The sequence below is a fragment of the Candoia aspera genome, chromosome 1 (genome assembly GCF_035149785.1).
Source record: "Candoia aspera isolate rCanAsp1 chromosome 1, rCanAsp1.hap2, whole genome shotgun sequence".
Taxonomy (NCBI): domain Eukaryota; kingdom Metazoa; phylum Chordata; class Lepidosauria; order Squamata; family Boidae; genus Candoia; species Candoia aspera.
The window spans coordinates 284,074,084-284,218,262 of record NC_086153.1 but is presented as its reverse complement, the minus strand read 5'-3'; the positions used below and the strand labels follow the sequence as shown (position 1 = coordinate 284,218,262).

General features: G+C 39.1%; 1 protein-coding gene across 2 annotated transcripts; it reads left to right on the top strand.

Moving 5' to 3' along the window:
* Window positions 1-24,971: 24,971 nt before the first annotated feature.
* Window positions 24,972-122,303, top strand: SPRED1 (sprouty related EVH1 domain containing 1). Of its 2 annotated transcripts, none has more exons than XM_063289986.1 (6): window positions 24,972-25,984; window positions 87,629-87,803; window positions 101,638-101,806; window positions 102,758-102,807; window positions 116,551-116,709; window positions 120,262-122,303. In XM_063289986.1, the coding sequence occupies exons 1-6, from the start codon at window positions 25,956-25,958 to the stop codon at window positions 120,919-120,921; spliced, it is 1,242 nt and encodes a 413-aa protein (XP_063146056.1). In that variant the 5' UTR covers window positions 24,972-25,955; the 3' UTR covers window positions 120,922-122,303. The 2 variants fall into 2 exon arrangements, with proteins under 2 accessions (XP_063146056.1, XP_063146055.1); XM_063289985.1 differs by having other exon boundaries at window positions 24,973-25,959.
* The last annotated feature ends 21,876 nt before the right edge of the window (window positions 122,304-144,179 follow it).

Here is a 144,179-nt window from a genome sequence, read left to right as displayed (position 1 = left end):
ACATGGATTCCACCCCCATTTTGGTGCCCCCCCCCGGCACTCATTTTGGCACCCCCCCCCAGTGCAGCACCTGGGGCACATGCCCCGCTTGCCCCCGCCCCCAGTTGCGGCCCTGTCTAGCAGGAACCCACATCTGCTCTTTTGTCATGTCCCCCGTTGCAATGTATACATACATCACAACAGGGAACGTGCCTTTCCGGATAAGGGAAGGAAGGAGGAAAGAATCAGTGCTAATCCTTTAAGCACTGAACGACAAATGCAAAATAAAGGACAAAGGAGCCATACCTTTGCCCTGACCTGAGAAGCCATCATCCTATCTCCCTGACATCTCTGAATTACCCCGGGGGACACACCTGCGCCAGACACAGGAAGAGGGCAGAGGTAATCAGCACTAATCCCCCTGATCGCCCATCGAGACTCTGGAATCGCACCCTGATCGCCCATCGAGACTCCGGATCAGGACTTTGGGACAATGGGGGGTGGAGAAGGATCAGGTCCGCACCGCGGGTATTTACCAGCTACCTCGCACGCCATGTGCTCATTCCCGTCTTTCTCTGTGTATGCATTCTATTCCCAATAAACCAGAAATCCTTAGCCTGGCTAGTGAGTCTGTGTTTTATTGGAGTAAGGGCAACCATCACATCTTAGGGGGAATGCAACCCAGTAAAGAGCTATAGATGGGACATCCTTGGTACCTGAAAGCCTTTACACCAATTGCAGTTCCACCTTGCTGGGATTTAGCCTGAATCTGCTCAACTCCATCATGTCCTTCATAGCTTCTCTCAGGTTATGAGAGAGCAAGCTACATTGTAACAGATAAAAAGGGCACAGAAGGGTACAAGAACTTCTTGTTTACTGTACAAAAGCTAAGAAGCCATTATGAAAGAATTCCAGTGCCCACTGTGTATCAAATTTATTTATTTTGTTACGATTACTCTTATGTCCATTCAGTCAAGCCAATCTAAGCAACTTAGCTGCAAGTTCTATTTATAGCCCAATCAATGTTCAAAGTATTGTGCTCCTTTCTCATTCCCACTCTATGTAAAGGGACAGAATGTTTCTGCCTGATCCTTGTTTTGGTAATGGCCAGTTCTGGTATAACTGACCAAGCTTTTGATCATGTGACAAGTAGCTTCCATGAACTGAGTCATCTCATCTCCTGCTCAACCTGGGGTGGAGATATAGAACTGGGTAATAAGTACACTGATGATACCTCACTCCATACTGACAGGTGACCACCCCCAGAAGCTTCATATTAACATTAAAAAGAATAGGTGAGGGGACTGAGCCCAAGAGTACCCCAGAACCTGACTTTGCCTTCCCTCCAACACCAACTTGAACCACCCACTCAGGAAGAAGCAGAACCACTGTAGAACCCCAACACTTGCAGATGATCCAGAAGAATACCATGATCAATGGTGATGAATGCCAGCAAGAGATCTAACAGGACCGATAGGGCTCCACCACCCCATCCAGGCGCCATCCTAGGTCACCTACAGGTTTAAACCTATAAACACATTAAGAATCTGAATTGTTAATGTCTGTTGAGACTGGTAAATATTTCTTTGTTGTGATTTTGTTTTTTAAAGGTTTACAGCAGTGTGCTCCCTGTTGCTTAATTTATTTAATAGGATTGCACTTTTAACAAGTGAAGAGCTCAGATGCCTAAAAGAAGTCATGGGCATTTCCATCCTGTGGTATCCTTCAAATTACAGAGCAGTGGAGCTTAAGTAAAGTACAAGTACTAGCGTTTATATGTTTATATCCTTTTAGAATGTGCTAAGTTCGAAAAAATTCAAATTTAAAATAGATAAATGAGCAAACCTAACCCACCATAGTTGATGACTGGAGGAAGTTTGTGTCTTCTGCTCTTATTTAAGATTGTCCTTCTCCTTCCTTTCTTCCTTCTTTCCCTTTATAGTTCTTTATTTTATTACTTAGTAAGTTTAGTGCTATGTGTTACTCAGACATCTTGCTAAGCAAAGAAGGAATCTTTGGGTAGTGAACTTAGTGAACTGGAGTGCTGCAAACTTCCCTTTTCTCCTAATTGCCAGAATAAAGAGTCAGCATTTAACAAACAACAATGACACATTAGTATTCTCGTGTAAATATTAATTACTCATATAGTATAGTTTTGACAGAAAAGTCTGCCAGGATATGAAACTTTTAAGGAACAGAAACTAGGAATGCTTACAAAGAAAGGGAGAATCCAGAGAGAGAGAAAGACAAAGGGAATTAAAAAAGAGGAAATGAAAACAGTGCACAAGAATAGCATCAGCAACCAGAGGAGCTGAACTACCATAAACAGGACACTGGATAATGAATATATTTAGGCGTCCTAAGGTGGGTTGCCAAAGAAGCTTCAGTTCCAAACACCAGTACAAGATATAACAGGTGACACCTGGCTGCTGAATAATCCCCATTTATTTATTTATTATTTATTTATTTTTATTAAAAGATGTTCACAAAAGGAAAAGACTATGTAAAAATAATGTAGAGTAAGATTAAAGAGAAGAGAACAAAATAGATGCAAACGGTGTGAAAAGAAATACAAACAGAAAAAAAGTAAAGATATACAAAGAAGCAACTTTGATCTTTACAGCAATTACAAACTTTTGTCTCTCTCCTCCCTCATTAAAATTACATCATAGTTGCCTTCCTCCCATATTCAACCCTTTTTAATCAGCAAACCCATAAATCACCAGTTCATTTTTTATCCATTTTCAGCAAAAAGTCCATAAGACTTCCAGTCTTCAATAAAGGTACGTATTGTCTTATCCCTGATCAAACAGGTAAATTTTGCCATTTCTACAAATTCCACCATCTTCACAATCCAGTCCTCCATTGTGGGTATTTCAGTATTTTTCCATCTTTGTGCATATAATAGTCTCACTGCACTTACCATATACAAAACCAACCTTCCATAAGTCTTTTCTAATTGGCCATCCTGAATAATCACAGTTTACATCTTCTCTTCCTGGGCAGCCTTTTGGCAATGGGCATTCACAAAGAGGGGCAAGAGAGAGACTTGCCCACCTCCACTGAGTTATCACCCAGTGATTTCCAGCCTTCATTTAAGAAAAGGGCTAGATGAAGTGGCATTAGATAGCTGAAGGAACTCAAGGAAAATATTAGAATTTATCCTGGTTTTCCATTCCAAAAGGTGCTCAGGGAATTAGCAATTTCTATATCTGCTTTTCGAGTGACCAAAGGCACATCTATCTAATATATATTAAGCAATAATTTCTGGGTTTTTTCCCCATCTAGCCCATGACTGATCAAGTTAAAGACATACTGAAGTAGAACTAGATTTTTTTTTTGTTGGCAGCATCATAAAATCAGTTTGTCATTACATTCTTTGGGGATGTTTTTTCACTTTCCCAAGTCAAGCCAACATGACTGATACCAAGTTCTATTTTAGGACAAACAGCTACCTTGGATTTCAGCCCTTGAGGATTTTGCAAGGTTTTTTGACAAACTATCAAGAGAGCATCTGGATAGAAAAACTACAGTTAACACAAGCCAGTGTGTATGAGTTTGCAAACTATGCCAAACCAATCCTATGTCTTTTTTAAAACAGTTACCTACTTAGTAGATCAGGGGAATGCTTCAGACATAGTATACCTGAACCTCACCAAAGTCTTCAATAGAGGGCATCATAATATTCCCCTTCACAAAGTGGTAAATAGGGGCTAGATGATGCTACTGTTAAATGGACTTGACTAAATGACCATACCTCCAAAGTGCTCATTAATGGCTCCATTTCAGCTTGGAGGGAGGATCATACAATTCTATCCTGGGCTCCGTGCTGTTCAACATTTCAATCAATGACTTGGATGAGGGTGATGAGGGGACACTTTAAAATATATGCAGATAGGGTTAATACTTTAGATGCAAGAGAGAGGATTGAAAAAGATCTAGACAAACTAAAATGGTGGGCTGAAATGAAAAGGATCAATCTTAACAGAAAGAAATGTAAACTTCTGCCTTAAGGTAGGGAATATATAGGGCACAAGGATATGATCAGGGATATCTTGCTTGGCAGGACTACATGTAAAACAGATCGGGGTGTCCTTGTTGACAAAAGTTAAACATGAGCCAGCATTGTGATGCAACTGCTAAAAACACAAATGCTATCTTGGAATGCATTACCGGGGCAGAATGTCCACATCATGGAAAGTAACTGTTCCGTTCTATTCTGCCCTGGTCACACCCCATTTGGAGTACTGTGTCACTTTTGAATACCATAGTTCATAAGGGACAGCAACAAACCTGGATAAGTTCAGGGGAGGGCTACTAAAATGTGAAAGTTCTGGAAATAAAGGTCTCATAAAGGAATAGTGAAATAATCTGAGTGTCTTTAACCTACTGTATAGAAAAAATGATTGAAAGAGAGAAACAATAGCAGTCTTGAATTATTTGAAGGGCTGCCACACAGAAGAGGTAGTAAACCTATTCTCTGTTGCCTTAGAGGGCAGGATCAGAACCAATCACCTAAAAGGAATTTCAGGCTGGAGTAGGAGGAATGTCCTGAGGAATGTCCTGAGTACAAGCTATCAGCTAATGGAGTAGGCTGCCACATTAAGGGATGTCAGCCCTTCAAGATAGATCAGACTAGGAAACCAATGCCATGTAGGCAAGTACTACTTGCAAGTCTGAATACGCTCCCCCCCTCTCCCTTTATCTTTGTGTGAACTAAGGAGGGGCTTGTTTGAGATGTTTACGCATGTTACATTCTTGTCCCGGACTCAGACCCCTTTTATCTGACCATTGCCTTGGTAGTGGTTCTTCCTCCTGTCCAAAAAAGAATACCTTAGATCCACAAATGTCATTTCTCTTAGAGTTACAGCTTCTATAACTGATAAACAAAAGCAGAATATACAATTAAATACACCATACTGATTACATTAAAAGGAAAAAAACCATACTTTTCTTTGTGGCAGGCATCATATGGTTTCAACCTTTGATCTTTTCTATTTACCCCTGCCATGTCTTTGATCTAATCAGTTGCATATGTAGGCTTGCTAGAATGCATATTATAATCTTAAATGGGATCTATAAAGTGTGTCTTCTCCAAGAGAAAGAAAAGCAGGAACTCACGAATATGTTTATCATTCTATTTTACTGTCAGTAGTAACAAATAAAAGGCTGGCCTCTGTAGTCTTTATATATTTAATTGTCTGAGATTCTTCTTGAGTTTGATTTATTTAATTATTTACACTCCATCTTTTCAGCTTCAAGGGTCCCATGAACAGCTTACACTTAAACAAAACCATAAAAACAACATCATGTAAACTTGGTAAAAAAACCCAACATCCTCAAAACATCCAAAAAGCTGGAACAATCTACTGTTACATCCAGTTTAGCCCCAAGAGCAAAGGCAATTCACAAAGCAGCTTTCCTTAACCTATCATTTTCCAGATGTCTTGGAACTACAACTCCCAACTTCTGGCCACTGTCAGGGTCTGGGAATTCTGGGAACTGTAGTCCACAAAACATGAATGTTCAACATATGAATCCAGAAACTTCGGAGGAAGGTTTACAACGTCAGTACAAAATGACACAATTGTTCATATTCTTCTGAAACTAAACTGAGCTTATTACAAATGTTGGTGGCATTGGATTCAGTAATATAACCTAGATTCTTATGGTCATAATCTTTTAATACTTGATTTCATGCTTTTCCATAAAACTGTGCAGGATTTATTCCTCTAATTTCTCTCATTTAGTCCTACATTTTCCCTAATCCACCAGCCTCCTCACAATTGAGGAGTCCCTCTTTTGGGGGAGATGGGCGGTAACAAAATTTGAATGAATGAATGAATGAATGAATGAATGAATAGTCATTCAACCTTTAAAAAAAAGTCCTGCATGTGTGTGCAATAAATGGCTTTGGGCATGTCATTTTCCTCTATCTCTTTCAATAATCAGTTTAGGAGTTTTCAATTAAATACAAAATGGAGATATGCATAGCTGCACATACACACACACACACATACAGAGACAGAAGGAAGAGATGGTGCCTATGAAGTACACTAGAAGACAATGTGCACTTTGGGTTAAGAGCCTTAAGATGCTTATCCTTCTAGTTCAGGACAAAGTTCTTAGATTTAGAACTCATTTTGAATCACTATTTGTTACTTCAATTCAGGGATCCTAATCCAGTTCAGGGATTAGAAGAGAAAATGTATTTTAAAGTACAATTTACTGAAACAAGTTGAGTGAATATGCAGTTCGAGGATTTGTTCTGAAGAAACAACTCAGTTGAATTACTCCTTCAAATTAAATCAGTTCAGACCAGCTGTCTTTACATCAAATCATATCAAAAAGATTCAAACCCAGCACAAGCATTCAGACAGATATTTGCATATGTGAAAATGCCCTTTCCAAGTTGTTTCAAAAGTCCAAAGAAAATCAGTTCAATTCAGATATTTGAATCAATTCAAAATTTTGAATCAGTTTTAAAGAAAACCCAAGAGTCCTGGATTTTCCCAATTTGAAAGGTTTTATTTTGCCGTGTTGCTTATTACTCTAGTCCCTGGCTTTTCTTTTTAGCAGACAGATTTTATATATTAGATTTAGGTTGTACCAAGCCTTGATCACCTTTCCTAAAGTCTGGAATATTTGGGACTCTTTAGCTTGAAAAAAGGCTGGTGGCAGGGATGTGACTGAGGCATAGAAAATCCTGCCTGATGGAGAAAGTGGACAGTTCTCCCTCACTTTCGTGTGTGTGTGTGTGTGCGCCTTCAAGTCAATGTTGACTCCTGGCAACTGCCTGGACTAGTCCCTGCAGTTTTCTTGGCAGTATTTTCTGAAGCAGTTTCCCACTGCCTCCTTCCTAGAGCCAAGAGAGAGTGACAAGTGCAGCTTCTCAGATGACCTGACATCTGACTTAACTAAGGTCTAGAACTTCATCCATAGCTGTTCTCACCTTCAAGTGATTGACAGTAGATTTTTAGACCTCCCATTGCAATGTGTGATGGCTGGAGAGAGCCAAAGACACTGGCTGGACTACATATGTGCTTCATTGTTTCCCACTTTGAACTTCTCCCATATTCAGATGAATGTCCGAATGAGGCTAGTTCTTGCTTAATTTCTAATGGAGGGCTTTCGAAAGGTCCTAACAGAAAAAAGTCCTCTTCCTAGTTAGAAAATAGCACTGCTACTACAATCAACTCTATAGTATGTCCACTGCAGTCCCCTGGAAACAACTAAACTTGTAAAATCTTATTTAGACCTTACTAGAGAGGTATAATATAGTACCACAATCTACTCGCTCTAGTTGTAAAATAAATCCAATAACATAAGACTTTTTAGGGATAAGGTTAGGGTTAGGGTACTCTTTAGTAGTCCTATGTTATTAGGATTTATTTCACAACTAGATTAAAGTGGCCCATAATTGAAAATAAGGAAGATGACCGTGACGGAGATATGCAAGCTCCATTGCCTAAGCAAAAAGGGTTGAAGCATTTTTAAGTCCACAACAAGGTAACACTTGGAAGTGGCTCAAGTAGACTTCTCTAATTCCCTGAAGTATAAGGAGGAGTAGGTACAGCACAATCAGACTTGCAAGGTTAAATTATTATAGACAAGCTCAGTTCAATGCAAGTTCAATGCAATCTACAGAAAGTAAAGAAGTATATGGAAAGCAAACAGTTTGTATTCAAACATTTCTGTCTGCCAACTGAATGCACATGACTGGTAGAATTAATTTTCTCTCCCTCCCTCTTTAGCCTCCTAAGTCTGTGCTAAAGGATGGGAATCCCCTTTGTAGCAGATCTGCAGAAGGAAGTGCCAAAAAAGGGAGAAAAGAGGAAGATGTTTGAGCCACAGGAACTTCATTCATACAACTATGGATATCAGCTAATAAATAAAGTCCACATTTTATGGATAACATTCTATAAAAATAATAAGCATATAAGTAGTAAATGCTCATGGAAATGAAGGAAATGAAGCATTGGTAAGCAGATAAATATTTATGACAGGCTAGAAATAATTACCTGTTTTTCATATCAATTACAATGGTGAGGCTAAGGTTAGATCCAAGGACACAAGTGAAGTATTGATAGACAGCAACACAGAAATCTATACAGAGCAACAAATCAGGCAAGAAATCTGAACCAAGGACCCAAAACCAAAGGGCAACTTCAAACACATGCATTTGATCAAGGAATTAACATGCATATCCAGGGGCTTGATAGCATAGCGCATCTACCCAAACTCTGCCTGAACAAATGACCTGAGGCTTTGCCTTTTAATTTTGCCTTTCCACTTATAACAATGCCAGGAGATATGAAAACTCCAACAAGTGAAGAAGTTCAATGCAATCTACAGAAAGTAAAGTTTTATTTTGAAACATGCCTTCAACTTGGCCCATTATTCCCTGCAACATTCTCCCCCACCACTCCCTGTGGTGTTATTAAAAATAAAATCTGGGACCAAAGTTTCAAGTTCTTTCAGTTCAGATGTTTAAAACTATCACAGGACAATCCAAAAGAGCAACAGACTTCCATGAGCCAGAGGCTTGTTCCATCCAGGCCTCTGAACTTCTATTTGCATCTCCAACTTTTCTTAGGGCAAAACCACTGGATAAAGGGGGAAGAACAATTCAGGGGTGTCTCTGGGGCAGAAGTGTTTAAAAATCAAGATGGCAGCCATAACCACCCAACCAAAGGCCTGCTGTCATGTCTCTCCTGACACCCAGGGGTAGATCAAGAGGAATCTGGAACAGGTGCATAGCAGTACTGGGTACTGTACTCCTAGATTCCATTCTGTTACTCAAAGCCCAAGAACACTGGGGACCTGCATTTGGTGTGTTAGTTTTTATCTTTCCTGAAAGAAATGACCTGGTATCAGCCCTTTGAAGCAGGCCAGGTCAAGAAACAGACACAGGAGGTATTTAATGAATGCTACTTCATTGTTTTAAGGTATAATACCAGACTCTTGTAAGGTGGGGTTATTTTAAGTTTCTTTCTCACACTTGCTCCAATTTCTGGACTCTATAATTTATTTATTTATTTATTTATTTTTCAGATTTCTATCACCGCCCATCTCTCCCAAAAATTCTCCCCCAATAATCTCTTTTCCAAGTCCCTCTTTCATACCTTCCCCAAATTCATCTGTAAATTCCTTTATACCTGGCCACAATAATTCATGCTCTAATAACTTCACAATTAGATTACTACGATCGATGTAATTTTCTAGATGGATCTGCCCTTAAAAATAATTCTGAAGCTGCAGCTAGTGTAGAAAATAGCAACAAGACTGTTTTCCAGAACTTCTTTCAGAAACAACATAATATTGCTCACTGGCTGCCTATATGTTATCAGACATCTGGGTTTTAGTGATGCCATTCAAAGCCATTAAAGGTTTGGGATCCCAATACTTGACAGAATACCTCTTCCAACGTGGTGTTGACCTGTCTTTTGGTGGAAGATGAATTCCTGGCACTTACTCTCACCTGCAGAACTTAGCCTCTACAGCTGAAGCTGCTTCTTTGTCATTGTTACTATAATTATTACACTATTGTATATTTAAAATTAAGCCAGTGTTTATTTTACTTAATGTTATGGTTTTATTTTGCTTTTTAATGGATTATAAACTGCTACAGAATCCTCTAAATAGTGGGTTAAGAGTGAGAGACCGACGGACAAGCCAGACCACAGCAGCCATGGAAGTCACAGCTTATTTCCTGGATCGATTTTTAGAAAATATAGATCTGTCTGTAAAATGCTTTCAGTATGAATACTAAGTTGTTTAGCTTAGAATGCTAAGCAGATCTTAGGGTATTTCAATATTTTTTTATCGTTTGCTTTCTTAAGAGAATTGTATCATTAATAGATAGCATGTCTGAGCCTTCAAGTCAGCATTGGCTCCTGGCGACTGCCTGGACTAGTCCCTGCAGTTTTCTTGGCAAAGTTTTTCAGAAGTGGTTTGCCATTGCCTCCTTCCTAGGGCTGAGAGAGAGTGACTGGCCCAAGTTCACCCAGCTGGCTTCGTGACAAAGGTGGGACTAGAATTCATGGCTTCCCGGTCTCTAGCCTGATGCCTTAACCACTACAACAAACTGGATCTCATGTATATGTATATGTATATGTATATTTGGTACATAAAAAATAAAAAATATGAAAGTAAAAAGCTGTTTAAAACCTACCAGTTGAATCTACTTTCTGGAAAATGCTATAACATTCCATAATTGGGAAGGATGGTCTAGTCTGTAATGATCAGTTTGAACTGGAGCATTTCTGGGGAAGAAGCAGCTAAAGGGTTTGCCTTTCAACCAAGCAGATGCAGTCCTACTTCTGCAGTCCTACTTCTATCTGCATTTCAAATGCCTTTCACTAAGTTTCTTCAATGATATAAACTTTATATTAAGTGACACACCATCCTATGCCTGTTTACAAGGAAGCTGCTCCAACCCTTTGGAATAGCCTCCTACCTGAGATTCAAAGGCCCCTTACCCTTTTAGCCTTCTGGAAGACCATGAAGACCTGCCTCTTCCCCCAGGCATTGGCCCAGGTTGGGGGTTGAGTCAGGAGGTCTGCCTGGTGCCTGGTGGGAATGGTTGGTTCAGTTTTGTTCAATTGCTTTTTATTGGTTGTTGTGAGCCGCCTAGGATCACTATCTGAGATAGGGAGCCATGCAAATTCTTTAAATGAATGAATGAATGAATGAATAAATAAATAAATAAATAAATCCGAAAGGGGAGATTGTTAATCCCATCTAATTCTATAGGTCCCTGAAGCACATAAGCGTTTCCTTCTTTCTTTTCAAGAATTTCACTCCTTGCTAATAGAGTCCTGCTCCTGTTATCATTAAAGGGAGATATTTGGGGGGGGGGGGCACAATTGGCTTTCTGCCTTTGTTTAGAACTGCCTACATAGAGTGTGAGTGTGTATGTGTGTGGTTGACTTATTAATAAAGTGACTGTATCACCCCCAAAATTTTATAAGATGAGACCATCCCATAGTAGATCCACTCAAATTGTCATTAATATAGTTAGACCACATAACCAACGGAGGAGGAAATCCAACAAGCTAAAATACCAGAGATTTAATGCCACCAGTTAAAAGCAGCTCTCTCCCTTTTCCCTCTCTTCTCCCAAACCGAACCAACACAGCCTGGCACAGATTCCTCATATTCCTTATCTGGATCCCAAGCAGATACCCCATTCTGGATCCCCGCCCTCCAAGAGGGGGCCCAAGGAAGCACCCTCAACTTGCTGCCATGCTTCAGCATTCTGCACCCTGGTAACATGGCCCCAGAAGGTTGCAGACTTCCAGGGAGAGACGGTCAGAATGGAGTCTGACTCTGATTTGGAGGAGGGGGAGTTGGAGTTGAATGTTGGTAATAATGATAAAGGTGGGAAATGTGAACTAGAGCATGATTCAGCAAGGCGGGAAAGTTCAGAGCTTCGGATTGGTGAGGGCCAGGAGGCAGATTTGCTACCACCTATGAGTTCATGGGAAAGGCAAGCTGAAAAGTGCACCAAGCAGAAAGAAGCCTGATTGGCCACAGCTGAGAAACGGTGGGAAGGTAACAGAATAAAAGGACGCCAGCGCCAGGAACGGGTTGTTGGAGACAACCATTCACTAAAAGCCCTGTTGAAGCCTGAATCCATTGATCCCCAGTTTGATCCCATGCCTTCAACAACCACCGAGTCCATGAACTCTGACCCGGTCCGCGCCTGCAAAGACTCAGAGGCTGCAACTGAGTCCTGCCTTCCGAATCCAGACCACATGGACCACATCCTCCAGCCAAGCCTCATCCTGCCGCTTCACTGTTTTCCAGCCCAGCCCCGTCTTGCCGCTTCGCTACGTTCACCCGCCAAGCCTTGCCCGGTCACTTTACAGCATTCTTCAGCTGAGCCTCGCCGGGTCACTTTGCTGTTTCCTTCAGTCAAGTCTTGTCCTGACACTTCATGTCCTTCAGTTGATCCTAGCTTAGCCGTCTTGCCGTGTTCCACAGCCGAGTCCTGACCTGTTGTCTTGCCATGATCCACAGTTGATCCTAGCCTTGCCGACTTGCCGCGATCCACAGCATAGTCTTGCCTTGTCACCTCGCTGCGTTTCCCAGCCAAGCCCAGCCTTGCCGCTTTGCCGCATGCTATGCCAGAACTTTACCCAATGAGATTTCAGAATTCTGCAGTCCAGATTTGTTCCACCTTCCTACCAGGATGGGATTGAGTGAAGACTATTATTACTACCATTTGAACTAAGTTCTGACTAGTGTAAATAATTGTGAATTTGTAAATAAAGAACTTTATTCTACCTCCTTCTGGTTGATTCACACTCAGAACAGAACAGAGACTTCCATAGTCTAAGTTATTTCTTATGAGGGCAGAGATTGGCAGTGCCAGGCCAAAAGCAATCAAGTGATGGAAAAGTCCATCCCTGTTCCTTTGTTAGCAGGGATGGAACAAATCCGTCACCAATTTTAGACTGTTCTTCTGTAACCATGACCACATTCTGTCTTGTGTAATAGTATCATATTCCCCCAAATGGCAGGGGCAAGATTGAAGTAGAGCAGAAAAGTGGTAAAGACTTAATGAAAAAATGGATGTAAACAAATAATAACAATAATAATAATAAACAACTCCAGGCTCAAGGAAATTACAATAACATCAACACAAGATAAAGGATAAAAGACGGCAAGCGTGACACAACAGATGGAATGAAGTGACGGGTCTCATTTCAAAGGCCTGGGTGAGGAGCCAGGTCTTCACAGCTCTTCTCAACATCAGCAGAATGGGACCATCCAGGTCTTGGGAGGAACCTCATTCCAGAGGGCAGGTGCTGCCACAGAGAAGGCACACTTCCAGGGGCCTGATGGGTGATATTTTTTAACCAAAGGAACCCGGAGCATGCCAACCCTGCAAGATCAAATCAGCCAGGCAGAGATTATGGGAGACAAGTGATTCCTCAAGTAACCAAGCCCTATGCCATGTATATGCCAGAAAAATTGGTTAGAGTCCAATATTTTCATACAAAAGGGGCAATGTATGGTTTTCATTCACTGGTTAATTATCCACTTAATATATTATTATATAAGTGGTTTTCTTTGGAAGTGTTTGCCATTACCTTCTTTGGGGATGCTCTTTCAACTTCCCATGGGGTAATGTGATATGAGAATGACCTTGGGAGACAGGAGGAAGAGCTGCAGCCTAGGCAATGGTCATACAAGACAAGTTTCAGCCTGTGGAAGGAATGGGGGCAGAGAAAGCATCTCAGAAGGGACCTTCCCTAGTTCTCTGGAAAGTAGAGGTAAGGTGGGAGGGAGTGCTTTCAGATTTGCAAGATTCTGTTATGTAACCTTACAATAAAGGTAGTGTTAGTACTCATGGTTTTGGTTTCTTGTCTGGACTACCTTAAAGAGCTGACACATGGCCTATTGTCTTCAGATTTCTTGGTGCTCTCCCATGGCAGCATCCAGTGGCTGAACTTGACAAAGCTAAATGGAGTCAGACCTAGTTAGTATTTGGATGGGAGACCACCAGGGAATCTCAGAACCATTAAGCTAGACTGGAAAGCCAAAAAACCATCCTGGAAGAAGATAATGACAAGCTACTTCTGTACTGTTGCCAAGAAAACTACAGAGATATATCCATGTAATCACCAGGAATTGAGCTCAACTTGAAGAAATCTTTACCTTTTAAACATGAATAATTACCTCAGACCTGCTTATTCATATCCATCCTAAAATATATTCATAAATACATTTCTACTGCTATTTATTTTATTAATACTAATAATTCCCAGAACATTTTGGCTTATTGTAGCATGTCTTTTACTCTGGGTTTGGGCACTGAAGATAGTAACGTAAGTGAGGAAGGAACCAGGTAGCATTAAACTGAGCAGACCAAAGTGGCTATTTTTAAGAGCATTATTGAAATGCTGCAGCAAATGACAACTACCAAGTTTAAAAAGTGGATTCTGAGGGGCCCATAGCTCCCCCAGAGGTGTACGTGGTCAAAGGTTGCCTCTCTCTAGCCTAGAATAACAATGCAGAAAATACTTACCCACTTAAAATATTTTTTACCCAGTGTCATAGCAAAAAGCCTTCCAAGCAGTTAATAAAAAGACTTACAAACAAGATTCAAAATACAATATTCATTTAAAAACTGAATGAGAAAATACAGTATATATATTTAAAATATTTGATTAGAAAACGAACAAATAAAACTAGCAAATGCCATGGGAAAAACCCAGGACTTTACACCTTCATGCTGAGAAATGTGCTCCTCAGTACAATACATAATTACATAATTACAAAAATTATGCAGAATCAAAGGGCAATTCACAATCCTGGAGGTGATAAAATGTATATGCCAAAAAGGAACTTTAATGACAATCTAGCCAGATCATTTCTTAAGGAAATTAATGGAACTGGTTTAAGTACGTTCACCATTTTTCATAGCTGTACCTACTATTTTTCCATTTTTATTTTATTATTCCTCTTATTTTTAGGTGTGTGCAATTACTCACTGCAATTTCCCAGGCTTGTGATATTCTGAAACACCTTATAAATAAATCATTCACTGCTGGAATCAATAAAATGTTTGACAAAAATAAATAAAAATAACTTGGATTTGTTTGATTCCTTTTCTTTCTCTTTTCTCTGACATTTGAGGAGACTAGTTATACCAAAGCTACTTAGGACATTTTGGGAGAAGTCATCAGAAAACAGATAATTAGCAAGTTCATGTAAGGTGGGTAGGCTGGCATAAACTAAGCTCTTAGCATTATGCAGCCAACTCTGAAAAGTGCTCCAAATCCATCAATCATTATGGATAAATTAGAAGCTTTCCTGGAATTTTGCCTTTTCAAATGGATCATTTTTACTTAATGGACTTCATAATTCTGCATTAAGCATGAAGTAGTTAGGTGAGCTGATTTCTGCAGCTTATTTTTGGTGCCTTAGACCAAATCAAAACATCTAGTAATTTACACAACAATATTAATCAAGATCTCTGGACATAGACGTGGCTCTTCTCTTCCAGTTTGGAAGTGAAGAGTCTAGCACAATGGGGGCACTGGAACTCCATTGTTGTAAAAACTTGCTCGGTGTCCACAGATGAACTGCACAATAGTGCGTTTCTTCGAACCCAAAGGACTACCTATATTAATCAAGATACTACACATTCCTTATTATCAATAAATTAAGACACCCTCTTTCATCAAACCAGCAGTATACTGCATATTGTGAAGTTCTAGAAATACTCCATATTATAATATGACCACTATTAATAACCTTCTGTTATTCTGTGTTACATTTATTAGTTTAACATTTGATACCCAACCTTTCAAGGGAAGTTCTCAAGGCTCCACATCCCAAAGAAAATAAGACTAAAGTTTATTATGTTTCATACAATGCTTTCCATTCACATATAGCTGAAGGACTATGGGGAAACAGAGAAATGCAATATCTTTCCTAATGTGCGTTGCAAGGAGGTCTATTGGGAAATACTGAATTTACTTTTCACTAAATAATGGGAATTGAGGATGAAAATATACCACCATTTATGAGTACCCTAGTGGGCAGAAGCCAATGTTTAAATAAGTCTACAAATTACTGGTTACATATTATGTTCTCAAAGCAACACTACCCCATTGCAACTAAGCTTGGATTTCTTTAATCATTTTTGTAAAGAAGGGCCTTTGCCTTCCATATATTCATTGGTGTTGACACAACCTATTTTGTAAACGCAAGGGCTTTAAAACATTTCTGACCACAAATCTTCATGCATTTCATATTTGGACTCATGAAGCAGTCTCTCCTTATGATCAAACACAGAAGCTTTATTCTACAGGTACTATGTAATATAGAAAACGTGTTCTAATCCTTTTGGCCGCACCTGCTTATAACAAGCCATTCCGTATAGAAAAATTACCTCCAGGTCAAAGTGTGTATATTAAGAGCATATTTGCATAAGTGACTAGGATAAGGGAGACCCAGTTCAAGCCCATCCATAGCCAGAGAAGCTCACAGCATGACTTTGGATCAATTACTGTTTCTTAGTGCACTCAACATTGCAAGATTGGAGGAGGGGCAGCTATATATACTGTCTTCCACTTTGGAAGGGAAAATGATATATATATATATCCATGAATAAAATTGGAAACAAAAAAGAAAATGAACATCTCTTGAGTTATTAGTGTGAATGTATATGCATCTCAGTCTCTTTTCCAAGGCCTTCATTACCACCCTACCAAGTGCTAGGCTCTGTGGTTTTTCTTTTTGACTGCTGGTTCCTTTATGGTTGATAGTCAATCCTAAAAGACAAAAAACTATTCACCAATTCATTGTCTTCATTGTCATTTCTAAGGCTAGTTGCTGTACCTGTTGTCATTAGTTTGGTCTTTTTTATATTTAATCATAGAATTTTTTTTCCACTGTGCTCCTTGACCTTCATTAATAGAGTTTGCACATCATTTATATTTCAGTTATCAGAGTAGTGTCATCGAGATGGGCAGGTTATTGATTCCTCTTCCTCCAATTTTAAAACCACACTCAACTTCTTCGAATCTGCCTTCCCTCAATATATAGTATATTCAGCATTTGGTTCAATAAATAATAAGAGAGTATACAATCTTGCCTCACTCTCTTGCCAATCTGGAGCTAGTTTGTTTCACCATGTTCTGCCTAGACTGCAGCTTCTTGTCCTTTGTATAGATTTTGTGTGAGGACAGTGATATTTCATTTATAAATTTGTAAGGCCACCCAGCACCATCGTGACTCTGGTTGGGGTACAATTTAAAAATATAGACAAAACAACAACAGACGTCAGGAGCAGGACTCTAAACAGACATGTTACACACTGTAAGAGAGCCAGTTTGGTATAATGGTTAAGGCATCAGGCTAGAAACCAAAAGTCCATGAGTTCTAGTCCCACCTTAGGCACAAAGCCAGCTGGGTGATCTTGGGCCAGTAACTTTCTCTCAGCCCTGAGGAGGAGGAAATAGCAAAACACTTCTGAAAAACCTTGCCAAGAAAACTGCAGGGACTTGTCCAGGCAGTCTCCAAGAATCAGACGATTGAATGGATAAAACATACTCTCTCTCTCTCTCTCTAAAAGGGCCCTCCACTCACCCTAGCCCAAGGCCCAGGGGAAAACCCATTCTGAGGGCTCTTTTAAACAAATCTCTGGGTGGGATGTTGTTCCACATGGCAGGCACTTCAACAAAGAAAGGCATGCTTGCTGGGTCCCATCAAATGACACTCTTTAATGGATGGGACCTGGAGCATGCCAACTCTGCCTGATCATGCAGGTTCTGGGATTTCCCATTTTCGTAAGGACAATTGACAATTTAACATGATCAATAAAATCAAAGGCCTTTCTATAGTCACTGAAGCATGTATTAACTTCTTTTTGGTATTCTTCAGCTTTCTCAATTATTCAGCATAATGTCTTGGTTCCTCAGCCTTTTCTTAAACCAACTTGAACATCTAGTATGGTTAGGTTGCAGAAATTTTGGCAACAAGATAAGTTTATTTTAGAACCCAATTTATTTCTATGTTTGTTAGGGTGGATGTTCCTTCACCCCCTTGCTAACTGCCTGTTGATGCAGTGGGAAATGCCAAGAAAACAAACCAATGGATCATCAAACCAATCAACCCAGAGTTCTCACTGAGGCACAAATAACCATGCTCAAATTATCCTATTTTGGACACACTGTGCAAAGACCTAGCTCTCTGGACAAGGCCCAAACGCTGGGAAAGATGGAAGCAAAGAGGATGACCAGCAGCAAGTGGATGGAGTCAGTTACAGTGGCAATTGGTACACCATTGAAAGACCTGAAGGACCAGGTTAGGGAAGATTATCATGGAGAAAATCCATCTATGTGGTTGCTAATAGTTGACACTGTCTTGATGGGATATAATCAATCAATCATATTTATGGAATAAGAAAGCACTGTGTTATTAATTAACAGCTTTGCTGAAAAGGGAGTTCTCCTAAATCTATAGAAAGCCTATACCTGAACAGTGATATCTATCTAACTATCAGTGAATTCTGTATAATACATCAATAAGCCAAAGGGCAGAAATCCCAGTTATAAAGGGTGCAACCTTATGTGCAATTCACTTCAGTGAAATTTATTCCCAAGATAAGATGCACAGAACTGCAGCCTGAGAAACAATATGTTGAGACACCACCAGAAAACCAGGTTTAAAAAGCTGTAAGACAGAGAAAAATCTGTTGACGTTTATTTGGTTTTATGAAACCCTCTACCATAGTGACGAGATTCCTGTGGAAAAGAGAATGAAGGTATCAGACATCAGAGGCACATAAAAATGAAAGCTGTATCAGTTAGCATAGTAATGGTCCTCCAAAGAACTGGAGAAAGATCTGTTGTAAGTTAAACAACTTTTCTGATTTGCTGTCACTTTTCTCTTACAGCAGGCTTCTGGTAGTTGGAAATTCTCTCCATGAACATAAGGCTTTGCATCCAAATTACAACCAACTGATTAAAAGGCCAATGAAAACCAAGTAATTTGCTTAAAAGTCAAATGTTTCAAAACAACTGTGCTAATTTTCAACCATAATTGGGAAATTGTTCTCTTTTGGACTCAAGTTTATCAAGTTAAAAATGGGAACAAATTACTTCCTGCTAGGATCAGAGGAAGATGAGTAAGAAAGATGATACAAATTCCTTTATTGTCAGGAGTCATATGGAAACAATAAACAGCGACAATCACTGACATTTGTTTCCGGTACAGTAAACCCTTAAGGTACACAACTGACTCTGCTAGCCAAATTGTTCAGAGACTTCTCTGAAATATGACAAAAATGTATTTTTAAAATAATTTTATTAAAAGTTTTTTTTTAAAAAACTAATACAAACTAATAAGAAATGAGAAAGAAAAGAGAAAGAGAAAGAAACCAAAGAGAAAGCTAAAAGCGCAAGAAAGGGAAAAAATAGAAAAATAGAAAAGAAAAAAGATACAAACAAGTGGCTTCTGAGCAGTTCTAAGTACAATTATAAAGTTACATCTTTCTCTAGGTACATGTCTCTCTTCTTTCTACAATCCATCCTATCATTTAAAAAATGTTTTTTTTATTATTGATTCAGGACCCCTTATTTTCAGATACATATTTTTGAATAAAAGATTAAAAGATTCCAAACTTTTAATTTACAATAAACAAATCTGGAGGGCCATTTAAAACATTAACTAAGAGATTCATCACTCAAAATTTGCATCAGAGCATTATCACCACATACAATGATTATTTTCAGCTCACTGCAACATTGCTTCTAGGACCCATTAGCTTGTGATGGCTCTAAACAGCCAGTGTTTCTTCTGTGGTTGTCATTATTATACTGTTAAATGTTTCTTTAACATAGTCAGGCTGATGCAGGTGGTAAACCTAAAGACTACCTGATTTTATTTGGTTTTAATTGGTCCAGACATTGTTGCTGGCTTCACATTGGCAACTGGCCTAAAGCAAGCTATGTGACTCAGTGACAGTTGCGGTCCAGACACTAGAAAGACAAAGAACTAATACACTGGAAAATTGTAGCTACAGATGACTTGAGTAGTAAGAGATGCTGTTTATTTCTATGCAAAGTTAATGGGTCGAGTGCTCTTGCTTAAAGTAGGTATTTATTTTTTCTTTAACTGAAAATATTTCTCAGCCATCATTAAGGGGCAAAATACATTCTAAGGCAACTTAACTATAATAAATGGAGCAAAATATGGGTAAACCCAATCTTAAAAGCAGACAATCTACACAATTGAAATGCCACCCTAAGTATTAAAGCTCCAATCACAAATGTAATCTCGGGCAGAGCAATTTGCTATTTCACACAACTTGATCGTGTCAGTTAAAGACCTAACAGCTGCATACATACAACATGCAAAGCTTTGTTCATTTTAACCTGGGTTACATTTTCCATGCTTGGATGTCTTTGTGTGTGATGAACAAACCCAGCCTAGTTGGCTATTTGTGGTTCAGTGTACTGTGAAACTGGAAAATGGGTTAATTCAGTAATCCAGTTAAGTGTCTTGTGCAGATCCATTCAGGGGAAAGTTTAGGTAAATGAATGGGTCTTTTGAGCTTTCTTACAACCTGGAAATAATGGGGCCTAATGAACTCCAGATGGCTAGACATTTCCTAAGTATAGGGCCACTTCAGAAAAGGTAGTTCCTTCATTAAATAGAGATTGGGTTCACACATCACTCTGAAGTATAATATGGTCTGTTTGAGTTCGGCTTCATCTGTTTTATGAACCAAGCCATTATACTTATAAGCATTGGTTTAGTATGTTTTGTGAACGTAGCCAAATTTGGTTTATTCAATAAGCCATGGTTTACCAATAATTTAAGAACTCAGTCATAGATATAAGACATTTCTCTATGCATGACATGAAATTTCATTGGGCTCCTTTGGAAAGCATAAAAAATAAAGCACTTCTTCTTGAAGTTACAATTGATGACATTAAGAACTAGGACAAAAATTCTTATCCATAATGAGCAAAAATAAAACTCTCTTTTGCCATAATCGCTTGGTGCTCCGGCAAGCAAGCTTCCTATAGCTGCTCTTTTTTCTGGGTGGAAAGGACTAGGTTGAGATGCAATCTCCTGGATTTAAGAGTACAAAGACTTTAACTGTTCATTGTTTCTCTTGCAGAAGTACCAAGCAGAATTTTCATACCAAACCAAATTAGCATCAGACCCTAAATACCACCCTTTGCCTGAAAGTTCTGCTTGGGGAAACCTGGCACCTTCTAAAAGTGTTGGGACTGCAGTTCTGAAGATTCCTAGCCAGGAAAACCAAATGCCATGCTGGCTTGGAATTCTGGGAGTTGCAGTCATGTATGAGAGAGGCTGGTTAAGTATCTAATTCTCTAACAGTAATCTTATTTTCTCCATGTAATATTTGTACAGTGAATCCTGTTTAGAAATTTAACAAGATCAGATAGTGTTGAGCTAGTAACATAAGCAGATAATACAACTAAATCTGTACTAGCAGAATCTGGGTACTGGCCAGTCAGTGGTAACAGCCAAAGGATTTGAACTGCAGGAAATAAAGTAATATTAGGGATTCAAGTCTGCCTAGATTTACACTAATTCCATCGCATCAAGGTCACCAAGAGTTTAGAAGGCATGGGACTACAGCCACTACTGATCCTTTTCAAAAGAGTCTGCTGTCAAAACTATCAATCCTGCTACAATAACACTTTATTGATTAGCCATAAGGCCATATCATCACACACACACACAGAGACATAAAACCATCCATAACAAAATAACTAAAAACAAAGAGTCAATCCTGCTAACAAAGAAGTATTTGGATGTGGTGATATTTTATTTCTGGATGGAAAATGTATATTCAGAACAATTCATTTATCCAATGTTAGTTTTTTTCCAATCTGTACACCACTCCTCAAACAAGGAGATGCCTGTAGTGCTAATAAACCAATGGAATTAATTTTGTTATCAATATTAATGTGTTTATCTTATCAGTAGACCAGAATGATTGGATGGAGGGGAAGTGAGAGTCAAAGATCTGGAAAGCTGGAGATGTGTTTTAAAATTTTGCCTATCATGGTAAGGAGAAGGCGGCAACTCTCCAATCTAAGGAAAGGAATAGAAAAATAATTTGGAGTCAATTTGCAACTTTAATCTGCAAAGAGAATGAAATTACTCCCTGGATCTCTCCCTGAAGACTGAATCTACAGGATTAGCCCTTGCATGATGACTCATGCTGTCCTCCTAGGATGGACCGTATGACTTGCTTTGCTTTTATATCTCCTTTGAAGGAACAGGTACATGCTTCCAAGAAAGGGTTTATCTTTGCTAAAGCCATAGCAACCATTGGTAAGAGAAGTTCCCTCTCCCCTGAGGAGTCCATCTGCCATCAGCTGCCTGAGGGAAAACCAATTTAGGTTTTTTTTAGAAGACTACAAACAGGGCTATCAAGAGCTATTACCTTTAGATGGCCTTAAAAGGAGAATCAAATGGAAAACACCTAAAATATCAGCTGAAGGAAGAGAGCTATGGTCCTTACATTGTACTTGCGAATTTCCCAGATGCATCTGACTGGCCACTGTATGACACAAAGTGTTGGCTGAGGTAGGCCTGACCCAGCAGAGGTTTTTGTTCCTTTTTAGTTTCACAAACAGCCTTATGGCCTGGACCTCATGTGATCTATTATTGAATTTGGTCTGGTTAAAGAGTGGGAAGAAATGGACACTCTCAGGAAGACAGCCAACACCTGGGCAGGCCATTAACATGAAGAAGTCAGTTCCTTTCCTCAAGATATAAGATCAACTTGTCAAACCACATCCCTGCTGAGAAGATAAACAACTGAAACATGCTTGTCAACCATTCTTTAAAGCAGTGTTTCTCAATCTTGGCAACTTTAAGATGTGTGGACTTCAACTCCCAGAATTCCTCAGCTAGCATGGCTGTCTGGGGAATTCTGGGAGTTGAAGTCCACACATCTTAAAGTTGCCAAGGTTGAGAAATACTGCTTTAAACTATCTGAATCACAAGAAAAAGCAGCATTGTTATAAATATGCATAAATATTTGATACTATCATCTATCTGGAAAATTTGCAAATGAAACAAATATTACAAAACAGTCTTATTTTCCATTGTATCAACTAAATCCAATATGATCCCTCCTATCACTGTTCCACACCCTGTGATAATATTTCTTCTGGGAAGTTCCCAAGTTCTTCATACATGCTCTTTGTATGTTTGTTTCCTTTGTTTCTGCTGTGCTCCCTCTTCAACATGTTGCCCACTAGAGAGAAAAAAAATCATGGGATTTTCCCAATCATGGGACGGGCAAGGGACACATTGCAAGACTGTCCATCATCTCTAAGCTTCTTCTTGTGCCTCTCTTCTTACATCCCATTCTGTCATATTCAGAGTTAAAGTTTTAGTAAATTAGGAAAAGTGTGCCAAACCAGGCCTTTGGCATTCTTTCTAATCCCTTAATAATACCCCTTCTCTGGGCCACGTGACTGTGAAGGGCCTAGAATGAAGCAGTCATCAATATTCTGAGTCCCTGCCCAACTACCTCTCCCCTGGGGAAGAATTTTTCTGGATTTCTTTTTCTCTGCAGCCCCCGTCTTTATCCAACTTTTTAAAAACCTCAATCTTTCATTTGCCACCTTTTCTCCCAGCAAAACTGACACAGCTAATACATGCTTCTCTGATCTTATCTACTTCTGGTTCCCTGGACTTCACCTCCAACATATGGCAGTGAAGCATGAGAACATGGCAGGGGTCAAGATGAAGGCACATCATGAGAACATAGCAGAAAAATAGTTCTTGCCAGGGGATGACTCTTCTGTGGTTAGGGCCACATGAGGAAAGTTCCTCAAATCTGTTGATCTACCAGTGGTTCTTAACCTCAGCAACTTTAAGACGGGTGGACTTCAACTCCCAGAATCCCCCAGCCATCCATGCTAGCTAGCCAGCCTTAAGGTGAGTCCACACCTCTTAAAGTTGCTGTGGTTGAGAAACACTGGTCTACACACTGTCTGGAATTTATAGCTAGCATATCCAGAGGCTGGGGATTTGGATACAAATGAATACCAAATTAGGAATGTTGCAAAGATTTACTATTTCATTCACTCCTTAGAAATGCATGCCAAAATTTAGCAGCCTCAATTCTAACTTCCTGTAGAATTGAGAAACACCTAGCAACCCCACGTGGGGAGAGGACAGAAAACTGCTGATTACTTGAATGAAAATCGGAATGCAAGAGATAGGGAAATATTGCATAACGATTAAGTGTAGTGTCCTGCTCTTATCCCAGATCAGGGACACTGTTGGATTACTTAATCGTCCCGGCCAATTCACACTGCACCACTCCTCTTCAGCAGCAAAGCAACTTTTCTCCGCATGCCTGTATTACGTGAACCAAGCCAGCAGCCCGGGCTTTCACGCAAGACAGAGATTTCTAGAATAGTAGCTTGCGTAGCAGAAGAGGATGAGACGCTCACGCCCCAAGGGTGAAAAAAGCTTCCCAGCCTTTGGAGAAAAGGGAAGGACTCAGAAGGTCCAACTTGAATCGAATGTGACTTTTTTGCGGAACTCTGCTCCAGCATTCCTGACTCCCCGTTCCCGCCCGGATACATGAAATACGCAGCCACTTCGAAGCAGCAAACTCTCAGGAGCCCCCCTCCCCCTTCGGAGAAGAGCGGGTGCGCGTGGAATTGTGTGTAACTCCATATATCCCTCCGCTTCCACCGTGCAAACACTTCGGCAAAAAAAAACACTGAAGGGCGAACTACTTTTAGGAAACTAGTTTGCACCAGAGCTTGGGCGGTGGAAATCTATCGGCCAGCCAGGAAGGGAGCGGGATTTAGAGAGCAACAGTAGTTGGCTTGTCCTTTCGCTCTCGTTTTTGTATCCGGAAAGCAACCCCGACAGAGAGAATTCTTGCAGAATGCCGGCAGGCGGGCGGCTCAAGAGGCTCCATGGAGAGCCTTCGCAAACTGATAATCCGATATTGATCGCTAGAGCAGACTTGCTTTCACGTCTCCTCTTAAGCCCCTCCTTTGGAAGTCGGCTCAGGGCCCGATCCGAGAGGGCCTACAAAGCCTCTAGCAAGAGTGCGAAAGGGAGCGCGCCAGCTCCCTCTGCGCCAAAGCAGTTGCGTTACTCAAGGCCACTCCACTGCGCCAACTATGCATGCCTGAGATACAGTAATGTGCTTTGCCGGGCGGGAGGGGGCAAAGATCGTTATCCCTTGAAAGGTGTGCCTGCGTGTAGTCGGGGAGCGGAAAGGAGCTGATCCGCCTCGACGGCTCCCGCTGCGAAGTACAGTGACTCGGCTAGAGGCCGGGCCCGCAGGCTCCTCCGTGGCACTTTCTGGGAGAGAAGGGGCTCCGGCCGCTCCTTGTGCTCGAGGGAAGCAGGCTGGGCTGCCCCTCCGCCCCCACCTCCATCGGAGTCTGCAGCCCAGCGCTCGCGCCGCTCCCCGGACAGCGCGTTCCCAGCCGGTCCTTTGGCGAGGGCTGAGGTCGCCTTTCCTCCCTCGCCTCCCAGCCTTGGCGGCGGAAGGAGCTTGAAGTCAACGCTTCCGCCCAGTTTTCCCGAAGGAGGGGGCCAGCCAGACGCTGGGGAAGCGCCGCGGTTCCTTCTGGGGATTGGGGCGCTGCAGCTAAACTTGCTTGCTTTCCGCTGTGGAGAGGGGAACAGTCCTGCTCGCCCGTCCGCTCGGCTTCTTCCTCCCCAACCACTAGCCGCTGGTGACGCATCCACCCTCCCTCATCTCCAGGCTGCTTTAAAATCCCCCCCCTTCGCCTTTTCACCTTCCCTCCTCCCTCTTCCTCCGCTCGCTCGCCTGGGGCTGAATTAGTTCCTCTCGCAGTGTGGCGTCTGCTTGCTCCTAGAGCTGCTTTCCTTTTTTTTTTTTCGCGCGCTCTGTGACTTGGGGCCGCCGGTCCTGCTGGAGTCTGGAGGAATTTCTGTTGCTCTGCTTTCCTTACTGGCAGCAGGGGGGTGGGGGGGAGGGAGCGGCGGCGGCGAAGGCCAATGTGTGGATGAAGGACCTGCTGCAGTAGCGGGCAATGTGGGCTCCTGTCCGGGTGCAGCTGCAGCCACACAAGGACGCTGCTGGGGAGCTGCGCTGCAATTGACTCTGCTTGTCACCGTCGCCGAGACCAGCGGCGGCCACCCTTTGCCAAGCGAAAAAAGCAGAAGCTGCGATCGGTGCCGCTGACGGCTTCCCCCCTCCTAGGAGCCAGTCCGAGTCTCCGGAGGTGGATTTGAAGGCTGCTGTTTTACCCACCACCCCACCCCACCCCACCCCACCCCACTCAAGGATTGAGGCCATTCTGGCGGAAGGGTGCGAAGGGGGGCTAGAGCTGGGGTTTAACAATGGTGGGGTTTCTGGTGAGCTTCTGCTGCGCCCTGGCCGCGTCAGTGCTGCTCCATCCCGGTGTCGGATCTCGGTGAGGAAAAAATGAGCGAAGAGACGGCGAATTCTAACCATGAGTAAGTTAGCTTTCATCCTTGCTGGGTGAGTTAGTTAAGAGAACGATCCCTTTTCCTGGTGGCCCCCATTATCCTCCTCCAGTTTTTCCCTAGCCGAAATGCCTGTCTGTCCGTTTATCTATAGAAATTTCTCTTAAGAAATTCGCCCAAAAGAAAGTCTCGGCAGGCTGGGATATGGCGGGGGGGCAGGGGGCTGTTCATGCTCACCCCGGATTAGCGATGGCCTATACTCCGCCTCTTGATTAATCTTTTTTTAATATGCATGTTTTATATTTCAAGTAAAGTGTGGGAGCTTCATCCTGTAGGAAACTGGTCCTGAATTTTAATTGGATGAGTCAGTCAGTGTAAATACTCTGTTAAACCTTCCCCTAAAGCTTAATTTTGTAATGAGCTGTTAGAACCTTTCCTCCATTAACTAAAGACTGGAATAAAGAGGATGTTTAATATGTTAAAGTACAATAATCAATTTCTAATCAAAAGTAAGTCCCTTTGAGTTCATTCCCAGATTAGTGGTTTTAGTATTATGGCATTAATAAATTTGCTGAATTACAATTTTCAAAACAGTTGTGGAGAGCAAAGTGCCACATCTAATATACATATATGGAATTCGGAAGCATGATAGTCTGGTCAGTGGTCCTGAACTTTCCCGATTCTTCTAGGGAATGAAAAATGCTGCTGTTACCTATGACACCTATCTTTTCAATGGTTACTCTTATTTTGAGGAATGAATAGCAAATTTGTCATTTCATTTACTGGACATAGTTCACAATTATGAAAAAAGCTTTCTTCTGGTAGAGGGTAATTTTTTCCCCCCAATGTCTGTGGTAGTTAAATGTTAAACACAATTCTTGGGTTTGGGTGGGGAAGGGACACTTGTCACTTGTAGAGGTTCTTCCAAATAAAACAATAATGCTTTAAGATGGGTCACTCAGAACCTCCTTCTTTTGTTAATTACGTGCTTTATTCTTAAATTAAAGTTACAGAGGATAAACCCAGATTGCAATAGGCAAAGTACAAAACATTGTACCCAGGTAGTTGATAGGGAAAAGTGTTGCGATACTCCTAGAACTGAGAGGGAAGCAGCAGCCGCCGCCATATTTTCTTTTTTGTGAATTGTTCTAATTTGCATACCACAGTCTTCATTCATAAAAAAAATAATTAAACCTATGCCACGTTTGTCATTTGGCTGGTCCTGCTTGACAGGGAGTGGACTTTTTTGTAGAACAGTAAAAAAAGATTAATCAGTACAAGAGTTAGGATTTTCCGGTTTCTTGTGTTGAAAAATGCTGCTTCTCTGGTTGTTGACAATGTTATGTGGGAAATATCAGCTCGGGAAGTGCTGGAAGCACGTGATCCACTCCATTCATAAATACCTGGCTGGCCATTCACAGTGCAGTACACTGTCTACATGGAGCAATTTCCAGATTAAACCTGATTTTTTTGTTTGTTAAGAAAGACATACATCTTAGTATGTACTTCAGCATTACTTTGCTGGCCAGTACATAGAAAGGAATATGCTTTGAAAAGAAAATGTAAGGGAATTTGAAGGAAACAGTAATGCCACTGGGGGTTGTTGCTTTGTTTTTAAGTGCAGAATATTCCAGGATGTACTTCACTTTCAAGATATGGCACATCTATCAATAGTTGTAAATGAGCAACAAATGATTATATGAAAGTGGCTTAAAGTGTTGTTAATTAAAAATTAAAATGCTTGACTGCAGTTCTGCAGCTCTTGGCTGATAAATACAGCCTATTCTTTTAATTTCAGAAATGTTAATACATCTGCCAGTGAAAATTTAATGAATTTAACAGATAGTTGTGTTTATGGCTCTCTCAATTGTCAGTGAAGCATTTTTAGTAAGCTGGAATGTTATAAGTGTAAATGTTTTTGGCCAATACTTCAGATTCTGGGATAGAAAAACATTGATTATAATATAAAATACGTTCTTGTTGAAATGATTTTCTTTGGTGGCATATTCATTCTACTTGTGTTCTTAGAACATATAGAGGAACCGTAACACAAGAAAATACTAGAAGATCCTGGGGTGGTTTTTTTTTTGTAGTTGTTGGATTCTTACCCTTCATGTGTCAGTAGTCTGTTGGTAGTCATATCCCAAGTTGTTATTCTGCTGATTCTTAGGAATATATTCTAGTTAAAAGTGCTGTAGGTTGTTGCTGTTAACTTCCATCCATGCTTAAAAGACTGCTTTTTTTCCTGAAATGTGGCAACCAATAATTGTAGTTAAGATTAATTCATATACGTTTTGAATTCAAAAGCTCCTTATATTCTACTGAAGTGCGCATATTGTGTATATTGTCCACAATTTGTTATTAAAATACAGATCTATTGTCAGCCAGTATTAAACACTCTAGTAGGCACAGTTTAGCAGAATTAGGTTCTAATATAATAGAAATGTGTATATGTGTATTCAGAACTCATCCAAAGAGTTTGCTATGAAAAGCCGCCAATATTTTCCAGTTAGCATATTTTAATTTTGTTCTGGCTGTTTACTTGTAGTTATGCAGTTTATTATTCTTTTTATTTCTTTAGGACAACAGAGAACTGCCAGAGCGTTTTACTCAGAGAAAGCATTTTATGGTTGAATAATGCTACGCATTATGTGAAAGAACAGAATTGGCAAATACCTGCTAATTCAAGCTTGCATTGTTTGTTTGTATTTAAATATCCAGATCATAGTGATTTTTTAAAAAAATACTGCTTGTATTTTTTAAAGATACAAGTATGTATTTAAAAAGAGTCATACTACTGGCAGTTTTCATATTACTGTATGCCCATTGTATTAACTAGAAGTTAATGTTTTTGCATAAGCTGGTCAACTGAATACTTCCTGTTTTTGAAGTTAAAGCGATGCTATTTATTTTGAATAAATGTGATGGCCATTTTAGAAAAGGCTTTTTCAAATTATAGATCCATTTTAGCACAGAAGTGTCACCTTAATTGGTTTCTTTTCCATTTTCAATCTGTGCCAAGGTACAATTCTAGTTCAGTCTTTATTTCTAAAAGCAGTTTTACTACCAAAGTATATTATTCTGAGATTAAGAATGAGAGGGTAAAAACTGTAGCTGTCTTTCCCCTCTTCTTTCAGTGAAAATCCTGAAAGTTATTGTTTTGTCGTCCTTGGATTCTTCCCAAGATAGGCCTGGTTGCAGGCCTTGTGTGCTGTCATCATATATAGTTGACAACAAGTGAAAGGACAGATCCTGCTCTCATTTCAATCAAGTTTGCTCTCTGACCTTGCAATGTGTCAGAAAGTCTGACTTTATTATTAAGGGTCAGAAATGCTTTGTCAATGTAGTTACTGGGGGAGGATTTGGCTCAGCATCGTTCAAGGGTCTGATGGTAAATGAAAGAACTCTATGTCTTACGGTGAGGACACCTATTTGAGTTGTTCTTCTGGGTTGGGACTAATGTAGCTGCACCCCTCTGTTCATGGCCTAACATATATGCTTCTTGATTTTATGTTCCAACTATTATTATAGCATGACTTTAAAAAAGTGTTTGTTGTACATTTACAGAAGAACTAAAATTTTGATATTGCAGAGATTTCATTGATAAATGAAATTAAATTGGCTTTGATATGTTTTTTATGTGATGTGCTGGTTTTATGAAGCTTTAGATTCAAAATATAAAGATCTGTATGTTTAATAAAGTACTTCAGTTAATAAATACTAACATATGTATAAAATCACATTTAATATATCAGTATACCCTTTCATATTATAGACAAATGAAACGTATAATGGCAGTATGTGTGTGTATACAAACACATGCACATACCATACAGGTATCCATATTGACTTTTAATTTGCATTATGTGGAGAGAGAAAGTACTCAACTCTGTATAAGCCTAATACCAACAGCTACTAAAAGTATATAATTTTTAAACTGGGGTAATTTTAATTGCATCACCTGGAGCGCTAAGGAAGACTCAAAACCATTTGCTAGCTATTGCTAATGCAACTGTTACAGGCTGTCTTCAGAAAAAAGATGTACTCAATAAATTGCAAAAGGTCATTTGCAATGAAAAGAACATGAAAATTAGAAAGGAGGAAAGGTAAAAGGTAAAACAAATAGCACTAAAAATCTGTATAAGCCAAAGGCAGTGGGGAATAGAAAACAAAATGATCTGTTAGCTTGAGGGAAGGAAACTGAGGATATAAATTGCAGGTTATAAATGGTAGCATTAGTCCATGGGATTTCAATTAGTAGTCATTGTACAGGAACATTTATGTTAGTTGTGATAAATTTTAAAATTTCAAACTTAAATATTTAATTGCAATAAACACTGCTGAATTTAGCACTCAGTAGATGTATGAATTGTGTAGAAATGCCTAGATGCCATTGTATTGTTTGCACGAGGTGTTAGGAAGATCGTAGAACCTGATGGGCTACAAATCTAATGGTGCGCAACAATTGATTTTAAAGTTCAGGCCCATCAGGTACATTATCTTCCCCAATCCTGTGATCTACTGAACCTGATCAAATTCCCAATGCTGACTCTTATTCCATTATTGGGTCCTTAACACATGTTGCCGTGTCACATAGATGGCTAGTACTACTAGTAGTTTTATTTAGTATTTGATTATATTGAAGTGCAGTGCAAGATTTGTTTTTCGTTCCTGGCAAATAGGAGGCCATAGAAATTGAATAAATATATCAAATAAAACAGCCTAGTGGAATTGTTTGGTCTGAGAGAGTGACTGGTCCAGAGTCATCCAATAAACTGCCCTCGTTGGGAAAGGATTACAACCCGGGTCTCCCCATTCCTGGTACAACACCTTAATCCAATGTTTTTCAAACTTGGAAACTTCAAGATGTGTGGACTTCAACTCCCAAAATTCCCCAGATCACTGGCATATTTCAGACTTGGGACATCCTACATGTCAAGCAAGTGTTATACAGTAACCTTTATGCATCTGAAAAACACCTAAATACGTATCGTTTTTAAGCATATTTGGCATTCAAATTTGGCATTCAAAGCAGAGCTCAGCTGGAGAATGAAGACAGTGGAATTCCTACATATGCCACTCCCCCCATACAGAGTGTATTTGTGTGTGTGTATAAATAAATAAATTTTGATTTAAAATGTGCTTTCCTTGTATTGTTATAGTAGACCTGGAAACCCACCAAGACTTTATATAGGATCGTTTTTTCTGATTTTTGTAAGAACCTTATAAATAGCTTCTATAAAGGTATAAAGTAGGAAATACCAATTTAACCATAATTAAATATTACTTCCTTTTTAAAAGCAGAATATAGTGGTAGAGTGGTGACATAGCCCAGTATGGTTTCAACTGCCATGAGAGATGCAATTCCAAACACATGTTTTGAACATTGTAAAGTTTACTTCTGAATATTGATAGGACTGTGCATCAGGTCTTCAGTTTTACTTAAATTTGTGGTATAAATAAGGACTGATTCAATTTAATTCAAAGGAAAGTAAATTCAAATCTTTTATCAAATCATGTTTAACTCCTGTGACAAGCACTGTGGAAAGAACTCAAAATAGGCATTTCACAATGCCTAGGGGTAGGAGCACATACATGTTCCACATGCTGCAAAATAGTTCTTTTGAATGTCTTGCACAGCAAAGTCATAATGCTAACAACATGGACACAACCATGTGGTCTTTTTGATGACAATATGGAAGTGGTTTGCCATTACCTTCCTGTAGGATGTTTTTTCAGTCTTACCAATCTTGTCAACATCGGAAGGATTTTCTGACAGTCTCCCATCCAAATAATAATTTTGTCTGACCCTGCTTAACTTTTTTAGCATCACCCAAGATTGCGTTAGTGCCGCTATCTGCTGAAGCTGAAGGGTACCCCCTATCCGTTCAGTCATGTCCAACCCTCAGTCACTTTGTGGATCAATGCTCTCCATGACTTTCTATCTCTTACAGCTTCCTTTAGTTCCATCGAAGTCATTCCAGTGTCCCTTTTGATGGTGTCAAGCCAGTGAGTCCTAGGATGACCCGTTCTTCTTTTACCACTGACCAATCCCAGCATAATTGTCTGGCTCATATAACATGACCAAAGTATGACAGTTTTTGTTCGGTGATCTTGGCTTCCAGGGATATTTTTGGTTTGACTCTTCTAGGACTTCCTTGTTGGTAATCGTTGCTGTCCATGAGATTGAAATAAAGGATTGGGAAAATCATTTCTATTACTCCTTAGTTTCTTAGAGCAAGGTTAATGTATAAATTCAAAGAGCAAAATACCTTTTTTCAGATTGTCACATCTAAAACGTTCTGACTCATTAAAAGGAATTAAATAATTTTAAAAAGCATTCCTTTGCCATTTTGGCCCTCTGACTATACACCTAGCTGGTGCAGTCCAAAAATACCTGTTGCATGAATCATTTAGGCTATTAGTTTCTTATTTATAGGACCAAAAAAGTCATGATTAAGTGACATACAGGTAGTCCTCAAGTTACGATGGTAATTGAGACCAGAATTTCTGTCACTAAGTGATGCATAGTAAAGCGTGATGTCACGTGACTGCATTGCATAGCAATGGCAATCCTGGAAGCCCCGGTTGCTGCCATTAACCGAATCTTACCAGTTGTTAGGCGAGGACCCACTCCGATCTAAGGCATTCCAGGCTTGGTCCCTCCCAGCCTTGAGCCTCGGTAAGGTAAGGGACTGCCTCCTCTGCCTCCTCTTCAACTCCCCCCATCTGCCTATCTCCCCCCATCCCTTCCCTTTTGGCCACCCTGCACAGCAACACTCCTCAGCTGCAGCATTGGGGCTGAAGTAGAGGCCCAGGGCCTTCAGCAGTTTCAGCCAGCCACCACTGCCCCCAGGCCTCCGCTTCAGCCCTGGTGCTGCTGCTGCAGAGTGCTGCCTCAGGCCCTGCACCGCAATCAGCTACTGCAGCACCACAGCACAAAGCCCCAGCCACCTCCACCACCCTGTGCTCCGCAGGCCCTGCTGCACCCAGCTGACTTTCACCATCTTCCACTACTGATGAGGCACACCCAGCCTGAGCCTATGCAAGGCAGCCCCTGGTTGCACCAGGCCGCCTTCCTGTGGCTGTTTGCACTGTTCTCCTAATAGTATGTTCTGTTGTTGCAATGCATCAGAAAGCCTTCAGAAAGCTTCTGAGGTCTTCCAAAGCATTGTGAGAATGGCACACACTAATTGGAGAGTGGCACGAGCAGCCTCAGAAAGAAGGCCTGGTGCAGCCAGCAGCTAGCTCGCATAGGGCCAGGCTGGGCACACCTGAGCAGCGGGAGGAAGATGGTGAAGGTCAGCTAGGCACAGCAGGGCCTTGAGACGGCACTCCTCGGTACTGGGGCTGAAGTAGAGGTCCTTGGGTGGGGGTGATGGGCTGAAACTGCTGAAGGCCATTAAGTGAGGGCTACCTGTATTTCTATCTCCTTTGGCTTAAAATATATGAGAGCCAGTTTGGTCTAGTGGTTAAGGCAACGGGCTAGAAACCAGGAGTCTGTGATTTCTAGTCCTGTCTTAGGCATGAAAGCCAGCTGGATGACCTTGGGCCAGTCACTCTCTCTCAGCCCAACTCCCTCAAACTCCCAGGTCTCTGGTAGAGGACCCGAGGTTGAGGAAGACACATACCACCCATAGGGGTGAGAAAATTGTGTGTGTACACACACACACACACATATACACACACACACACACACACATACATGTACATACACGTATATACACAGTATGTGTATATGTGTGTGTGTATATACACACACACACACACACACTGTATATGTATATATTCTCTCTGTCTGTCTCTCTCTATATATATACTCTAAATTATCAGTTCTCCTGCTATAATGAATTGACAGGCTTGATTTCTTTTCCTTTTAGCCGTTATAACTTAGCAATGTAAAATGATTACTTTTTTATTTCGTTGGAAAGTATATTTTGTAGTCTTTCTTGTTTGATCTCAGAAACAAACAAATTAGCTGGAGTTACTGTGATAATAAATTAGCTGGAGTTACTATATTGACGACTGGGGAAGGCAATGGCAAACCACCCCACTATACTGTAGTCTGCCAAGAAAACATTGCGAAAGTGGCGTCCCCGCAAAGGGTCAGATATGACTCGGTGCTTGCACAGGGGACCTTTCACCTTTCACACTATATTGTTAACACTGCTTTAATTAGAACAGTCTAATTCAGGTACAGCTTTCAGCTAACTTAATATGGTAAGCTTCCATATTTTAAAAAGGCAGTAGCAAAAATAATAATAGAGGGGAAAAATTTATTGTGTTATCAGTGTCAGGTTGTTTGTGCTGCTAGATATTGCATGCTAAATAAAAGGCACTTGCCATAGTTTATTGGACTTCTGATGTTCCAGCTGTCTAGCCAGGGCTGTTAGAACTCTGTGTGCTAAAATAATTTTGCAGTTGAAACACAGATTCAACTATTTTAAGAATGGTTGATAATCTTATATCTCATCCTACAAACCTGGGACTATGAGCAAGGGTGGATTCAACTGTAATAGAAAGCTAAATTCTCAACGCAATTACAGTCTGAATCTAGATTGGCCATTAGAATGTGGGAGGTCTACAAAGAGCCTGTCCTCATGTCTAATAAATGAACTGAAGTATGCCATTTCATACTTTATATCATAAGCTTAAACATCTTTTTTGAAAGTTGAGCACGCGCACACCTATAAATGCTCACACAATGTTGCTATGGTAATAGAAACATTTCTGCATACTTAAAAAGCCAGTGTCAGGTAATGGAGGCTTTGCAAAAATAAGTTTAGCTAAGTGCCTAGGGCATTGAAAAACAAAGTTGCTCATAAAAGCTACTCCCCCCCCCCAAAAAAACCCAAAACCCAACCTTGTAAATATAAGTTTGTTATAGTTTGGGCAGTCCTCTTATCTGCTAACAATATTACTAGGATTGGAGATTTCTCAGTAAACAACAGAGGTAAGGGCATTGCTGCAGAATGACTATTTCTTTGTTATTGTAAGGGGGTGTTTTGCAATATGGGTTATGCTGCATACGGTAGTAAAATGAAATGCAATCCAGCTATCAGAAGTTGAATTACAGTTACATTCAGTAAGAAGTATTTTTATCTCTATTTAAATGTTTGCTTGTATGAACAAGCTTTGTACGCATGTGTGTTTTTAAAACCAAGGGCAGTAGCATGATTTTTTTCTTTTGATACTTACACATCACTGCTGCCTGTAAATAAATATATTTTTAGGAAACTGTCCACTCGTAAAATACATATTTTATTAGTAAGATCCTATTTTAAAAGAAGTGTTTGTTTTATAATGAAGTCTGACCTTGGGTAGAGCTAGCCTTGGTTCATTAGTAACCAGATGTAATGTGTTGGCCTGCTTGCTCTGGAGATCATGCAGCAGAATTCACTTTAGCAGAGCAGCAGAAGGATCATTATTATGGGATCCTAAAACCCTGCCAGGATTCAAGGGAAGTGCTTTATTGCTTCTTCCCCCTCTGGTGCTTTCTGCTTTTAAACTTCTGTAGAAATCAGTGGGTGGGAAAATGAGTACAGGCTTACAGTATCTTTTTTGCTGTTTCTAGCCACCTTCAGAGGCCCATTTCTCCCTATCAGAATAGTAGCAGCAAAGCTTGCTTTGTTGCCAGTCGGAAGGCCTGTAGCACTGCATCTCTGGGCACCAATCTTGGAGAAGGTTCATAGCAACTTGATATTTATTTATTTTTCATCCTGCCTTTATTATTTTTATAAATAACTCAAGGCAGCGAACATACCTAATACTCCTTCCTCCTCCTATTTTCCCCACAACAACCCTGTGAGGTGAGTTGGGCTGAGGGAGAGTGACTGGCCCAAGGTCACCCAGCCAGCTTTCATGATATACCTTCCTCAGGAACTTTGTGTTGCTTCCATGATTGGAAATGTGACATAAGGAGGGTAGTCAGGATTGTTTTTTCAACAGATGTTGAAAAAGATTGAAATGTTAGAGGGTTTCTGATTAATAGTTGCAGAGGTGAGAGACTAATTGGTTGTGTTTTCACATGAACTGGAAGAGTTTTTGTTCAGTGTGAAGATGTATAGTAAGAGTTCAGATGCTGGTTTAGCTATGAAAACCATTGTTGGACTTTGAACAAATTGCAATTTTCCAATCCCAGTTGACTTTTTTTTCCCATTGCCATGTAAAGGATTCGTCGCAGAATTGATAGGATGAATGTGTCAGATGTTTTGGACTAAGCATTCAAACTGTGAAACTCTTGCAAAATGTCCAAGCTTTATAGTAATGAGAGAACATTTTTATGTAGCTGTCTTGTCTCTGCCAAATTTGAGAAATCAATGAATGGAGAAGTATTTCAAATGTAAACAGACATTCTGCGAAGGTAGCTGTAAAACTTTATTGATTGCTCTTACTCACTGAACTGCATTAGCCCAGACTTTTCCCTGCCTTGGAAACCCTCAGCACTGGATGAAAACACCACTATGCTCACAATGCTAACATTTTACAGGGCATTTGAATGGGTTTATCTGTGCAGGATCCTGCTTTGTTTCGATCCCTGTTTCTGTTGGCCATTGTAGGGGCTTTAATTTGACTTCCTCTTTTCCTCCATCTCCATCATTCATTACATGTGTTGGGTGATGGCAGTTCTGGTTGAATATTTGCTTTTCTTCTGGCAATCACATCCTGGTTTTGTTCATGCAGCATTTTATCAATTCTTTTATTACTGGAATACAGTTTTAGGGATATTTTATGGTGGCTTTTAATGTCTATTATATAATATACTACATTTATACTATAATTTTGTAGAACGCAGAACAATAATCTGTAAAAAGCACTGATCCTCTGCCCTGTACTGTGTAAATATTTCTGTCTTGATTTTATGAATGAACAGTTTTTTGTTATTTCCTAATGAATGTGATTTGTGTTTTCTAGTACTATGGTTTGTGATGCAGACCATCCATTAAATAAAAATGCAATAATAGCACATAAAATAAATCTAAGTCCTGTAACTTACATTTAACTATATAAAAAAATGGAAATCCAGAATTGCTAATATTTTACATATGATAGATGCTGAAAAGCTCATGTTTAAATAAAATGTACTACAGTACATGTTTTAAAAATTATTTTGATACTTTCCTTCCTACTAAATTCACACCATTAAATATAATTTTGCAATGTACTCAGTTTGTGAAATGGAAACACATTTTGATTTTTAATTACAGTATTCTTATTTCACATAAAAATATTCCATTAAAAATCAGATGTATTTCTTTAATAAAGTTTTATTAAGTTTTTCAACAAATACATAAAACTACAAGAAATGAAAGTATACTACAACAGAAAAAAGGAACTAAAAAGCATGAAAATACAAAAAGTACTACATACTACAGAATACATACATACTAACTTCCGACTTTCTACAACAAAGATATAAATAAGTCAGTATCAGCCTCTTACTCTAGTTCAAACTGGAATGAGCATTACTTCTGTACAACATTTCCAGTCTCAATATAACATTTCCTCTAAAACACTATTTTTCCCTTGAAATGGATATATATAAAAAACATTTTATAACATAAAAACATTTCCCCTCTTAATAGACAAACAAATATTATCCTTCCTCATTACAATTTTACTCCTAACCAAAACATTTATATAGTTAAACATATTATCCTTCTTCATTTCAATTTTACTCCTAACCAAAGCATTTATATAGTTAAACATTATAGCTCCACCATTACATATTTAAACAATAGACTTATTAATATCCTTTTACTCAAGGTATATTCATTTTTCCAAAAGCAAAAACATATGTCAAAACTTTTAAAAGACCATCTTAATAAACACAAACAGTTAACCCACTTCAAAGTAAACTTAAGGGATTTATGTTTCTCACTGTTACACACAAGACTTTCTCCTTGCAATCCTCAACTTGCCTTGTAAAGTCCAACTCACCTTCAAGGACCTTCCATCCCTTGAGGCTTAAATCTTGTCTTTGATCTCGAAATTCCAAGAATGCAGCCATTTCCATTCCTTTTACACCCAAAGCTTTTCCTTCTTCAAAATTAACATTCTGGAGGTCTTGAATCTTCTTCCCTTCACTTTTTGGCTTTGGGATGTTACTCCTCATTTTTTTTCTTTGAGACCAGGACCTTATTTTCCAAATAACTTTCTAAGAGATGGTCCAAAGTATAAGCAACCTTGAGGTACAGCTCCTTAAAAATATCTTTAAAATCTTCCATATCCCTCCACAGAACATTATGGTGCCCGTTAGTGCCTCAGGATATTAGACAAAAGGCTGTCTTTCAGAAAGAAAGAGTTAATCAGTGGGGGCGGAAAAATAAAGGTAAACAAAGCCATTTCTCACAGGAAAGCAGATAGATCAAAGCTCAGCTCTGCAAATTCAACGAAGTGGGTAATTCTTTTGTAATCCTTCAGACTTTGGAAAAGTAATAGTAGGAGAAAGTCTTTAAATCCAACAATACAATTTAAAAAGGAAAACAAGGAGAAAAAAATGTATTTGGAAAAAAAAGCTAAATTAACAAATTAATAACTTCCAAAAGTAATGAAAACCACCAAGGGATTCTGCATGTCTTTGTTGCAAATAGCCTCTCCTTAATAATAATTTAAAAATTTAAAAAATGGTGTTTTAGAAATGGGGTAGGCAGCTTTCGAGTCCATTTAAGGCTTCAACATGGCTTAGGAAATGATGGCAATCCCTGCCTCCCAGCTGCTAGCTTACCAGTTGATCGCAAAATGCTGTTTTGTGGTCTTCTGGCTGCTTCCAGCCATCCGGAGGACAAATGGGGTAATTCCTGGGGTTCTCCTTAATCCGGAGAACACTTCTGGGCTCTAGGAAATCCTGCCTGAGCCCAAAAACAGTCTGTATTGCTGGGTCAACCACAGAACTCACAGAGACATGTCTCAAGTTGCCAATCCCCCACTGGAAGTCAAGAATCAGATGTATTTCTGAAGTTCAGTTTCATTTTTATTCTTTGAAAATGGGTTTTAATGCACACTGATAGAAATGATGATTAAACTAAACCCTCTGATCATTTGTATTGATTTTTTTTTTTTAAAAACCTATAAACTATGCATTGTCAACTGGCTGGCCCTATCTAGCAAATGGCATTGGAACTAGGATATTTAATGGAATGTACACATATAGCCACAGACATAAGAAAGCAGTGTTGTGGAATACCCCCATTTAGAAAGAAAAGTAAAGATTATTTTGAAATAATGAATACATTATTTTAATGTATTCAGATTATCCTTCCTGATAAACAACTGATGTTTGGGATTTTAGATATTAAAAAAGGTTGTAGTTATGCACATAATTTATACATTACCTCAACTTTGCATACTTCTGCATAATATATTCTTAATATTAAACAATTTGATGACAATTTTTCAGCAACAAATCTTTTAAGTGTACATTTTCAGCTTTAGCAGAATACAAAAGATTGCAAATGCAATACAATAGTCTATCTTGTCATGGGGATACAAGATCTTATTTGCAGGACTGTCTTTTTCCACTGGAATCTACCTGGGTCACATGCTCTAATAAGATACTTGAGTCCCCTCTTTGAAGCAACACTACAAACCTTCCCTGGGCACTGTGGCTAGGGTGGAGCCCCCCCAGAGGGGCATAATGTGTTTTGTGGGTTCCCAAGTACCTATCAATTTTATTTGTTGTGATTTAAAATGTAATTGTTTTTTTGTTTATTATCACCCAGATCAAATAAGTAAATAAATCTGTTTAAAAATCCCAATGCTTGTCAAGAGGTATACCTGTACAGGGATGGCATCTAGCCTCAGTGTGTGACAACTGGGTTTTCCTTTGTATGCTTAGTTTAAGGAAGCAGTTTGAAATGTCCCTGTTTTGGGAGTTGCAGTCTCTCTGCAATCTGATTTTTGTTTGTCTTTTGTTTTTTCTTCTTACAGAAAGAAAAATAAAAAATCGTATTGATTTTACAATCCGTCAGTTAGTGGTACACAGAAACAATAATTTCACTGAATGCAAAATGGAATAAAACAGTATATAGAACTTACATCTTCTGCAGCTTTTCCCATAGTTGGTTCAAACGAGTTGCTGAATCAGTGGATTCTTAAAATGCACTACATTGGTAATCTGTCAGTCTACATAAGCAATATGTTCCATATTTCCATAAGAAATATGTGGCTGGGTTCGTACAACAGGTAGCCATGATAAGGTTTGTTTACTTTGACTTAGTATTTCTATCTCACCATCATTGCAGTATGCAGCACAATGTGATGTAGGAGTCTAACCAATTGTAATTCATTCAAAAAACCATGGTTATTTTATTATTTTTATGATCCATAATAGCACTCGAGTTTAAAGCTATGGTTAAACAACAGCCTAGTGTATGTGAGAACCCAGCCTGTTAAATGATTTCTGACAAATCACGGTATGTGCGTGTTACATTGCTGATGCTACTCTTGTAACCTTACTTGTGAGAAAGATATGCAGAATTATTGATCTTCCAAAATAACAAATCTCTTATTGTCAATATTAGGGAAAAAGAAACAAAATAGATCATAAGTTTACATAAGTCACTGTGCTGTCGCAATGTATTACTAAACAAATATATTTTCACAGCAAAAATGTACAAAAATGTGTTAAAATGCCTCATATCACCAGAGTTCTGCAAATTATTATTCAGATTAAATTGGAATGCAGAGTGTAGAGCACCCTTCCTGCACATTTCTTCCCCCAGAAGATTTCAGGAATGGGAACTAAGATACGGTTTGCATTTCCACGCAGATGTCACTTTTTATTCAAATGTACCAGGAAATTCCAGGGCTGTTGGTTAGACTGGGAGGTTGAAGAAGCAGCTTCTAAAAAGCAGTGGCAAACCTTTACTGAATTATTGGCAAGATGACTCCGTGGCAACATCCATATAGTAATCAGGAGCTGAGTTTGACTTGGGAGACTTAATAGTTGAAAAGAAGTACAGCAGATAACAGTTGAACCTCTGGTGGAAAAAAATAGAGAAGACTCTTCAAGGAATTACCTGGAGGCAAGTGTTGAAAGTAACACTTCTGTTTTGAGTCATAGGCAATATAGGGTTGAATCAGTGATATTATCAATAATAGAAATGTAGGGTAAAAGTGTCTCCACTTAGAAGAATGAGCAGGAGGTGTCAAGTTCAGAAGAGCAGGCTTATCATATTTTGAAATAATATACTTTACTGTCTAAAGAACTTTAAAAAGTTAGTAAAAAGTCCAAAGTCTAAAGTTATGTAACAGCATCAGTGGTTTCCATTAAATATTTGACAGTGAGTTAATAGACTGTAATAATTTTGGCACAAAGGAAAAAGAAAGTTGCAGTTTTTAAACCACAACTTCCCATAGAATAATACTTATACTGTAACTTGTATTATATAAGGTTGGCAATGCATATTTACTGTATAGTATGAAATCATCAGGTAAAATGCAGTGAGATTAAAATGTCTCCAATAAATTGGCATTACAATGTCATCAATCAAGACTCAGTGTGGTATAGTGGTTAAGTTGTTGCATTAGGACCAATGTGGTCTTGGTTCAAGTACAACCTCAGCCATAGAGGTTGTTCATGTGACTTGGGGCAATCACACACTTTTCACTCCATTCTATTTCACAGGATTACGGTTGCAGGGATCAAATGGAAGCAGGGAATGCTATGTATGTTGTGTTGATCTCCTGAATGAATGGTAGGATATAAATCAAATCTTGGGGTCTCTGGTGCAGTTGTACCAGCCAATAGAAAAGGTTGCTCCTTATATTTCCATCCTTCTGTATTCTACCAGACCTGCTCTAGTATCTGAAGCAAATTTTGGGAACATACAGGAGGAGGAGATGTTGGGAAAAGTCAGCAGTACAAGTGGATGTTTATTCACCCAGTGTTGGATATAATACATAATTTTAACTTTTTGCAAAGTTGTAGGGTGTTATTAACAAACACTCTCTTCCAACAACCTAAGAGACGGCTTTATACATGGACTTCCCCGGATGGACAACACCGAAATCAGATTGATTACATCCTTTGCAGCCAAAGGTGGCGGACATCTGTACAGTCAGTAAAAACAAGGCCTGGAGCTGACTGTAGTTCAGATCACAAACTTCTTCTTGCACAATTTAGGATCAGACTAAAGAGATAAGGGAAGACCCACAGATCAGCTAGATATGAGCTCACTAATATTCCTAAGGAATATGCAGTGGAGGTGAAGAATAGATTTAAGGGACTGGACTTAGTAGATAGGGTCCCGGAAGAACTCTGGACAGAAGTTGGCAGCATTGTTCAGGAGGCGGCAACAAAATACATCCCAAAGAAAGAGAAAACCAAGAAGGCAAAATGGCTGTCTGCTGAGACACTAGAAGTAGCCCAAGAAAGAAGGAAAGCAAAAGGCAACAGTGATAGGGGGAGATATGCCCAATTAAATGCAAAATTCCAGAGGTTAGCCAGAAGAGATAAGGAATTATTTTTAAACAAGCAATGCGCGGAAGTGGAAGAAGACAATAGAATAGGAAGGACAAGAGACCTCTTCCAGAAAATTAGAAACATTGGAGGTAAATTCCAGGCCAAAATGGGTATGATCAAAAACAAAGATGGCAAGGACCTAACAGAAGAAGAAGAGATCAAGAAAAGGTGGCAAGAATATACAGAAGACCTGTATAGGAAGGATAACAATATCGGGGATAGCTTTGATGGTGTGGTCAGTGAGCTAGAGCCAGACATCCTGAGGAGTGAGGTTGAGTGGGCCTTAAGAAGCATTGCTAATAACAAGGCAGCAGGAGACGACGGCATCCCAGCTGAACTGTTCAAAATCTTGCAAGATGATGCGGTCAAGGTAATGCATGCTATATGCCAGCAAATTTGGAAAACACAAGAATGGCCATCAGATTGGAAAAAATCAACTTATATCCCCATACCAAAAAAGGGAAACACTAAAGAATGTTCAAACTATCGAACAGTGGCACTCATTTCACATGCCAGTAAGGTAATGCTCAAGATCCTGCAAGGTAGACTTCAGCAGTTCATGGAGCGAGAATTGCCAGATGTACAAGCTGGGTTTAGAAAAGGCAGAGGAACTAGAGACCAAATTGCCAATATCCGCTGGATAATGGAAAAAGCCAGGGAGTTTCAGAAAAACATCTATTTCTGTTTTATTGACTATTCTAAAGCCTTTGACTGTGTGGACCATAACAAATTGTGGCAAGTTCTTAGTGGTATGGGGATACCAAGTCATCTTGTATGCCTCCTGAAGGATCTGTATAACGACCAAGTAGCAACAGTAAGAACAGACCATGGAACAACGGACTGGTTTAAGATTGGGAAAGGAGTACGGCAGGGCTGTATACTCTCACCCTACCTATTCAACTTGTATGCAGAACACATCATGCGACAAGCTGGGCTTGAGGAATCCAAGGCTGGAGTTAAAATCTCTGGAAGAAACATTAACAATCTCAGATATGCAGATGATACCACTTTGATGGCTGAAAGTGAAGAGGAACTGAGGAGCCTTATGATGAAGGTGAAAGAAGAAAGTGCAAAAGCTGGCTTGCAGCTAAACCTCAAAAAAACCAAGATTATGGCAACCAGCTTGATTGAGAACTGGCAAATAGAGGGAGAAAATGTAGAAGCAGTGAAAGACTTTGTATTTCTAGGTGCGAAGATTACTGCAGATGCTGACTGCAGTCAGGAAATCAGAAGACGCTTAATCCTTGGGAGAAGAGCAATGACAAATCTCGATAAAATAGTTAAGAGCAGAGACATCACACTGACAACAAAGGCCCGCATAGTTAAAGCAATGGTGTTCCCTGTAGTAACATATGGCTGCGAGAGCTGGACCATAAGGAAGGCTGAGAGAAGGAAGATCGATGCTTTTGAACTGTGGTGTTGGAGGAAAATTCTGAGAGTGCTTTGGACTGCAAGAAGATCCAACCAGTCCATCCTCCAGGAAATAAAGCCAGACTGCTCACTTGAGGGAATGATATTAAAGGCAAAACTGAAATACTTTGGCCACATCATGAGAAGACAGGACACCCTGGAGAAGATGCTGATGCTAGGGAGAGTGGAAGGCAAAAGGAAGAGGGGCCGACCAAGGGCAAGATGGATGGATGATATTCTAGAGGTGACGGACTCGTCCCTGGGGGAGCTGGGGGTGTCGACGACCGACAGGAAGCTCTGGCGTGGGCTGGTCCATGAAGTCACGAAGAGTCGGAAGCGACTAAACGAATAAACAACAACAAGGGTGTTATGGTGGTAATTATACAGCTGATAGCTGATTGCTGCTGCTTTTTAAAACCTTAGCAGTTGGCAAGCCTAGTTCTATTGCTGCAGAATGAATGTCTAGCTATTTGTTTGAATAAATAAGGAAAAGCCTACTGAACTATTTGCACTCATGGTGGGGAGACAAGGGGGGATAAATGTACCTTGTTGATGATTTATTTTGTCCTATGCTAGTAAGGTATACAGAGTTGATGCATGATCAACTGGCTTAAGTTTTAAGGCATTAAAGTGTATTCGCACAAGTGAAGCCTATGTGAACCCCTCCTTGAACCACTAAAGCCCTGGTGTGCCTTAGAAGGGTTATGCCACTGCTTCAGAAGTTGTGCCCAGCTTTCTGCATGTGTTGTGTGAACAGCCAGTTTACTTGGCTGATGATCCCAATGGATCTATTGTCTGGGCAAATCATTGGGGATAGCCTTCAAAGCAGCAGCCTCAGTCTTCCAGAGAATGTGATTGTTTTAATACTCTGAAGTTGCTTTATTTATGCTAATGCACTTTGTGAAGCACCCCTTTTGAATGCTGTACAGGGCCCTGTTAAGCATGCTCTTTGATTTCAGTCTGAGCAACAGGCTATCTTCTCTTTGGAACAAAAGATCCAACCATCATTTAATTTTAATGTTGTTCACCTTTCCTCCAAAAAGCTCAGAGCAGTTTATTGCATGGTAAAAGACAGAGTCCATATCTATTTTGGTGTTTGAGTACCAAAGCAAATTAGAAACAGTGTGTTTTGTGTGATAAATTAACTAGACACACATGGATAAAATAGAGTGTTCCTTCCCACTCCCTCCAACCTCTTGCAGCTGCTTTTGATTTAAATCAATAACTGGCTTCGCACATTGTTCTGGTCTATAATGTAGTTTGGTTGATTCAGACTTAGTGGTGATATGTGTTGTTGTTTGTAAGGCATGATTTATGGTTTAGCATTATGAGTTAACCTGGCTACTATAACTTGTTTAGCAAACCATGGTTAATCGGATAGGTTAACACTGCCAATAAATGAGAAACCAACTAGGTTTCTTGTGTAGTTTCAGTCTCAGGATTACCAAATACAGGTAGTCTTGGGGTGGGAGAGGGTGTGTGCCAGCTGTTTGGTATCGCTGGGGCTTTCCAGTAGATCACCTTTGATCTAAAGGACAGTTGAATGGTGGAGATTGATTTCATCTCCTGAATGCTATAATTTTCAGCTATAAAACTAAAGATAATAAGATGGGAAATCTGGAAAGAGGTCTGCTAAACAGCAGCTAAAATAGTAAAATAAGCTGGGGGTAGTTTATATTTATTCTGTATTTTGGCTTTTTAGAGACCTTCAGGGTAGTTTATTTTTAAAGCAGTCAAACACAACAACAGAGTAACCTTAGAATAGTATAATTGCCTATAAATGAAACAGCACTAAAATGTAAAGTCAGAGGAGCCCAGATGGAACTGAGGGGTCTTCATTAATTAGAACAAATAAAACCCTTGATGTTGGTACACAGAGAGCTATGGTTTATTGCATATGCTAGTTTAGATGTATGGTTTCTTCTAGAATATTTTCTATGTTGCTTGTGAAAAAAAATTCTATGCCCTGATGTGCTGCCCTTGTGAGCGGAAAAATATTGTTTCAATGGGCCCATGTCACTTAAACATTTGATTCTGATGTTGATCCCTGCTTTATAGAAGTTAATTGAGAAAGTCCCAATTCAAACCAATTTCCATGAAAAAACATCATTCTTACTCCTGTATCAATCTTGTTAATGAGCCGTATACTATGTAATGCCCTGTTATTTGTCTAATCTTGTACATTAGTAATGAATCTGAAATAAGGACCCAGGATACAACCCAGCTATATAAGCTGGAATAGCATTTGATAAGTGCCTTTGATTTTCAGAGACGTATCAGTATGTAGGGTGCAAATAAGTCATAACAAGGACCACTCTGGCATAGAGGCATCTAACTTTCGCCATAGTTTTATTTGGGAAATAGTGTCAGGCTCTGACTTTAAATTTATAACACTGTATACTGTATAAGGATTCTATACTACTTTTAAGCATTGGTCAATAGCGGGCTGACCTTTCCTGGAGCTAGTCAGTTCTTCCACTAAAATATTTTTTTGCTACTCCCAATCCCTCAATTTTCAATCCAGAATTTATGTCTCATCTATATGAATAATGAAGATAAAATAAAATCAGGGCTGTAACTGCCAAACAGACTTGGGCAAAGAGAACGTGCATTGTGTCTGTGCGTTTCTCATGAAAGGAGGGGAGAACTTTTAAATCTGGCAGAGTTGGTGGGAACTGTTGCCAGGAAAGCTTAGGTTACTGGGAGGGGAGGGGGATTAATTTTTTAAGCTTGAGTTATGCGTTTTCCAGGCCATGAAAAACCATAGCACTCATATGGATAGAGAATTTTTTGCTTCCTTTCTTTCTGTGCTTCTTTAATTTTTAAAACTGAAGGATGCCTTTGGAATGGAACATGCTGTTTTTCTGTCCCCTCTTGACATACACATTCACTATGATATGCATTTTATGACAAGTGGGTAAGGTCAAGCAACTGCAAAATGGGAGTTTTGCATCCTTTTCCCATTCTAGGATCATGCTACTTCAAGGATGCTATTGTCCAGTCATAAGATAGCACAGAAAGACAAATAATATTTGTGTAGCTGATGTTCCTTCCTTAATAATTATATTACATTTCAAAAGGAGTTTTTATTTTAAATTAGAAGAGTTATGCAATGTACTTTTATACATTCAGGGAAAGTATGAATAGCATTATGATTGGCCATGTGTTTTAACGTACATGTATACAGTGGTAAATGTTAATTTTTCCTTGCATTGTGTGATGCAATACTTAACTTCAGTTTGGCTGAAATATTTCTTTTCTATAGGACATCTTTCCTAGAAATAGACCACAGTATTAATTTTTTTTATTATTTTTTGAAAGCCGATTTATAAAAACTTATAACTGGGTGTAAAATCCTGTTAAAATGAAGTAAAATTAGTTTTTGAAATTCCATTTCCTTGACCCACAAAGTAAAAATACTGTGTTGTGCTAGAATTAATAGTAGAAAAATGGTACAGTTAACAATCTGGTTATAATATCAGCAGAAATATTGTCCATATCGAAGGCAGGGGTATTGCCCATGTTCAGAATGGTTGTAAGGACATGGCATTAGACAAGCTTTAGAAGAAGGAACTGAATATGCCCTGCTTCCCTCTGTTTATATTATTTATATTATAATGGAAGAGTTTCTAAATTCTATTTAGTCAGAGTATATTTTGTACATTATTTCAAACATTAGTAAGATTTCTGTAGTTTATAATCATTTTTAGGGATAGCTTAAGTAATAAGACTAGCCCTTCTGGACTTGGGGTTATCTATTTATATGGCACAAATACTGTATATTGTGGCAAGTTGCAAGTGAACTTCACTTTCAGATTAGCAAAGGCTAATCTGAATTTTGAGAATGGAGTATGTAACACATTGTGTGGTGAAAAAATACAATTCCTTCCTATCATTCAAAAAGCATCAGGCTGTCATTTTAAACATGTAGTTGAAAACAGATTACAATTGTTGAGATCTAAATCAAAAATGTTCAGGAGTAACATGCAATAACCTTTGTTCTAAAATTGAATAGCAAACAATAATTACAAACAAATACATTGCATTATTCATAATTGCTTTTTCTTACCTCAGATTGCATTTGTATGTGTGCTTTTGAAATTATTCATTCAGATATCTTCTATGACAGCAGGCCTTATTCATCAAATTCAAGTAAGAGATCCTTGTTGACAAATATAAAATGCTTAGTCTCTTCTCACTGTAGAAACTCATCAGATGGTGAACGTGCAAAGAGAATTTGACTGGGTGGCATTCTTATTAACTTCCCTAATTCAGAAGGCAGATCTAGATGGATGAATCTGTTGGTTTTGTTTGCTCTCGTACTTGATCGGTTTAATCTTTTGTTCTTTCTATCTTGTCTGTTAAGGCATTTATAACATTTATTATACTTTTAAAATGAGAATGAAATAAATTCTTGGTCACCAGATTTATATGCCAACAGAATAGGACTGATTTTACCAAGAAGGCAGGGCCCAAAAGAACTTCCTTTCCACTCCTTAGGAGAAACCACTTCAATACTTGGTTCTGTCTTCTCAAGAAGAATAGTGGTATCCCATTTGCATATTCTGTTCCTCCTGGAGGAGATTCAAAAGAAAGAAGAGAAGAAGGAGAAATATGTGAAGAGAGAAAATCAAGCTGCAGAAAAGCAGCAGATTCAAGAATATCTCACAGCAGGCCTCCAGACAAAAAGTTGACCACCTTTATCCGGACTTTATGGCTGGCCACTGACCATTGGCCACTGACTATTTAACTCAGTTCTGAAGACCATGGCTGAGCAGCACTTTTGGGTGACATCTACCTAGTAACAGCACAGTAACACTGGGAATTTCCTGCTTCTCTCAATGACCAAGGGACAGGTGCCTGACAGTTTTCTCTCACATCCCACCAGTACCACCCAAGATGGCAGTGGAAAGAATCAGTGATCAGCACAAATATGTATTCATTTATAAAACAGATGTATATATTTATATAAATATATGTTGGAAAAGAGGAAGGAAAGCCAATGCAGGAAACCACAAGGTAGAGGCAAAAGGTCTGAGCACCTACAGGTACATGGGGGAGTCACAGCAATGGCTGAAAAGCTCCCTAAATCAGTTTAGGGGAAAACAGAATCCAACACCACTCTACTTTCCATGAGCAGAAATCTTATACAGAATAGACTGATGCACCTCTTTGAACATTTTTTATTCAAAAGGATAACAGTAGAGGAATGTCTAACTCTGTATTCTAAGAAGTAACAGATAAGAAAGAATCTTCCATTTCAAGGAGCACTTATTACTCCATTATATTCCTTGCTATTTCCATGAATTACTCATCAGAGCACAGGTCACAGCAGATCAGTCTATCTGGCTGTGGGACTAATCTGTGAGTCAGTCAGTGCAGGGAGTATGGTTGAGTTACGAGGCATCCAGTCAACTGGCTATTGTGAAAGTGTATCGAAGGAGTGCATGGACATCTTGGCAAGAGCATACAAAAATCATTGGAGACTGAAAAAGCTACAAAGGGAGGTGGCCCATCTAATCTGGGTAGAGAGGCATTTCCATTGCAGTGGAATACATAAAAGAGTCTGTGAATGTCACAGTAGACTGGATGATCTGACAACATTTATCCCAAAGAGAATGAAGGATACACCAGACATACGCCAGCAGATAGCAGACAAGGTAAGAGCAGTAGTAGATTTGGTGCAGACTCAAGAAATAGACAAGTATTAAGTACTTTTCTCCCAGTTTCAAGAAGCAGTGTGGAAACAATCAACACTCTCTTTGCAGTGCTTCCAGATTTACTCTATACAGTCCCTTCCAGTTTTAGTGCCATCAGAGTGGTATATGAGAAGGGTAGAGAAGGTCCAAATCATTCTCTTATGTATGTATGTATGTATGTATGTAGGCTTATATGCTGCTGCTATCATTTCTGGTTGGCTAACAGACCTCTAGAACCATAATAAGATTAAACATAAAAATATATATCAATATAACCAATCAAATATATAATATTCCAAATGCCAAGAAATAATTCTAACACAGTCACTGTCCAGGAAAGACTGTTTGATACAAGGGGAGCACTGATCTAGAGAAGAGGGTCAGAGACTGAGAAGGCCTGAGCCCTGGATCCCTGCAGACAATATTCCCTAAGGATCAGAAATTGCCTTCAATTGGCCATGGAGAACATTATTCTTGGACCTGATGGACAGTGATATTGTCATTTTCTGAAAGGGCCAGATATCCTTTCCCAAGGGCCAGTTCTTCATCCCAATCCAGGCTGGTTCTAGTTCCACATGTGGAGTTGAATAGGAATGGGTCATGAACAGCAGCTTGCCTGACTTGTTAACCACCCTTTTATCAAGGGAGCCAGCCAAAACAAAGATCTATCACGTGACCTGTCACACCTTCATAGGATGGTGCAGGAAGCAACACGTAACTTAATAGCAAAAATTTAAGAACTCCTGGATTGTCTGAAGTCTGGCCTGGAATGGAGCTGAAGTATGGTAACAAGCGGCCGCATTGTAATCTGCCCTCCCGAATGCTCAAGGGTAGGCTCTTTCAGTTTTTCTACAAATACGTTGCTTCTTCAGGAGCACCCTTTTCCTTTCCCTTGGCAGTGCCTTATTTTGCTACCTGGCACCAAACATTAGTCCTTCATGTTCCAGCATCTGCTCCCTTTGAACTGATCAGACAATCCCAACTAAAATTGTAACCTGCGTTCAGCATTCCTGATAGCCCTAATCTGAGCAACAGTGGTGGAGAAACTAGGTGCACTGTGATAAGGAGAAATGTGTGCATTTTCCAGACAGTCTTAAAGCTGTCACACCCACGTTCAGTATGAATTCAACCTTTCCCAAGTTAAAGGAAATCTAACATTTTGGTCACTGGAAAAAGGACCTAAAAGTCCCAATCTGATTATCATGTAAATTCTAGATATATAAAAGGGAACACTTATGTCTGCGCAAATAGTAGGGACATTCCTTTCCATGATCTGTAGATTTTTCTCAATTTGATTGTTTAATATTTTTAATGTTATAAGAAAATGCAGTTTTTTAAAAGTCTGGGTAAAATTCTTGTCCATCCTAGGAAAATTTGACTTAAAAAATAAAATCAGCATGTGCTTAGTTTTGATAAACAACTTCTCCTAAAACCAAAAAAAAAAAAAGATTTAAAATTTTGGAAAGATTATAAAATGGCAAAAATAAAGCTTCCCCCCAGATCTACTGTATAATATCAAAGAATTATTGAGAAAATTAAGGCACAGTATACAAAAAGTATCTTAAACCCACCTAATGGGACACTAGGAAAAATGTGTATATATTCCTCCGGCTTGCATAAATATATTTACACAGGGTAGGATTGTATATTGTTCCTCTCTTAATGATGAGAAAGAAAAACTTCATATCAAATCTAGCTTTCCCATTTTTGGTCAAATGCCCAGACTGAGTACCTACTTATTTGGGAGGGGCTTATCAAGTGGAAATGTGCAAATAAGTACATTTTCCTACCAGAAAATTATGAACAATTCTTAATCTTTCTCCAGACTGTTCAATTCAGTTCACATATATTATTTTTAATTGGTACTATTTAGATCATGCCTTTGTTAGAGATAAGAAACAAAGAGATAAAGTATTGCCTAAAGCGTGGTTTGGTGTACTGTAGTGGTTAAGGCAGTAGGCTAGAAACCAGGAAACCGTGAGTTCTAGTCCCACCTTAGGCACGAAGCCAGCTGGATGACCTTGGGCCGGTCACTCACTCTCAGCCCTAGAAAGGAGGCAATGGCAAACCACTTCTGAAATCTTGCCATGAAAACTGCAGGGACTAGCCCAGGCAGTCACCAGGAGTCAACAATGACTTGAAGGCATTAAAAAAAAAAAAATCAGATCCGTGTATCACCAGGATAACTACAGCTTGCAAATTTATGGATTAGTGAGCTACATTAGTTTTCAGTAAAGATCTGCTGAGGTTACTGGTGGACAGTCGACCCAACGAGCTGCTCTACAAATTTTCTAGAGAAACATTGTCAAAAAGGATGGTACTGTATATTGGGTTCTACAAAAGGAAGTAACTGGCTGAGAGACTCATTTGCTACATAATACTTTGATTCTTCACTTGGTACCCACAGGTGTGAATCCAATCTGTAAAAAATAAAGTTTCTATCATACACGCACACACGTGTGCACACACACCCACACCCACACACCCCTCTGGTCTGTGGTAAAGATTGCATGCAAAAGGTCCCAGTTCATAGAATCTGTGAGTAGGACAGAGAAGATTCTTGTCTGAAATGCTTAGAATCCGTTTCCAGCCAGTGGAGACAATTCTGAGCTACGGTCTGACTCAGAACAAGTCAGTTTCCTGCCTATTCATCTGTTAAATGTGTGTAGCTGCCACATAAACATATTGCTTAATATTTTGCTACATTCTGCAGGCATTAAACTCCTATGTATGAACATAAGCTTAATTTGGGGAAATGTGTTCTTTGCTGTATGTTCCTGAGCATGGCATTTCCTAGACAATCAAAATCCAACATAGTAAGGGGCTATTGAAGCCATTGAGTCAAACCTCCTGTTCAGATTAAATATTGAACTGTAGTTGGTTCAGGACTATTCAATGAGAAAGCTTTGCTCATTTCTCCAGATTGCCTGGCTGAAAAAGCCCTACTAGGGAACAGCACTTTCAAAGTAAGTTCTATCTGAGTACGCTTTTGGCTCTGAGAACTAGCAGCAGATTCTGTGATGGAGGACTGTAGTCTGGTGGCTGCTTCAGTGGGAAAATTTTTTAAAGGAAGTCTTTGATGTGGACTTAGCTGGAGACTTTCAGTCTACCAAGCAGTGTTTCATACCTGAGTACCATCTAAGGTTGTCAGTTGACTTCCCAAAAGTGTTGGGACTCAGGCCCTGATCTAGACTCAATTTCAGTTAGGAATGCCAAGATTTGTCAAACTCCCTTGCTTTTGCTTTCTGGCAAAGCCTGACATTTGGCTTCTTTGTGGGCAGCACCTGAACAAGCCACTTGCCACAGACATTTGTGCAATGGCAAGGCTGTACACTTTGAGGGCAGTGATTTTAAACCATCACTGGAAACCTTTAACCTTATTCTTACATTGCTCTGATACAGAAGACTTTAGATGCAGTTGAAAAGGTTTCTTAGACTTGCTCTCAAAGATTTTTTTTTTCCAAAACTGAGTTTTACTTAGTTTTACTTAGTTCTGTTATGTTAATGCTAAGAGCAATGTAATATAAAAAGAGAATTTACAGAATATTGTGATTATCAGAAGTGTTCCCCCTTTCCTTTGAAAGTTTGATTGCTCCACACTTCTCTTATTAGTTGTGGATCTTCCTTATGTACCCATGCTTAAGGAATGGGCTGTCTGGTGGTTGTTGTTTTTTTAAAAATGTATCTGTGAATATATTATTTTATTAATAAAAAGTATTTTTTGCAGTGCAATCCTAGCATTGTCGAACAAAAGCAAAATGCACTATATTTGGTAGGACTTACTCACTTGTAAGTTTATTTAGGATTACATAACAATTGTTTTAAAATGCAAAACAGCTTTGGGATTGGGGGAGATGTTTTCCTTTTAGGATTTGTTATAAGAACTCTTTAAAAAGACTTAATAGGGAAAAGCTATTGTTGTCAGCATGTAAGGAAAAAGTGATATGTAAATATATATGTTTAAACCTGTATTTATCACTGATACTTGACAAGGTGATATTTGAACAAAATGTAAACACTTTTTATTTGCTTGTTTTTCTATAGATTGGCCCTCCAATTTTCAGTAACATTTAATTAGTTCTAGAGTTTATTGGAATAGATCTAGACCAGTGATGGTGAACCTATGACACTTGTGTCAAAGGTGACACTCCACGACGTTTTGGGTGACATGCCAGCATTCACCAACACCTGACAACAACTGTTCTCTCTATTTGAGTTACCAAAGGAACTAAACAAAAGGCACTGCAACTCCCCCCACTCCCCTAGCTCCACCCCCATCTCTGCCCTTTTGGCTGCCCAAAATTGGATTGTATTTTTTTAAAATAAATGAATATATAAAGATCTTTTGTTCGGGGGAGGGGGGGCAGTGACACACCAGCAGAGTCAAGTTAGGCATTTTCCGAATTTTTGACGTGCCGAGCTCAAAAGGTTCGCCATCGATCTAGATTCACAGGTAGCCCTGTCGGGGTGGAACATCCTGTCAGGGTGGACAGTGAGGCTGCTAAATAGAACATTTCTTTTTTGTTCTTCTTGACAGGTTCTGATGTTCATGCTTCATTTTGCAGCCATTACATTCCTCGGGCAACTATCTTATGAGACAAATATAACTCCATTAGTCAGCTTGTGTGGGTTGCTGATACAGAATGCAGTCAGTAATTTCTCCTGGTGAATTAGAAACAATATTTTGCATCTATTAAAGCTCCCATTAGCGCAGTGAAAATGTACCTATCCAAAAACAGTCCGTCTTGTTTCGCAAATCAAAAGTCATAAAAGAAGAGTAGCAAGAGCATCTTGAGGCAGATCTCTCTGAGATGAAATCCCCATGAGAAAAACACCTTCAGAGATGTGAGTTGCAGCTCCAGGAGGCTGAAATGATGGTAGTGGCACCAGTAATTAAAATGTAGTATGAGGGCCAAGAGGTAAGGTAAATAGTTGTTAATTGTTTTTCCAGAAATTTCTGTTATTACACAGACTGTATTAGGATCAGCTTAATAAAATAATGTGTAGTTATTACTGTGATACAAAGAACTTTATATATTCAGTTTTTAAAAGCCTGTAGTAATGATATAAAAGACCATCCAGCACTTTATTGGTAAATGGGGATCAGGCTGCTTGCTGAAATACATGTCCAGATTATTTTGAAATTATATTAATTTGCATGAATAGCTTGTATCAGAACATTGGTAATGTAATATATTTGCCAAACTTTACAGCTGAATTGCCTGACAAGCTAGAGATGTTGTGTTCCACATACCTTCATGAGACCAGTTATTCCTTTGTTAGTTACAGGAAAAGTGGATAGTATTTTATACTAACAGATGAGAGAGAATATGCAAATAGAAAAAAAAATGCAATTTCATATTTAGAGAGTCTAGTATAAGATAAAGCAGGCAGAAGCAAAATGAACTCTTCTCATGTTGGATGCAAAAGCCTAACATTTCAATAATGTAGAAAAATTCTAGAAATGTTGTGTAACAGTATGATTCATCCTGTTATCTTTTAGATGAGTGGGTTTTCTTCTTAGTTTGTGAGCAAACAGAATAGACAATTATCAGTATTAGGAAACCACATGGAGGGCATTGTTGAGATACTATCAAAGAATAGATCTTTTCAGGTGGTGTTAGAGGAAGAAGAAAAGCGTAAGAGATTTGACTGGCTATTACTTGGATAGCTGCACATATAAATGCTACATTTGGTTCAGGACCTTTGCATTGCTTATCTCTGATATGGCACATGATGCATGTGGGAAAATAGTAAAGCTGTTGAACTGTGATCTTATAAAATTGTCCTGATATAGACTGTATCAGAAGCTATGGCTTAGATTATAAGAAGTGTAGGTGGACATCTGTTCCTACAACAGGCTGTTCTGCTCTCCTCATGCCTTTCCTGTTGTCCAAGGATCAAAGGCTATGTTCCCTGTGATTAATTTCACCTTTACTCACTGTTTTATCAACTCTGTCTTTACATTGAGATTCCAGAGTTTAAAGGCATAAACATTTTCACTCTTCTAAGAACACCTGTATGCTCCAATTTTTCAGTATTTTCAAATTAGAATGAGTTCTTGCCATCTGACAAATAAACTTGTGAATTTATTTGTTTGCTTGTTTGTTTATATTAAAGAGATTTGTATGGAACATGAGAAACCATTGAAATAGTTCATTTTAGCTAATCGCTATTACCACTATATGACATTTCAGTTTTAGTCAAGCAGGCAGTCTATTGGGTCAAAGGTATGTGGGTCATTATAATGCAATTGTAGGAAGTATTAGGGTAATTTCTGCAATTTGTCTCTGACAAGGATAGCTTAGAGATCCTGCAGTTGATACAAGGTATTTACTCTTCGATGAATTCCTAGGTTCTCCATCCATTCTGAAATGGATTTAGAACTAGAAACTGTTACTTATAAGTAAGAAAACTTATACACATAGCACCTTTGAAATGATCTATATTATAGTTCCTTAGGTCCATGTTTGCAAAACTATTTCTTATGCAAGAATTTTCAGAAGAAACTAATGGAAGGAGCTCTTCCCAATAGCAATGTACATTTATCCTGAAGAAGAGATGTAGCTTGGCCTTCTGCATGATCTCAGATTGAAGGGAGGCTGTCTTTGGCTAACACAGGAGAAACATAGTTCAAGAACTACCTTCTTCTATACAAACCAAGCTATAATTCTGAAAACTATCTCAGAATGATTTGAGAATTTAGTAGGCTTTTCCATCGATGATACCCATGGTGCTGGAGTAACATGTACCAAGTAGTCAATTTCAAAATAAAATGAATATTGTTTCCCTTGTTGGTAGGAAGCAGTTTAGTTTAACCTACTGTACATACCCAGGGGTATTTATATACACTATCTGATTATGTATGTATGCACCTAGTCTTTTTCTTCCCCACACTTTCAAATCTGATGAAAAGCTATCAATTCTGTGGGATGTTGAGTATCAAAACAAAGAGAGGTAGTTTGATGTAGCAGTTAATGTACCAGACTAGAAATCAGAAGACAATGAATTCTAGCCCTGCCTTATACATGAAGCCAGCTAGGTGGCTTTGGACCAGTCACTGTCACTCAGCCCAAAGAAGAAGCCAATGACAAAACATTTCAAAAAATGTTGCCGACAAAACTACATGGACTTGTCCAGACAGTCACCAGGAGTCAAGATTGCACATATACACCCTCCCACTGAAATAAAAGCTCCAAACTGTACCTGGAAGACAGGAGTAGTCATAACAAAACAAGATGGAGAGAGAGGATTTTAAAAAAATAAATATAATCCCTGATAGCTCTGACTTCTCGTATCAATATTCACCAAAAATATTTGCAGTCTATGGTATATTATTTAAGTCCTCTTAGATTTGCACCCAAGTATCCATAATTATACATAGCAAGTTATTTTCCAGCTGAACATGAATTTTTGTTTTCAGGATACCCGATAAAAGAAAAGGCTTAGCTGGCATTGTGGTCAGGCTGTATATATTTACAAAAAACAAAACAGTTTTGAACAAGCTATATCTGTGCTGACATTTAAATTTTGCTATAAATTGTTCGTGATGAGAGTTGTATGTACATACACTGAACATTTTAGTGTATTTGGAATTTATTAATCCATCATAATATTCTCACTCACCCATAAAATAAAAAGTCTAGTAGTAGTTTCTTGAAGGTCCCAAGAAAAGAAAAGACCATTTGTTTTCATACAAATGTATTTTGTCTCATATTTTCCTAAGACAATTCACGAATTAGAAATCAAAGTAAAATTGAAAACAGCAACCAAAAGAAAATATAACCGCAAATATTAATATGGAATTTATCAATTAGTAGTTTGAGAAAACAAACAAAAAACTCCTTTCATATTAGGAGAACCACAAAGACACTCCGGGAAATAAGATTTGTCATAGTGTCTTTTTTTATTTGCTATAAATGAAAGTGGAATTTAAATTATAGCAATGAATCTCATAACAAATCTAATTCATTAGCATGTTTTGTATATTTCTGTCATCTAATTCATTAGCAAGTTGTGTGTGCTTCTGTCGCTTTTTCTAAACAAAGTGACCATAGATATACTATATTCCATCTAGAAATTGAGAACTTTTGTTTTTCTTTTGCATGAAATACAAGTCATTTTTATTTCAGAAATTTTAGGAAGGCAAATGACAGTTGCCAGATGTTTTTAAACCAACCATTTTCTGTTTTATTTTATTTTATTTTTCTATCCCGCCTTTATTATTTTTATAAATAAGTCAAGGCAGCGAATATACCTAATACTCCTTCCTCCTCCTATTTTTCACACAACAACCCTGTGAGGTGAGTTGCTGAGATTGTGACTGGCCCAAGGTTGCCCAGCTGGCTTTCATGCCTAAGGTGGGACTTGAACTCTCAGTCTCCTGATTTCTAGCCCGTTGGCATAACTGCTAGACTGAACTGGCTGTTTTAGCTAAAAATATTATCACCAAATGATTTCTAGATCCCCAACCCTTCACATTACTTATAAATACAGTAAACTGGATCCATAAGAAATTAAATTGCCTGTACTCTGTGAGCTCATAAACACTTTCCCAACATCCTGCTCACTTCCCATTCATAACACAGATCCACTGCTGTGTTTTATCTATTTAGATATATATGAAAATCTATACTATTTACCATCAATGATTCAAATTCAGTCCCAGAAAAGAGTTTGAAAGTACAGGGAAGCATAAATGGTTTTGGATTCTGAGCTTCAAATGTGGGATTGAGGGTTTTTTTTTTTAATTGGTTTTGATGTATTTTAATTATGTTTATATTGTGAATATCACGAGTTGCTTGAAGTGCAGCAGAATAAATAAATAAAATATTTAAAACAGCTGCATTGTTTGCCATATCTCATGGCAACCACATGATCCCTGGAAAAGACACAGCTGTTTTAAAGAGTTGTAGGCTGGTGTTGCACACATGCTAAGAAGGACCTTTTTCTGAAATACTTTCAAAGCACTGTATAGCCCTACTGGAAACATCTATTTCAACTTATGAAGTATACAATTGAAGATCCTTTTTGCTCATTGTTTAAAAACCAGCAAATAGGTAGAACAGACAGTGATTTCCATATGGTTTGTTGTTTATTCGTTTAGTTGCTTCCAACTCTTCGTGACTTCATGGATCCGCCCACACCAGCGCTTCCTGTCAGTCGTCACCACCCCCAGCTTCCCCAGGGATGAGTCCGTCACCTCTAGAATATCATCTATCCATCTTGCCCTTGGTCAGCCCCTCTTCCTTTTGCTTTCCACTTTCCCTAGCATCATCATCTTTTCCAGGGTGTCCTGTCTTCTTATGCGGCCAAAGTATTTCAGTTTTGCCTTTAATACCATTCCCTCACGTGAGCAGTCTGGCTTTATTTCCTGGAGGATGGACTGGTTTGATCTTCTTGCAGTCCAAAGCACTCTCAGAATTTTCCTCCAGCACCACAGTTCAAAAGGATCTTTCTTCCTTCACTCAGGCTTCCTTATGGTCCAGCTCTCACAGCCATATGTTACTACGGGGAACACCGTTGCTTTAACTATGCAGACCTTTGTTGTCAGTGTGATGTCTCTGCTCTTAACTATTTTATCAAGTTTTGTCATTGCTCTTCTGCCAAGGATGAAACGTCTTCTGATTTCCTGTCTGCAGTCAGCATCTGCAGTAATCTTCGCACCTAGAAATACAAAGTCTTCCACTGCCTCTACGTTTTCTCCCTCTATCTGCCAGTTATCAATCAAGCTGGTTGCCATAATCTTGGGGTTTTTTTTGAGGTTTAGCTGCAAGCCAGCTTTTGCACTTTCTTCTTTCACCTTCATCATAAGGCTCCTCAGTTCCTGTTCGCTTTCAGCCATCAAAGTGGTGTCATCTGCATATCTGAGATTGTTAATGTTTCTTCCAGCGATTTTAACCCCAGCCTTGGATTCCTCAAGCCCAGCACATTGCATGATGTGTTCTGCATACAAGTTGAATAGGTAGGGTGAGAGTATACAGCCCTGCCGTACTCCTTTCCCAATCTTAAACCAGTCCGTTGTTCCATGGTCTGTTCTTACCGTTGCTACTTGGTCGTTATACAGATCCTTCAGGAGGCATACAAGATGACTTGGTATCCCCATACCACTAAGAACTTGCCACAATTCGTTATGGTCCACACAATCAAAGGCTTTAGAATAGTCAATAAAACAGAAATAGATGTTTTTCTGAAACTCCCTGGCTTTTTCCATTATCCAGCGAATATTGGCAATTTGGTCTCTAGTTCCTCTGCCTTTTCTAAACCCAGCTTGTGCATCTGGCAATTCTCGCTCCATGAACTGCTGAAGTCTACCTTGCAGGATCTTGAGCATTACCTTACTGGCATGTGAAATGAGTGCCACTGTTCGATAGTTTGAACATTCTTTAGTGTTTCCCTTTTTTGGTATGGGGATATAAGTTGATTTTTTCCAATCTGATGGCCATTCTTGTGTTTTCCAAATACTGCCACTTAAAACCTCAACTTTGGTTTACTGTAGACTTGGAGGGGGAAAATAGAACTTTCCAACTGCTGTTTGGAGTTCTTAGCAACTCCAAACAGCAAGAACAAGAATGAATGATGGTAGGAATTGCAGTTCAGCAATATTTGGTAGGATTTTCCAACTTTGCTTTATCTCACATTATAGAAGAAATAATTATATCATTAAAGGCCATAATGACTCATGCCTATTGCTGTTTTAAAATGACTGAAGGACTATAGATATTAATGACTTTGATGGGGAAATGGAGAGAATGATCATTAGACTGCAAATGACGTATAAATGGGTAGGATAGCTAATAGCAATCCCAGTTTGCTGCAGCAATCCCAAACTGTGTGCAGCAAACTCACAGGGGTAGTACAGGATATTTTAAATCTTTGAAGGAAACACAGCAATAGTTGACATATGTTGGACACCGCATGAACTACTAGCCTAGGGGTACCATGAAAAAATTACTGACATACTAAAGGCATCTTGAACCTAGCCACTTTGGGAAGGTCTGGATGATGATGACAGAAATAAAATTCAAAGGACTTTTCATAAGATGGGGAAATAGAGGGAAAATAATAGAATGAAATTTAATAAGGCAAAGTTATTTAGGAAAAATAAATCAGATGGAGATATCTGGCTTAGTATTACTATCTTATGAAAAAGTTGATTATGAACAATGTGAATCTCAATGAATATGGCTGAAAAAAGGTAAATATAGAAGTATAGTATCTAAATTAGAGACATAGTATCTAAATTATTTCACTTTATTTTGCATTGGTCATCATTCACCTCAAGCGGTGTCTCCACCTCCATAACTTAAGGAGGATTCAGACAAACTGGAACAGGTTTGGAGAAGGATGACAAGGGTGATTTGGAGACTAGAAATTAAATCCTACAAGGAGATTAATAGAACAGGGAATGTTTAGCCTTGAGAGGAGAACACTGAGAGGGGATACGATAGTATTTTTTAAATATTTTAAGTGGTATTCACACACAAAATGTAAAAACCTGTTCTCTGCCATTGCAGAGGGCAGAAGGTAAGAATAAAGGTTTTCAGTTAGTGATTCCTGATTCCAGTTGAATTTTAGAAAAAAAAAATAGGAGCAGGACAGTAACGGAACCATCTATGAAAGGTGGTGGGTTCCAATGCACTGGATGCGTTTGAGTGGTGGCTGGATCACAATTTGTTGTAGATGCTTTCATTTGGATTTGTGTATGGAATACAAGGATGGATTTGATGGCTCCTTTCACTTACGATTCTGTGATTCCATATAGCTATTTTATATCATATTCCTTAAGTTTGCTGAAACAGATTTAAAAATACAGATTATATGGGTGGAAAGAATAGTTGATCCCTTTCCCACAACTTCTCCCTGACTCATCCATATTTTTCAACAATATACAATAAAGATCAGTTCATATGAAGGCTTTACTTGAAGTAGCCTGGACTCAAGATTCAGAAGTTTAAAGGTCAAAAACAGCACTTTGAATGGACTAGGATTTGCCTGACTTCCTGCCATATTTTCAAATATATTTCTGCAGAACTCTGTCAAGACAGCCCCAGTGATAGTAATCTGTTATCTAAATGACTAAAGGACAGAAGTGAATCTTTCAGGCCAAGAAGAATTTTTGGAATTTTGAGAGCATGCAGTCATATTCTTGGGGTGTTTGGACTTGACGGCTTCTAAAATAACTACCAGCGTGAGCTTGGTCAGATGCAAAACCATTACTTATCTCTCCTCTACCCTCTCTAGCTCTGTAGGGTGCTCTTAACTATCACACTTCTTCTCAAACTGTAAACAAAGTACCAAGTTTTTATGCTTATGTGGAGCTAAGGGGCATTTTGTAAATAAATAGGATGCAACTCCGATTGGTGGTTTTCAGGAACAGCAGTTGTTACCTTCTTCCAAGATGGCTTGCTGGAATTCAGTTGGGAGGAGAAGAAGACACTATTTTACTTTTGGAAAGTAAACAGGCGTATTAAGTCATGGGGTAGTTTGCATGAAAGTGAGCAAATTGAAGATCCAATTAAACAAAAAATGAAAATCATTCAACAATAGACTGGAATCCTATCTATTTTTAAATGCCACAGAAAATAAGATTTGGTTGTGCTGGGGCAGGAGGAGTTCTTAAATTCATACACAGAAATAATACTTTTTACATACAGTATTCTGGTGCCTCTGTACTGAACTTAGTTTCTTGCTTGATTTTTATGCTGCTTATAGAGTGTCACACAATGCTTCATACACTGTGGTGAAAGGGTTTCAGGATATCTTGTGGTGGTCTTCACATTTATTTACATTAGTGAACTTTTACAGTATTTCCATTCTCAGGAAGAAAACAGACCAGAAAGTAGCAAAACCAAATGCAGATAAATGTAGTGCCAATGTGTGTCAGAGACGAGCCAGAGACAACAAACCGTCAACACTATTGAATAGTGCTGCTTTATGTGTTCTAAAGTGCATTAAGCTGGATGAATTTACAGGCCCAGTGTCATTTGTGCACCTACCACATATATTGTGGCTGCACCTTCACGTAAAAGAGACAACTACTAATTGAATTGCTCCCCTCTTCAGACAGGCTTTTTCCTTTGCATAGCAAGGTGTGTGATAAAATCAGGCCATTAAGGTTAGAGGTGTACGTGAATTTCTTTTGATACCATCAATGAAAAAAATGGTTCAGCATGCACCAGCCTATTGGGGGTTGGGGATAAAAATGCATGCAGTTCTGTGTTTGAAAAATGTAGCTGACTGAAGCTGTAACAATTAGCCAAGTAGAGACATACTTAGTTTGATAATAAACATTTTGGTTAGCTTAGCATTTTTTTCTAATTCAGCTGTCTCTTAAAACATTGCAGTAATAATAAAAGATACTCAGCATATTTTAAAGTATCCATCATCAGACAAATATATGGATGGGGAAATGGTTGATCCCTTTCCCACTTCTCCCTAAATAGTATGCATTCTTCAACAATATACTTAGTATTCTTCCTTGGACAATAAATAATGAAAGAACACTTTTCTATCATTTGGTTATTACTGTCAACCATTTTCCTTGCAAATAATGAAAGCCTCACTGCGGTTTAGGGAAATGGATAGAATAGTAGCAACTGATTTGCCATGGAATGACTAATAATGTATAAAATGAATTTAATCACAAAAACATAATTAACATGCCCAGAGTCACTGGTTTGAGATGGGCAGCTACATTAAATAAATAAATAAAATACATTTCCCTAAATAGGAAAAAAGGGACTATAACAATTACTGAAAGTTAAAATGACAGATCTTGAAGGCAGAGAAGGTAGGCACACACAATCATTTATATTTCTAACTGCCCAACAACCTTGGTTTCCTGGGCTGGGTAGAAATATGTAAAAAAATATAAAGCCCATATGAAACAATAAAAACAACAGCATTACAGACATTAAATAGCAATAATAATAATAATAATAATATAGCCTTGAGTCAAACTCAGTTTCTGATTTCTTGCAGTTTTCTTAGCAGTAAGTGGGTTGTCATTGTCTTCTAAAAATTTTTTTTAAACTTCCCTGCCTACCGTATCACTGAAATTTACAGATGGTCCCCATCCACGTACCAACCAAGGCCAACCAAGTTTGGCTTTTGAGATCAGCCAAGATCAGCTTCGTGCTGCAGAGTAGCAGCAAAACAATATTTAGTAACTCTAAAGTTGTTTCCTAAAGGTCTTGTAAAATAGCTTTTTACTTATGCACAGTCCACCCCAAGAGCAGCAGCACATAACATAATAACCAAATAAGCCTTTTATTCAGTGTAGAGTTTCCAGTAGTTCTTGAGTTCATTGAAATTTAATAAATGATCTTCAGACAACAAAAATGCAACCTTAGGTTTTCTATTAGAAATGGTGAGTACAACAGGAATTATATCAAAGTGGAGAATATATCTGGTGGGTGGGGATATATACTCACTTCATACACCTTCTCTGATATCCTTGATATTACTCTTGTTCCAAGCTATTGAACTCGAAGGCCTCGCTTCCATCTCATTCATTTGCAAGAGCCAAGAGTGTTTAGCATGCCACCCCTGCACTGAAAAAGTTTTTTAGCTTTGTTATGCCTATGTTCCTCCTGCAGCACACAAAACTCTTTAGTGCTCTTTAAATATATTACATCAGAGGCATTCAACTTCAAGTTAGTGGTAGGCCACACTGATTTTTCTTTTTCTTTTTTCTTTTTGGTCATTTGTTGGCTTCAGAGGGCCATGGAGCTTTTGCAGCAACACATTATAGGAGGAAGAGGGCCAATTTTTTCCCTCAGTTGTTTTGGTATACAAAGAAATGTGTTAAGACTTACAGAGCTTTGATACATTTATTTCTCATCTTTCTCCAAAATATCAAAGAAAACATTACAATGTTGAAACTGTAATTAGGGTGCCGAATTTCACTGGTATCAATAAAAAATATTTAGAATGCCAAACTGCACAGGGGAACAGATGCTTGCCTGCATGGCAAAATACCAGTACATGTAGTTTTGCCACTGTGTACAATGTATATTATGCTAGATGCGTTTATTCAGAAGTAAGCCTCATTGAATGCAGAAAAGCTTACTCCTAGGTATATGAGTATAGGATAGTTATTTACTGTTTCTTGTAGCCAGCTAAGAACTTTCTGTTCTTGCTTTTACATTTTTTCCCTCACTCTTCCTTGCAGAAATCATCTGTCTTAGAAATATATTCTTAGATCTCTTTGTATGCACAGCATATTTGAGACCTCCCTTCAGATTTCTAATAATTTCCAATAATATTCAAATTTGACGACAGTGAAACTGATTCAGATACATTTATCTTTCCTTCCTGTAAGTACTATGTGGTCGATTTGGAAGTATATTTTTGGATCGTTGTCTTGCTGAAACATCCAACCTCTTTTCACCTTCAGTTCCTTCACTGACTGTAGGGCATCAGCTTAAAGATCAAGAAAATCTCTGTTAGAAGTGCCCCCAAATTGGACAGATCTGTGAAACAGAACCATAAATCCCTCCAAATGATCTGCTAAAAAGTTTAATGGATGCTGGAGGGGTGTGTCACAAGTCCACAGGATGTTTGCATTGGAGAGTTGTCAGAAGAAAACAATTTCTCAGATCTTATCACAAAAGTCATTGTCATGCTAGCCATCCAGATTCATGCTGTATATCTGAATATACAGGAACCTAGGAAACTGATCTTTCTAGCTCTATAATGTTCCCAGGGCTTCAGATAAAAATCTGTTGAGCTCCACCTGGAAATACCACCAGGAATTGAATCTGGAACCTTTTGCCTATAAAACATACTAAGGATAATAAAATGGATTAAGTGTGGAACGGCTGAAGTCATTCAGATACTATTGTATAGTTGCTACAGAATCATTCACCTGCTGGTTGGTGCTGATAAGTGTTGGATGCCAACAGCATCCGGAGGACCAGAAGTTCCTGACCTTGATATGGCATCTACATTTGAGTTATTTTTAATCTATTTCATACAACCTGAGTCATTGCAGAGCTGAAATTGACAATATAATCTATTCATAATGGACTTACTTAGATTTGAGCGTTTACTTTGAACTGTTTGGTGTAGTGTGTATTTCCTGGTGTGTGGGAAGTTCATACAAAGAGTGACTTGGACTCTGTAAACAGACATAAAGATAGAAAGGTAAGTTTAATCTGGATATCTGATTACCCTTAAAATGTTATACTTCCTTGACTCCAACATACGAAATGTGTTCTCATTTATCTTAATTGCCTGAGGAAATAACATTAAATGTTTGCATAACTAGGAGTGCCACTATTTTAATTTTGAGACAGTTGGTTTTTTAAAGTCATTTGTGTCCCAAACCTTCTAAACCCCAAGTGAAGAAATAGTGAATAAGTGCAATATATGCTGTTTTTCACATCTTCTGTTCATAAGAGAAAGGGAGATCAAAATATTTTAGCAGGGGTGCTTGTTTTCATCCCTTCAGGCTCTTCCTCCATACAGATCCTATTACACAATATCTCTTGCTGAGCTCAGCATCGGGTGATTACATTTTCTGGTATCATGGGTTGAGAAGGTAATGGGGATTATAAGGGAGACAGGAAGGGAGGAGGCAATTTTATTAGTCTTGTGTGGGTGTGTACTACAGGAGGCATGGGGAAGGATTGGCTGAGATAGGCAACCACACTGAAGAAGCTGCTTGTGGGTTCTTTTAGGTCCTGTATGGAGCATACAGAAGTGAAACAAACAAGTGAATAATCAGGTCATTGCAGAAAGCCAGGGATTTGCAGCATGGTCAGGTGCATGCCAGAGTTCATGAATTAGATTTGAGTACATGAAGCATGAAAATCACAATCTAAAGGCGATGTGAAAGTCAGCTATTACAACCTTTAGAAGAAAATGCCCCTACTGAGTAGATCTCTACTATCAAGTATACCCATACTCCCAAGAATGTTTATTCTTGAGTTGTATAGTATTTTGGGGCACATGTTTCTTAAGGCTTGGCATGTTGTTGGACTTTTCTTCTGACTTGGTTTGAGAAATCCTCTGCCTGAAGTCAGTCTAAGCCCAGACCTGCATATCCCTACTTTTTTTTTTAGCCAAACAGGACGTAATGCAGATGCAATTATTTATCCTTGGCCTTTGATATCTTTCACCCTTAAGAAGCAAGACAATCTAGGAGCAGGTGGAAGAACATTGTCTGCTATAGGAATAGGTCAGATTGGCAAAACTATGAGAGAAAAGTTAGAATACAGTAAAATCTCCATTTAACAAACCTCAGTTTAATAAACTTCAGAAACAGCAGACATTTTTTTCATTTGGACTTCACTCCCATTAACTGAGGGTTTGTTAAATCATAGTTTTATTACAAATGACCCCAATAACGTCAGTTAAATAAGTACTGTTAGCAGTTCTTCTGCAAGGTCTTCCTGTTGCTATGTCTGCTTTTTTGCTTTAGGGAGTATGTTTTGCAGTTAACAGTTTAAAACACCTTATTATAGCTAATACATAGATGCCAAGTGTGTGGGGGATGGGCATTAGGGTTTACTGCCTTGTTCTGTTTGGACCAGTTTATGTAAATAATGCATGATGATGGCTAACAAGATGTTTTTAAAGATGTTATAGTGCCATTCAGCATCCAGCCCCCAAATAGTTTTTTTTTAAAGGAATTGTTTCAGTTATGGCATTCAAGAAAGTGGTGATGCCTGGTTTTGATCCTTAACTTTAACATTTTTCAGTCTGACACAATGCAACAAAATAATAGAGAAAAGAAAATTACATTATTGGTCAAAATGATGGATGCATGAAAAAATAATGCTCCAATGTTATTCTGTTATTCCCATTCTGACTGAACTTTAATGTCCAGATACATATTACTCTGCATGTCTAGCAGTGAATTTACTGTACATATGTTGATTTGCTGATCATGTTTTATTGTTAACTTGAGTGAGAATTTGTGAATTTTCAGATGTTCCTGAAGTACAACTTCCAACAGCTTTGGCTGATGGAAGGGGGTGCGAGGACTTGCAACTCATATCTGTTTTTCTAATCTGAATCAGTAAACAACTGTGCATAAATTGTAAGTGTGGATTCAAATTTGCAGGAAGATGTGGTGCTTAACTTTAACCATGTTAATATTGTGTGAGTTTCTGTTCACTTGAGGTTAATTGAGGGCCAGTTTGGTCTAGTGGTTAAGGTGCTGGGCTAGAAACCAGGAGTCTGTGAGTTCTAGTCCTGCCTTAGACATGAAAGCCAGCTGGGTAACCTTGGCCCAGTCACTCTCTCTCAGCCCAACTCACCTCACAGGATTGTTTTTGTGGGGAAAATAGGAGGAGGAAGGAGTACTAGGTACGTTCGCCTCCTTGAGTTATTTATAAAAGTAGTAAAGGCAGGACAAAAATTAAATAAATAAATAATTGAAAAATACATTTTGTCCAGGAGTGCCAAAACTTTTGGGTGCAACTATATTTATAGTAATAGAGAATTTGGAAAGTTTAAAATATCTATCCTCCTTTAGTTGCTCAGGAAAATACACTGTTTGTAGTCCACCTTTTGTGTAGCACGTAAAGATTTTCAGTTATAACTGAGGACTGAGAAATCTAGGGTGTGGAGCTTGAAATGGCCTCTTAGTGATGTAGGGAAAGATAAAGAATGAGGTGTGAGAAAAAAGGCAAAAGAGAGTTAAGATCATACTGTATCTCCCTTAAAGAAAAAAATAATGTTGCAACAGATAGCAGATAATAAGAGAGAGGGCATGACCTCAGTTACTAGCTAAGGGAGAAGGGCAGTATTTCATTCTGCTTGCATGCTCCAGTTGTTTGTGGAGGAGTTGGCTTTGCTGTTTGATTTGTGTAAGTTGCTCAAGGTCTTTGGGATAGAGTAGAATGTGCACCAGCTAGATAGGTATTGATTTTGTCCTATGCATTTAATCAACTTGCTCATTATTGATGCCTTGCCTTGCTTAGCCAAGCTCACAGAGCTGATGAAATGAAATAACATTTGGCTGAGAAACTCTACCCATTGATTGATTGATTAAGATTTATAAGGCCACCCAGCTCAGTGTGATTCTGAGTGGTGTATAGCATAACATAAATAAATAAAAAAAGAAATAAACCTGTAGAGCACAAAGGAGCTCTACAGAGGGATCTTGGGACTGATCTCTAACCCTACTCTTAACATTACTCCATCATCCTGGCTCTGTCCCTCAACCTCTAAATGTGAATCAAGGAAGTGTTAGCAGTCCTTGATGAGGCAATGTATCATTTAATGCCCAAAAGGAGGTAGTTTATTTGAAGAGCAAGATGAAAACACGCTGTCATTTTTGCAGCATGTTGCAGCCATTCCATCTCTGCAAATGCCCTCTCATTTTATTACCTGAGCAAGACTTGTCACAAACAAAGAACTTCCCCAACAGATATGTTAGGATTTTAATTCACAGAATTCCCAGTTAAGCTACTGGAGGGTAGGAATTGTGAAAATTATACTCTTAACAAGTGTAGTTGGTTGAGCAAAAATAGTGATTAACCAACAACAGTGTCATGAGTAAGGATGGCGAGCAGCATTTCTTGGTTTTCTGAAGACATTTCTAAACGTATCTCCTTAATTGCTTGTTCCTCCCTCTTTCGATGGGAGTAGGAGTTTGTTAGGATTGATGTCCTAACAACCAGGAAACACACTGAGACAAGGAACTGGTCTCTAATATTTATTGCTAGTACTTAACAGGAATCCTAACAAACTGAAGAAGCGTGGGGAAAACTCAGACATATAACCCCCATGGGTTAAGGCTGTCCCGATCTGTGTCTCTTTGAATGGCTGAACAATTCATCAGTGCTACGCATGCGCTTGACAGTCTGGATGGGAGCCCCCTGCTCGCCATCCTTACTCATGACAAACAGTACCTTATGTGAGCAAGTAGCTTAGTAATTCTCAATTGACTATGTAAAGTCCTTACACTTTGTCGTAAGGGAAGAATTGAGTTGATCCAAATAAGGCATCTGAAGTATTAGCTGTGCCAGATCAGTACTGAGCAGAGAGATAAATGTGAATGACTAAAACATACCTTTTCATAGATGAATGCTAATTGCAAATTTGCTTTGCATTAAGCCAGGATTCTGTAATGTGCGGTGAGACTGGTATCGGGGTGGGGAGGAAAGACAGAGAAAGACTAGCCAAGCAGCTCTCCTTTTAAATGTCATTATTCTGTTGTTTTTAGAAAATATGTATTTCCTTCCAGGCTGGGTGTAGTTTGACTACATTTTTAAAAAAAATTGGGTTAGCTTCAGTTGAATTTGCCTAAGGCTACATTCCTGTGTTTGTTCTTGGTTTAGTGGATTGGCTGGTACACTTACATAGCCTGCTTGTCCTACTGTTCTTTTTGGACCTTGTTCCTTCAGTGTGATATATCCTTGCATGCTGTGAATGGAAGGTGTTTCATTAATTTAGTTTTACTCTTGAAACAGCACATACATGAAGTTGCTTAGGAAGTATGTGTTCACTGGGTAGAGTCATTGAGAGCTGGGCAGCATTCAATTTTAATTTATTATTATTTTGATTAGATGACATAGGCAGGATGTGTAAATAACAAATTTTATTTCAGTTTTCTGAAATAACTCAGTTCTTGATTTATTGGCAAAAAAGACTGAAAGAAGCTGAGCTCTACTCTGTCCTTAAAACTGAAGTTCAGTAGACATCACTGACTATGTCTCTCCTCAGACCTACTAGAAATGTAAGTTACAAGTGAGCAAGTGCCTGGGCATTCTGGGAGTTGCCATTCAATACATAAAACACCATGAAATGGAGCTACCGTAACACCATTAAAAAAGGAGATCCATCCAAAAAAAGCAGGTCTGTTTTCATCTTTTCTGGGTAAGATATAAGATGTAAAACATTTAAAAGACAAAATTCTCAAGCATATTCTTATATGAAAGAATGCTGAAGAAGAATTCTCTAAGAGTAAGATTTGCTCTTTAATTATATTAGCAAATATGCAGAGGTGATCCAGTAGATACTTGGACTTTGGACTAAGTCTAACATCAAAGACTCTTGGATAAACTTAGAGGACCCTGGGTGAGAGAACAGGTCTGTTAACAGATTGAATAAAGAAAGGAAACAGAGAAAAGAAATAAATATTTTTTGGAGGGATGAAAGAAACAGGTTGACTGTGGTTCTAGTAATCACCCTTCAGATAGGATTGGAACAGCTTGAGTAAATGCAGATAAAAGCAACCAAAATGAACTGAAGACTGAAAAGGCTACAATTCTTTGGACTTTTTAGATTTAAGGGGAAAAATGACTAAGGGGCATGATGTTAAATTATTCCTGGTGTGATGAAAAAGGTTATTTCATAAAATACTAGAAAATGAAACTAAATGGCTTATCAATCGAAGCTAATATTTGTAGCTCAGGGTTGAACTGTGGAGTCCTTGGTGCTCTCTGAGCCTTGTTGTTTTCTTGCAGACATTTCACTGCCAGACTAGGCAACATCTTCACTGCGAAAAGGGAGTAGGCCTTGCTCTCTGTTTACATACCGTGGCTTGTCCAACTTCTGTTGGTGGTGGTGTTGTTCTCTCCTTGGGAGTTCCTTAATTGGGCTGTTGTTTGCTGCTTGGTTGATTGAGTTAATAGTTTTTTGATTACGGTATATAAATGGCTTATTTAAAAGCAATAGATTTGATTTGTCTATTTAAAATATTTATATATAATTCTGGCATAAAGCTTATGAATGATTACCAAGCAGGTTTTTTTATACAGGCACAGACCAAATCTGAGCTTTCTATACTTAACAATTGAATGGTGGTACATGGATTATAAATCTTTATACATCCCCTTTATGATTAGGCATAGCATAAGTAAACTACACAGAAAATACTTTCCCAGCAAATCATAGGGCTTCTGAAGAAATGTATAATAATCATGGACTTAATCAAATTGCATATATTTTAAGATAGAATAATCACATTTTTATATAGGGAAGAGGTTTCTTTATATACTGGAGAACACAACACACATCATTTCAGTGTGTGAAATAAATCTATCACACTTTTCCATAGGATTCTCTATCTAGTTGTTTTTATTATTAGCCAAACAAGAGAAAACAAATAAAATGTGAGCAAATAATTGTTTCAGATAGTTGTGTTAGAACAATATCTTTTCTGAAACCTCTTAATTTGTTAAATTTATGTTGCCATTACATAAAGGTTTAAACATATCTAAGCTATTAGTTTAATTGCTTTAACTACTTTAATCAGTACTTAATTGATTCTGTAGTAGTAGTGGTTGTAGTTTATTAGTGATAGCAGTTACTATAATAGAACATCTTGAATTTAGGGCTTTTTTCCTGGTGGAATTAATGGCATTCTGTTCTTTATAAAAGTTGAAGATGATTCAGGAAGGTCTGTGGATAAGGAGCTAGAACTGCCCACATAAATGTGTTCCTCATAGCTGTGTCCTAACCTATAGCACCTTTACTTTGCTGGAAATTTCAAAGACCTATCATAGCTCAGTAATAGGTCAGTTGACCCTTGTAACATATGATAGAATATTAAGGGGGGTTTATAGATAAATTGATTCTTATTAAATAAAGCTTCAGTGGTTGAAGAAAATTTCATTAAAAGAAGGTGTTAGCTATATCCAAGTATCGACTTCTGAATAACCTTTTCCATACTGGTAGCAAGGTACATTAGTATCAACAGATATTTGCTTCTCTTGGTACATCATTCACCTTCTTAAAGTCCTTGTTTTCCTAAATAAAAATACAGTTGTTTATCTTTGGCTTCTGTGGGTTTATCTTTGCTCAACTGAAGTTAGAAGTTTCATTTTGTAAATAGTTTTGCATTACAGCTAGTGGAAATTCTACTTGAATGTGACCTATTTACCTGGTGTTAATTTGCAATATGATACCTAGGAGAAACAGGACTAATATTTAACATTCTTCAGATTAAATAATTCTCCAAAGCCTGGGTCTATAATTTTTTCAAAACATACATTGCTGCTTTGATTGATTCATGATAGCCACTGATTCCTGATATTAATCAGAGTTGAATGAACTTTTATCTTCAAATATTTACTTTCTAACAGTTTCCTGGTCCACATGGTGAGGCACTACACAACTTTTTTACTATATGGAACAGTGGCTCAAATCTGAAGGAATATGGTACTTCTCTACGGACATACAAAAATTATCTTTATAGTAAATGAAAATTTTAATTAAGTTACTAAATGAAGTTGTCTCCTTTTGTTTTTGCTGCTCCAAGAAACCTGGTGGGTTGGAGCTTATGATTGTTGGAGTAATTATTATTATTATCTATCTATCTATCTATCTATCTATCTATTATATCTATATGCCACCCAACTCCCAGCAAATATAGTACTAGAAGGATATAATTTCCTCAAAAGAAGCTGATCCAACAAAAAGGGAGAAGGGTCACATTATATGACTACACCTGTATGGAAATTTTTGACACAAGGATGAAAACCCTGCTAAAAGTGTCTGGATCAGCCTTTCTCAATCTTTTGACCCTGGAGGAACCCTTGAAATATTTTTCAGGCCTTGAGGAACCCCTGCACATTCAGGCTTAAATATAGGCCAGAAGTTACAACATTATTATATTTGTTTTATGTATAGGGCTATATGTATGTTCTTAAACTAAAAATAAAGAATGAAACTTAACTCTTTAATGTGAAGTTTCCTGAATTTGATTTTTTTTTAAAATAAACCACAATCTCCCAGGGAACCCCCAGTGACCTCTTGCAGAACCTAGGGTTCCACAGAACCCTAGTTGAGAAACCTTGGTCTGGATGAAAAGCAAGAGAAAAAGAAACAAAAATGACATTGTTGTGGGTGTCTATTACAAGCCACCCAACCAAGCAAAAGACATAGATTTACAAATCAGATGACCAGGGTGTGATAATGGAGGGTTTCAACTACCCTGCAGCAAGAGGATACTAGGGTATCAGTGACACTGCACTTAATACTTACTAACAAGGAAGAGATAGTTGAGAAAGTGGTAGTTGTAGGAATTTTGGGAGAGTGACCTTATCATTCTAGAATTCACCATATTGCAGGCAGGGAGAACTAGGTAATCAAATGAGTGATTTAGATTTAAGGGAGATGACTTGACAATAATGAAATTAAGTAGGAAAGATTCCATGGATGAAAATTCTGAACGGAAAAATAGTACAGGCGATTGGGAAATTTCGAAATATGAGATAATTAAGGCCCAAACACAAATGATACCAAGAAGAAAGAAAAACGGGAGACACATGAATGAAAAATGGGAAACAACAAATGAAACCAGCATGATTGAATAAAAAAGATAAGTTGAGAACCAAAAAAAAAAAGTGGGGGACAAGTTTTACAAATTTAAGGTTAAAAATAAGAAAAATTGTCATTTGGCTATGTGTAGAACATAAGGAAGGTCAATGAAGTGGTCAGTCCACTAGTTGGAGAAGATAGTGATGGACGACAAGGAGAATGCTGAACTGCTTAATTCCTATTTTGCATCTGTCTTTTTGCAAAAGGAAAAAGTGGTCCAGCCTATCAGAAGCTATACTGTGGGGGACAGAAAAGAAATGCAGGTCAAAATAGGTGAGGAATTGGTGAGAGAATTTAAGTTTCCAAGACCAGATGGGTTATACCCCAGAAGACTGGAGAATAGCTAGTGTTTTTCCAGTCTTTTTTTTTAAAAAAAACGGGGGGGGGAGGAAATGGGCATAGGAAACTACGGACCAATCAGCTTGACATCATTAGCAGAAAAGTCTTAGAAAAGATAATTGAGCAGTGGGTTTGTAATCACTTAGAAAACAACAAGATGATTAGAGGCCTACACAGTTTGGTTTAAAAACAAGTTGTGTCAGACAAATCTTTCTGCTTTTTGTGACAAAGTGACCAGATTGGTAGACAGAGGGAATGCTGTGGATTAGTGAACTTAGACTTCAGTAAGGTGTTTGGTAAAATTGACCGTAGCTACCTCCTTGATAAAATGGAACAATGTGGAATGGATGGTGCAAATGACAGATGAATTTGCAGGTGGCTGAAGAACTGTATACAACATGTGGTCCTTAATGGATCTATGACCACATGGAGGGAGGTATGCAGAGGGGTTCTGTCCTGGGCCTAGTTTCTTCAACATTTTCATAATGATTTAGATGAGGAATAAAAAGGATGCTCATCAGATTTGCAGATGGCACAAAGTTGGGGGGAGGAGGGATTGCTAATATTTCAGAAGACAGGTTAATGGTTGAAAAGAATTTTGATAAGGTCAGGTCAAAAAGCCATGCTCCATTTTGATCAATGCTCATTCCACAAGAACAATCTCAGGATCAGCAGTCTTCTTCTGGAGTGTTTCTGTACTAGATGTATATAGGCAGACCCATGGCCTCAGTCTTCCAACATCATTTAGCACTTTAGTATCTGCTACAACAGAGATGCAACCTTCGGAAGGCTGTCCTCTATTTTACTAGAGCCTCCTCCAACTAACAATCTTGCAACTCATTTGGGTGTGTGTGAATCACAGAGATCACAGTGAAGAACTTCTTAATTACCTATAATAGGTTGTTTTTTTTTAATGGTTACCTGGGAATTCACACAACCTGCCTTCTACTTTGATCTCAGGCAATATCACTGCTCTTCAGGTCCATTATGTTGGTCTTAGGAATTGTAGGAAAGCCATTTCTGTAATCATATGGGATCCATGGGGCAGACACTAAACATTTATATAAATGCTAGCAGTTTCCGAACAGAGCTTTGTACAGGTACATAACCCATGAGTGTTAATTCATAGGTGACCACTTGGAAGAACTGCAGTTGCAGGTGAAACAGGCTGAGGTGGAAAGACTTGTTCATCAGTCAAATCCAATTAAGTGATACCAAATCGACTTCAACATTCTCCTGTTGACAGATTTGACCACTGTTTTACTCTTCTACTGTTGAAGGATTTGAGGTCATCTGTTCTGCAGCTTTTCATATGTGATTAAGCTCCTAGGGTATAATTTTCCTTTGGTGGTTGTTTGATACAATATGATGTTTTCACTTCAGTTTTATAATCAAAACTAACACTTTATCTGATTTCTTTGAAAAGAAAAGTGTGAACATTGGAATGGACATTGGAAATTTAAAGTAATTCTGTATGTCCTTATATGTGGAACATTAAAATAGTTAATATCTTATCTGTTCTTCTAGATTGTCCTAGACTGTTATTCCTACTTTATATGTGAGGCTAGAAACTTAACATATGATCTTTCATAGGGTTATGTGAAAGTAAACCATAATTTAGGGCAATGCTCATATATAGGATTGAATCCATACAAAATACCATATTTACTTGATTTTTACTTGATCAGTTTTTACGTGATCACCATTTTTGCTTTCGCAGATACCTTTCTTATGGGCAAATTAGAAATTGAAGGTTAAAATAAATTCTACTCTGTTGAACGTACCAAAAGCAGTTGAAAGGTTAAAACTGGTTTGAATAATTGACTAGAGTTTATTTTAGATCACAGTTTCTGGTTTGCACATTAAGCCAAGCCATAAGTTGCTAAAGAAAATCTAAATTACAATGTATTTCTGTTTCCAATTACATAGGAAAAATGTGTGAAATGAAGCATATAATACAGGCACATGCCTGTTATATACAAATGTAAAAAATACAGATTATGATTTGAACATTTTTTCAGATCCAGGTCTTACTCTTTATATAAACCTACCCCTCTGCATAAATTGCATGCTCCCATCAGAAGAGTGTGCACACACATGCGTGTGTGTTCAACTTGTTTCTTTGCTTGGTCTTTTTGTTTGCTTTAGGAGAATTATGAACTGAACTGGTTATGAACTGAAAACTCTACAAAGCAGGCAGAAATTAGAGAAATAGCAAGGCCAGCTTCCAAGATTTCTTTCCTGTAATTCATCAAAATGGATGCTGTCCTTGTCTCTCAGGAGTTGAATTTGCATTTATTTGTATATGGGGTCATTCTTGGCAAGTGCAATAGAGAACTCCTTATCCTGATTGTTCCAGGAGCTTTACTTTAAAACAAGTGCTGAACCTCTTAGCAATCATTAAGTATTCAGAGTGGGAATGAGAAGGGAAGGAAACATAAAACCTGTTCTCAATCTTCCATAGAGAGGAGAAGCAATATTGTCCTAGCAGGGCCTGCTCTTTTAAAATTTAAATTCTGTGTTAAACCCTTGATGTTTTGATACTTCTCCAGGGGAGGAGTATATCAGTGAAATTGTATTAAAAGTGGCTGATTATGAACATGGCATTTTCAGTGCAAGATTCATTATAAGCTTTCCATACTTCAAGAACATTTTGTATGTGGCCTTTTAATCTGTTTCCCAATTTTGAATAGCTTGTACAGTAACAAACTAAGAGAAAATGCTTTCTTCGTGGACAAGTAAGGCAGAAGAATTCTTGCCAAGAACACATTGCATTCAAAGCATTAGTACAGATTTGAATTTTGTTTAGAACTAAGTGAAGCAGTTGAATGGGTTTGTCACTCCTTTTAACCTCTCCCTTCATAGTCTCTCACCAAACCTAGATATCCTAAAATACTGATTATAATTATTTTTGTTTTATATATTTTCCTACACCCACACCACTCATTAATGGAAGTGCCAACTTGAAGAGTAAGCTAATTCTGCATAATGATAAAACTAATTAGTAACATTTAAATAGCAAAAAAACTCTCTTCAGTGTTTTGTTTGATCAATGATTCATGTTTCTGCTCTTTTGGATTGTCGCTCTTAGGCCTGTTTTGATAGAAACACATATAAAATACAGTATTTTATGAGGTTATATTAATATTTCCCTGAAGGGCAATGTTTTGTCCAAGTGAGAAGAAAATATATTTCTACTTTGTTACTTAATGAAACTTCATAAGCTAAATTTTAATGTGACAATAGGAAATAATTACTAAATGCATAATTGGAGACAATTTAGTTTAATTAGAGAGGAAAGGAGAGGAAATTTCATTCATTTTTGTGCTAGCTCCATTGACTCTGTTTTGAAGTGTAACCCTCAGCTTCCAAATAAGGTCAAGTGAAACCCTTGGATTAACAAAGTTGCATATTATTGCTCTAATATAAAGCAAAATGTGAAACATTTGGATTTGCTTTGTCAAATTTTAGAAACTACTTTATATCAATATCTTCCTTCTAAGATATAGAAGGGATACATAAAGATACACAAATAAACTCACCATCTTCTTTACATTCTAGCAAAACAAAGCATACTCAAAAGTTAAGGGTTGGGCGTAATTTTAATGAAAAGTTAAGAAACGTGTCTGGATTTTCTAAAGAAAAATGAAGGCCAAATTAGCTATCTTTAATTATGCAATAAAGTTTGCAATATCAAAGGTTAATGATTATTTTACAGACATTGAAAAAAATCCAAGATAGCGACCGGATGCTAGATGCCACTCTAGGGTGGGAGATTCCCGATCTTTTAGATCTTTACCCCTTAATTTTGGCCTTGAGTTGGGGTACCGGGGGAGATTGGAAGAGCTTGGCCCCCATTCTTGATGTGTGGGTGGCGAGAACAGGGGAAACTTTCCCGGACAGAGCGGCGGCAATGGCGGTAGGCAGCAGAACCCTGGCTGGGTCCTCTCGACTGCAGTGGGGTAGTTGCTATTGCTAGCTCTACCTGTGGGCTGTGGGTTGGAACTTCCCACCTTTGCTGGAGCTCTCGCCTCCCTTCCAAGCTGGAGCCTGGTCCTGGCGGCGCGACAAATGGTGGAGCAGCAGGCCGGTTCTGCTGGAGTAGTAGTTGTATGGTTCCCGAGTAGTTGTGTGGCTCAGGAGTGAGTCATTCCCCCCCCCCCCGGCGAATTCTGGGACGGAAGATCAATCCCAGCGGTGTGGTATGTAGAGCTGGCCCTGGCGGGGCAACAAGCGACACGAGTAACAGAGCGGCGGGCTGGCTCTGGTGGAGACAAAGCAGCAGGCCAGCCTCAGCGGCCAGGCGAGCTCTGGGATGGCAATTTTGCTGGGCGTGGTGGAGCACAAGGCGGCATATTGGGGCCTTGGAAGCAGGAGCTCCGGCTTTGACCCTGGCATTAGCTGGGATTTTGCTGAGACCTTTGGAGGCCTCTGGTGGTTACATCAGTGACAACATTGGGGGGACTGCCTGGAGCCACTGACTTCTGGACTATAAAATCGCCTTTGATCTCTGGATTGTAAAATCTTCAGAGTAGTTGGACGCTGTATGACGTGAGGCCTGAATTAGGGTTTGGCTATCCCCTCCCAATTCCCTTATCCTCCCAATAATTGGGTGCAGTAGGGGATTAATAAGGTCCCTCCAATGTGAATGGGGGCTCCTTCCCTGTGTGTGAGAGACAAGGGGGGAACCAGAGTGTGAATGTGGTGTGTTAGAGCTCTCACCCCCTGAGTGAGAGACGGGGTGGTGGGGAATGGATGTGATGCCCCCTGTTGCCTAGTGAGAGAGGCTGGGGGGGCATAGTGAGTATAGTGAGCTCCCAGGTGATGGTTGGGCCTATCAGTGCCGAGAGCGAGAGCTGGTGCACTGGGAGGCCTACCATCTCCTTGTAGTTGTGCAAAGTATGCATGATTGTATGAGAGGGTGGAGGGATCCTTACTTCAAGCCAGGAATTCTGGAGGTCCAGAACTGGAGGCAGCTGGACTGGTGGAACCTGGGGGATATAGGGCAGGACATTTCATCGAGGTGGTGACGGGCAGGGGATGTTATGACAGAAGCCGGAGGGTGAGTCATCATAGAGGAAAATGCTCCAGGTGTTTATTACCTGTAGCGTGTTCCGAACCTCCAGGCTTAAACCCGGGCCCTGGACAGCAGACTCATGGGGGCCCTGGCCTCTGGCTGCTGCTGCTTAGGTCAGTTACCAACAAGGCCCCCCTCATATGTGATTTGATCACAGAGGAGGGGGCAGACCTAGTGTGTATTACTGAAACCTGGCTGGGCCTGGAAGGAGGAGTGGCTTTGTCGGAGATGTGCCCAGTCGGGTTTCAGGTGTGGCACCAGCCAAGATGCCAGGGAAGGGGAGGATGGGTGGCAGTAATCATCAGAGAGTCTCTAGTGGCCTTCAGGGGCCTGCTCCACAAGTAGCAGGTTGTGAGGCCCTATTTTTCAAGTTGGGTGCCCGAGAGCAGTTGGGAGTGTTGCTGCTGTACCAGCCTCCCTGCTGCATAGCAACCTCTCTGCCTGAGCTGCTGGAAGCTGTCTCAGGGTTGGTGGTGCAGTTCCCCAGGCTTATGGTTCTGGGGGACTTCAACCTGCCATCCCTGGGGCAGGCCTCAGAGGCAGCCCAGAAGTTCATGGCCCCCATGGCAGCCATGGGCCTGACTCAGATTATTCGGGACCCGACTTGAGACAGTGGCCTCACCCCGGACTTGGTTTTCTTGTCGGAGCAGTGGCAATGTGATCTGAGGGGAGAGTTAACTCTTTCCCCTTTGTCATGGTCAGATCACGCCCTGGTGACTATGAGATTCTCATATGCCACCCTCCTCTTCAGGGAGGCAGGACCTATTTGATCGGTCTGCCCCCGGCGACCGATGGACCCAATGCGGTTTCAGAGGGAGCTGAGGGTTATACCTGAGGACCTGCTGCATGGTCCGGTGGAGTCCCTGGCTGCAGCCTGGAATAGGGAGGTAGCCGGGGCCCTGGATAAGATCGCACCTGTGCGGCCTCTCTTGCCTCATTTAACCTGACACTACCCTTGGTTTACAGAGGAGTTGAGGGTTTTGAAGAGGCTTAAGAGACATCTAGAGCACCACTGGAGGAAGACAAAGACTGAACCCAACTGAACACAAGCTAAAGCCTCAATTAAGGCCTACCTTGTGGTGGTAAGAGTGGTGAAACATCAGTATTTCTCTGCTCTTATTGCATCTGCAGAATGCCACCCAGCGGCCCTGTTTAGGATCACACGATCCCTGTTAGGGAAACGGGTCCTGGAAAATCATCTACAGGAGTTTTCGGAGCATCTGCAGGATAAAATTGCTCAGATTCGCTCTCAGTTGGACTACAAGCGTGAAACGGTCTGGGGAGATGCCTAGGGAACGTACTTACCCAGTTATCTGGGAACAGTTCGATCCTGTTGGACCTGAGGAAGTGGACAAGATCCTCCGGACTGTAAATGCCACCACCTGTCAATTAGATCCATGCCCCTCCTGGCTGGTGAAGACAGCTTGGGAGGTGACGTGTGGTTGGGTCCAGTTGATGGTAAATACATCCTTGCAGGAGGGGGTGTTTCTGACGGCCTTTAAGGAGGCACTGGTGTGCCCCCTCCTCAAGAAACCATCACTGGATCCTACCATGCTAGAAAATTTTCGTCCAGTCTCCCACCTCCCTTTTATGGGGAAGGTGGTTGAGAAGGTGGTGGCATTGCAGCTCCAGAGGATCCTGGAGGAAGTGGATTATCTAGACTCCTTTCAGTCAGGTTTCAGGCCCAGATATGGGACAGAAACAGCATTGGTCGCACTTATGGATGATCTCTGGCAGGAGCGGGATGGAGGCAATGCATCCATCCTTGCTCTCCTTGACCTCTCAGTGGCTTTCGATACCATTGACCATGGTATCCTTTTAGGGCAGCTCAGGGAGTTGGGGGTGGGCGGCGTAGTGTTGCACTGGTTCACCTCCTTCCTCCAGGGCTGGTCCTAGTCGGTGTTAATAGGGGAGGAGGGATCGGCCCCACGGCCCCTTCTTTGTGGGGTGCTGCAGGGTTCAGTACTCTCTCCTCTTCAACATCTACATGAAACCACTGGGTGAGATCATCCGTCTCCATGGGATGAGGTATCATCAATACGCTGATGATACTCAACTATACATCTCGATCCCGGGGGAAGTAAGTGATGCTGTGACTGCCCTTTCCAGGTGCCTGGGGGTTGTGGGACTCTGGATGGGGAACAACAGGCTTCAGCTGAACCCTGGTAAGACAGAGTGGTTGTGGGTTAATGGCCCCTCAGCTCCTAGGAATTTGCCATATTTGGTTCTGGATGGGGTTGCACTGCCTCAGACAGACCCGGTGTGTAACTTGGGGGTCCTCTTGGACTCACAACTTCTGCTCAAAGAGCAGGTGGCAGTCATGGCCAGGAGGGCCTTTGCGCAACTTCGTGTTGTGTACCAGTTATGCCCCTTCCTGGAGCGAGAGGCCCTTCAAACGGTCAGTCATGCCCTGGTCATCTCCCATATAGACTACTGCAATGCGCTCTACATGGGGCTACTCTTGAAGAGTATCCGGAAGCTACGGCTGGTCCAAAATGCAGCCGTGTGGGCAGTTTTTGGTGCCTCAAGATCAGCACACTTTACTCCTTTGCTCCACAAGCTGCATTGGGTGCTAGTTTGCTTCCGGGTCCAATGGCGTACATGGCATAGGTCCAGGTTACCTAAGGGACCGTCTCATCCCCGTTACATCAACCTGTCCCACCTGGTCATGCAGAGAGGGCATGCTACGGACCCCGTCTGCAAGAGAATTCCATCTGGTGGGGTCCAGGAGGCGGGCCTTCCCTGCAGCAGCTCCCGCCCTTTGGAACATCCTTCCCCCGGAAGTGAGGTTGACCTCCTCTCTTCTGGACTTCAGGAAACGGCTGAAGACCTGGTTTTGTCACCATGCCTGGAGTGGGGAGAGGAAGAGCCGCTCTTGGGGCTGGTTGGTTCCCTAGTCCTGCCAGGACCTGTTCCAGTCCCCTTTGGGTGGAATTACATCAGCCATCACTTGGATTTTATTATGTTTTATATGTATATTTATTGATATTATTCTGATTTTATTGTATTTTATACTGTTTTATTGTGAACCACCCAAGGTCCCCCGAGTGGGGGAGATGGGCGGTAATAAAAATATGACAAATAAATAAATAAATTGAACGCTAGGGATGTGAGCTCTTCAGATCCAAATCCAAAAAGGTATCTTGAATCTGGTAGGTGTGCTCACTGTACCTATTAGCAGTTCCTTAAATAAGTTGTGCCAGTTCCTGGGCTAGCACAGAAGCTGTGCTGTCTCAGGAAGATACAGAATTGAATTAAAGTTATGGTGAAGGGTAGCAACATTCAGGCACATATTTTCTGGGGACTGCACAGCTACCATACAAGTCCCATAAAAGGCACAACTTCTTTAAGGAGCCACTGATAGATACAGTGAGCATACTACACAAGATCCAAGGCAACTTTCTGCTTTAGAACTCAGTACTAATGTGTACATTTGTCCTTATTTCTGTGGCTGCATGTTTAAGAGTAGTTGATTAACGTTAGACTAGGTCTCTTATATGTCTGAATTTGTTATGCAAGTGCTGTCCTCTCCCTTAAATCACCAAAGGCATGAAAGCTGCCCTAAGGAGTGCTGTGGGGATGTAGGGAGAGAAGTCTGTTCCATTGACAGTTACTGTTCTGTCAACAAATACATGTATTTATATATAATTCCCATCTCTGCTGTGAAAGCTTATTGGATGACTTTGGGGTAATCATTATCATCAGCCTAATACAGCTTACAGGTTTATTGTTATAAAGGGAAAGAAGAGGAAGAATGCTATGTACGCTACCTTAAATTCTTGTAGGAAAGGCAAAACGTAAATCTAATTAATAAATAATAAGCAAGTACTGATATATACAGTGAGTATGTTCACTGAAATAAGAGATCATTGTTAAGCCTTCTGATTCATCTTTCCCTCTGCTTTCTGTCTTACTAACTTTTGTTGTTTGATTGCATGGTTGTGTATTATTTTCAGCTAGCACCCTGTAAGGTAAAGTAGTTTTAGAAACCACAAATAAGAATTGACCCATCAAATAAGGGCTCTGACTTCTGACTGAACGGCATGGTCAGACTGGAGGCTTCGTAGTTGTCCTGTATCCCTAATGTGAGGGGAAATTTAGACATGGTATTGGTGTAAATTCTCCTGTTGCTCTCATGTGAATGAAAGAGAATTCATTCGTTTAACACTGGCAGACAAGAAAACAAATAAACTGTGCCCATCCCACTTTTCCATGTGCCACTATGAGTCAAGCAGGATATTGAGTTTGTCATAGATCTCTGATGGTGGAGAAATCTAACTAGGCAATAAGATTACCTGTAAATAATCTTACAGAATTCAGAATTCCTTGACACTCCCCAAGAGATCTTGGTGAAATCCAGTGTGTCAGCCCTCCCAGACAAGAAACACGGCAAGATAAGCTAATTCTATTTTATTGTAACAGAGTACATTAACAGAATCTTGCAAAACTGAAGTACAAATTTCCCGCCCTCCCTATTTACCACCAGAGTAATTAGGGCGGATCCTTTCTAAGTTTCTTTCTTTGTCCATTACTGGGTTGCGGACATTTTTCTCTTTTATCTGATTGTCTCCTAGGCAGCATCTCTTCCCCCCCCATCTTCCAAGGCTACCCTCACATTCAGTCACAAGTGCCAGTAAATAGAACATGAATTTATTTAAATTAAGTTGGGGAGTTATCCAAATACTTTTTTGTTTTCTCAGTACAAAAACTAGGTGAGCTTTTACACATTAGCAAGTGTCAGAGTCAAGCCTGCCTCTGACTCAGAAAGTGAAACTCCTTCTGAGTCAGAGGAGGAAATAGAAACTTACCAGACTGAAACCGGGAAAATGAGACTCAAAGATGAGCCAGCAGCACAGGAAGAGTCCATGGCGTTGATTGGCCAGGATTTGGGGGAGGATTCGAATCCTCCAATCAGCACTCACCAATGATGGGCAGACAAGCGCGCGAAAGAGAAGGCAGCCCGATTGGCTGCAGAAGGGTCTAGGCGCACAAAGGATTGGGATAAAAGGCAGACGCGCGAAGAATGAACTGCCAGAGACAACCAGTTCTCCAAGCCTGCAGCTTCTGTGGAAGAGTCCCTACCTGCATCGGAGACAGCGTCTGTTGCCGAAGAGGAACCAGCGCCTTTGCTCCTCTCTGAAGAGGACTTGAATTCTGCCTCTGTGCCATCGAGGATTCTGTATCCACTGTGCCCAGCAATCTCAGGCTTGCATCCAGCCTTGAAACTCCACGATCTTCTGCACAGCTTCTTTGTGCCTTTGATTCTCAGTTCCGTGGCATGCCTTCAGTGCAATCCAGCCGTGCTTTGGGTGCAGCTGTGAAGCTCCTGCCTTGCTCAGGAGCTTCACACCTATCTGGTTGTGAACCCATATCCCAGTCTAGTCTTGCTCCGAGTTCCCAGCCTTGCTTCAAGTCTCCAGTCTAGAGGATCCAGCCTAGTCCAGGGTTTCCAGCCGAGTCCAGCCTTGCTCCGAGTTCCCAGCCTTGCTTCAAGTCTCCAGTCTAGAGAATTCAGCCTAGTCCAGGGTTTCCAGCCGAGTCCAGCCTTGTTCTGAGTTCCCAGCCTTGCTTCAAGTCTCCAGTCTAGAGAATTCAGCCTAGTCCAGGGTTTCCAGCCGAGTCCAGCCTTGTTCTGAGTTCCAGTCTTGCTCCAAGTCTTCAATCTAGTCCACAGTTTCTAGTTGATTCCAGCCTCATTTCCAGTTCGTAATCTTGCTTCGAGATTCCAGTTACCAGCTTCCAGTCTGGCCTGGGTCATAAGCTCCACCCAATGTTCCAGTGCCAGAGCAACTCAAGTACTATTCTAGTTCAAGACCTATGTCCTCAGCTTCAGCAGCACCTTGTGTTCCAGTCTCCTCCAGCCTCCCAGTTTCCATTAGGAAGTCCTGTTCCACTGTCTCATTGTGGCCCAGTTGGGCTTGTTGAACACAGATCTTCGTATTTCAAGGACTTACTGTAAATAGTCATTTAATAAAGAGTATTTTTGATATTATTCTGCCTGGTTGCTTAGTCTGAATAGGACAACGGTATACAGGTAGTCCTCGCTTAACGACCAGTTGCTTAACGACCATTCAGAGTTACAACAGCCTTGGGAAGGGTGCTTTGTGGCTCATAAAACACTTCTGGCCATTGTGAATGTCACACCACCCCCCTGCAGTCACGTGACTGCATTTCGGGCACTTGGCAACCGGCTCTAATTTATGACAGGTTGCCAAGTGCACCACAGTCATGTGATCACCATTTGCAGTCTTCTCTGCCTGTTTCCCCAGAAAGTCAATGGGGAAGCCAGCAGGGAAGGTTGCAAGTGGAGGGGACGAAACTCTTTGGAGCTCCTAGGAGGAGGTGGGGCTGGCTTTGCACTGCGAAGGAGGGTGGAAAAGGCTGTTCCTGGCTCTTTTTCCCTTCTTTGCAGCACAAAACCCTCTTTGGAGCTCTTGGGAGGGGCAGGGCTGGCGCTGCAATTTAGTTAATGACAGCAATTGGGGCTGCAGGGATTGCTGTCACTAAGCGATGCAGTCACACTTTTCGACTGCACTGCTTAGCGATGGAAATTCTGGTCCCAGTTGCTGTCGTAACTCGAGGACTACCTGTATAAAGTGCAGGTGGAGGAACTAGCAGGCCCCTTTATGAAGGTCTTATTCTGATCATGATGCCATCCTGTCCTTCCTCCTTGTTCTTGCTGTTGTGGTATTTTCTTCATATCACAGCTAGTTTGCCATTGTTCTTGGCCCTCTGATTCCCCTCCCAATTCTTCCAAACTCTACATTTGTTCTAAATCCAATCTGTCACATCTACTAACAGTACTAAGGAAGACCATACAGGGCCCCTCCAGTGATGGAAAGGACAGTTAGGTGGGTAATAATTTAATTATTGAACAAAAGGTGGGTTTTGTTCTAGTCTGTTTACCATATTGGATCAGTAATAAAAGTGAAGTAAAGTTATTGAACAAAGAATGAATCTGATTAGTACAAATAGAGAGTAGTGTTAATTTCAGATTATTCTTCTGTAAAATGGTATAATCTTGTGTGCTTGTGCCTTCCATCTTGAAATCTAATAAATTTGGCCCTTTAACTTATCTTTTGGCATTTTTAGTACCAAAGAGTAGCTAAAAGCATATTAACTATTTTTTTAAATAAATGTGTCAGTGTCCTTTTTTTAAAGCTTCATTTCCCATCAACACTGATAAAGAACAGAAAAGGAAGTTTAAAACCTGCCCTTTATAACAGTACTTTATGATTAGATTACAGTGGAGAGGCTTGAATGTCCCTTGCCCAATCTTTAACTCCTCCCTTCAAAGGTTCAGCTTAAATATGGGTGGGGAAAAGGATGAATACAATATTAATCCTGTTACTGTTTCATTTTTACTGGATGCTGACCTTCCATCATCATGTCTCAATAAGGCAGTGATGGGAAGATTAAGTATGCATTTACTGGCAATTAAGTGAGTCTTTGCAGGAAGCAAGTAAGTAAACATCATGATCATCTCCTATTTAGTTTATGCTTTTTTGTGGCAAGTTATTATGATCCAGTCTGTGTCCATTCGTTTCTTACCAAATTAGAGAGAGTACAGCTGAATATAAACAGAACTGCTTCAACTAATGTGTTGCCCTGGTTACCAGTCCTGACCAATACTGCCTTGCCACACATACTGATGCAAGACCATCACAGCCAACTTGGTGTATTAAACTTGGGAAGAGAAGATTTGTCACAGCGTTTTGACTTTGCTCATGCAATAAAGTGTCTAGCTTTCATCTTGGATCCATTTTCATATAAGAACCATTGGAAATCCCTGCCAATTGCACTGAGACTAGGCCACAGAAATTAACTCTCTTGGTGATCCAACTAACGGCTTTTGCTGACAACAACATTACAAAATTCGCCTCACCTGCCCAAATATGTTCAAGTAAGCTGTGTACAGTTTTTTGTTTGTTTTTTAATCATATGGCATAGCAGTTTGGTGCTCATGCTGCTTTTCTTGCTGGGAAATCCTTGTGAGGTCCAGCAGCCAGATGTGTAGACTATTTAGCCATGACAAGTCACGTTGCCCGGGGTGCACCACAAGGAGGCTAGTCTACATTGCACCGAGTTGGGCTGAGAGAGAGTGACTGGCCCAAGGTCACCCAGCTGGCTTTCATGCCTAAGGCAGGACTAGAACTCACAGACTCCTGGTTTCTAACCCAGAACCTTAACCACTAGACCAAACTGGCTCTCAGCTGTGTACAGTAATCCGTTCAGATTACCAAGTAGATTTCCAGTGCTGATGAGAAGAATCATGGGATATCAGTTAAATGTTTTTGAGAACTATATGATTAACTAGATGGTTTGAATAATGGAATATGACTCTGGGATGACTTAATTTAGTTTGATCATATCCATTCCCAATATGGAAGACTTAATTCTTTTCTTTTTACCCTTAATCTGTTTCAGTAATAGTTATGCCCGTGTGCGAGCTGTGGTGATGACCCGTGATGACTCAAGTGGCGGATGGTTACCGCTTGCAGGAGGTGGACTAAGCTGCGTCACGATTTTCAAAGTCATTCACCAAGAAGAAAGTGGCTGTGCTGATTTTCTAATACATGGGGAGCGTCTCAGGGATAAAACGGTAAAAATATATCTGTTTTGTGCCATTAATTATAAGTCAAAAGGGAAGTAACTCGCTAAATAACCGTTAGCTTAAGTTTTGGAACACCCTGTTGTTTATAAGTGTGTGTATGTTCCCCTTCTCCCTCTCTTCACATATATATGTATATATATGCACACACACACACACAGACATATGTACACATTCACATGCACACCTAAAGACATTGACAGGTTTTAAATTTCAAAGTATGTATAATATTCTTTATAGTCTGATCATTTGGGAAGTACCATTGGATTGCATTAAATGCAGTTAATTGGAAAATCCATTAAAATTGTTTTAATTGATTTAATAATATTTCTTGCATTTGAGACACCTAAGAATGTTTTAAAGTGACTTGTAATGACTATCACATTAAAACTATAAAGTACATCATAAGATTGCAAATTGGAAGCAGATGAGTAGTACTGTTAAATTGTTGCTATCATTGTTAAGTGTTAAGCCAGTGTTCCCCTTGCTGGGTGGGGAATTCTGGGAGTTGAAGTCCACACATCTTAAAGTTGCCAAGTTTGAAAAACACTGTTTTACACAAATCCATTTCAGGATAAGCAACATTGTACAAACTATGGAAAAAGTGTAAGAAGTGGTAAGCAGATAAATTGGAAGCCGGAACTAAAATAAGATAAAATCTAACTAAATCTAGTGCACATTGCATTATTCACTGTACCTCTACATACTTTTCTGTTTTGCTTCATGCACCAATTCATACATTCCCTTTTTTTCTTTAAATTTCATACTTCTTTTTTTGAGGATCTCATCAATTTCCTTTTTCTCTTCACTTTTCCTTCATAAATTGACCTTGTAGTGTGCTTCATATTCTCTGTATGATCTAAACATCTCAGTGTTCTTCTTTCATAGTAGTCACTTTTGTATTCAATCCATATTCATTCAGACCCCATTCATTCTTGACCTTATCTCTTACTTTGCCATACATATCCCTTTTTCAATCCATAAGTAAATTCCACTTCAGTTCACTATTCTGTTTTTCCTGACATATCCAACCCGTACTTCCATGGGACACAATTGTCAGAATTATGCACTTAACACAGAGAGATTTTTAATTCTTTCAGTAAATACTCTTTCCTCACAATACACCAGGTAATAGCCATTACTTTTCTACCAGCATTTGCACATCTTAGAAACATTTTTCCATCCTTAGAAAACATTCTACCAAAGCATACAAATGTCTCTATTTGCTCTGTTTTTTGCCGTTTATGTTTAACTTACAATTATTCACTCCATTTTCCCTGTCAAACATAACTACCTTGGTTTCTTATTCATTAATTCTGAGATCCATTATCCTCATTCATACAGTATACTGTATCTAACATTACTGCAAATCATTTAGATTCTTAGACAACAGTATTGCATCATTTGCATGTATTTTCATGTCATTGAATAACACACTTCTAAAATTATTGCAAGCATTTCATATATGTTTATCGATAAATGCATTAACAACCAAAGGAATATCCCACATCCTTGCTTATCCTCAGTGTTGAATCATTTCTGTATTTCCATGCATGCTTTACTTCCATTGTACACCGCTCTTAATACATCCAGCAACCAACATTAAATTACGTAATTGTACAAAATGTTCTGAAATACATTTATAAACTTCATTATACACGTTCTTTAAATCAAATGTACAATAAACTTTTTTGCTTTCATATATTTCTCAATGACTTGCTGAAGAGCAAAAATCTGCTCTGCATACACTTTGTCTCATAATAATGTCCTCTTAGCTGCCCAGTGTCACTCTGGCAAGTGGGCAGCTGTATAAGTTGGCTAAATTAATAAATAATAAAGTTGCACTGTACTTCACAAATTTTACTCATTGTCATATCTCATACCATTGACTTCCTCTTCTTCATTTTTTTCTTAGACATTAACAATACTAATAGTGTTCTTTTAGATTCCACTTTTCAACATATCACCGTCATTCCCATATAGAATCTAAAGGACTCCTTTTATCCCAAATTATTTCATCATTTAGCAGTTCATAGATCTAATAGGTATGTCAAAGGTGTAACAAAATCCAAGTCGTGCTCACATTATTCTGTGCAGGTTAGGCTCTGTAATCCAAAAACTCTCTCACAAGTGAAGTTACTGTTTCCATCAACTCACAACTAGGGGATAGATGATGTGTACTGAGATACTCAGGATATATTATTATACAAAGTTGTGGGGGTCTTTTGGTCTTTTGAACCAAATGAACAAGCAACGAAATGAACAAACAAAATATCAAGAGAAAATAAAATAAAATAAGGAAAATAAACCAAGAGCAAAAATAGGTATTCAAAAAGGAAAAAAAATAATAGAATATACATATATCCAGTAATATATATAACTCATGCAATCAAGACTGAATTTTAAAAAGTTGAGATAACTTAATCTTCATTCTTAAGAATGCAGTTTGTAAGAAAGAATGCAACAACAAAAATGCTTTTTTTTTTGTGTGTGTGAAAATAGATTTTGTGCCAGAAAAATGAAATGGTAAATTGCAGGAAATCTGCAGACTAAATGAGTTATTAGTTATTTCTTTGGTATAGAATTGTTCATTAGTATAATTCAGATAACCATTTCTTGCATATTATCATGCTTATAGGTGCAGCTGGATATAACTATTCATTGAATTGCTGATAAATCAAGAGCTCTGAACATTGCTTTAGCTTGATGAAAGCTACATTTACATAAGACTAGGGTTACAACTCAGCCAGAAGGGCAGGGACCAAGACCTGGGATTGGCATTTGGAAAAACCCTGGATAGATTACTTTCTTTAAATGTTACCTATAGCCATGCAAGATGCACTCAGGAAAAAGGCAGCTCCCACATAACTGGGAAACCATCAGCCTGGCGCATAGTCATCCAAGTAATATCTGCCCTAAGTGCCTATTTTGCCATGTAAATTAAATGTAGAGCGATCTTGTGAAACTGCTTTATTCATACTCTCAACAGAGCAGCTGCTAAATAATATAGTCTTTGAATGTATAAAGATTTAGGCATAATCATTAGTGCTAAATATCTGCTCATTTGCTATTGAACTGAATGTCTTCCGATTCTTACAATCATACATGTATGGAGGGTTCTATGGATGTGGTGAATCAAGGTTGGTTTGTAAGATTATAAGGATATTGATAGGTATAGTGAATGGTGTTGCGAACTAGAGTTGGGTTCTTATCTTGTATTTCTGGCCTTTTAATTCCTTTTTCTGATTACTTCAAACTCTTTTTCTGCCCTTTTGTAACAGCCATCAAGCCAGGGAGGGTTGGCTAGACTTCTTAGGTTCCCTTGCCAAAAATCTCCTCTGGCCAAGTGCCATCCTGGTTCCACCTGCTAGCAGGGTCTGTCATGAGAACTGATGGCGAGCAGGTGGGGGCCTCTATCCAGGGGGGGAAACGCATGCGTAGTACTGAGGAGTTAAGCAGCCATTCAAAGAGACACAGATCAGACCCGCCTTGACTTTGGGGTTTATCTGTCTGGGTTTTTCCCACGCTTCTTCAGTTTGTTAGGATTTTCTGTCTAATGTAGCAGTAATAAAACACTAGAGACCTATTCCTTGTCTCAGCGTGGTTCCTGACTGTTAGGACATCAATCCTAACAAACTCAACTACTCTCATTGAAAGAGGGAGGAACAAAAAAAAAAGGAAGAGACTTTTGGGAAAATGTCTTTGGAAAACCAGGAAATTTGGCAAGCCATCCAACAACTGGCAGCAGCATTGCAACAACATCAACAACAAGTAGATCTACAGATCAACACATTACAAGCAGCCATGCTATAGCAGTTACAACAACCAGCTTCGATTAACCCACAACCGGTGGCAGCAGCAGCAGCTCCGCCAGTAGTCTTGAGATCCCAGGGCAGTCTACCAGAGAAGTTTGGAGGAGAAGCAGGACAGTTGAGAACTTTTCTCACACAGTGCACAATGTTTTTCGACAGCAGACCGGCAGAGTTTCCCACAGACAGAACCAGAGTCACCTTCATTTTAAGTCTGCTAAAGGGCCCAGCAGCCAAATGGGCTATTCCCATGGTGGAGAACAACGACCCAATTCTCAAAGACTACCAGAATTTTCTGGCAGGGTTCCAAACACACTTTGACGACCCGATCAGAGAGGTCACTGCCAGCCGGGAAATTCGGAAGCTCAAGCAAGGCAACAAGAGGGTGGGAATTTACATTGCTGATTTCAAGCTGTTAGCAGGAGATCTGGACTGGAATGAGAGTGCCTTGAAAGACCAATTCAGACAGGGGCTGGATGAAGAAATTAAAAATGAATTAGTGCGCCAGAGAACACCAGCTGCCCTAGAAGGTTTATATCAATTGTCTGTGGTCGTAGACGCCAGGCTAGAAGAGCTCAGACGGATGCAGCTGGGGAGAAACAGGGGCCTCAGAGCACTTCCAGGATTTCCAGCTCTTTCCGCAGCATCTCTTTACTCAGGACCAGAGGAGCCGATGCAGATCGGGGCGAGCAGGAGGCTTATTTCCGAGGCTGAGAGACAGAGAAGGAGAGATCCAGACCTCTGTTTGTACTGCGGAGTCCAGGGGCACATGGTGAGAGCTTGCCCAGTGAGAAGCCAAGCAAATTTTGTAAGAGCCCCAGGGCAAGCAGCAGAACCAAGAGCCACCTCCACCTCGACTTCCAACCAGGGAAACTCTGTCGGTCTCCCTCCACAGAGCTCAGCAGGGAGACCATCAATCAATTAAGAAGGGCTAATTCCGAGGATTCCAGGCAATCCTTTTACTACTTACCAGTCATAATGCACGTAAACCCAGAGCACCAGGTCAAGCTGGAGGCCCTCGTGGATTCTGGAGCTTCCACCAATTTTATTGATGTACAGACCATACAAGACCTCAACATCCCGACCATAGAATTGCCACGTCCCATAGAAGTTGAGACCGTTGACGGCCAGCCCCTCAAGGCAGGGCCAATTAGAAGTTTCACAGAACCTTTGCAACTAACAACGGGAGACCACACTGAGTGGATCCAACTTTATGTTACTGCATCAGTTAATGTGCCTATAGTCCTGGACACACCTTGGCTGAAGATCCACAACCCATTGTTAAACTGGACTACGGGAGCAATCTCCTTCCCAGCTAAGGAATGCCAGCACCACAAGATTCAAGCCGCTCTTCTCTCTCCAGCAACCAACGCAGTCACAGAAGCAGGGGGGTCCAGTTGCCAAGTATGCAGATTTCGCAGACATTTTCAGTGAACAAGAGGCCACAGCACTACCCCCCATAGGGACTGTGGTTGCACCATTGAGTTGATACTAGGAGCCAAGATTCCAGCAAGGAAACAATATCCCATGTCCCCCAAGGAACTAGCCACCTTAAAGGATTACTTGGATTCTAATCTCCAAAAGGGTTTCATCTGACCATCTACTTCCCCAGCGTCTGCTCCTACCTTCTTCGTACCAAAGAAGCCTGACCCATTGGCACCGGCAAACCAGGAGGCACCCATGAGAGTGGTCCACGATTTCAGTTTTTTAAATAAATTCACAAAAAAAGAAACTTATCCACTGCCCCTAATATCTGATCTGCTGGATCGCTTACAGAAAGCACACATTTTTACTAGGTTGGACCTCAGGAATGCATACAATCTGATCCGGATGAAAGAGGGGCATGAATATCTGACTGCCTTCGATACCAGGTTTGGAAAATTTGAGTACCTTGTTTTGCCCTTTGGCTTGTCTAATGCAGGAGCCATATTTTCCCGATTTATGGATCAAATTTTCTCTGATTTACTAGATAAGTATCTGGTCATTTATCTAGATGACATATTAATATTCTCTGAGGATGCTACAACCCATGTAACCCATGTACGTAATGTCTTACAAAGACTGAGAGAGAACAAGCTGTTCGCCAAGCTAGAGAAGTGTGCCTTCGATTTAACTGAATTACATTTCCTGGGCTATAAAATATCAACAGAAGGCATATCCATGGATCCTTCTAAGGTCCAGGCAATTCTCTCTTGGCAACCCCCCGAAATGTGAAAGAGGTACAAAAATTTCTAGGATTCTGCAATTTTTACGGGAGATTCATAAATAATTTTAGTGACAGGGCTAAACCCCTCTCAAAGCTTTTGAAGAAAGGATCAAAATTCATTTGGGGGGAGAGGGAGCAAGCAGCCTTCCAAGAATTTAAGCAGCTCTTTGCATCCCAGCCGCTTTTAAAGCACCCTGATCCCACGAAGCAATTCATAATGTATTCAGATGTTTCAGATTTTGCTATCACGGCTGTTTTATTGCAATATACGAACAAAACAGAGAATACATTGCTCCCTTGTGCATTTTTCTCCTGCACGCTCTCACCAGCAGAGAGAAACTATGATGTTTTTAACAAGGAGTTGCTGGCAATTAAAGCAGCATTTCAAGAGTGGAGGCACTGGCTAGAAGGTGCAACCTTTCCTGTGAAAGTTTGCACCGATCACAAGAATTTACAGCTTCTACAAAACACCAGATCCCTCACCCTACACCAAATCAGATGGAGCCAGTTTTTCTCCCGTTTCAATTTTGTTATTTATGTTCCCGGGGCGCAGAACTGTTTGGCAGATGCCCTGTCTCGATCCATTCAGGCAACCCCCACCACTCACCAGGAGGTACAGGCTATTATATTACAACCTCACAACTTTCAGCAGTCTATGAGGGGGAACCAGATAGAGATTTCAGCAGCAGGCAGACAAGCAGAGGACCGATTTACAAGAGTCAGAGCTCAGCAGCAACAGGACCCGTATGCCAGGGCCAGGATGGATGACCTCCAGAGGGGCCCTCAAGACACTGCCTCCCCCTTTAATGTGGAGGCAGGAATCCTCTGGCATAGCGGGCGATTATACATTCCCCCCTCATTGAGGGTAGAAGTACTGAGACTTTGCCATGACCATCAAACGGCAGGCCACGGAGGTGTTTTCAAAACTCTCCATAGAGGTCTGAGAGACTACTGGTGGCCTAAGATGACTGCAGACATAAAGGGTTACATTGCTTCTTGTCATACCTGTAGACGAGCCAAGCCTCTCCCAGGGAAGCCCACAGGACTCTTGCAACCCCTACCCACCCCCAGTAGGCCTTGGGATACAATCTCCATGGATTTCATCACTGATTTACCCCCGGTCCAGGGGCTGACTTCCATACTAGTGGTGGTGGACCTTTTCACTAAAATGGCACATTTTATTCCTTGCAAGGGCCTCCCATCTGCGCAAGCCGCAGCGCAGTTGTTTATGGACCATGTTTTTAGGTATAGAGGCATGATAAATCATTTGGTGAGTGACAGAGGCCCTCAGTTCACTTCCAGGTTCTGGAGGGCCCTTTTCCAGTCATAGGGGTCCAGATCCACCTATCATCATCGCATCATCCAGCTAGTAACAGGCAAGCTGAGAAAATTAACCAATGGTTACAGCAGTATCTCAGGTGTTACACCACTTATCAGCAAGACAATTGGCCAGCCCTGCTCCCCATGGCAGAATTTACTTCTAACAACTCTGTGCAATCCTCTACCAAGATGTCTCCTTTCCAAGCACTCTATGGGGTTAACCCTCGGGTGTTGCCCACCTCCTCCCAGCAGGGAACTGTTCCAGCCACAGCTGATTTTCTTAAAGAGCAACAAGCCACACAGGAGTTGTTAAAGGAGCAGCTGAACAGGGCAAAGAGTGCTTACAAGAGAGCTGCAGATGCTCACAGACAAGAGGGGCCAGCGATTGCGGTAGGAGACAAAGTGTGGCTCTCTACCAAGTTTTTGACCTCTACCAGGCCCTCCAAGAAGTTGGACTCTAAGTTTGTGGGCCCTTTCACTGTGGTACAGCAGATAAATCCAGTGGCTTATCACTTAAAGCTGCCAGCATCCATGAAAATCCATCCAGTCTTTCACAGAACCTTGCTAGCCAAAGACCCTCCCCCAAGTACCTTACGATCGCAAATGCCCCCCACCCCCACCCCCAGTAATTGTGGAGGGGGAGGAGGAATACGAAGTCGAAATTCTGGACTCTAGGAGGAAGGGAGGGGGCTGAAATGGAATGTGAATATGTCACGAGTACTGATGGTGAGCAGGAGGGGGCCTCTATCCGGGGGGGAAAACACATGCGTAGTACTGAGGAGTTAAGCAGCCATTCAAAGAGACACAGATCAGACCCGCCTTAACTTTTGGGGTTTATCTGTCTGAGTTTTTCCCATGCTGCTTCAGTTTGTTAGGATTTTCTGTCTAATGTAGCAGTAATAAAACACTAGAGACCTATTCCTTGTCTCAGCGTGGTTCCTGACTGTTAGGACAGGGTCGTTGGTTGATAGTTAGGCTGCTATCACCTATCCAGATGGAAACAACTGGTGAAACTCCAAGCCCATTCTCCCTACTAACATATTAAGCTTATACAATGATGGGGGAATAGCACTTATTTCTCACATGAAATATAGGAAGAATCAGAATAACTATTAAATTAATTAATTCTATGAACAAGCTTGATGATAATGAAGCAAGATTCAAAGAAGATACAGAGTTGCAAAACACACAAATACAATCAAATAAAAAGAACACATAGAAGTTAACACAGATATCTGTTTAGACTGTAACCTATTGTGAAATATAGACAGATGTTTCTGCAGCTTGGTCACCTTCCACATCGGGGGCTGCACACTCAAATATGAAATACTAGATAAAGCATTAAAGCCACAAAAAGCAGTTAAAGCCAAAAAAGGAGTTTTTTTTCCAGAAAGGAGAAAAAACTAGACTCCTGCAAAATCAGATGGCTCTGATTTTGTAGGAGACCTGTTCCATGGCTGCCCTCTACAGCTTTGCGTAATTATGCTACCAGCAAAAAGGAGTAGTGCGGCTGATAAGAATTTATGTTTGAATGTCTTCAAAAGTGTCATTTCAGAACCTGAAGCAAATGGTTCAAAATAAAGATGTATTTTGGCAAAGTTTAGCATGGAAATAGTGAAATAATTGCTTGGAATTAGCTAATCATGATGAATGAGAGCATTAGTATGGATGGGAGAGAGAGTTCTAGTGTACTGTCCAATTCTGTATGGTAGTATGATCCTGTATTTATATGCATACACCCATACACACAAAACCTTGAAACAAATGAATCTGCTTATTGTGTTCCTTCCTCTCTTCATCTTCTGTCTTAAATTTTGCCATCTTGTCCCCTGTAGCTATCCAAGTGAGCAACGCCTTTAGTGCTGTTGCTCCCATATAGTTGTTGCTGCTTCCATCTTTTATTTTTACTGGTCTAGGTAGCAGCACTCACCTTTTTACTACCTGAATAAACAAGTAAATCTGGATTCCAAATATTAGGCTTCCTTTTCTGAAAACATGTTATTTTAGCTATCAAGTCAAAAAGCAGAATGAGCAAGCTGCTACCAGAGAGAAAACCATGGGAGAATGAAGGAAGAGATTTGGCAGAGCGATTTGCTTGCTTTCAATGAGGAGGATTTCTTTGCTACCACTTCTGTACTTAGAGTAGCATGCAGCTCAGGCAAGCAGGGACATATGCTATGCCCTAATGATGTTGCCACTGTAGGCTAGCTGTGGAAGAAGGAAACAATTGATAGAATTGGAGAGTCACTACCTATGGTACTCCTATGTAAGATGTGGCCTTACCCATTATTGAACATGTACAAATGGAGAAGACTGCAAGTAGTAAAGGTGCTGGCCTACAAACCAGGAGATTGAGTTCTACTTTCGCCTTAGGCATGAAAGCTGGCTGGGTGACCTTGGGCCAGTCATTCTCTCTCAGCCCATCCCCCTCACGGGGTTGTTGTTGTGGGGAAAATAGGAAGAGGAAGGAGTATTAGGTTTGTTTGCCACTTATAAAGTAATAAAGGTGGGATAAAAAATCTAAATCAACAACAACAATAATCTCCTAAATAAAGGTATATGCCATGTACATTTGGGATGGACTCAAAGGTTCTGAGCAGCTAGCATGTACTTTTTATGATTTCTCAGCATTTTTAGTAAGTATAACTTTTTCTTTAAATGTAATATTTAAAGGGTGCACTTTTATGTTCTGTAAAAGTTGCTATTGGAACAATCTTCTGAATTAACATTAAGCTGGTAAATAGTCTTGCTGCCAGTAAGGTCACTGTCCTGTCATTGCTGCTATTCCTTTTGTAATGTTTTCTTGTTTCTGTATCTACAGAATCATAAGGTAATATGGCAGTTGAAAGTGTGTGTCAGAGAAAATTCTGGCTAGCATTGAAATTCAGAGCCAATGAGAGAAGGAAGAGATGGTGCAAAGATTCAGCAGGCCAGATGTAAATTTTGTTTTGTTTTGTTTTGGAACTGTCATAAACCACTCATTGTAGGTCAGGCCTAAAAACTCATTAGGTAGCTTTGACTTTGCTCTTCTCAGGAGTTGTCCTGTCATTCAGTGTGGATGGACCAGTTTCCATACTTTATTTTAGAGCTGCTTTTATCCTACCCTTCAGCCCTGAAAAGCCTCTTTGATTGGTTGACTCAGCCTCTTCCAGCCTGGGCCCTCGGGATACGTTGGGCTTCAGGTCTCTCAGGATTCTTGGCCATCCTGGTCATTAGGTTCATTGGTTTAATTTAAGGTGCTCAAAATCATGAGTTAGTTACCTGAGGTGGTAAAGTGGAATGAATTTAAAAGGAACACATCAGACAGGGATTCTACTTCACTTGGTTCCTGAACCTTTAAAACATACTTGGCATTTACATTATTGAACATCTTCTTGCTGCAATATACTCCCGAACATTAAGAATAGAGCTTAATTTGAAACAAAGCTGTAGTATGTATCTCAGACCTATACTTGCTGTCTGGCTGTCTGCCTATCTGGGTGGGGACAGAGAGGTTTTATTCAGGAAAGCAATGAATTGGAATTTAGGTAGGGGAAGATAATTAAATTCTGCCATTCTCAACCAGCCTGCTGACGGCTAGGAATTCTGTGGGTGTGACCCCATTACATCTGGAAAGCTCAAGATTAGAGAAGTCTTGTGTAAGTAAAATCCTTGAGTTATTTTGTTTTAGTTGAGGATACTTGTGGCAAAATACTAGGTGTACTTTCATGAATGAGAATACTTGCTTGACGTGTTTTTGACAAACAGTCTGTCCGGTATCTTGAAAAGCGATAGCGCTGAGGAAATGGGTTTTGCTTTGGAATGACAGAGACTATTTCTGGACTTGTTTACCCAGCTTGTTTAGACCTCTGCTGGAATGTAAAGCAGTTTTTTTTTTCTCTCTTTCTTCACAAAGCACCCTTGACATAATTGCACACTTCCTCCTTCATTATACTTCCCTTCGGAGATCTGGCTCCAGCCAGTCTAGTTTGAACAATTACCTTCCACTCTAACCTGGACAGGTCTGCTGCTGTTTTAAGCTATGTAAACATAGCTGGATAGTTCCTTTGATATGAAGCGTTAAGCAGGCATGCAAGTTTCATTATTTTAGATGTTTGAAATGCTATTGCTTTAAAGTGACACTTGCTTTGCTTTCCAGTTTTATAATGAGACACTTTGTTGCAGGTTGCATATCTTATTCTATGTTACATTTGTTTAATCGATGTAGGGCACTATATTCAGACAATGAAAAAGGCTTTTGAAAACTTGTACCATTAGGGCTTCCAGAATAGGAATTTGAGAAGTAATAGGAATTAGACACACCAGATTTTCGTATTTCATTGATGGTATTGTAGTTCTTCCATAACTTAGTGTTAAATGACTGTGGAAACTTAGCACAATCATTTTTAGCAAGGAAAAATTGAGACAGAAAAGATTAAAAGTATTACGAGCATTAAACTCAGAACAGAGAAATGCAGTGACATTCACTAGATAACCTTGGGCCCATTTTTTTCTTGCCTTAACCTACCTCACAGGTTAGTGTTGATAGAAATCCTTGTATGCCTCCTTGAAAGGTAGGATATCAATGAATGAAGTTGGATACATTAATTGAGGAAGGGGCAGATCAGGTGTCACTGAAAAATGATCACTTTTTTTTTTCTGTAATCCTGGATGCTATCCACACATGTTGAGGTTTTTTATCTAAAATTGAAGAGGACCTAACAGCATTCTAAACACTGTAGAAAGAAAAGCAGCTTGGGGGTAGAGCAGTGTGAAACAAAAGGAGTTGGTGTGAATTGAATGCGGCTGGGCAATAGTTGGATTCGATTCTGAAAAGATGCTTCATTGTGTGCAAGGTATAAATATAATACCTTTCTGCAGCTCTTTAAAGCAACTGTACCTTGCCCTGGGATCACATGGCAGCTGAATAATAATAAAAAATCCTTTCTAGTTTGCATAGTTACAGAAAAGAAATAAGGGAGAATGGAAAACCTGGATTTGTTTAAATGAATATAATAAATGCAGATATTGATTTTTATGAAATTACTTCCTTAGGGGAGGAACTTTTTAATATATGACGCTAAGAACATTAGCAGAGACATGCTGGGTCAAAGCAAAGGCCTATCTAATCAAGAATTTGCTTCCAGTAATGACCAACCAGATGCGTATTTAGAACTGGTAGGCCTGTTTATTTATGCTATTTCTATTCTTTTCACTCAGGAGCTCAAGGCAACATACATAGCATTCCTTTCTCCTAAATTTCCACAGTGACTGGCCCAAATCCACCAAGAGGTCTTCTGTTGCTGAGGATGGACTAGAACCTGGGTCTTTCTGTTCCTGGTTCTTAACCACTACAACACACTTGCTCTTAGTTACTGATAACCTAGCCACACCCAGATTAGATGGGTTATGCATGGATTTACTTTTAAAGATGGTTTGGATAACCAGGGGAGAATATTTGTGGGAAATAGATTTTTCATTCATTCATTCATTCATTCATTCATTCATTCATTCATTCATTCTAGGTATCACCTGACTCCAGACTGACTCTGGGCAACTCACAGTACAAGACAATATTAAAATAACAATCTACATAAAATAATAAATAAATGACAAATCCAGTCAATACATAAAACAGATATCCCCAGCAGTGGCTCCAAATGACATTAGCCAACAGCCTAGGAGAAGAGCCAGGTTTTTAATACCATCAGGGAGGGAGCCTCATTCCAAAGGGCAGGTGCTGCAGCAGAAAAGCAAGCTTCTTGGGACCTGAAAGATGACTCTGGTTAATCAAAGGGACCCAGGGCAGGCTCATTCTGTTGGTCCGAAGCAGTTGGGCAGACACCATTGGAGACAGCCAATCCCTCAAATAACTGGGCCATGCCATATAGGGCTTTATACGGCATAATCAGTACAGAGTCAAATTGAATTGCAGAATCAAACTGGCAACCAGTGCAGCTTGCAAAGCAGGGATGTCACATGGGCATATCAAGCAATCTATTCCAATATTGTATCAGCTGTCACTTTCAAATCCTATTTATTTATTTTTTAAGCTGAATAGTCCAGAATTGGTTCATTTTATAGACTGTTACACTCCTGTTCAGATATTGTTCCTATAGGTAAGCCTGGGAATAGGACCATTTTAGCAAAATTTTCTGGCAGGGACCAAAACCAGGGATGTCTTGATGATGCTTCCCATTTATACAACTCCCTCTTTCTTTGTGTAGATGTTTCTGCTTTTGATTTCACATTGATTTAATTTTGGGATAGGTTATTAAACTGATGGGCATTTTGTGCTACTCTTACTTTTTAGAGTTTTGTGAATAAGTTTACATTGTCTATTTTAGTAATTAGGTCTTTTAATTAGGTCTTGTTTCCATTTTTTTCTGTGAACAGCTTTAATAGAATGATTCAGTTCTATTAAACAATTAACAATTCAGAGGGGGGTGGGTTGAGAGAGAAAGAAAAGCTCCTTATAGTAACCTCCTCTTTTAACTTGTCTTCTTTTCAGGTGGTTTTGGAGTGTACATTAAAGAAGGGGCTCATTTACAATAAGGTTACGCCAACTTTTCACCACTGGAAGATTGATGACAAAAAATTTGGCCTCACATTTCAAAGTCCTGCTGATGCAAGAGCATTTGATAGAGGAATTCGTAGGGCTGTAGAAGATATATCTCAAGGTATGGATCTGTTATTCAGGGACTTTTTGGTTAAAAAAAAAAAAAAGATTACCTGAACTTAATTAGTATCAGTGCAACTGTGCATCTCCATTTTTTTTTTTTTTTAGTGGGGTAGTTGCTCACTTCATCTGCCCTCACTATTCCATTTATGGCCAGTTTTAAAGAACGGAAGCCAAAAGCATTACTGATATATATATATATATATATGTGCACATATGCAAAAAGAAAATGCTGGTTTAAGTCTTGAAGAAAAGAGAGAGCAGCATGCAGCTGCTATAAACACCATATAAGATACATGAGCAGTGGTTCAAATCAGGATAGAAAGAATGATTCTATTTGTAGCTCCCCATAGTAATTCCTACTGGGCCAAGAAAGTGGCAAATTCAGTGATTACATTAGTATGTTTAAAGGTAATAGAGTTCAGATCTTCATTGGAAAAAAAAACTTTACAACTTTCAGTAGTTGTCAGAGCTTTCCTGCAAAAATACTTAGCTCTCACTGGGCCCTTTCTACAAAATGGATCCATGCCCATACTCTGTATGAGAGCCAGTTTGTAAATGGGCACATACCATAGCATCTGTGTGCTTTGGTCCTTGTTTCAAACTTTATAATGTGCATAATTCCCTGGCCCCAAAGTGGGACTCCTGGGTACAGAGCAATTGCCATTCAAAATCAGTGTATTAAAATAGATCTATTCCTCTTTCTAGCAGGAGAGGGATATGGAAACAAAATATGCCACTGTCTAAAGTGTTTCCTCACATGCTGTGTTTTACTATCTCCTGTATTGTGATGATATAAATATTGTTTCTTATAAAAATGATATAAATATTGTTTCTTATAAAAATGATATAAATATTGTTTCTTATAAAGTCATTGTGCTATGCTTACTGAGAACTCTAGACCACAAATAAAAGCAAGTTAAAATTTTACGTTTGTCTCTTTCTCCCACAGGTTGTCTGACCTCACATGATGAAATTGAAGTGCCTGCAGATGGCTTTCCAGTAAGTGTTTTCTAGTCCATTATGTTAATTACATTGGCTGAAATGACAATAACTCTTAATGCTAAAGGAAAGACTTAACATTCATTTTTATCCATGGGTTGCTAGTTTTGGGACAGTCGTGCCTTGAGAGAAGATTTGGTAGACATCTTTGATTCTTTGGAATGCAAAACTATTACCTGTCCTGAGGAAAACTTTTAATGAATCAGCATAGTTTGCATTCAGACAAATGAGTGACAGGATCTAGAAGCTAATTATGAACTTTTCTAATCCCTGAAAAGAAATGATTCATTGACAGAAAAAGATGCTGAAGCTGTGATAGTAGTAACATATTGCCTGTGAATGTGAGATGAATACAGGATTTAACAAAGCAAGATTGTCAAAAATTGTGTTTTCAGTGTTCGGGTTTGGCCCCAGAGCAGCACTGTTTCTACCTCGAAATGTCTGCTTGGTGCCCTCCCATCAGAGCAGATTGCTGTCAGTCAGGAATATACAGAAACAACAAAAGCTGTGCTCCTAATACAATAAAGGTAAGCTCAGTAATAAATAAGTTTTCAATTAGTGTTAACACAGTGGTCAGCATGGTGTACCTTTCCCAGACTTTAAATGACAGAAATACATGTTTCATTATCACATCATAGAGAAGACTTGCCCAAACATAAACACTAAAGTGGTTCAGGCTAAGCTTCCTAATGTACTGAATATTCAGAAAGCTTTTTAAAATTTCACGTATAGCACTATCTAATGTCCCACCTTCATTTTGAAATGGTACTGTCAGTGCTCAAGGTTATCTGGGAAGAGCATAACTCAACACTAAATGCTACTTTTTTAAGCTTGCCGGAATTTGATTAAAAATAAGGGATGTTCAGGGATAAGGTTTATGGATTTCATTAAGGAAAGCAATTTTTTTCTTAAGTTTAACATGGAGTATTAACCAGAAAAATCTGCTCTGAGGAAAGAAGCTGATGAAGCAGGAACCAGTTCCCAGACTAGAAAGAACCATTCTGTCAGTTGATCAGCTACCCTCCAAGACCATCAAGAGAATCTGACTGGGAAACATGGGATGAAAAAGATCTAGAATTTAAACCCTGGAACAGTGACCCATATAAAGGCTGCGGTGGGCAAATCGGCTTCATTGTGCATACGGCTTCATTCTTTTCTGCAGTAAAGAAATGAATCTAGTTGAGTTATGTCTATGAGCCTTCTGTTGAGTAAACCAATTCCTGAAAAAGGGTTTATGTTTCTGGAGACTAAGATTTACACTTGCTACCACTGAGGTCAGACTGAGGGCTATCTCTTCTTTCTACTCTTATTATATGAACTGAATGTACACTAGTGTGATAATAGAATCTAATTTGCAAGGGATCTCTTTATGTTCTTACCATTCTGGACAGTGCAAGATTTCTCCAAGATCCTGCTCCTCAGAGGATCGTCTGTAGCTCTCTTTGTTTTGGTATTACCTATTTCCTCAATAAGCAAAGGAATCCTACAGCGTGTTTGGATTTTTGAAAGCATGTTGCATACACCCACACAGAATTGCTTCTGCCATCCCTTTTAAGATTCCTAGAATGCTAACACATCCACTTACCTTTGCATTTTTTCTAAATATTTTTTATAAATATATCTGTGGACTTGTAAATAAAATGATGCTAGTACTTTACACTTCAGCAAAGGATTGTTACCTTGTCATGGTGCTGGAGCTTGAGCACCTCAATGATGCCATGAGCTAAACCGTGAAGGGCCACCCAAGACAGGAAGGTCATGACAGAGAGGTCAGACTAAATGCGATCCTTGGGGAAGGTAATGGCAACCCACCCCAGTATTCTTGCCGTGAAAACTAAATGGATCAGTACAACCAGAGCTATGTCGGTATACCATCGGAAGATGAGACCCCCAGGTCGAAAGATGGTCAAAATGCTACTGGGGAGGAACAGAGGATGAGTTCAACTAGCCACAGATGTGATGACGCAGCTAGCTCAAAGCCGAAAGGACGGCTAGCGGCCGACGGTGCTGGTGGTGAACGGCGAATCCGATGTTCTAAGGATCAACATACCATTGGAACCTGGAATGTAAGATCTATGAGCCAGGGCAAATTGGATGTGGTTATTGGTGAGATGTCAAGATTAAAGATAGACGTTTTGGGCGTCATTGAACTGAAATGGACTGAAATGGGCCGCTTCACATCAAATGACCACCAGATCTACTACTGTGGACAAGAGGACCACAGAAGAAATGGAGTAGCCTTCATAATTAATCATAAAGTGGCTAAAGCAGTGCTTGGATACAATCCAAAAAACGATAGAATGATCTCAATTTGAATTCAGGGCAAGCCATCTAGCATCACAGTGATCCAAATATACGCCCCAACCACAGATGCTGAAGAAGCTGAAGTAGAGCAGTTCTATGAGGATCTGCAGCACCTACTGCACAACACGCCTAAAAGAGATGTTATTTTCATCACAGGAGACTGGAATGCTAAGGTGGGCAGTCAAATGACATCTGGAATTACAGGTAAGCATGGCCTGGGAGAACAAAATGAAGCAGGACATAGGCTGATAGAATTTTGCCAAGAAAACTCACTGCATAACAAACACTCTCCTCCAACAACCTAAGAGACGGCTTTATACATGGACTTCCCCAGATGGACAACACCAAAATCAGATTGACTACATCCTTTGCAGCCAAAAGTGGCGGACATCTATACAGTCAGTAAAAACAAGACCTGGAGCTGACTGTAGTTCAGATCACAAACTTCTTCTTGCACAATTTAGGATCAGACTAAAGAGATTAGGGAAGACCCACAGACCAGCTAGATATGAGCTCACTAATATTCCTAAGGAATATGCCGTGGAGGTGAAGAATAGATTTAAGGGACTGGACTTAGTAGATAGGGTCCCGGAAGAACTCTGGACAGAAGTTTGCAACATTGTTCAGGAGGCGGCAACAAAATACATCCCAAAGAAAGAGAAAACCAAGAAGGCAAAATGGCTGTCTGCTGAGACACTAGAAGTAGCCCAAGAAAGAAGGAAAGCAAAAGGCAACAGTGATAGGGGGAGATATGCCCAATTAAATGCAAAATTCCAGAGGTTAGCCAGAAGAGATAAGGAATTATTTTTAAACAAGCAATGTGCGGAAGTGGAAGAAGACAATAGAATAGGAAGGACAAGAGACCTCTTCCAGAAAATTAGAAACATTGGAGGCAAATTCCAGACCAAAATGGGCATGATCAAAAACAAAGATGGCAAGGACCTAACAGAAGAAGAAGAGATCAAGAAAAGGTGGCAAGAATATACAGAAGACCTATATAGGAAGGATAACAATATCGGGGATAGCTTTGACGGTGTGGTCAGGGAGCTAGAGCCAGACATCCTGAAGAGAGGTTGAATGGGCCTTAAGAAGCATTGCTAATAACAAGGCAGCAGGAGACGACGGCATCCCAGCTGAACTGTTCCAAATCTTGCAAGATGATGCTGTCGAGGTAATGCATGCTATATGGCAGCAAATTTGGAAAACACAAGAATGGCCATCAGATTGGAAAAAATCAACTTATATCCCCATACCAAAAAAAGGGGAACACTAAAGAATGTTCAAACTATCGAACAGTGGCACTCATTTCACATGCCAGTAAGGTAATGCTCAAGATCCTGCAAGGTAGACTTCAGCAATTCATGGAGCGAGAATTGCCAGATGTACAAGCTGGGTTTAGAAAAGGCAGAGGAAGTAGGGATCAAATTGCCAATATCCGCTGGATAATGGAAAAAGCCAGGGAGTTTCAGAAAAACATCTATTTCTGTTTTATTGACTATTCTAAAGCCTTTGACTGTGTGGACCACAACAAATTGTGGCAAGTTCTTAATGGTATGGGGATACCAAGTCATCTTGTCTGTCTCCTGAAGAATCTGTATAATGACCAAATAGCAACAGTAAGAACAGACCACGGAACAACGGACTGGTTTAAGATTGGGAAAGGAGTACGGCAGGGCTGTATACTCTCACCCTACCTATTCAACTTGTATGCAGAACACATCATGCAACATGCTGGGCTTGAGGAATCCAAGGCTGGAGTTAAAATCGCTGGAGGAAACATTAACAATCTCAGATATGCAGATGATACCACTTCGATGGTTGAAAGCGAAGAGGAACTGAGGAGCCTTATGATGAAGGTGAAAGAAGAAAGTACAAAAGCTGGCTTGCAGCTAAACCTCAAAAAAACCAAGATTATGGCAACCAGCTTGATTGACAACTGGCAAATAGAGGTAGAAAATGTAGAAGCAGTGAAAGACTTTGTATTTCGAGGTGCGAAGATTACTGCAGATGCTGACTGCAGTCAGGAAATCAGAAGACGCTTAATCCTTGGGAGAAGAGCAATGACAAATCTCGATAAAATAGTTAAGAGCAGAGACATCACACTGACAACAAAGGCCCGCATAGTTAAAGCAATGGTGTTCCCCTTAGTAACATATGGCTGCGAGAGCTGGACCATAAGGAAGGCTGAGAGAAGGAAGATAGATGCTTTTGAACTGTGGTGTTGGAGGAAAGTTCTGAGAGTGCCTTGGACTGCAAGAAGATCAAACCAGTCCATCCTCCAGGAAATCAAGCCGGACTACTCACTTGAGGGAATGTTATTAAAGGCAAAACTGAAATACTTTGGTCACATAATGAGAAGACAGGACACCCTGGAGAAGACGCTGATGCTCGTGAGGGTGGAGGGCAAAAGGAAGAGGGGCCGACCAAGGGCAAGATGGATGGATGATATTCTAGAGGTGACGGACTCGTCCCTGGGGAGCTGGGGGTGTTGACGACTGACAGGAAGCTCTGGCGTGGGCTGGTCCATGAAGTCACGAAGAGTCAAAATCGACTAAACAAATAAACAACAACAAGTACTTTACAGCATCTTGATTTCCCAATTTTAGAGTAAATTGATTAATTTTGGTAAGGCAGGGAGCCTGACAGGTGTCAAGAGAGATTTCCTTGTTAGCTACAGGTACAACATTTCCTTTCCTGAACTAGTAGTTTTGGTTTGGAATATATAAGTCATGAGGCAAATGAGAACAGACATAACAAAGGAGATCAACATTTTCTATTAATAAATATCCTGAACCCATTATCTGCTTTCCTGTTTGCATATATGCTATCAAGAGAAAAATACTCAAATAGTGAATCTTAGATAAAACTGCCTTCTTCCAAAAAGTAACAAATGACTCTACTAATGTCAAATAAGCAAAAAAATGGCAGAGTTATTAGAACAAAGGCAAAGCCAATAACTTTAGAACAATCTTTCATAATAAGATCAGTAACAGCTTATTTCCAAATTTAAAACTTTCCCACTGATAATACTTAGATTAACCAAAAGTTTCTCTCAAAAAAACTTCCTTGGAAACGGAAATACATGTTTTAGGCAAGTAAACAAGCATTTTAAGTCATGTTTTCAAAGTAGTGTGTCCGACATAGTTGATTTTACAGTTCATAAAGTATAACTATAAAGGAAAATTAGTCTATAGCTCTGCAAAAGGAAGTGTCCACACTGTCATCTTAAAGTTCATTCTAGCTTGAATGTTTAAACTGGTCTAATAGAATCTGTTCCAGAGGTTTCACTTGAATCAAGGCTTTCAGTGTTGGTACATTCAGTGATTTCTCAGTAGTTCTAAAATAAGACATCTGAATATGGATTACAGTATTGGAATAACCCCAAAGGGTGTGTGTGTGTATTCATGGTTCATAAGTAGATCACATGTATTTGCAATGCAAACCTTTAAGAGGCAATCACATTAACTTCCTGGTAAGATAATTTATGATTGCAGTTTTCATTGCCTTAAATCAAGAGCAGACAGCCAGAGGTCACAACCATTTTGTGCCTTCCAGATATTCTGCTGAAATTCAGCAACAAAATGTTGAGAGTTCTGATTTGCCCCATTTGGGTGGTGGTGGTAAAAAATAAGGAGAAGAAAGTATTTTAAACCTCTGGGAGGTCCTTAAGGCAACAATCACACCTTAATTGCTTCAAAAAATATTGGGTGATTATTTCCTTGTGGTAGTGGGAATAAGGGGGAAATGAGTAAGCCTCTTTGAAGCTTAACACTTTAACATCATCCTTTAACCTCTCCCAGTATAAAATGGGCCAAATATTTTGGACCACCCATTTAAGTGATACTATATCTTCATCTTTCATGCTTTCTGAAGCCTTTAGAGCAGCCTTTCTGAACCTTTTGGCCCTAGAGGAACTCTTTATTTTTCAGGCCTTGAGGAACCCCTGCACATTCAGGCTCAAATAATAGGCCAGAAGATAGAAAATTATTCTATTTCTTTCATGGGTAGGCCTGCATATATGCATTAACAATGTTCTTCAACTAAAAATAAAGAATGAAGCTTACCTCTTTGATGTGAAGCTGCCTGAATTTGAAATAATTTTTTAAATAAACTGTGATCTCCCAAGGAACCCCTAGTGACCTCTTGCAGAACCCTGCTTTAGAGGCTAAGAAAATTGTTCTCCAAACTTGGAGATAAAATTGCTTGCCTTTGCTTTGAAGAGTACAGCACCCTTAGGTCTTCTCCTTGTATCAGTATCTATTTGGCAAACTTTTGAAAATCAAGCAGTGTCAGTAGCATAGCATGACTTACCTGTTATCCGAAAATGATTTATTTTATACCAATGTTCATATAAAATATACATATTTTGATTAACATATGCAGATACTAAAATGTAGAAGGAAACACAGTACAGCAGTCTTTAGAGAGGATAGTAATTGTTCAGAAAGAATGGGATTGTAATAAAAGAATTTATACAGAGCAAACCACGAAGGAGAATAATATTTAAAATGAACAAGTTGTGTATCAGTACAAACACTTCAAGTCACTAAGTTACAATTATGCTGATAAAGGATTGTACTAAAAAAAACACTGAGCTGGAAGGAAGCACTAGTGTAGTTGATCAAGCTTGTTTTAATTTAATAATGTCGCAGTATTTGTTTTAAAAAGGAAGTCTGAGTCTTGAAATAGACAACACTAATTTGAAAGGTATTATGAGTACCGAAGAAGGACCAGGAAGTTACACAGGAAGAGCTGGAGTAATAGAAATGGAATGAAATGAAGTCCTGCCAAGTAGAAGGCTATGAACTTGGAATGATAAGAGACATTTTTGTTTTTGGCTGAGGACTCAGCTGGAAGTAACTAAATAAAGAGCCAGGGATCTTAGTTGATCAGAAAATGACTGAGCTATTGATGTGGCATTGTGTAGTCAGAAGACCAAAATCAGTTTTGGATTGATTATTCAAAAATATCCAGTATATACAGTAAAAAATAGACTACTGTCAAGCAGTCCAATTTGGAATGCTGATAAATGTTTGAGGAAAAAAGATTAAATTAGAAAAAGGCATTAAGAAAAAATTAGTAGGTTTGGGCAGAATTGAGAACCTGTCCTGGAAGTGCAGCTTAATAAATTTACCACTTTAGCTTTTGAAAAGCTCATACTATATCAAAGTTACAATAAAACAGTGTAATGAGAAAATAAAAGCTAATGGCCACAGATTGACTTATAGTTTAGATGTGAACTCCACAAAAGATAAATATCTTAACCAGTGTGAGATTCATAAATAATTTTCCCAGAGGATTTTTTTAAAAAACTCTGTGAAATCTAATCAGCCTTGCTCTGCTCACAGACTTACATTCAATAAGCAATGTTCCAGAGGCTTCTGTTAGCTGAATAGAGATGGGAATCTTTTCCTTTTTCCCTGCCCAGATACTCCTTTCCATCAAAATCTGCTTCATGGAGTTAGGAGATCCTTTAGAGCACATTTACTTACTTACTTCCCTAACAGTTAAGATATACAAATGTTCTTCAGCATTGTTGGGATAAATTGTAGATTATTTTGTTACATGTTTTAACAACCCCTGTTGGATTTTTACCTGCCTTAAGCAATAATCATTCTATCTTCATAGTGTAAAAATTGCTTCCAGTTCACAAAGCCAAACTGTCTGGTGGGAAACGAAGTTTTCACTGATATTATAAGGCTGCTGTAGACTACTTCTGGCAAGTCACTCTTGGAAAGATAGACGTTTCCCAAGGGAGGGCACTCCTAAAGGAATAATGTTCTAGTAGATAGGATCTTCAGTGCTAATGAAATTAAAAGCAGACCCTCTCTCACTGATTGGAGAATGTGGATAGGTTTCTCTGGGAAAGCATTTCTTTGTTTCTTTGCATTCCATATTTTTCAAGTATCTGCTGCTAACAGCTTTACATATGACACTTGAAGCCCCATTAGAAAACAGTAGCTAAAATCTGCTGACTGGTTTAACGTTGGAAAGAGTTCTTTCTACCATTTGAGTTTGCCATCCGAAAAGCCCCAACATGGAATTTCTTAATGATACTCTGTGGGATTTTACTCAGAAATCATTTTAAATAAGTAGTTTGATTGAACTGATTTTCAATCAAAAGTAGAGGGATTAATCTGGCATTTTTAATCTCTTTATCCAATAATACATTTAAGGTGATTTAAGTGAAGCTTTTTACAACACTATCTTTATGGTTCTTAACCTAAAATATAAATTTTGAATTATTTTTTTCTCCTAAACTCAATCCCACTATCCATATTTGTGGGGAGGGAGATGTGAGTTGTTCTCCAAGTGTAAACTAGGTTTATGATCTATAAAACTTGATTAAGAATGACTTTCTGTAACTACAGGGATCCTGCTACAGGCATACTCCCAGTAGGGGCAACCCTGTTCTCTCTTAACATCTGGATAAGGGAGTTACTTATAAACTCCACCAGAAAATGCTGGCCAGCTCCAGTGAAATAAAGTCCATTCTTATGTATGGCTTATAGCAGGTTGGAACAGGAGAGTTTCTGTTTTCAACTTTCTTTCTGAGTATGCCAGAAAACAGGAAGATGTCACACTCTGTGCCTGTTCTCCCAAGGAATTGACCTAATCTTAAGCAACTGAAGTGAGCACTCCTAACAGTATTGCTGTTCCATTTAAGAGGTAACTTATGCATGAAAATGAGTTTGCCCATGTTTGTAGGGAGGTTCTCACTGAATTGATCAGTGACCTTAACTAACAGACCTAGGCCATGATTCTGAATTTCCTTACATGTCACTAACCCCATATTATGAAAGATGACCAGTTAATATCATTGGGAATAAAGTAGACAAAAGGTGGCAGCTTTGATAATGTGCATGCAGTTGGGATCCTAAAAAAAATGGAACTACTGTGTCTGCGGTTCACCCATGCTTTTAGGAGATGCTTTATATGGGAAATGTTCTGTCTTAAATGGCTAGAAAATATTTCATAGACCATAGGCTGCCTCTGAAGATATTCAGGATGTAGGGCAAGAAGAATGCAACTAACTGGAGGGAAACAGTTGCTGGTACTGAAAGCAGTTGCTGCAGTCTGTGAAACCATAAAGCAGAGGTTATTTCAAATTTGAAGTCTGTGTTCTTCATTTTTTAAAAATGTGTTCTTAAGAAGGGTCCTAATGAGTAAAATGCTTTTCGAGAATGTGGAAGGTCCTATAAAAGGTAAAATGAGTGCAGAATTGGTGTCCCTTTTTTTCAGTTCACTTGTTAAATTACTGTCTTAACATGGCTTACAATAGAGTGCCATGTTCTCTTCTCCAGGCTTCCTTCTGGGAAAAATGTGGAGAGGAGGTTTGAAGACGAGCAAACCCCAATCTGTTTTTTATTTTCTCTACAGCTGTCTTCTAGCTTTGAGTTCTGCTGGGCTGCTACAGCTGGAGTCATTTTATTGCTTTTTCCCAGCATCCTTTTGCCTGTGCACACAGAAATGTTTTAATAGTCTTGGAAAAAAGTCAAAGTATGTCTTAGCAACCATAGGACAGTAATTATTATACCAGCAGCTGAGAGCAAACCAGGTGTCCGTTGTGCATTAAAAACTGGTGCAAGTTCCTTTACAGGTGGTAATAGGTAGCTTATGCCAGTGTTGAGGTTGAAGGATATTGAATGTGGGTGGTGTATAATTGCTTTGGCAGTAGAAAAGAAGCAGGGATTCATATATCTGTGTATGCATTTGTTTACTGAGTGAGATAGAGACCATAATTAACATTAATGCAGCAAGGTTTTTTTTATTTATTTTGCTGTAAAAATGTTGAAGCTTATTTTTCACTATAATAACAGCTTGTAGTGGGCTTCTTGTTGTATTATGTTTCCTGATTACTTTTTTGTTTTGTTACTATTTTATTAACTTTTTTATTTTTAGGAATGAACCCGTGCAAATTCATAGTAGCCTAAAGTGGAGAGTACACCCAAAGGATGTTTTTTGAGTAGTTGCTTAAATTTGTTTTAATTTTGAATTACAGATCTTTTCCATTAAGAAAGTAATCTCTGCAAAAGGAAAGTGAGACAATTTCAAATAATAAAGTCTGTGAATTGCAAAAGTTTGTCAGTTACTTTTTACTGGTACTACTCCACACCTCTTACTTTAGTAAAAGCAGAATTCTTGCACACTATAGCTCTGCATCGTGCCTAAAACCATATAGGCCAATATGTTGCTACAGTGCAGCATCACTGTGTTGCATGTTCCCAGAACTGCAGGAATACCTATGTTGGACAACGCTTATAAAGTGGATCTGTCCAATTTAGTGTATATGCTGCTGAACAATTGCTGGCTTTAGTAAAGAGACCCCAGATGCAAGCTAGGTTTGCAACAGATACTATCACCACAAATTAGACTGTGTCTTAGTTCTACTTGTATTGAATTTTTTTTATCAGCGATGTGTTCTTGACCTTGAAAGAAAACTGTTTCTGATTAAAGTTGCTGATAGAAAGCTGTCCGCCCTTCTATATGCTGATTACTTGATCTTAGTGGCTCTGTTAGAATAGTCTTCACCAGCTGAATTCTGGGAGGACAGAACGTGTGAGAAGTCGTTTTCATACAGATAGAGCAGCGTTCCTCACCTTGGATACTCTCCAAATGTATGGATTTCAGCTCCTAGAATTTCGCAACCAGCCTGGCCAAAATCCTGAGACTCAGCATCTACACATCTGGAAGGCACCCAGTTTGAAGTTGGACTAGAGTATGAAAGACCCTCCCCACCACACACACACACACACACACAGTTTAAAAAATACGGTCTCAAGTGGATTGATTCAATGTCAAACCGAATCGTCTATTTCTTTCTAACATAGAACAACTTCCATTAATTGGGAGTACTTTTCCCACATAAAGAAAATGAAATATTGAGTGGGAATGAAATGTATAAGGTATCTGCTCAGTCTTCCTTTACACAAGGTTGAACTAATTAAATGTAGGGTAATTTTGGCCCAGTTATATACATGTTAGTCTGTGATAATGCCTGAAGAAGAAAAAAGTAAGCATGCAAATCATTTAGAGGGGTTCTTCACATAGGGAACTACCCCTTCAAATCCACTCAGAGTACTGAAAAGGCAATATTTCCTGAAGGCGGCTATTTGTCAGTTGTGACAATAAAATTCAGTGGCAATTGAAAATGAAGAATATACACACACTCAGAGTATGGAGAAAAGGCTTCAGTGTAGCTCTGTTGACCCTTCCTGAGACATAGCTGCAGATTCACAGAGGTGTTTTGTGAAATTGACCTCCAAATAGATTACACAGTCCTACAAGATAGGCTTTCTCATGGTAGAATTTATTCATAATTTATGTAGCTAACTTCTCTGTTAACAGCGTGAATGCTGCTATAGAGATATTTTGATCATTGATGAACAGGTGACTTTCATGTCACTAGTTTTGTTCTATTACGAAATGCAGGCTTCGTGCCCCTGTGTCCTTGAGCTGAAGTGTCTCGTGAAGAATCTTTATTGTATGCCATGTCTAAAGCCACTTCAAATAATTGATTGCCTTCTGCTGGTTAAGACTTATAACCCCAACTTACTGTGTAGTCTCTTGGGATTAAAATTGGCACTTCTCTTTCCTATCTGTGGCATACTAGAAACCCTGCATTATGTTTCTCGCTCTCTCTGCTTGGTTAGTTATTGACATTTTTAGCATTCCTTCTTTGGGAAATTTGAGTTCACAGCCTATCTCTCATAAGACTTCTGTTTGTTGAATGGAACTTTCTCCTCCTTTTTTATTTCCAGCAGCCCTCCCATGTGTCCCCATATCTGCTCTGAAAGTTCACACACGATTTGGAGCAAAGGTTGGGGGAATGTGGGAGAAAAGTGCTACCTCCCCACCCCCCAAGTGGATCGGCTTTTCTTTTATTGTGAAGTGTTAATTGGAAACAATGCTTTTCTACGTTTCATCTGATAAAATAAGATAGATAAGACATCTGTGATCTGTAAGATGTTTGATCTCCCCCCCCCATTTCTTTTTTTCTCTTTTTAAGCATCTTATGTCCTGTAATATTTGTTAGCATACTTGTTTAAGTTAACTAAGTTTGGGTATATTTGGAATATGTTGTTGACTTTCTTCCTTTCTGTTTCCTTTCCTATTGTCAATATGAATGTATGCTTTAAACATCACTGAATGTTTTCCAAATGATATTTAGTACAAAATCAATCACATTATCTTTGTCCATGGACAAAATTCTGTCTGTTCTTTTATTATTTATTTATATGTATAAATATAAATAAAGTATATAGATATATTTCTGTCTCACTTTTGTGTGAAACCTCAAAGGGGGTTATGGAAGGGGAATCTTCCCTAATTCATCTCCATATCAACCGAGGAAGGTTGGGTTGACAGAGAGATCACCCAGTGTGTTTGTGGTCAAGGATGATTTGTCATTTAAGGCTTTTTACCTTAAATTACAACTAATACCTTAACTGCAAAGGTTGGGTTCAATTCTGTAATCATGGATGTTGTACAACCTGAATTGATCAAAGTGTTAAGTAGAGTTTTTCTTAGAACTTAGAAAGGCCATATTAAGTTTTGGAGCCTGTTCACCATACAGTAAATTCCAGACTATCATAATACCTGAAAATATCTCATTTTGATGAAAGTACTGGCAAGTGTACTATGTTCCTTGGAGATGAACTTTGCCTGGTGATGTCTTACATATTAAGGCATGATGTGCATATGCATGCATTTATCCAAAAGTAGCCTAAACTCCTAAAACTATGTCTCATCACACTCTTTTGTAGAGTTACAGTAATTATAATGGAAATGTTGGTTCTAATTATAGTGTAGCTATTGAAGTAAAAACTGCAAGCAATCTCTACCCCCACCCACCATATGGTTGTCCTGTACTGCAGAAGTGAGACTCCTTAACTACATCATTCTAATCTACTTCAGGCCTATTAGAACAAGGGGAGTTGATGTCCTTGATGATCAAGCAAAACAGTCTTAGTGCTAATTGTGGCTTGGAAAAATGATAAATACTCTTTCTGTTCTAGAGCAGTTTTCTCTATTGGAAATTTAAGAACATTTGTGTGGTCATATATCCATATTGTACAGCCCTGCTATTTGTAGATCTGGATGGTTGCTTCCTTGCCCCCACCTCTGATAAAGTATGTTTTGACTTGCTCACTGGGCAAGTTTCTTTAAGGAGTGAGATCCTCAAACCAATTTGTACTCACTAAAAGTTTATTTTGATGCTACATAAATGCTATCTCCACTATTCAAAATAGCATGTACATGATTTTAATACACAATGGGGTATTTTTAATTACTTATGTATGAAATTGATACTTTTGAATATCCTATCCAAGTTACTAACTCAAATTCTAAACAATATTGCAGTGGATTTAATTTTATATAGGAGAAGCAAAGCAAAAAAAAAACTAACCATGCATTTTAACATATGATCTTTTCCAGGCTATTCCAGAAAACACATCAAGTTTGCTAATGAAAGATCAGAGTTTCCAACATGAATCTCTAGCAAGCAATGATCCTCACAAAAGCTTAAGTATAAGACCCTCAGTGTTTGAAGATTTGAACACCAGAAAATCATATTTCCACAGCCAGCCAAACCAGGTAATCCATGAAGAGCAATTTATATATTGAATGTGTCAATAGAGTATCTCTGAAATGCTACCAAAATTTTGTCTAGTAGTGTCACTGTTCCAGTTCAGACACAATGGAATACAGGCATTGTAAAGCATGGCAAGCCTCAGACTTGCACATTGCTGTCTGTCACATGTCAGGGAAGAGACTGGAAGTTTCTGCTTTTAAACAAATCGTGATTCTCCCCATGATTTGACCGTTGCGAGGAACTTGCTTGTTTAAAAGCAGAAGCAGATGCTTCAAACTCATTCCTACAGCTTGCATAATTAATTGATGCATTGGAAATTCCCCCACCCACTTTCTGTGACAGACATTTACTGTTTTTTTTTCCTTCAGCCAGCCTGTCATCTCAACCAATGTCATGCTCAGCTTTCTACCTGAGCAGTTAGCAGCTTGCCAACCCACAGCTAGGAAGGCCCTCTTTGCAATCATTGTTGATAATTCATATTTTTGTAATGCCTCTGCAAATTCACTTGCTGGAACAAAGACATTTTGATGTACAAGAAGGGGTATTTCTAAAGTCAAAGATACTGTGAGACTTCCTTTCAAACTGTCTCAGCACCAAAGGTCAGTAAGAACCATTTAGCGTTTCTAACAAGTAAAGCCATGAGATTCATGATTTTTATGGAAGCTTTCTTTGATTTTAGGCAGACAGAACTAAAATGCATGGCTTTAAGCCGATAAGAAGTCTTTTCCAAAGCCAAAACAAACTTGAAAACTTAAAATCTTTAAAGATAAGAATATATTTCAATTCTTGTGCTTTGTTTCATTTTTCTTTCATGTGCTCGTGTCCAAGCATGGTGGTAGTATCTCACACATTGTTTTTTCAGATTGAGTTCATTCAAATATAGAGAAGCTATCTGTGTTCATGGGTGAAGATCCTACTTGCATACTTCAATAGGTATTTGAACAAACCAGTGTTTGTCCAAACATATGCTGGCTATATGATTCTGAACAGCATTGTAATCCAGTTTCCATCCATGAATCGAATGGTCCTTTTCTTACAGTGCACACTAATTTCCACAGTAGTCACTGAACTACTCTGTAATTAAAATTCAGAACTATCTATAACAAAATGTTTGGTTTGCATGCCCTGCTTTAATTGGGAATGGATCTTTAATTAGATTGCAAAGAATTCCCTATTTAGCTTGCTCGTTATGTAGAGAGTTTTAAACCATTTGGCAAGAGTAACCAATTGCAGTTTTCATTAGTTTGAGCCAAGTAAGTCACCATGAATCTCAAATATTCCAACATAGGCTTGCTCTGCCCTATAATGGAGCATCTTGTCTTTGCCCTTGGCAGGGATGGGAGAGGGTTGTTTGCTTTTTAATCTTTGCTCATAAACTAGAACATTATAGCCAACTTATTTAGTGAATGATGCTTCTGTCATCACCAGCCAATCCTTTAGAAGGCTATGGAAAAGTTATTTCTGTCTCGGTTTTGTGGATTTCCATTGGATGCCAGCAAAGTGAACAACTTCTTTGGTCCTGGCTATGGTTCCTACCACAAGTGTTAATGTATTTATTAAGCAAGTACTTCAAGTAATCAAGGATTTTTTTTTCTTCTAAAAGCATTTTGAAATAATTCAGGCCTGAGTTGCAAGGTTACTTTTACTTCTGCACCTGTACAAAGCCCTACCTCCTTTGCAACATGATTTAACACTCATGTTCACAAGGAACGTTGTAGGCTTAGCTCAACATGAATCACATTCTTTCAACCTTCCTAATTTGGCAGTGGATGCTTGGAATTGCAATGCTACAAATTTAGAAGGCATCAAACTGGAAAAAAACCGGAATCCTCTCAAGTTTGACAATTATATTATCTAATTTTTATTAGATAATAAAAAATTATCTACAAATGTTAAAATAAAATTGGGAGTTAAGCAAAATTAGATGGTTTCTTTCATTGAATTAGTTTTTTGCTGACAGTCTTTCAGGCAGGCCTTAGATATTGAGCATACAGAAGACCTACAAGATAGGGTAAAGGAAGTGCTGATATACAGGCAGCTTCTACTCACACAAAACTGGATTCCACATTTATTCTTTCGAAATTCTGCTTCTTGCCTATGCCCAAGTCACATGAACATTTAACTTGACTGTTAACTGTTCTGTGTGTACACAGTTACGGAATTTGCATTTTTCTTTAACTTTATTCTTTTTGTTTACTTTTATTTACTGTGCAGATTTTCTGTTCCTGTTCAAAAGATTATAACAGAAAAAGCAGCTAACAGCCCTAAAATAACAGCAGTAGATAAAATAATTATTGAATATAATAATAAAATAATTGGAATGCACAGCAGAACTTAAAAAGCAAGGGAGAAACCATATGGATTTTTTGGAAAGATCATTCCAGAAACAGTCTGTTACGTGCTCTTCACCCAACCTGACCACTTTCACAGGTGGATCAAAAAGCAGGATCTTGGGTGCTGTAGCATACCTTACTTTGGAGTCCTTGGTGCTCTCTGAGCCTTGTTGTGCACTGAAGGCATTGCCTAGCCTGGCAATGAAACGTCTGCAAGAAAACAACAAGGCTCAGAGAGCACCAAGGACTCCACAGTTCAACCCTGAGCTACAAATATTCGCTTCAATTGATACCTTACTTTCAAATCATCAATACCAACATCACAGATTGGCTCCAGACATTAATAGGTTGTCTGTATAATTGGAACAGAAATATATACATGCAGACATATGCAACAGCTGAAATGTATGCACCTTTTTAAGGATAGCCTCATATACAGTGCATTACTGTAATTCAGCTGGGATGGAACCAGAACTTGTGTCACCAGTGCAATTAAATTCACTAAATAAGACTACAATTGGCAAGGAGCCCAAGCTGATAAATGCCATTGATGATACCTCCTCTTCCAACTTAAAGAGCCAAGTCCAGGAACACTTCTCAGTTGCATACTTGGGCCTGTAAGGGAAATGTAAATGCATCAGGTCTAAATGTCAATTATTATCTGCAAATATCCTGGCCTGTATCACTTCTGATTAAGCTTCAGATTATTCACTCTTCTTTCTTACATTCATATTTCCAGATACTCATTGGGGGTTTTCACCATCTCCTACAGTTTAAAATAATGTTAGAACTGCATGTCATCCATAGCTTGATGCTATCCCAATCTAATCCCTAGATTCCTTCAGCAGGGGCATTATATGATCATTTTACAATGTTTTATCAACTTTTGGAATCATCACCTTCTTGTTGTTAGTTTTTAATACCTATGCATGCCCCTTATTTTAAAGTGCTTTGTGTGAGAGAGAATGCGAACTTAATAATAGGGGTTGTCAGCACTGCAGATACTTTATATGCAGTGTTTGGTTATTTGGACTGTTGAATAAACATTAAATATGTCAGATATATTCAATAAATTGTGAAGTTTAAGTAAAACTACTCTCCTGAGAAACGAAGTGTTGTGACTTGATACTTTGCTTATTTGAAATGACACAGTCATCAGTGTGGCTTCATGTAATATTAAGGGCCTCTCTTTTCCCTTCTCTTTCCCCTCCTCTTTCGCAGATACCCCAGAAACCAGTCAGGAGCGTCACTTTTCAGGATGAAGAAGAAATTGTTCGAATAAACCCTCGTGATATTTTAATACGTCGCTATGCAGACTATAGGCATCCTGATATGTGGAAAAATGACTTAGATAGGGATGAAATAGATTCCTCACTGCACTGCCCTAAAGCAGACCATAAAAAGTCTGACTATCTGTACCCATCCGGAGACGGACCTAAACTGAATTCCCTAAAAGATTCAAAGAGTTCTGTGGTACTTAAAACACAGCCTCCTTCTATCAAATTAAAAAAATCGAAGAAAAGGAAAGAGGATGGTGAGCGCTCTCGCTGCGTATACTGCCAGGAAAGGTTTAACCATGAAGAGAATGGCCGGGGCAAATGCCAGGATGCCCCAGACCCGATTAGAAGATGCATATACCAAGTTAGCTGCATGCTTTGTGCCGAGAGCATGCTCTACCACTGCATGTCAGACTCTGAGGGGGATTTCTCTGACCCCTGTTCCTGCGACACCAGTGATGACAAGTTCTGCTTGCGATGGCTCGCCCTCATCACTTTATCGTTCATTGCACCATGTATGTGCTGCTACCTCCCACTGAGAGCATGCCACCACTGTGGCGAAATCTGTGGATGCTGTGGAGGAAAACATAAAGCTGCAGGATGAAACAGTCCAGTGCAAAAATGGGCTGACAAGTCTTTATTGTTGGGAAGTATCTAACTCATGGAAGCACTTGGTAAGCAGAAGAGAAAACCCACCCCTAGGAAAGGCCTGTTGTGGAAGACGTATCAGAACTGTGGCATTTGACAAACGCAAGCCATGCCTTTAAGTGCATGGAGCAAGTGGTGAAGGAGTTCCTGCAAAATGAAAGCCTTTTCTTCCAGCTGGTATTTGAAAGAAGTATAAACTGCAGTCCATACTTCAGCACTCTGTACATTTTGTGCTATAGGTGATGGGGGGTGCTCTTTTGAAATAATCCATTTGGCAGAAAATTTAACTAAACCTGCACTAGCAGAAGCTGATTTAAAACTAAGGGAAGTTAATATCTTGGCAGATAGAAGAAATTAAATTGATTTTCAGTGCAACTAAATTACTTATAAATAGTTTTGAGAAACAGTTTTATGTACAAATAACAAATGTTTATATTTAACAAAGTATACGGTACAAATTGTTAAATCTTTCTTCCACTTTCCAGTTCAGCAGTTACGGACCATGTTTTCCAGGCACATTCCGTGATAGTATTTCTCAGTTTTAAATACTTAGTATTTTTATTCATATAGAGAAATCAATATTTTCAGTCTTATTTCCCTTCAACTACATTTTTGTATTAATTTTCTTCTGTACATTCTGGTAATCTGAAAGCCTTTAAATATTAATTATTGTAGTCTTGAATGACCAATGTTTTGTTAAGCACAGATATAATTATCTAATGCTCTTATGAGAACATAACATTTATTTTTATATATAAATAACTCTAATTTCAATGTAATGGCAAGGTTCCTCCCACCCACCCCCACACACACAGCCAGCAGATTTTCTTTTAGGATTTCCTCCTAAAAATGTTGATGACAGATGTTTGGGAAAAGAAAATTACCACTTAGAAATTGTTTAAAATACATACTTATGACTTCGTTTCAACTTGGTGCCAGTTATTCCTTTGAACTATATGTTTCCATTATTTTACATTTATTTGACCTACCACAAGTTAAATGTATGCTATATGACAAACTGTAGTCCAGGTAGGAAAAAGCAAGTTAATTTCTTGTTGAATGAAAATGGATTTTATTTTTTCTTTGAGTTGTAGCATATTAATGAATATGTTTAACTTAACGTTTGGCTGTGTGTTCTAAATGCCATTTCTGGTAATTCCTAAATGTTATCTATCATATGGCATAATAACATAATTAAGCATAGAGGGTTTTTTTATTAATAAAAGTTTAAAGCAGTGGAGCAGTCATTCATTCAAGAAAGTTAAATGGTGTGGAGGAGGGAGTAAAATGTGTCTTTAATATGTTTTTGGATTAAAATTAAAATTTCACACTTTTTAACATCTGTGTTTCTTTAGAAAAATATACACATTGATTTTATTTTCTTCTTAAGATCATGTTTCATCGTACAATTCCCCTTCCACTATACACTCTACCTTTTTCAGAGCCCAGACATCAAAACTGAACAATTGTATATAACATTATTTGTAAAATACCTTTTTAAAAGGGCATTTATATTTATATGACAGCTTGAACTGACAACATTGTGTACATAGATCATCTTGAAGTATTATTTCACATTGAAAAGAAGAGAAATACTTTGATAACTATTGAAGTTAAGAGTTTCTAGTTTTGTACTTTTATCTAGAATAAATAACCTAAGTCAGCAAACGTGACCCTTTAGCAGCAGTCTCCTTTCCTGCAATTATTTTATATCTTTGAAAACTGCTGCATAGGATGTCTTTCATGCTTCATATGGTCAGCTAAACTTGGTTGCCTAGGCAGACTGTTAATTTTTTTCCCAAACAGAGAGGGGGGAGGAGAAAGGGAAAAAAAAACCCTAAGTTTTATTTCCTTCGTGACATGAGAACTACATCTTGTGAATAGCAATTATTAAAACATTCTGTTTTTGATTAAAGTGGGGCATGGTAAAAAACAGCCAAGAAAAGAACTTGCTGGCTGAACAAGAAAGTGTTTTGGACCTCTGCATGTATGTATGCACACATACATATTTAGATATTTTAGGAAACGGCAAGTCTAACTATTTCTGATGAGCGCTAAATATAATACATCTCCTGGTTCCTGTAGCGTTTTTTCACATGGAATTCTATATGCTTTAATACTTTTTCTGAATATGTGCGTTGCTATTTTCAGTGTGTATTTAAACACTTCACTGATAAATGTGTATTATCCTTTGCTATTGAATAAATACTATTCCTACTTGGGAAAGGCATTTAAATATAAATACAGATACTAGGATTTCAGGTTCTTTTCCCCCACTGAACTCATCTGAAGTAACAGCATTGGTCCAATATCATCATGTATTGTGCGATGTCATCCATGTTTAGATTTCTCAACTAGGCATGGCCAACTTAAAAGCCTAACTAGCTTAAGAAATTGCCTTATAAAGAATAAGGCAATTGGTCCATCTCCTTCCATACACCTTGTCAAGCATGGCAATTGTTCTGCTCCAGTCTGACTTCAGACATTTTGTATATATTTTGTTTTCAGAAACTGGAGATGCCTGGGATTTAATCTAGGACTGAAGCAAAATCTCTTTTTCCTAGAATAAACCACTGGATTTTAATTAAACCATCTGCTGACTTAACCTATCACTTAATGAGGTTTATTGTTTAATGGTGCTTAATCATACATTTCAGTGGATATTTATCTCAATGTTGGATGCGTTTCTTGACCATGTTTTTATTTTTCAACCTGCTTTCTCCAGAAAAGAAAGATGAAAAGATAATGTTTTACCAAACATCAGTTCCTGTGCTTCTTAATAGATGAAGTTGCCTCTTGTATAGGTTTTGAAAAATCTCTGCATAATGTTTTATTTCCAGGCCTGGAAAAGTTATTCTGCATGAAAACAGACAGCTCTTTTACTTGGGCACCACCTGCTGGACAAACATGATTTAGATTGTGACTTGAGTCATACAGCCCTTTAAGCAATAATTTGGTATATTGGTATAATTTTCCACCAGGTAGGCAGAAAAGATACCAGAGTCTGCTGATAAAGCTGGAGGTAATGTGCAGCAGATAGCAAGACTTTCCAGTTTCAAACAGTTCAACAATTGTGACAAAACCCTGTTTCCTGCTAAATTAGAATTCTGAAGGAAAGAAACTGCAAGCGGGTGGGAGGGAGCGCAACAGCAGCTTTATGAGTCATACCGTTTACTTGCAAGCTCCAGCTGGTTTTACTTGAAAGAACTTGGGGGTTCTAGAGAAAAAAATAGACAAGCCTAAAGTCGGTATACTACTGATCAACAGTGTACCCGGTCACAAACTGTAGACTCTGTCTATAGAAGATACTTTCTGGCATTTGGCTCTACAGTGGAGAAGAGAGGTTCTTCCTATTTAGCATTTGCAGTTTAATACTTTCTGCTTCTAATTCAGCAGTAAAGAAATGTCATTTTGGAAAGGGAATATTAAACTATTCCTAGTATTCCATATTTATAAAGTATTAATAGCTTTTTTTTTAAGTCATGTTTATCATTCAAACATTCTTGGGTTTCAAGAGAAATAGGTATGGACTAACCTTTAAAAGTTAAGATTGCTTTTCTCTGAAACAGTTCTCTGAGACTTAATATATTCTTTAATTGACCTTTCCCCATTTCCCCCCAAAACCTGGTCTTTGTTGATGGAGGAGAGTTTTTTCCTTCCCTTATCAGTCAAGACCTGGGGAGATTGATTGCGTTCTGGGACAGAATCCCCAAATAATACACATGTGCACCCGCACTTTTTCATACAGTTTAAAAGTAAGTAGCCCAGAACATTATTTCCTTTGCATGTTTCTTGGAGGGGATCACAGAAATCTTGTTCTATTCCTTTAAAACCAAGGATGAATTTTCATACAAATCCAGCCTGTAAGGATTTAACCTCTGCATCAGGGTATTTCTGCAGGGTTGGAGACAGCCAAGTTGGAACATAAGAGAAAAACAACCAGCAAACTTCTAAAATATCCCTCCCCAATCCAGCGACCTCCAAAGACTGCTGGCAAGTCCAACGTATCTGGAAGTCATGAAGTCAGAGAAGGCTAACTTTAGAATACAAGGACAGAACAATTCTTAATCAGCTTGGTTCCTGAATCTACCTTTGTCCACAGTAGTTATTTGAGAAGACACGTGCGTGCATTGAAATAGTTCCCATTTTTTGTTTCTTCTAAATTTTTTGCAGAGGAAAATTTAACTCCCATTTGAATAGCACACAATGTTTCTGTTAATTTATTCTCCAAAGAACATAAAACTACAGTTCATAAACTTCAGTTAAATACTATGAAGACCACAAGCGGATGGTTAGAATGTCTATGCATTTTAGTGCACTGATTTTTAGTGCATTTCCTCCCAAAGTTGCTTAATTTCAATAGTTGTGGGTAGCTCTGGGAACAGAAATAAAATCTAGTGAAAGAACTTTATATTGGGAGCTGCAGTGTAACCTGTATATAAAGTTTTTCCCCCTTTTATTTGTGGATTTTATTTTGCTTAACGCCATTTGTTTTTCACCCTATTCTCAGAAAGTGCCTCACTTGTATGTTATTTCCATTTAAAACTTGCTATATCTTTCTACTAAACAATGTAGATTTTAGTTTCAATTCCATGCCACAGATGTATTTCTTTATGTATAAAAATATAACTGGCTATCCTTGAGTACATAATGTAAATACATATGAGTTAACTGTTTGGTTACTACACCTGTTACAAGTTGACATACTGGATAATAACATAAAACAGTTTTAAATTTCAATGTTTTCTGCAATTATCTGAATAAAACTATCATGACATTAAACAGAGTGAAGATTCTTTGCATTTAATTTTGGGGACTGTTCTGAGTCAGGAAAGTACTGCAGAAAATTGTTGTTATGTAGCATTTCCATCAAACTGGCAAGATGAATCTTCTTGCTTCTGCAAGACAGTATTTATATGATACCTGTAAAACAAGTTTTCTACATGCTTATTACAGTGGAAGCACGCAATGCTATAATTCAAAAATCCAAACCATGATGAAAAACTCTGAAGCCATGATACAAAAGCAGCTATATAAAGCCAAGAAGGTAAAATACAGATTTTTTAAAGCTAAAGCCAGCAGAAGACAGACAAATTTAAAAGTCCTGGAAAAACAAAAACATTTTAACTTAGTGATAAAAAGATAGCAATACCAAGTAAGTTCCTGGGGGAAAATTCCATGAGTAAGGAGGTACTGCTTAAAAGGAGTTCTCAAATAGTCCATGCTTAAGAACTAAGTAGCACGTGGAGTAGGGCTTTAAATATGACTTCTGTAGCCAAGTAGACAAGAATGAAGCCATTCCATTGGTACTGAGGTTCCCAGGCATAAAAAACTTAATTCAAAATTGATACCTCACATTTGCCTTGGAAATGAGAATGGGAAACTAATGAGAACACACTAATATCTTCAAACCACTATCCCAGTTATTACAACCTGGGATGGTCAAAATAGACATAAAAGAGGGAAGAGGATCCAGTTCAGATGAAATTGGTTTTATCTCTGGATGTAGAGGCAACCAGTTTATCTAATGTGAAATGTGAAAAAGTGCCCATCTGTTAAAGTACAAGGAATCGGATGTTGACACCTTTGAAACATGCAGTGAAGTACTGCTGAATAAAATTCTCCTTGCCTGTAGCAAAACGGTATCAGAAAGCTCACCAGATGTCCCTTGGCAGCATGCTCGAAAGCATAGAAAAGCTACCAAGAAAACCTTCATTCAGTTCCCATCAACCATTCCTCTGATGGTAGAGAAAATGAGAAAGATCTTAAAGCCCAGATAGGCCCAGAAGGGAGAATAGGCCAAAGAAGTTCATTATGGTATGTTCTCACAAACGTTGTCCTCGCTAAGCAAAGACTACGCCAAGATGAGGAGAAAGTCTCTAGTGTTTATTACTACTATTGTAGACAGAAAATCCTACCAAACTGAAGAAGCGTGGGAAAACCCAGACAGATAAACCCCAAAACTCAAGGCGGGTCTGTTCTGGGTTTCTTTGACTGACAGCTCAAAGTCTCTAAACTATGCATGCGTTTTCCCCCCTGGATAGGGCCCCCCTCCTGCTCACCATCAGTACTCATGACAAACTTAAACCATTGTTTGCATTGATAATGGTGATGCCTCTCAAAGACTACAATGAAATATTTTTGTTCCCTGCAGAACATTGCAGCTCTTTGTCATAACCCTTATTGATTTAGGAGTCAGCTTTGCTGAATTCAACTGGACTCGCATCTCGGTAGACAGAATTATGCAGAAGTGTTTTTCAGTTCTTTATTTCCAATCAAAGAATAGGATGCAGGGCAAAAGGGTCGAGGAAGAGATGTTTCTGTGTGTGAGTCACAGGTAGGAAAAGGGGAAAGAGCAACAAGAGGTTCAAGGAGTCTTTTATGCTACCATCTGGGTCTGCATGTTAATCAGGTAAGTCTTTTCAAAATCACAGAGACCAAGACTCAGGAGAGCTTGCCAAATACTCAGCTTTTTGTTAATATTTAAACGCATGAAAAGCATATATTAGCAAACACCTGCAGCTTTTTATTTATTTACTAAATTAATATATCCTGCCTTTCTGCTGATGAAAGTATTATATGTGTCTCAAGCATATAACAGGTCCTTTTTGGAAGTTACATGTTTCTCAAGCATTTACACCTCTTATATTATTGTACAAAAATTAATGTAATTAATGATGAAATGCAAATGCTGTTGAAATTCAAATTCCTTTGAAAAGGAATTAAAAGCTGTAGTGGAGAGCAGCTGGCCCTTTAAATCTCAAGACAACCTGATGAGCCCAGAGAGTCATCTGACCCCTAAGGGCCAATAAAAGAAAAAAAGGGGTCTGGCAAGTTTGGGGTGGGAAGAGTTTTGGGGGTCTTTTGATGAGAGTTGGCTGGAATCCTGGATGATGGGGTGACCTCAGGCAAGGCAGAAAGTTATTTAGCTATAGTTAGAATTGTTTTAGGGTGTTTTGTATTTAAACTGTGTGTTGTGTGTATATAAACTTTATTAAAGTTATTTTTTTGTTTCAGGTTGCCTTCTGGCACCCACCTCAGCTTGGCTGAACTCCTTATTCCCAAAGTTTTATTTGGTTTCTCCTTTACATTTAGCCAGGTCCAGGGTGGGGTGATGATTTCCCGTTCAATCCTCTCCTGGTTGCCCAGAGGGCTGGGATGGAAGCAAAGCGGGTGGCAGCAAGGACACCTAATTTTTCAGTTGCTGCTCACCCACCAATGTGGTTTCCTCAGACCTGAAGGACCTCAGAGGAGCTGCTGGTTCGACCTTGAGGGCACCTTTTCCCTTATTTCACAACTGAAATGAGACAGGATAAGCTGCTATGGGAGGAAAAAATCACAAAGTCCAGATCAACCTCCATTCTTCCAAGAAAGAGTGCTTGATGTCCAACTAGGTTTTAAATCCCATCATTTCTTTATCATTTCACAAAGCAGGTTCATCTTGGAGCCACTCAATGGAACAAGTAGACAATCCCAGTAAGCTACATCAATTTCTTAGGGGCTGACCCCTGTCTCTAGAAGGAGGAGGCACTCAAATTGATGGTTAATCTTGTCCTAATTCTATTCCTTGCTCTGTATCAGAGAAGAGGTAAGACTGTTAGCATATTCTGTTGCTATAACAACAAAGTAACACCTAATATGAGCATGACTGCAGCCAGAAAAAGCCTTCTTGGTAAACAGTAGCAAGTATTAACTGGTATAGCTTTGCATGTTTAATATGTCTAAAACAAGGTTTCTGAATGTGCATATGGCAGGGCAGGCTGTGGTACTGTCCCTTCCTTCACCATGCATGTACAGCATACGTGTGAATAGTGTTGATGGCACCATGACAGGTAATGCAGTAGAGTGGAAAAGAGATGGAACCTGTGTAGTGGAGCTCCCTTCCATAATATCAGCTTCTTGATTAATTTTGTGTAGGACTGATTCCTCTAGATTGCAGACAGGAGTTCCATATTTGGAAATGCCAGGGATTTTACCTGGAAGTTACTACATGCAAAACATACACTGAAGTCTTAAATTTGGGGAAATTCCAGGCTCAGATCTTGCTTGGGTCTTGAACATATGGGTATCGTTTACCTAATCAGCTACCCACAGCTTCAACTTCCCACCTCAGGCATATGGAAGATATACTATTGTAAAGGATTGTTGTAAAAATTAATTTGACATATTTTTATCTCAAGGCATGAGTATGAATGACTGCAGCTACTACCTTTAATCAGATTAATTTATTTAAACATTTTCCATTGGTTTAAGAGATTCTATCCATTTTATTTTATTTATTATTGCATTTATGTCCCATCTTTTCTCCAGAAATTTAAGGAGGCTTGCAGGAAAATCTCTTATTTTATCCACAACAGCTACTTTGTGAGGTAGGTTGGGCTGAATGGGAGTGAACTGTCCAAATCACCCAGTCAGTGACTGCATTTGCTACAATGGCTTAGGCTGCAAAATTTTAAAGACCAGTATTTTTACAAGTGCATAAATATTGTTTCTCCCAAATGTACAAATTATGCACATTCTGACTGATAAATCAGCAATGACTCAAATCCATATAATTAATTTTTTGTGCTATATATCCAATCCCTCATAATGAAGGTGTCTGCCTAATTATGTCATGTGTCCCCATCGAAGAAAGACAGGAAATTGCTATATGGTCTAGATTTAATGATAAGCTTAACAACTGAATTAACTTTATACTGTTTATAGTTAGCATATGGATTTTTTTTCTGTTCGAGTTTTTAAAAGTCACAATTTATTTTAGTATATTTTAATCACCATAATAAATTTAGAACCCGCTGGTGACCCCTCTGCTATGAAGCCTCCACCAGCTTTGAAGACAGGAACTGCCAAAAATTGATAGAAAACCATGAGCGATGTCACAGAATAACACCCGCAGTTACTGCAACACTGGACTTCCAGTGCCCCCGTTGTGCTAGACTCTGAGCTTCCAGACTGGGACTGCAGAGCCATCTCTGTGCCCACAGATGAACTGTACAACAGCATGTCTTCTTTGAACCCAAAGGACTACCTGTATAATAAATGGGGGGGGGGTCTTCACTATAGATCACTCTTTTTCTTTCATTGGTGATGTAGACTTTATTTTTTATTTCACAATTTTAAAAATAAACGAAATAACGAAGGAAGATGTGAAATCGGATGCAGTATCAAACAAAAGGTGAGTGTGCTTGTTTTCCTTCTAAATCTCGATTAAGACTATCCTCAATCAAAATATACAGGTACACAGGTTAGAGTTCCCATGTTCTAGGTCAGCTTCCTCACTCAACATGGTGCACTTGAAATGTGGAGTCTGAATGATTCAAGATTGGGGAAAGTCATCATAGGCAGTACTACTTTTTGGATTTTTAATCTTCAACTAAATCTATATTCCTACAGCTTCAGTTCCTATTTCTTTAAACATTCCAACATATCTTTCAAATGCAAAAGTTGTATTTGGAAAACCAGTTAATGTTGCCTAGTGTTTTCATTTTATCTGAACACTTCAGGTTCATATTAATTCCCAAGAACAACAGGAATGGACTGATTTGATGGATACTCTTTGTCAATCTTTTAGCACACATATTGGTATTTCCTGGTCACCATGTGGGAATAAATGCAGCAAATATTGTAAAGTGCTTGCTAAAAACTAAGGAATAAATGTTATCTCTAATCCTAATGCTAGCTTTTGGGTGAATTTCTGCTTAACATTTTGACCTACTAAGTTTGAAAACTCATTAATGAAAAGCACTTTCCCCCCCTTCTCCATTGTGCTCATAGTCTTTTTGTTTATTTTAAAGGGGGAAAATGCTTTTGTATATTTTGAGATCAATTAACTGCATTAGCAATAACATATGTCCTGAGGGTACTGGGAAATATGACAGCATGAGATATGACAGTTCAAAAATGCCCTAAGACTGCGTGGTGAAATACTGCTCACCAGTGAGTCATTTGCCATGTAGGTCCAAAGTTCTTTTTCCATAATGACCACAGCCATGTGTTGTCAATTAATCCAAGCCTTTATTCTTCAACCAAGGCCCTTATTTCCATTCTTACCTATAGAACTTATTTTTTTAGGGTTTTTTTTTCCTAATCATATTGCAAATGGAACATATATGCTTCCTTGAAATGGGTGGCCTGAGTATGCCATTACTTGTGGGATCAAATGACAAATCTGAAACCAATCTTTCCCAAACTGAGGTCCTCCAGATGTGTTGGGAATTCAGTTCCCACAATTCTCATCCAATTGAGCCTGATAGCTGGAAATTTGGGGAATACAAATGAAGGATTGCCAGATCAGAGAAGGGTTTTGATGAGGGTGAACATTTTAGTACAAAAAATCCTCACAAAAACTGACCACATGATAATTAGCTTGCTAGAAATGTTCAGTGATGATTTGGTCACTCCTTGAAGCTATAACCTCAGAACTTGGAGAATCTTTTTAATTGGGAATAAGCTGTTAGCCAGGAATAGACTAATAGGTAACTCTCCATAAGTGACATACCCTTAAAAACAGGGTAATCTTTAAGAAAAAGCCATGCACATTGAAACAGGAAAATGAGCACGCACTTCACAAAGGACAGATGCGGTGATTCTGAGTGTTTTCCTTTCTTCAGAAAAACACTCCTGAGCTTCAGGAAAAACCTGCCTGAGCCTGAAAAAATGGCCGTGTTGTCAATTCTGCCCATGGAGCCCGAGGACACAGCTGTTCAGACCTCCATGTCCCCACCAAAGCATCTCCCCTTCTGCTAAACAGCCAAGAGTACAACTGTCATCAAGAGTAGAGCCAATTTTATTCAATGGGCTTTCATCCCTAGTAAGTGAGTTTATCATGGAACTTAAGAATGAACCTCCTGGGGGAGCAAATTCTTAAGTCACAATCTAAGCATGGCCAGACTTGCTGAGATAAATTAGAGACCTTTCTGCATATTAGATTATCCCAATATTTTGATGGCATTCCAATTCCTTTTTTTGGAAAAGTATAGGTTGTGCTAGAAGTAATTAACTCCAGCTCTTTCTTAAAATATATACAGGTTAAGCATGCATGCTGAGAATGGCTGAGAATGGCCAGTATCAGATAATACTGTAGGTGGCTATATGTAATTATTTGTAGAGTGCTGGTAAAGTATGTGTACCTATATGCTATGTAGGCTGCTGTGCACTTTGAGAATCTGTGTGGATGGAGTCTTTGATTGATGTAATGTATATGTACGCAATCCCAGCTGAAACGCATTTCCTCTAGGTTTGCACACATAACCTCTTTGAGGACAGACAGATTGATAATTTACACAAATTTAGCATAATGTTTTTTGTGATACCATCTTCCATTAAGTAGTTTTAATACGTTGTATTATTTTTTTATTTTTTTATTCATAATTATGAAGTCCCAGTTTGTGGCTCAGTTATTTTCCTATCTTAATTTTAAATTGCTACCTCATTATTCAGGGGATAATAAGAGTTGTGGTCTCAACAACTGAATAGCACCAGATTGGGTCATGATTTTATAGAGTTAAAAATCTTCAAATTTAATCTTAAACACAGAACTGTGCCTAGGATATTTTTTCCCCAAAATGCAACAAAATTCATGCAATTCAAAGCTGAACTGAGAAAGTTTGTTTCAAGCACATAAACATACACTGGGGGCATTTTTATCTCTTCCAGAAAGGTATTTCTTTGTAATAAAAATACTTCAGTCTCATTCCCAGGATAGTTTACAAAAAAATAATTAAACATAAAAGGCAGAAAAACAGTAAAACTCAAACCATGCAGTCCTAAAGCCAGCATAAAACAGTGGGATATTTTCCTTGCATTAAGACAGCAATAAAGTAAAAAACAGGTGAATATGAGGACAACATTACAACTGCAGAAAATACCACCAAGATTATTTGTTGTATCAAATTTAGAAGGCGTTTTGAAGGCAAAGTCAGTTGCATCTGGCAGGACATGGATTCCACAATTAGCATAATGATACTGATATTCTGGAATATCATTCTTCCCAAGGTTGACCCTGACTCTGGTGTCCCTTAGAAAGAGTTTTTAAAAGGTGGCTTTTCAAAGAGGTTTGTGACCCCATTTGATAGATGTTGGATGGCTGAATTTCTCTCGCTTATGTTACTTCCCCAATGCTCTGGTATTCCTGTATTTGGCTGTATTTTCTTACAGTGTTGTTGATTCTATATACAGCCTTGAGTCTTTGATTTGGTGTCCTGATAAATCTAATAAATTCTTGTTTATAAAAATCTATCCAAAGTATCATCTTATTCTTAGCCACTTGCATGGGCAGTTGTTGAGGCCTGAGGCAAACAAGATAATTAAACAATTTAAATCACTTTCTTGTATGCTCAAGCCTTGCCTAGATTTAGCAGGGTTCAGGAACTTTTTAATTCCTCCTTAGAGGACAGAGCAGTACCAGCCCTGTTAAAAGAGACAGCAATTAAGCTGCTCCTGAAGAACCAGAAGTGGAAGACACCTAGAAATTAGCTATGAATATCTTTTTGGGTATGATGTTTAAGAAAGTATCAACTTCAGAAAATCCTAAGTGAAATTAATTTTCCAGATCTTCTTAAATCCAGTTTTAGGCCTGGTTTGGGGACACAGGTTGCCCTATTACTTGGCTAAGAGGAAAGGAAAATGCAATTCTGATGACCATGTCTTCAGCTTCAGACATTATTTGCAAATTCACAAGAACACAGTAACGTCTAGCTATAATAATTTTTTTGAAAAGGATATAATGAGTTATTTTGTCAAATGCTTTACTAAGCTCAAGGTATACTACATCCAGCCTTCCCTTTGTCAACCAAATAAAGCACTCTGTCTTTAAGAGTTAATCTGACACAACTCATTCTTGATAACCCCATGCTGGTTCTAGGTAATAGCAGCATTCTTTCTGAAGGACTCAGAGACACCCTGTTTGACAAGCTATTCTAGTACGTTACCCAGTATAGACATTAAACTAACTCACGTGTAATTTCCCAGCAACTTCTTCTCCTGTTTTAGTTTGCTATTCTCTAGCAGTCCTATGGCTCACCAGTTTTCAAAGCTTATAGTCTGTTATCATTTTTGCTACCTCTTCAACATCTTGGGATGTAATCAATCTGGGTCATAAATTTGTTTCAGATAACAATGTAGGGTATTTTCTATACCTTTATTAAACCTTAGCTAAGCCTCAGTCATGTTAAGGACTCTCTCCCTCTTCTGAGTAAAAGCAGCTATACTGTTAAGCAGTCCTGCCTTCTTCCTAATTTGTGTTATTACTTCTCCACACAATAGACCAACAGATTTCTTGACTCTTATGTTACTTTGGAAGTACTCCAGAAAAACACTGCTTATGTTTTGTATTCCTTATGAGTCTTATCCTGAGCTTTAACTTTCCTGACTTTACAAGCTCAAAGTACCAGTTTAGGGAGGGTAGCATTGTTGAGAGCATTGCTTTGCAGTGGGTCCATACAGGTAGTCCTTGGTTAATGACAGTAATTGGGACCAGAATTTCCATCACTAAGCAATACAGTTATAAAGTACAATGTCATGTGATCACATCGCTTAGCAACAGCAATCCTGGCACTCCCTGTTGTCATCATTAAGCAAGGATTGCATGTCGCTAAGTGAGTCCCAGTCAGCTTGCAAGCAGGCCAGCAGGCAGGTAAGTAGAAAATACTTGGTCATTACTAGAAGATAGTGCTAGGAAATTATTATCTGCATAGTCCTTCAAATTAGAAGGCAAAAAAGTGCTTCAGAATACATAGGAATGCAAGTAGCTCCTATTCATAACTACTTAAAGCAACCACATCTTTCCCCAGGATCATGTAGCTGCCCTCTGCAGCTGCCACACAAACCTGGAAAATGATGCATTTGGTTTAAAGAATTGCAGACAGGTGCTATATTCATGCCCAGTGTTATTTGCTGTTAAATCTGAAGCTCTGCACAGCCCTACAATGTTCCAAAAGAAAGATGTCACTGGGTGTCGCAGGTCTCAGTTTTAACCCCTTCCCCAATGTTGTGTAACATCTACCAGAGGCAGGTGGAGACATTATTTAGAAATGTAAGCTGAGTTATCATCAACAAGCAAATGACACCCCCTTCCTTTTCCCTTTCTTGAGATTTATTGCCTAACAGTGAAGGAAGCAGTCAAAGGCTGCTTGTCAGGTCATAGTTAGACCCAAACAGAAAACCCTCTCAATATAAAGAACGGCATTGTTTGCTAAAGCCCCTGGGCCCTTAATAAGAAAGGCCTGGTAAATTATGGTGCTCAGGAATCCATGCTCCAGACATTTAATAATGCAATGATTTAGCGATGGAGTCTAACACAAATCTGAGGAATAATGTGCACTTTCCCCAATTTGTCCATTGGTGAGTTAGTAGATAACAGGAAAAAGGAATTAAATGGGGAAGGAAGGAGAAAAGATTTGAGGTAACTGGGAGAAAAATATGAAAGCATTTGGAATGGGCCATGATTCCCAAGTTTCACAGAGCCATGCCACAACCATCAGAATCATTTAAGGAACATTTTCCAATTCTGAAATAACAATCCTATTCCAAGTCAAGATTCCAGTGTTTCACTGGAACTTGTGGGTGTTCTGTTTGCAGGAAAATAAATGATCATCATTTGAGTTTTAAGTTACAGGAAACTACAAAGGTTAGAAGGAAATCCTGATGAGTACTTCTTGCTAAATAAAAAGCCTCTTGATTCATTCCCATTGAGAATTTATTTTAACACATAATGATTCTAAGTACATCATCTGAATCCAATGGAATTTAGCTCATTTTAATGTTCCAAAAGGAAATGTCACTCACTATGATTAAAAAAAACACTTTCTGTATCTAAGAAGAATCCAGCCATTGGAATTCCATTAGTTTGGCGGAGAAGAACCTTCTCAAATTGCACAATATTGTAAGACTTTTTCTCTCCCTCTTCCCCCTCCCCACCCCCACCCCTGGTTGACTGCCTGGTCTGCAAACATAAATATGTGAAGATATTCATCTGTTCTTTTGGAGAAAATAGTTTTCATTAGGAATTTCAGTGTGGCCTATCAAAATAACATACTGTTCAGTTTATTATTTCCGTTTCTTCTAACACATTTCACATATATTGGCTGGGGCAGAGGAAGATGATCAGAGTGTTACTGATTCAGAAAATATAAAACAAAACCAAAATTATGTTATTGTGATGCCTACTATGAGAGTGCTTTTCCTCCCATGATTTTTTTGGGGGGAAATAAGGATACTACTCAATTTCTACAGGGAGAAAGGAATGAAAACTAGTGGTATCCTGTAGAGAGGATGGCCACAGCTCAGTGTAAAGCATGTGCTTTTTATAAAGAGGACATTCAATCTTCAGTAGGGCTGGAAGAATTCCTGCTTAAAACACTTGGGGAACTGCTGTCACTGAAGATAACGCTGGATTCAATAGACCAGTGGTCTGTCTCAGTAGCTTCTGTTCCAATTAGCTAATTTCTTACTGAACACAAACATCTACAGCTGTACTGTACAACAGACTTCTCCAAACTGGAGCCTTATAGATGAGTCAGGATTGGTACTCCCAGAATTCCCTGTAGCTTGAGGAAGGCTAGTGCTCAGTCAAACGCAAGCCAGGACCAGATGGAAGGAGTTTCCTCTCCCACAATTAATGTCAACAGCCTTCACTGCCAAGGATAGCAAAACTTGCAGCTCCACCTCATATTGCAACATACTAAGACTCTTAGGAGCCTTGACAGAAGTTGTAATCCAAAACAACTTCGGGAAGGGTGGAGAGCTCAAGACTACCTATCCCTACACTAAACAGAATGCTGAAAGGAATGCTGATCTCCATAGAAAACATAATATCTAAACCAAAATAAAAATAATACATTATTATATAACAAATAATAATGTAAGTCTAGAAGAGGCCTCAAGGTAGACCATGTGAGCGCTACAAAGAAGCTATGAAGGAAACCCTGTGGCATCCAGCCAAGGGAACTAGAAACTACACCTTCTGACAGAACCCACTGGCGATCCCTGTGCTATGAAGCCTCCACCGGCTTTGAAGACAGGCACCGCCAAAACCTGATAGAAAACCGTGAGCAGCGTCACAGAATAACACCCACAGTTACTGCAACACTGGACTTCCGGTGCCCCCATTGTGCTAGACTCTGTGCTTCCAGACTGGGACTGCAGAGCCACCTCCATGCCCAGGGATGACCTGCACAACAGCGTGTCTTCTTCGAGCCCGAAGAACTGCCAACCATATAAGCAATACTTAATACATAATAACCATAATAATAAACACAAAATAATGTCAAAACCGTCAGACTGTTATAGGAGAGGTTTAAGACTACTCAAGCTAAAACAAAATGTGTTCTCATTTTCTTTTAAATATAATTTTTGTTAAAGAAGCTTTTCCACAGAGTAAAAACAATACAAATTTTAACTTAAAGATAAAAAAAATAGAAAAGTAATAGAAAAGTGAAAAAGAAATAAAGAGAGATAGAAAAGAAGGGATGATGATGATGATGATGATGATGATGAAGTGGCTTCCAATCTTCTTAACAGTTATAAGTACATTTATATTTTACCTTCTCTCTCTAAGGTTACATCAAAGTTTCCTTCTTTCCATAATCTATCCTAATCATCAAATCCATAAATCATCAGTTCATTTTTTTCTTTTTTCAGCAAAAAGTCCTTAAGGGGTTTCCAGTCACTAATAAATATAGTAGTTAATCTCTAAGCAAACAAGTTAATTTTGCCATCTCAGGTGTTCTACAGCTCCCATAATTTCTGATAGGGACATCTGACTGGGACAGATGGGAGACTCAACCTCCATCTTCCTGGCATAAGAAAGGAAAGCTTGTTCTCCCCACTTCCCTCTTTCTTGGTGACTGGTGTTCTATTAATGGAAATTTCAGATAAACCCACCCAGCATTTTCACTGCTGTCTTTAATGCAGCAAGTACAGACTCTTCCATCTTATGAATGGTGTGTACTTGTATTGGTTACAGATTTTACCATTTGATTCAGATTGATTTGGTCTAATTCTGGCTGGATTGCCTATAATGCTGTGCGCGCTACACATCTGGCTGCTGGACCTCACAAGGATTTCCCAGCAAGAAAAAGCAGCATGAACACCGAACTGCTATGCCATACGATAAAAAAAAAATGTCCAGACAAAATATATATGTCATGAGTACTGATGGCGAGCAGGAGGGGGCCTCTATCCAGGGGGGAAAACGCATGCGTAGTACTGAGGAATTAAGCAGCCATTCAAAGAGACACAGATCAGACCCACCTTAACCTTTGGGGTTTATCTGTCTGGGTTTTTCCCACGCTTCTTCAGTTTGTTAGGATTTTCTGTCTTATGTAGCAGTAATAAACACTAGAGACCTATTCCTCATCTCAGTGTGATTCCTGACTGTTAGGACAATATAGGGGGAAAAGATTATTATTTGTTTTTAATTACTGTATAAAATTGCCTTGACCATCAAAGGTGGAAAGACTGATTGTAAATGTGTGATTAACTGGCTGCTGGCTTAGCTAGTTTGCTGAAGTATTCACATGCAGCATTTGAAAGGGTGGCTCCATCTTGTAATCTAGAGGGGCTGTCCTTTTGACTTCAACTGGATCACTCATGGGTAAGTGGCTTAAAGCCAAAGTTAATAAAGCATATGGAATCCTGACAAATATTTTAAAAGAAAAAGTTGAGAAATATCCTACACCAGCCAATTTTTTTTTTTTAATGCTCAGCATTATGGGATTAATTCCAGTTAAATGAATTTAGAATTGCAAAAGACCTGTTGAACTCAGCAGGGCCTACTTCCAAACAGTCAGTGTATAGGAGTGCTGTGTTAGTGGCCTTCTGGAATCAAAAGGAGTTTTTAGAGTTAACTCTCGGTAATAATGAATTTGTCAAGAGATCATCCTCTCTGTCTCCCCCATCCAAGCCCAAACTTCCTTCCCTTTCCTTAGGATATGATATATTCATACTTCCTGAATCTCTGTTATATGACTTCCCATATTTTATTTTAGCATCAACAACTGAAAGTCAAGTAGAGATGGAGAAAAATAGATTTTTTTTTCTCTTGTGGATTGAAGTGAAAAAGGGAGTAGACTTCAGTTAAACACAACATCTAAAAACACTATATAACTTCCAGCATATTTCCCTTTTTTTTTTTGATAACCTGTGCTACACATGGGTGACTAGCTTACAGTACTGAAGAAATAACAACCAGCACAGAATCTCAAAATTAAGTCCTCTTTTATATCCTCTCAGTTCATTATATGTACAAGTAAGTCACTTATCTGTTAAATGAGTTGGTGCACATAAAAGTATGTGTGTGTGTGAGAGAGAGGAAGAGGCAGAAGGAAACAGGAAAGCAAAGTATATTGAGATGCATAATTGCAAAGTTAAACTTTTTCCAGACCAATTCTGGATTTTTGAGTTCCTGACAGTATTACTGCATATTTTCCTCTAATTTCAAAAAGTCACAGCAAACACTCTTCTAACATTATTATCATCTGTATTTAGCATTTCATGATTATTCCTGAGTAACTTACATGGATAACTGCAGAATTACTTTCTTTTAGGCCTCTACAAATCAGTACTTAAACACTTTCCCTGTTTTTAAAAAAAATCAAAATAGCTTTTCATGCTGTTTTACCTGAAGCAATATACAGTATTTAAATATTTATTTAGAAAAGCTATTTAAAAGCATCTATTTATGTTAAATAGAAGCTAAATATTATTTTTATTAAATAGAAGCTAAATATAATGCTATAAATAATTTTTAAAACCTTTTCTGGCCACTATCATTTTGGCAAGATAGTTAATGTATTTATCTTTTATCATTTTTTCAACATAATATTGCTATGTTGTAGCATTATGGAAAAATCTCAGTTTAACTGATTATTTGGAGGAAAAGGGTACCCATTAAAGCCAAATATCCATTTAATCCAAATTTATGTCACTGAAGTAATTTACATCATTTGTCTAACTGACATTGTTATGTCATTTATATCATCTTGTGTAAAGATATAAATTGACACAAAAGATGTAAAAACATTAATTCTCTCATACATGTGAATGACACCAATGACAGGTGTCTGGAATGCTATGGGAGAAATGGGCTTTTTCCATTTTATAAAGCCTGAAGTAAAATTTTGCCTGTTGAATCCAAGCTCTGGAGAATCAAGGTTTTACTGTAGAACATCACATTACTTTTAAAACAATAATTAAAAAATTGACCCCAAGATAAGAGCTTTCCTCAGCCTCATGTGCGGACTGAACATGTCAACTTTCCCTCCAGTTCCTGGAGTTCTGGCTCCTCCATGCGCTGTCATTGAGTGCAAAGCAGCAATTAGTCAGCTGTTCTCTCCTCTGGAGGTATTTCTTCAGCAAACTCTTGTCAATTTGGATAGGGACACTGTGTTACTTCTGTGTATCATCCATATGCCAAGCATTATCTGTATAGACAAATGGGGCAGTGAAAGTGCCTGATAGCTCACAAAGGGTTCTTTTTTCCTTCTTAAGGCAGTCAGTAAAGGGGTGTTGGGGTGGGGGATCTCCTCCATCATGTTGCTTCATTTTTTCCTATCTATGGGTCCCTCAGCTTCTCAGAGGCACTGAGGATGACACCATCATCTCAAATCCTTCCCACCTTCCGTGCAGCCACTGAAGATCACCTTTTGTGCAAGGGGAAAGCAGAGCTGCCTAGGCAGTTAGTTGTGCTTTCTGATAAAGCCATTGTTTGAGGCGCCAAGCTCTGAGAATAGCACCCCAACTATAGGGAACTCTCCTGATGTTTTTTTAAATTTTTAATAATTTTATTAAGTTTCGAGACAAGGATAAAAGCGATGAAAAAACAAAAAAACTACAAAAAAAGAAAAAAGAACTAAAAAGGTGTGAAAACACAAGAGAAATTTTTTTCTCAAAATTACAGAAAGATGTGACTTCTGACTTTTAACAGCAGGGATATACAAAAATTTCCATAATCAATATCTTACTCTATATTAAATCAAAAATATATAATATAGTTTTGGTTTAATATATTATTTCTATATAAATCATTCCGCTTTAGCACATTATAAAAATCACTAAGTACAGTTACTCCCCCCTTATATTAAAATAAAGGGGGAAAAAATCCATATAAACCCCCTAAACAACTTTTCCCCACAAAATATAACACTTATTTAATTATTCCCTTCCTACTATTATTCTATACATTTCTGTCTACTATAATAAGAATCAAACTAAAAAGTACATAAATTGTCTGCCATTATACTTAATAGTACAACAGTTTTAATAATCTTAATCTTAATAAACCTAAAAAACAAAAACAATTCAAAACAGTAGCCTTAAATCAAATCCTTAAAACCTTTTTATACCCTAATAATCTTAATCTTAAGTTTGATCTTACCAAGCAACTTGTTGGCATCACAGATGGAAACTCCAACCCCCCCCCCCCAACAACAACAGCCACCACCATATAGACTGCAAACCTACTTTGCAGGAAATTATGAAACATGTCTCCTGAGTCAAGCCCCACTAGAAAGGGTGTTTCACATGCCTTGCTTTAAAATGTTTTCTTAGCAAAATAGTTTTTAATTTATATCAGTGGTTTTTAAGCTTCCTTCCTTCAGGGATCCTCCCCAACATTTATTTCTCTGGCAAGCAAGCCTTGCGTATCTGCCACAGACACCCTGTATATTTCAAAATATACTGGATAGAGAAGAGTGAGTTCACATGGACACTCAATAGATATAGAGCTAGTTTAGTCTAGTAGTTAAGGCAACAGGCTAAAAACCAGGAGGCTGAGAGTTCTAGTCCCACCTAGGCATGAAAGCCGGCTGGGTGACCTTGGGCCAGTCACTCTCTCTCAGCCCAACTCACCTCGTAAGGTTGTTGATGTGGGGAAAATAGGAGGAAGAAGGGGTATTTGGTATGTTCGCCGCCTTGAGTTATTTATAAAAATAATAAAGGTGGGATATAAAATTAATTAATTAATTAATATTATGGCATTCACCACTATGCTGCATCACTGACATTGTGACCCTGAACACTACTACAAGTCTGCTCAAACTTCCTTTAGCTGATGCAAATTGCTTATTAGAACCAAATCTGCTCTCTGATGTTTGGGTTGCTGAAAGTGATGAAACAATGTGGATACTGGTCAAGGAATTAAAGAGATTGATGAATATGACCTGGAATTCACTTATGGGCTTCATGGTCACAGGGCAACAAAGACATGATACTTCTCCATTACCACTGTGTCTTCACAGAATGGCCCAACTGTTTTGTTTTTTCAGATGGCCAAGAGCAATATTTTCCCACTTGGATAACTTCCAGATGTATTGCTGTCAACCCTAGAATTCTTAGCAATGGCTGCTGGCTGGCAGTTGAAGTCCATATATCTGAAAGTTGACCAGTTTGGGTCAACTAGACGAGAGATTTTAAGTCTTGACTCAGAATATGGTAATTCAACTTTAAACTTCTTGTTCAATATTCTTCAGAGATGAAATCCCTCATTCCAGTTTCAATACCATAATTTGTAAAGTCCAGCCAGTTTACATTTAATTTACAACTTGTACAGCAGGAGAATGTGAACCTATTTGGCAGGGTGAGATGTGTGATGTGTTTGCTCAATTCTTGTCCTTTCTGACTTATAAAAGCTTTTCAGAAGACTGATTAGGATAAAGACATGTGTCTACAAAAAGGTGTGGTTCCTCTATTTCTAGGAAAGATGGTGCTGGAACCAGTTGCATTAGATAATTTCCAGACAGTCCTGACTAGTCCATACTTAGCCAAGATGCTCAAGAAAAAACTCTTCCCTAGGAATTCTGGTTGAAGCAGATTGCCTAAGTCTATTTCAATCCCAGTTCAAGCCTGGTCACAGGTCAGAAAGACATTTGGTTGACTCAGTGGAATTTTGTGTTACGATCTAAGTATGACTAGGAATTGCAGGTAGACAGCCATGTTACTCTTTGATAGCCAGAATTAGGAGTTCTGGTAACAGCTTTTCGGACTAACAAAATTTATAAAAAGGCATAACTTTCATGAACTACAACTCACTTCTCCAGATGCGTAGCCCATATGAGTAGCAAGTATCCATATTTAAGATAGGAAATCATCAGAAGCTAGGACATGGTAAGGTACTTGCTTATACAATAGTGGTTGTTTCTTCTTCAGGAGTGGTTCCAGAAGATAGTATTAGGGTTACAGTAGACTTTTCAGTTAACCGGCATCCATGGGGATTGGTAGATGCTGGATAAATGTAGTTTCTGGTTGCTTGAGAGTTACTATTAAACCCCAATACCCACTAGATGGCAGCAGAGAGATACAGATTTTTTTTTTTGGTTGCTTGAGAGTCCCGGTTTTTTTCCGGTTCGATTTTTGTGCCGGTTGCTTGAGTTCCTGTTAACTGAGAGTCTACTGTATTTTGATTGCTAACCTATAGTATGGACCAGGAACAATTTCAAACTCTCCTCCAAGAAATCTCATGAGTGGTTAAGGTGTCCTCCCCCTTAAATCTGATGCCAGTGAACCTATGTGTGCTGATGTCAGATTAATTTTCCTGATGCGGGAGGAGGCTTTCACAAGTGGAGCCATTCCCAAAAGCAACAGCGCTGCGTTACAGTCACATTTTTTCCATGGAAGTGCTGGCATCTCAGCTAGCTTCAAGTAAAAACACCATGAAATTAGTTTTGTCTTAAGGTGATCCACTGCACATATAACGTTTCATTCCCCAGAGAAGCTGTCCAATATCTCAGTTTCGGCATAACCTCATATTACAAAATATATGTGAACCAACCAGCCATACATAGGTTAAAAAGTAAAAACATCTTCAAGTTGATCTAGATTTCTGTTGACTATGTGAACACAGCTTTCTTGTCAACTCTACAGAAGTGATTTGCATTGCCTTCTTTTGGGATTTTTTTTTTACTTCTCTGACTATCTTATAGCCCTAGCATTTTCTGCCAATTCCCTACAGGTATTCCTTGCTTAATAACCACTCATTCAGCGACGTTCAGAGTTATGACAGCACTGAACAAGTGGTAGTTACAACTGGTCCTCAAAGATTAAACTGTCACAACGCCCCCATGGTCACACAATTAGCCTGGATTTATGACTGTCGCAGCATCCCCGTGTCACATGATCATGATTTCCAACCTTCCCTGATGGCTTCCCACAAGCAAAGTCAATGGGGAAGCCGGTAGGAAGTCAGAAGTCGCGATCACATGAGGTTCTTGCTTAACAACC

Coding starts and splice junctions, on each gene's coding strand:
- SPRED1 (XM_063289985.1), top strand. CDS start 25,928: ATGAGCGAAGAGACGGCGAATTCTAACCATGA. Junction 101,807..102,757: donor TGTAGAAGATATATCTCAAG/GTATGGATCTGT, acceptor TTTCTCCCACAG/GTTGTCTGACCTCACATGAT. Junction 116,710..120,261: donor TCCACAGCCAGCCAAACCAG/GTAATCCATGAA, acceptor CCTCTTTCGCAG/ATACCCCAGAAACCAGTCAG.